Genomic DNA, 122,412 nt, shown 5'->3' with positions numbered 1-122,412 from the left:
CACACTGTGTGTTGTACAGAGTGTTTCTGGGACCTCCAGACATCCTAGCACCCAAACCCTGGGCGCTGTTTGTGGGCTGCTGAGCGTTTACCTTTGCAGGCTGGACACACACCATCATTCCCCTTTGAGCAGGTCAGCTTCACCACTGTTTCCTGTAGCATCAGCTGTCCATCCTGGTGGGAGGGGATGTCCTTTCCCAGAGCTGGGTGGCATCTAAGGCAGGAGGAGGTGCTACCAGGTGCTATCCTGGCCTTGGGAAGAGGCCACCAACCGTGCCACCATCTTTCATGCAGCCATGCTCATGCTGCTGACCCAAAACATGTTGAACCCAGGGCAATGTGCAGGGAGAGGGCTCTGTGCCAGGTCAAGGACTGAAAACCCCAGACAGACTCAGGTCTTGGGTGGACAGGGTCCCTTGGTCCTCATACCTCTGAGATTTAGCACTGACTGTTGCTTTGAGCCTCTGTGGGCTAAACCAGGATGCCCTATCCTGTGGCTTCACCCCTGCTGGATGCCTAGCCCTGCATTGCTTGCTGCTCTACTGGCCTGCATCCTGCCTGTGCCCTCTCCCACCCTTCTGTCCCTGCCCCTGCTTTCCTTCAGTAATTGTCCTTTAAAAGCCCAAACACCTATTGTCCAAATGGAGATTAAGCACCATCTGTACAAACTTTGAGGCCATTTTCAGTGACTGGAAGGAAACAGATGACTCACAGAGGCATTGCGACACAGATTGGCTGTGACCCCGACTGAGCTGGAGGATCTCAGTGGAGCAGCCCTGTTAACCCAGGCACCTCCTGGTAGCCTTTTGAGGCCCATGGCAAAGCAGCCAGCAGCAGTTTTCAGAGGGCTGTGGGATCGCCCCTGATTTGTGAGCTGTTTCCACACAGCCATCCCTCATGGCAGAGCTGTAGTCCATCTGGTCCCACTCCTGAGATCTGGTTTGGAGTGGTGCTGGTGAGGAGGAGATGCAATACGTGGGCTTCATGGCAAAGTGCTCAGGCCAGGAGGTCTGTGGTTAGTGTGGGACCTCCCAAGACCTCCATGCTGTGGCCCTTTTTTTTCAAAATGGTGACCAAAGATTGGTGAGCGTGGCCCTGGAAGAAGGTGACAGCATCCACTGATAGATACCGGGAGATATCTTCTCATGGGAGCGGAAAAGATGGGCTCGAGTCACTCCTCTCCACACCACCTCACCTGCCTTGTACATGACATGTTTCTGTAGCCCCTTGGAACTGAGGACACGGTAGTAGTGTGTGTGCAAGGTGGAGGACCAGTCTGCTGGCTGCAGTGGCCCAGCAGTGAGTAGCACTTGGCCAAAGCAGGATATCCAGCAGGATGTTTCGCAGGCAAAAGCAAAACCCTGCTTTAGCAAACTCCACCAAAACCCCACTTTAATCCTGTGTCCTGAAGGAAGTTAGGGGAAGCAAAACAGATTAAGGTTGGGAAGACTGAGTGGATTAGATGTTTTGAAGGATTTGAGATGATTTAGCTAATCCCATGCTTACAGGAGGTAGATCTGGGTCTTGAGGAGTGCAGGCACAACTAAGCCCAAGGTACTGAACAGGGATCCCTGGGTGATGGATGTAAGAATGAGGAGTGAAATGCTCCTGATTTTTGTTTGTAGGGGAACTGTAGCTTGCAACTTTTTCCCTTTGCATACTGTGTTTTTTGTTCTCCAGGTCCACCAAGGCTTGTTTCTGGCTTGCCTGGACTCTGCTGATTTGTAAGATGTGTTGCTGGAGCAGCTTTGAGCTCAGACCCAACAGTGAGGACGAGGCAGGCCTGGACTTTGGGTGATGGCAGTGGTATGGGAGGAGCATCAGGAAAATGCTCCTCATTTGGGAGTGTTTTGCTCAGCTCCTGCTCATGATGCTGTCCATGCTCACTGCATTGGGACGGCAAACTGTTGTGAGGTGCTGGGCGTGTGCATGTATCTGAATCTTGTATCCTGTGCACAGTTCAGGGCCTTCACATCCTGAGAAGTGATGGTTGGGGCAAGAAATAAGTGGGTCTCAACAAGGAGCTGTGATTAAGACAGCTTTACACCACAAGTGAGGCCTAGACAAATACAATAGGGCCAGAAGTTGGTAAAACTATTAGGCAGAGCTTAAGTAAAATGATCCGAATACAGTGCTAAGGCAGGTGAGATTTTGCTTGGCTTAACACACAAAACAGAGAAGAAAAGGAGAAGAAAGAATTTCCCCAGTGAAGGTCTCAGCTGGTTCAATTTCCAGTGACAATCAAAGAGTTAAAGTGATGTGTTGCGAGTTATGAGTGTTTATCTAAAAGAAAAGTGGCAGGTGAAAAGGATAAAATAACACAGTTTGTAAAGCAATGCAATATGTTTGAATTATCCAAGGATCAGAGTAGGAATTTGGAAGGTAATATTGGATAGAAGGAAATGAGAGATGGAGACAGAAATAGGATGGGACAAAAGCAGCTTGAGGTGGTTTTCCCATTGGTTACTGCAAAGGAAATAAAAAGGGCTTGGTATCATTAGGACCATTGTGCATTTTTCTATTAGAGGGGATTTTTATTATACTTTCAGAGTTAAGATCAGGGCCTCTGCTGTATCAGGGTGCAGAACAGACCCTCCTGAGCTGGGTTGGGCTGGAAAAACATGTGCAGAGTCTGTTACTGTGCTCAGAACGCCCCTGAACGGCCCTTTTGCTCAGATGATCTGTGGAACACCCAGTGCTGTTCCTGACTGAGTGCTGCATCCTTCGCTTCCTCCTCAGTGTGCTGTAAGTGCTCAGCCCCATGGCAGAATTGGGTTTCCCCCAAATCTCCAGTGGGCTGAGCACTTCTTCAGCAGTGATGAAACAGCTGCTCTCCATCTGCCCAACCGGGTTCTTCTGCTCTTACCTCCATAGCACTAGGAGGTTTTCTTCATGGGGAAGCATGTGGGCGAATGGGACTTAGCACCATGGGAAGATGCATGGGATTCAGCTGGGAAACTGCTCTGCTAGGAGATCTTGGGCACTTCCAAAAGGCTGCTCTTAAACTGTGGCAGAGCCATGCAGGGAGATTTCAAATAGATTTATCCCACTGCCCTCACTCTTAATTGGTTTCTACAACCTTGTCTTCACCTGCTCTCCAGGCACCATCCTCACTAGCCCAGAGATCAATGTCTCCTGGGCTGTTTGCTTGGTTCTGGGACGTTTCCAGCTCATGCTGGCTGAGAAACTCAGAGAATGCTTGGGGAAGTGGCAACATCTCCACCATTGCCTCTGCCTGGTGTCTTCTGCCTGGATAGCTCTGAAATCTGTTTGCCTCCTCAGCCACATCTTCATCCTGACTTCTGCTCCCCTAAATGGTATGTTGTTGCCTCCAGCACCTTCATCTGACAAAGCCCTTGGATGGCAGCTCTCTCACACCTTGGCATTGGAAGATGCTTTCCCATTCCATAAATGCCTTCTCTTACCATGGTTTCTGTGCCTTTTGGCACTCACCAAGGAGACCAGGACTGTGCTCCAACCTTTGTGGAGTTTGCAGGTACAGTGATAGACACCAGCCTTCTCTAACCAAGAGAAGGTAAAGGAAAAAGTCTAAGGGCAATGTGTAATTGATGCCTTGACTTCCTGAACCTGCAGGTGCCCCAGAGTGGGGGCTCCAATGTCACCATAATCCCAGTAGCATTTCTTACCAGCCTGACATTTCCTAGATGTGTCACATTGAAAATTGAGATGACAAAGTGACTTTATTGAGAAAAAAAAGTCACAAAGGACTGATTTAATTTGCATCTAACTCAGCTCTAAGGCCCTCCCAGATGTGCTGGGTTAATTGATGGAAATTAAATGGTTGCATGTTTTTCAGCTGGCCAGGTAGCAGAGTACTCACCCTAGAGTACAGGTCCCAGAGGAGCTATCTACAGGGCTTCCACTGTTGCTTCTTCACTTTGGTTGTTCTGCCTTCCCCCATGATCATCTCAAAGTTCACTTTTCTTCACAGCATCCTGGGGGTCTGGTCTGTCCCACTCATCCCTTGTGGTCCCAGGCCCCTTGAGAGTGTCACTGTTCTGCAGTGGTTGTTCAGAAAAGCTGTGGCTGCCCCATCCCTGGAAATGTTCAAGGCCAGGTTGGACGGGGCTTGGAACTACCTGGTCTAGTGGAAGGTGTCCCTGCCCATGGCAGGGGGTGGAATGAGGTGAGCTTTAAGGTCCCTTCCAGCCCAAACCACACTGCGATTCTGTGATTCTGTGATGTTCATGGATTCCTTGAAAGTGGCTGCAGGCAGACCATCACTTTGTATTGGCCTCATGGAGCTTGTCTATGCAAAATCTGTTACCCCTGGTAATTCTGAGATGCCACATGAATACCGATGTTTCCCCCACACCCCCCCCCAGAATTCCATGTTTTTTCACCCTTCAAATTAAGCTACATAGTAACCAGTGCCTTGACCCTCTGCACTGCTCTGAACGTATTCTGTATTTCTGTGGTCATTCTTGGACATCTTGTTTTACAGCCAAGTTTGAAGGCCTCTATAACCCTTCTACATTTAATTTTCTGCACAACTTCTTCCCTGGACAGTAGCTCAACAAGCAATTCTGCAGTACAACAGGACGCCTGGACTCTCTTTTTTCAGAAGCAGCCTGAAAACTCCCTTTAGAAAGTCCTAATTCTTGGGTTCAAGAGCTATTTTCTGATAAACTTCTATACACCATCTTCCTCTCCTTCAAGAAAGTAGAGACTCTGAGCCTATAAATTTGATGCTGTCAGGTGCTGCTCTCCTGGGTGTCTTTGGTGGAAGCTGTAGATATGAGGGAAGATGCAGGAGCACTTCTGGTTCTAACATCCTTTCCTGGCCACAGCAATTTTTCTGACAGTTCCTTGACATGTGGTGGGGTTGTGCATCTCTTGTTTCTGAACCAGCAAAACAATGATGTACATGCAGGTAGTTAAAATCATCTTGCAGACCAAAGGATGGGAGCTGGAGAAGCTGATGGCTTCTCAGATTATGCTGTAGGGAAGAAGTCACAGTCCGTTGAGCTCTGACTTGGTGAGCAAGCAGTAGGTGCATAGTTCTGGCAGTGCTTCATGTACCTCTATGAGGTCACCTGTGGGCACCCGGGGATGATAAGACAGGCGAGAGGTGACCAGCCATCATAGTTTCAGTTCCTATACTACAGTACAGTCACTGGTGAAGGCAGATTACCTACCTGCTGGTTGCCTGCTTTGCCACGCTGCTTGATAGTCTTCCTTTGGAAAGGGCTTGAGGTGGTGGTGAGACCTTTTCACGGACTGAGTTTGGCTACCCCCAGCTCAGGAGGCTGTGACACCTGAAGAGACAGGCCATTACATTTTCCAACCACTTCTTATTAAGCCTTGCTGTAGTAGCCTCACAACCCTCTGGGGTAAAGAATTTCTTCCTAACATCCAATCTAAATCCCTCCTCTTTTAGTTTAAAATTGTTTCCCATGGTCCCATCACTGTCTGCCCATGTAAATTACAGGAACAAAGCTGTGATAATGCAACAACTGTCCTAGACCAGAGCTGAGAGGGACAAGTAGGCTCAACAGCCACTGAGGGGTTTGGGGTGGGTTATTTTTTTGCACTGCTGAGCAAATGATTCTAATTAAGGCTTGCAATTTGTGCTTTCACATGTGGTGATGAAGAGCTGGAATGAGAGGATCCTGGTGGATCATTTAGCTGCTTTGGACCAAACATCTAGTGTTGAGGCACTGCCACAGCAGTTTGGGGATCCACAGTGGTATGGAGCTCACCCAGGCAACACTCCTTGCACATGCACTTGAGGAAATACTGACGGTCAGATCTGGGATGGGAGAAGGAATGTGTTGCTGGGTCTGGAGAGATTGTAGCTCCTGAGGACTGAGCACAGGCACAAGAATGAGGCTTGCATGTGGCTGCATCTCTGGCTCCCTGAGTAGGAGCTTGGTGGCTTGGTGGCTGCAGAAACTTCCTGGGCATACCTGTGAGGGATGAGAAGGGCAGAGTCTGGTGCAGGTGCTGCTCAAGCACCAGGTGTTACTGTGGTCCAGCCTAAATGCTGTGATGCAAGGCCCGATCCTCAGCCCAGCTCCTGCCCCTTTCTCCCCTCCACCCGCACTGAGTGTTACAATTCAGTCCAAGGCAAGTTGCACAATTTATTTTCTTGTGCTTAAAGCAGGATTTTGGCAGTCAGGGTCGGGAGGCCTCTCTGAGGAGCGCTGGCTGGGCGCCCTCCTGCCGTCATGGTATCATGCTGCTGTCAAAGGCTCTGCTCTGCTGGGTGTCCGTCCTTCAGCATGGCCTTGTGCTGCAGCCTTGTGCTGCTGAAGGACACTCTGCTTGGCCAAGGCACTGACATCTTCAGCAAGTGCAGGTGGAAGTGATGGTCACCCCAGCGTGGGTTCTCCTGTGCCAGACTGACATGAGGCCCATCATTCCCAATTACTGTGGTGTGGCAGCTCTAAGGAGGACTGATCCTCTTTTTCACCTCCCCATGCAGTAATACACCATTCTGTCCTTGAAGTATTACTCTTTGGTGGTCCTAGACTCTTCTTTCCTGCTGTCTCCATCACCTTGCTTCCCTACAGCCAGCTGGTAAACTCATGGATAAAGGGAGAGAAGGAGATACAGGAGAATTACTGTGCTCATTGCTGAAGGAATATGCAAAGGGATTTGCTGTAATGTTCACTGATGGTATGAGGGAAGGAAAGGATGTGAGTGCTAACTTACGCTCCGTCAGCATCATTAATGTCACCCACGGTGATTTAATTGCTTTGCAAGGAGCAGTGGGTGAGGCTGAACATGCCCAGGGAGGGAGAATGAGATAGTTGGGAGTGAGGGAAGTGTCCATGGCCAGTAAAGGGCATGAGGGTGATGTGGTCGAAACAGCTGGAGAGAAATACCAGCTCTGCCCATGTGCTTGGCTGTGCCGTGCTTGGATCTGGGATAGAGAGTTGGGAAATGTGAAGCCCAGAGCTTGAAATAGCTGAAGCTGAAGGTACCTGACACACAGGTGGATTTTCCAGTAGAAAAGGTGAAGAAAACAGAAGAAGCAGAACATGGTGGTAAAGTTGGGAGTTTGGGGAATGGGAAAAAAATAATGGATTTACCCATCGGAGCAGGGTGGAGAGGACTTGGAGCTGAATCCTATTTTTGCCATGATGATCTCAAGTTGGCAAGTGGGACATCCAGCAAAGTTTATGAGGGCAAGAGGCTGGGTGGAGATGTCAGCCTGTGAGGTCTCAAAGGAGGGATGAGCTTACTAAGGAGAAGGTGTTGGGGGGCTGAGGATGAGGACCTAGTTCTGGGCCTGTAGGGCTGGAATGGGGCCGAGCATGTGACAGGATGCAGTGATGGGGAAAGGCATAGTGTGATGTGGTCTGATGTATGTGGGATGCAGGGGACAGGCAGAGCAGGTGGGAGGCATTGGAAGAGGGGAATACAAACACCTTGCTCTGTCTATGGTCACAGAAAAGCCAGTGTCTCCCTTCACCTTGTTTCAGCAGAAGAATGAGGCATCTTTTTTTTTTTTTCACTGGAAACAGTTCCTCACCTGAGGCTGCTGCTGGAGTGGGGAAAAGAAGTACTGGAGGAGTGGGATCCACCAGGGGAAGAGAGGAGCTGTGGGAAGTAAGGATTTTTGGGAGGCTCAGGCATCATTTTCTCCCATCCTACCATCCTCTTTCTGCAACAAGTTAAACGTAACAAAATACCCCTCAACCCCTGCCACCAGAGAGGCTGAAGGGAGAGAAGACAGTGGTTTTACCATGGGCCTATGGAAAGGTGAGCTTTGAGAGCACACAAATGGAGAGCTACAGCTAAAGAAAAGAGACAAGGCAGAGTGTACAGCTGGACCCAGCAGCAACCCCTGCTGAAGCAAGAAGCTCCAGATTGTAGGGGAGTGTGAAAAGGATGCAGCCAATAATCCCGACTTGGAGGAAGGAAAAGGGACAAGCAAAATGCACTGGCTGTGGGCAGCTTGGAGCGTACCTCGGTAGCTGGCACTGCATCCCCTCCAAATCCAGCACACCGCAGGACAGGGATGGAGGTAAAAGTCAGCAGGTCCCTGACTTGGCATCTAGGGGCAGTTCTTGCCCCTTCCCAGCTCAAATGCACGTTGAACCCACTGGCAGGATGCTTCCAGCAGCACACAAGGTAGCTGTGGCTCCTTGGCTGTGGACAGGGCAGAGGAGCACTGTTCTAAGCAGATGGATATTGATGCCCTCTTTACAGGAGGAAGTCAGAGACTTACTGAAATCTAAAATAAGTTGCCTCTTAAGCCAGTGGTGTGTCAAGTGGTTAAGGCTTGTGAAACAAGCTGTGCTTCCACTGATGGGAAAGCAGGGATGCAGCCTGTGGTCCAAACACCAGCATCTCCTGAGGAGAGACTGGAGGAGGGACAAAGAGAGCTTTAGTGTTCCCTTTGCATTGTCCGGAGGCACAATGTAGGCACCTCTCTTACCAGCTAAGGACTCTTGGGAGGAGACCAGCAACCATGAGGGGTTTGCAGCACGTTATGGTTTTACACTGACCAGTGGAGATGATTACAGGACAGGAAAACCCCATGGCTTGTTCAGCACAAACTCATTATTTAATAGACAAAGTAAATATGAAAATGCATTTCTAACCCCCCCTCTGGTGTTGAAATTTACAGTTATGAGAAGAGCCAGGGTGCTGCAGAGCCAAACTATCCCTGGGTGGCACTTGCAGGGCTTAGCTTTCATTGCAGCTTGAAAAAATCCCATGTGTAGACATTAATCTCCATGCTGATTTGGATTGTCTTGTTCGGCTTTGGCCCTCATCCTAGATGGACAAGGAGTAGAAGACTTGGCCAATGGCCTGAGGTTTGTGACCTCCTCTGCATGAGCTGGGAAGAGGAATAATAGTCTCTAAGGTATTTGAGGATTTGCAGCCTTGGGGGGGCTGGAGATGGAACCAGGGCAGGCAAAGCTTAGATTGCCCCCCTGGGATTTAATGCTGCACCCTTGGCCAACTGAGAGAGGCAAACCCTGCCCTGGTGTGCAGATCTCTCATTTGCACTGAAATGGATCAACCCACGGTGCTCTACCTCAGGGCCTACCTAGGGTGTCCCTCCCCATCACGTGGCACATTTTGCTGGAGGTTTATTGGAGCTGGTGCTGAGCAGGCAGGAGGGAGGCAGCTGGGGTGCGCTGGGGGTTACCCTGATGCAAACTTCCCTTGCCCTGCACTGCTTCAAGTCAGTTGTCAGCAGATGGTGTCTGGAGATCTTCCAGCGACCACAGGCTTTCCTCCAGCCCATCACTGCCATGGCACAGATGGGATTTCACATACGTCTGTGCATTCCCCCAACCTTTCCCCCCTCAAGGAAGAAAAACAAGACTGCAGGTTTTGCAGGAACCCCCTCCTTCAGCTGGGAGGGTGAGGGCCACAGCTCTGGGCTTTCCTGGACCATGCAGAGAGCTCCCTCCTACACAGGAGGGCTCAGCAATGCTGACTCCTCGCCTGTTGGCTTAAGGTGCCATTTTGAGGTTTTTCTCTGCCTCCCTTTTACTTCTTGACTCATAGACCACTGAGTGAGGAAGAGAGGAATTGGTTCACTTTCCACCTCCCCTCGCAGTGCCCCTCTGCTTATTAGTTCTCCAAATATTTCGTACTGCAGCCCAACAGCAAGGACTCTGCACTAAGCCAGTCCTAGGCAGAGGGAAGACAGAGTAGGCAGGACAGCACCTTATCCTCATGGCAGTGTCCCAGGGAGCAAGACAGGACAGCTGGGGCCCTGCTGCACTAAATTTCTGTGACCAGGCACACATGGCGGCATCCCTCTGGCTGAGTCCTTCTTTCGTGTCTTCCTAAGGGTGAGACAGCGATAGCGGCAGAACACCAGCATTCCTCCACCCCCAACAATTGCTCCACTGTGTACTTTTGCTTTTCTCAGCATTCAGCAGGATGGTGACTGTCCCCAAGTGCCTTCCTGAGTGAGGAGAACAGGCATGTGGAGGAGAAAGAGGAGACCTGTTGTGGGAGAGGAGACCTGTTGTGGGATGCATGCAAGGTGGGGGCAATTATGGGACAGAAGGAAAGAAATCAATTTGGATTTTCTCCCATCAGCTCCCAACTCCATTAAGAGTCAGTGGATTGCAGGTGTCACTGCCCTTTGCTGTCTCCAGTGGAACCAGGTACTGGAGAAGAGATGAGGGAAAGGGAGCATGGTGGGACCATTGTGTCCCCCAGTAGCCCTAGGCAGCCACTGAGGAACTTCTGTAAATCAGAGCAGCCCCTAGAGCTGCTCCAAAACCCATCCATTGCCCAGGAGGCCTTTGAGCATCCCACAACAAGGAGGTGCAGAAGTGTCCCACATTTCCCTCATAAACTGATCACCCTTGCTGGGCTCCACATGGAACTTAACTCTTGGAGGACAGTGCCACCCTTGTCACCACCTGCCTGTCCCTTGCCATGCACCTGGCTGCACAGGCTGGCTGTGCTCCTTCCCTTCCTGAGGCTTAGCCAGGGCAGTGGTGGTCCAAGATGCTCAGCATGTGCCTTAAACAAACAAAAATAACTGTGATAGAAGATTTCAAATGCTTCATTACCCTTGTCTTAAACACTTCTTATCTGCAGCGCTCCAGAGGCAGCAGGAGCCCATCCAACAGGAGCTGGCACCACACAGGTCCCCAGCCAGCCAGAGAGCAAATGTGTCTGCTGGCACAGGACACTAAGGGGTTCTGGCTTCAGCAAGAAATACAGCAAAGCAGACAAAACAAAATTTTAAAAAGCCAACAATGATCAGTTTTTTTAAACTTTAAATATTTTTTTCTTTAAACTCTGTTTTTCTCTGTGGTTCTGTCTCTGTAAAGAGGTGTGCTCTCCCTGCAGCATCTGGGTCACTTCCTCAGTCCTGGCTGTGGGGCAAGGGAGAAGCAGGGTCAGTTAAAGAGGATACAGGTGGGTGCTCTCCCCCGTGCATCACCGGCACGTGTGGATCTCCACCACCCGATGGCAGGGTTTGCACTTGACAGAGCAGCACCAGTGGAATTTGCAGCTGCACCTTTCCACAACCTCCACTTCGTCCGTGTGAAAGCCACGGCCACAGCACATCAGCTCGCAGCCATCAATGGCCTTGGAGGTCTTATTGCACTGCCGCCCACTGGTGCCCAGGACCCCATTCTTGAGGTCGTGGTCACAGAAGTCAGGACTGGAGTCTAGGTAGACGAGGTCCTCGTCTGTGTGGGGCTTGAACTGGGAGTTTTTGGGCACCAGCACTTTGGTGGATCCAATCTCGCTCTGTTCAACCTCTGTGGCACCATCAAATTTCTCCTTCAGGATGTTGCCCACTTTGCGGAAGGGGGGCATGGCTTTCCAGCATGTCTTGAACTCGCACGAGCCTGACACACCGTGACACTTACATTCCACCCGCATGTTGTTCAGGATTGCCTGGAGGAACAGACACAAGGAACAAGATGGGATGGTCAGCATGGGATGGACACAGCAGGGAGGGTGCAATGGATGGGGCCTGGGAGGGCTGTGCAGAAAACACTGCTGGGTGGGTATGGGATTAAAAGAAGCCCAAATGGCTCAAGCTGTGGCTGCAGAGCCTGGGTGGGATGCTGAAGAGCCGCACCAACTGCCTACGTTTCCTCCTTGCCATTACCTTCCTCCCTGCCTCGTTGTTGTGGAGGTTCATTAACGCTCTGTTGGAAGAGGCCCCTTTGCTCCTCTCGCGGATGTCGACGAAGGACTGTGAGAAGGCCACGCCATAGGCGATGTTATCGGAGCAGCCCGACCACTGGAAGCCTGAGGCAGAGAGCACAGATGAGACAGGTACTGCCACCCTGTAGTGCTTGCACTCTCCAGCCCTGCTCTTCCTAAAATCCAGCTGGCCTGCCCCCTCTCTGTCTTGCTGCCTAGTAGTCTGGGCCGCATGGGGAATTAGGGAAGCTAGGGAGTGTGGCCCTGGGGGACACATGGACAAGATGCTTTCTGTCCTGTGGGTTATGCACCCAGGTGCCTTTTTGAGGCACTCATGTGGACTAACCAGAGTTTTGTTTTTTTAAACTTTTCCCTCCTTTCTGGATGGCTCCAGAGAGTGGGTTTGAATTGCAGGTATTTTGGCTACTTCGCGTCCCCAGGCAGCTGCAGCTGCTCCCTGTTCAGACACTCACCCTGTGGGCTGCCCCCCTGCACTGTGCGGTCACATCCACACTTGTCCAGCTCACCACTGCTGCAGGCGCGGGTCACGGCAAAGGCCACCCCTGCCGAAGAGATGGCATAGACGAACGCTGCCTCCCGCGTCCCTGAAATGGCACAAACCATGGTGGGAAATGTGGCAGCAAGTCCGAGGCAACACGAGCGGGAATTCTGGAGGGGATGTAGCCCGGTGGCCAAAGGCCCTTGGTGGCCTGCCATGTGTGTCTCTTCTCCTCTCCCCTCTTAACACTGGTGTGGCACATAAACCCCCCTGAAAAGCTGGTCTGAAAGATGGCTCTCGCTATACAGAGCTATCAGGCTAAACCCTTTGCTCTGTCACTTCCTCCTAAGATGAGACAGCCCATGCAGAACCCTCATTGTCCCCACCTCCAGGGATGCTGTTTGCTTAGTGTCAAGGCTGAACCTGACTCATCAGAGACCCCTGGTTGCTGGGAGATGTTTTGCAGCAGTGAGGGCCCATTCTTGCAATAGTGAATAAGCTGGGAACTGCCCCACAATATTAAAAACATGAATGATGGGTGAATGATAAAACCTGGCAATAGGAGAGACAGAGGCTGCACTGCCAATGCGGGCAGAGCTCTCCAGCGCTTATATGGAAGACTGTCTTGCCTTGTGCTTGCAGGGCACCTCTGCCATGGAATCCTTCCTGCATCCAAAACACCTGTCTGCTTTCCGTGTCCAGGAACATTCCCTGCAGGTGCAGATCCTTGCCATCCTCTTTCACAGGGTCCTGTAGCTCCCAACGCCTCCCAAACTACTCTGCAAAACCCTGTTCTGCTCCCAAAGCACCTCACAAAACCCCACTGGTGTCCAGGGTGCAGTCCAGTCCCAGTTCTTGTGTCAGGTACCTATGTGGTGCCACATGGTTGGGAAAAGCGTGTTTGAGAAGTTGGACAGATCCCTGGGTGTGAACACACAGGGTAGCAGGGGCAGGTATCAGCTCTAGCAACACACAAATCCCCACTGTCCTCCAAGGCTGGTTGAGGACACAAACCCTCCAGTTCTAAGCAAGGAGGGCTGACATTTGGGGTGGTCCCATGCTTGGTGCAGAGGGGGGATGGCTTGTGAGCAGGCATCACCCAGCTTGCCGGTCAGAGAGAGGGCAGCTACTTTGGTGGTCGCATCCCAGACTTTGGTGGCCCAGCTGGCAGTGGCTGGGGAGGACCCAGCCAGTGTGGGGACTGAACCGCCTCCAAGTTAATCGAGGCTAATAGTAGGATCATGTTGGTCGGTTTGTGCTGTGGCTGCCTAAAAAGAGACGACTTTTAGTTTCTGGTATTTCTGGTATTTCCAGTCCCTGAACCTTCACAAGAAGAGATCTTCACCCCTGCATTGAGGAGAGGAAAGTCAAATAAGGAGCCGGGAGGATGCTTCGGTCTAGGGGTCCTGGGATAGGAGGTGAGATAGTGCCTCAGAGATAGCACCTGAGGGGAGGTAAGGGATGCTTCAGTGATCTTAAGGGGTTGCAGAGGGGTTTTCCCCTCTGTATCCTCACTCCAGTGCTCTGGTTTGATTACAGTCCTGTGCTGGGAAGTTGGGGTGCAGCTGGGATCAGAGGGGCTGGGGGCTGCCCTGGCCATACCCAGCCCTGAAGGCTGGTGGTGGGCAATGATGCTGCCACGAGTTCTTCCCATGCCAGGTGGCACTGAGCCATCCTCCTGATGGTGCCCATTGATGCTCTGCTCAAGAGCGGCCACATGCCAGCCTGGCAGTAGCCACCACTTCAGCACTACCCAGAAAGAGACTGAGTAAATGGCTTTGTGGAGTGGAGCTCCTGGGCTTGGTGGGGAAGAGATGAGACCACAGGGTGACTTTAGGACCTCTTTTCAAACTTGGCATGTCCTTGTCAATGCGTGTGAAAAAGGTTCAGGAGAGCTGAGGAGCAGCAGGAGTCTGGATATATTGTACCCAACATAGTGAGAAGAGCCCTGCTGAAGTGCACAGGGACCCATCTGCCCCAAGATCCAACACTGGATACGCCCTTCCTGACCCTCCCCAGCCACCGGTTTGGGGCAAGAAGGCAAAATCCTACCACCTGCAGTCCACCAGACTGCTTTTATAGCCATTCCCCCAGTAGCATCACCCCAGACACACGTCCTTCCAGCTCACCTTGTGTCACCACTTTGCCGAAGACAGGCAGGGTGTCTAGTGTGGAGCAGTTCCAGCGGCGGTTGCGGAACTGGTACTGGCACTCCTCGATGGCCAGCTGGGCTCCGCGTCGCACCGAGTCCATCACCTCCAGGTTCCTCTTACACATCTGCACCTGGCGCTGGATCAAGCCCTTCAGCTTCTCGCAGGTCTCCTCCTCGGAGATGCTCCCCACTGAAGACAGCTTTGCCAGGTACCTGCCATGACACCAGCACAACGGGTTAGGAGGCAAGGGCTAGGAGAGCCCATATTCAGCTGGGGCCCATGTTCAGCCTTGCAGAAAGCAAGGAGACTGAACCTCTTATTCCCTCCATAGCTGAGACCTGCTGCCCATCTGGGGTACCTATAAATGTACCATAGCAGTGGCTCCACAAGATGCATTTTTGGCTGACAGAGAACAAGCCCAAGCAAAACCACCATCCCTCTGCAGCCTAGTCCCTGTCTCTCAGGGAGTCCAGCTGTTGGCTCCCCTTTGCCTCTGTTGCAGGCAAGGAAGATATTTTCAGTGTTGTCTGAATGTTCCTGGTCAGGTCTCCTGAGTACCGGCATATCCAAGTGCTACTAGGAAAAGCCAGAGGTCTCCGAAGTCAGCCAAAACAAGCAGGACAGGCACTTGGCTGCCAGCTCCATCTGCCACAGTGCTCCCACAGCATGGCTGTGTGTTCATCACCGGCAAACATTGCCCTTCAAACCACTTCCCTCCTGGAGGCTGCTTTTAGCTCCCCCATCCCAGGCAAGGATGGCCTCTGGGAGCTGCCAGGTTTCCTGTCACTTGGGATTCAAGCAGGGCTTGAAGGAGGGAAGCAGAATCAGGAGCCTGCTGGGGCAAAATTGCACAGACTGGGCACCTTCTCCACCAGCCCAACTTGTGAATAGAGCCGTGAGGTCTTAGATGATCTGGAAAAGACTGGTCCTGTGTGGAGGGGACCATGTGTTCTGCTTTCCATAGCGCCATGTTCAGCAGAAAGAGTCACAGAGCTGCTCTTGGGTGTCAGCATTAGAGGAATGAGGGAGCAAGCACCTTTAAGACCAAGCACCTCAAAAACTCTCAGCATTTCCTTGTCCAGTGTGTGGGCATGATGGTTCCTGCTGCACATCCCAGTAACTCAGCCTCCCACCCCTTGTTGTGTTGTGGGCATGGTGTCCATGCTTGCCCGTTTCCCAGTTCCATCCTCCTGCCCCAACCTCTGGATCACAGAAGGAGCTTAAGATAGACCCAGTCAGATTTTCCAACAGGGCTGTGTGATAATCTAATATCCTCTACAATTATTAGTGACTGTGCTGGCAGGTGTGTATATGAGACCCCCTCCTTCCTGTGGCTGCTGGCAGCCACTTTAGATGACACCTCCATGGTGGAGCCCTGACCTGCTGTGGAGGTCCCCTGCACAGGACAGGTGTAACTCACACTTGCAGCCATCCATCCACTGACCACACTGAGCTTTAGTGTCCTTGGGAATTGTCAGTGTTGTCTCATGCTGCTACCTTGTCTGCACCAAGAGATGTAAGTAGTGAGCTTTTTGGAAACTTCATGCCTTGACTGCATTTCCCAGCCATACAGAACTTGTGGGTTTTTTTGTTTGCTTGTTTTTTTAACTCCTCCTCCCAAGTTGCAACATCCTGCTAAGGATTTTTCTTTTGAAGCCCTGCTTGCCTCTGAGAAGTGACTGTGCAAAAGTGGCTCCTGCTCCCTGCCTGTTCCCATGTGTCCCAGGAGCCAGATCTGCTGACTTCAGCCACAAAATAGGTTGTCACAGCCTCTTCCTCCCATTAACCTTGCCAGTCTGCCCCAGGAGGAGAGAACAGGATTTTCTCTTCTGTGCATCAGCAGAATTATTCAGCAGCTTGGTTTCATGCTCACAACTGGGGGGCCATGGGAGCCAGGGAGAAAGCTGTCTTGGCTCATGGAGTTCATGGGGAATCTGCATGGTGAGATGTCAAAAGTATTCAGTTTTCCCTGATTGTGATCATGGAGGCAAAGCTTCTCCAACAGTGGGAAGCAGCAGGCTGCTGGGGTTTCAGAGCCAAGTGCTCTTAGAGCCTTTATACCAGCAAATCATCTTTGCCCAAGGCATCCTGTTCCTCCAAGGGGACAGCCCTGTTTGCAGAGGACAGGACCTGATGCACATGGGTGGCTTGAAAAACCCACCATGGCCAAACTCAAGACTGTCACCTTTCTGCTGGCCCCCACACCATGCACATGGGTGTCCCTGACCCTGTGCTGCCATCCCAGACATGGAGTGCAACAACTGCTGTTCTCACATCTTGCTGTACTTAGCTGATGTGGGGTGAAGGCACCAAACCACCTCCAGGAGCTTTGAGGATGCTGAATGCTGAGCACACACAGAGTGCCCGTAACAGCTGTCTCCTCCCAGGTCCAGCCATCATTCCAGCTTGGGCATGGGAAAGATGATGCAGCAGAGTGGTAAGATCCAGCCCAAGACAATGTGGGTTATAGAAGAGCTTTGGGCCTGGAAGCCAAGAAAATCAGAATCTACCTCCAGTACTAACCCCTTGTGCTGATTTGGCTTCCCCCTCTGCCAGCAACTCTAGCAGCATTTATCATGCCAGGGAAGCATCTCCTTCAAAGCTGTGAGACTGGTCCTACAGATGAGTCAGTGCCTGCTTTGAGTGCAGACACAGGCAGAAGAGTTCTGTGACATAGGTGTAGGAGCCACATTAGTATCAGCTCTGCTCAGGATGGGGCATCATCTTCTTTTCTTACATATTTCCCAGCTTGAGATTCTCTGGGCAATATGGAGTAATAAATTCAAAGCACGCATAAAGGAAAGTGTGACAAGAGCCTTTCAAGCTTTTCCAAGGAGATGCACCTGATAAGGTGCTTTCCCAACTCACATTTGATGCTGTTTGGGATGATAAAACAAAGGCCAAGGATGCTTCAAAAATAGGTACAGCTCTCCAAGAACAGATCTGGTAATTTGTTTTGCAAGGCAGACAAGTAGGATGAAACTATCCAGAACAGTGCTCTGGCCTCTCTCCCCCTTGACAGGTCCTGTGTCCCATCACCCCTCCTCAGCCTATGTTTGGCAGCCCCTCTGTGGAGATGGAGGCAACTGTGCCTAAAATGCTGTGGCCCCATCATGCTATCAGTTTGTTACCGGTCCAGGAGAACCATCTCTGCTTTCCAAAAGACATGGTTTTCGATGGGGGAGGAAGCTCCCATCCTGATCCCTCGTTCAGGATGGATCCAGAGGTTGAGGCAAGGATTTAAGGAAGGACCTTTGCTGAAGGACCTCAGCTTTGAGGCTCTCATATGGCATCTCATCACACCACATTCAGGAGCACCAGGTAGGAACATCTTATCCCCTTCCCCTCTCTGGGGCAGATGAAGAGTGAGGTAAGAGCTAGGAAACATGCTCCGCCCTCATCAGCACTTGGAGATGCTTCCATCTCATGTTTCTCAGGGCTATGGAGCACCAGGGCTGTCAGGAACCAAACCCATCTGCAGCATCCCACGGTCCCCATGGAAACCTGGCTCTAGCGCTTTGCTTGGTCCTTAACAAGAACTTCATCCAAACTTTGTTTTCCTGGGCTGAAGTGGTAGAATCCACAGCCAAAGCCTTTGTCTACCTGCACAGAAAGCTAGACGGGCACAGCAGGAGGAATGCAACAAACAGCTCCTGCCCTCTGCAAAGTCTCCATGCAGATCTCCATTGTGATATCACATCTCGATTGCTATGCTTATTATGCTTATAATTTAAGTCTCACATGCAGCCTCAAAACAGCCCTGCTTGTGGAAAAAAAGCCCAAATAATGGTGTATTTTCTTCCTTTTCCAAGACTGGGCAAAGAATGTTTCAAGAGGAGAGCTGCTGCCCACACCGTTTTTTCAAGTTCTGTCTCCTTGCTTCATCATGGCCTTGTATGTTTCTTTTCTCCTGCCTTTAAATCCAGGCAAGTCACTTGCAGAACAGCCTCCCTCTGAAGAGTCATTGATCTAAGAGAAAACTGACAGAAAGCCCTTCCTTTTTTCCCATCCACAGTATTGAGATGAGGATTGAAGCCCCATAATTTAAGCAGCTGCAGCTGATTCACTCTGCAAGATGGAAAATAAGTAAATCTCAAATCCAGGGAGCTTTGGAAAGGTGGGGGATGTCAGAAAGCCCTGCTTAAATAAAAATTATGATAATACTTTCAGGAGGAAGAATAATGGGTGAAATGACAAGGAGACATTGAAAGAGCCACAGCAGCTGGCAGATTGAACTAGGAGGAGAGATTCCCTGCTATGGAAAGGTGTGGAAATTTCAGTCATTGACAAATACTCAGTTGAGGTGGGTCAGAGAAGATGCAGCAGATGTCTTGTAGAAAGCAGAGATCTCTGGTGTTTCTTTTATTCAAGCAAATGAGTTTCAAGTGTGAGAACTCTTTGTATTGTCTCATTTCAGGAATATTTTCCTGAAGATGAGAACTTTCAGACCCAGGCCAATGGCATCCCTGATAAACCACGCAATAGATCTTCTGAAATCAGGCTCACAAGCTTCACCCTGCTCAGCAAATATTCAACCTTCCCCCAGGGTTGAATGGCCAAGGCCACAAAAGGCTTGTCCAAGCCTTAAATTGTGAAGATGATTCAGCTCTGCTCCTGTTTGAAAGGCAGCAAACACCCCCCAGATTGTGGAGGGGTCAGCAAGCACATCTCCATGCTTACTGAGGCTGCAGGGACAGTCAGCAGTGACTCGAGATTGTCCTAAGGATTGCAACTGCTTGTGTAGGCAAGTTTCTTCTGGGGAAGAACTAAAGGCTTGTTTATAATGTGAAAAACTCATGGAAAAACCCCATGCATCCCTGCATGCATCTGTCTGTCTGCATAGCTAGACAGATGCATGCAGGGAGAGGTACTGATCAGAGTTACGGCTCCTTGCAAGGAGCCGTCCTGCAGATATGGAGAAGTGTTTTACCTTTGCCTTGTTGCTTTCCCCTACCAAGCAGGGTGAGTGAAGCCATGGAAAGATGCCTCAGGCTGGCATGTCAGATGATGCTCCAGGCAGGCCAGAGAGCTCCCAAGATTTCTCATAGTGTCCCATATTGGGCTTAGTGCCACTCTCCCTGTGCCAACAGCACCAGGCTGGTTGGGCCCACCACATCCATGGTTCTTCAAGTCTGTCAGCTTGGGCATGTTCCTGTCAGGATTTGTGGGAGACCTGCAAGGTTGCTCTTGTCCAGCTGCTGGCTCTGTAGCAGGACTTGGCCCTCCCAGGGACCGAGCATCTCCCTCCTGGGATTAGACATCCTGCCTTTCTAAGTGTAAACTATGATTTACAAAGTCATCATCTGAGAACCTGTCTGACCTCTTTCTTGGAAGAAATACAGCTGTCTGCCTCAGTCCTTCCTGTCACAGTTAGAGCACCATCTCTTTGCTGAAACCTGCTTTTCACACCTACTTTTCATCTCCAATTAACAGCTGCCAAAAGAGTCACCCAGGAGGAGGCATTGCTACGCCTTACACTTCTACCCCTCAGCTCGAGGGTGAGACTACACCTCCAATCCTGTTCCCCATCCCTTAGACCCTGCACCTAACACCATGTGCACCCAGCAATGCCCCAGCCCCAGCCACTGGTGGTGGCTTGCCTCCCCCATCACAAGTATTTGGGGACAGTGAGATGGCCAGCTGCTGGTCCTGAGCCAGTGCTGCTTTTTTGCTTTCTGAGCATGTGGGGGCAAAATCTCCACTTTGTAATGGGGATGAGCAGGATGGAAGCTGGAAAGAGCCTGAACAGCATCCATTTTGGAAATCTGCTTTGAATGTGTAGGAAATATCCTTTACTTCCTTTACAAGCCAATAGAAGCTACTCCTGGACTCAGGTACAACACCAAGGCCTTGTTGCAAGAGGAGGCAAGTGCAGGCCAACTCCTGCAGTGCTTCAGGCTAGACTTGGTTGCAGAAAATCTGATGAGTTTTAAGTTTCGATCAGAATTTGCAAATACGTGGCAAAAAAAGCCTTCTACAGGATTAGTTTGATCTCACCCAACATCGGCCAAGAGACTCAACTGATTACTTTCCCCCAGGTAATTTCATGAAAGCACAATACTGGCTCCAGTTCTGCTGAGCCAGTCAGATCCTGCACGGCACCTTCCTGGCTGTGAAGTGCAACAGCCCATGGCAGCAGCTCCAAGAGAGCCTGGAGGATGCTGCCAGGGGTCACCCACAGATGTTGGGACAGACACCCTGGGGTGGGCAAGGCAGAGGTTACCTGCACTGAGTATCCAGAGCAGAGTCTGACATTCAAGCAGCCTTGGATGACTGAAAGTTTGTGGATTCACAAGGCTTTCAACCTTTAAGAAAAAATCACCAGCTATTGTTAGAGCTAGTGTCGTTGCACTTGTAAGGAAATACAGAAGAATCTCGTAGAAACTGTTAACCTCCAGGACTGCTCAGCAATTTCATCATTTTAAGAAAGTGGCTGTAATGCATTTCTCTACATCTACAAAGATGAATTAATTAATCAAGTGGACAGTAGCTCTCAGCAGAGTCACATAAACACTTTTTTGTGTCAGTGCAAAAGTCCAGTTCTGATTCATGGAGTCACATCAAGGCACTGCAAAAAAGAAACCTGCCTCTTGCTGTTGCTCATATTTGGAGCTCATCCAGTTCTTCACAGTCTGGGATGCAGAGTGGTTTTATCTCCCTCTTGTCCATCCTCCCTAGAGTCAGGTTCTGCAGTGAACGACTGGGGTGTAACTTTATTTGAGGCTTTCTTAGGAAAGGACAGAAATGCCCATCACCACTGAGGAGTCAGAGAGCACGGGGCCCTCCTAACACCCTGGAAAACACAGCCCTGATGGGTGTCTGCCAGACAAGACCATTGCTCAGAGACAAGCCAAACTTGTTTGGAAGTCCAGTGCCAGGACCTGAGTGCAATCTGCAGAGTGCAACCCACAGCCAGCCCGTGTTCATTGCTGAGTTAAAATTAGCTGGTTTTGTCAGAAGTGGCAAGATTTACAAATAAATAAAAATTAAAATATATTTACAGCAGTTTCAATTTCCCACCCCACAGCCTTGGGAATGGGTACCATGGGTTCATGCACCAACCTTGTTGATCTGACAGAGCAATGCAAGGGAGCCCTGAGCATCCCAGAAGTGGAGAGCCACTTGTCCAACCCACAGCATCCCTTAAAGTAAGGAAATTCCTCATCAAACCCAAATGGTGCAACCTACCACCCTGGCTGCTGGGACAGATGTGACTGGGGAACCTTCCTGACACTGTCCTCACAGCAAAAACCAGGAGCATGGAGAGGGGAGTGGAGCTTAGCAGGAGCAACTCTGCATTAGAGTCAGCTGCACCTGCCAAATCTGTGCCATGGCAGCACAGCACCTGATGGGAAAATGCTGGACCAGTTCCTCACCAGGTGGAAGACGGGAGCATTGCAATGACCATGCAAAGAATCTTGTACAAAATTAAACCAAGCCAGGCTCCAGGTGAAGTGATTTCTCCCCACTATCAAAGCTGTGGAGACTCACCTTAAAAAAATAAAGCCTGGTTTAAAACCAGAAGGATGCAAATGCAGGACCCAGGCATGCTTCCTCTCAAATCCTCTGCACTGCATAATGACCCAAACAAAATGAGCATTCCGCCTGCTCTTGCAACATCCTCACTCCTAAGCTGGCAGAGATGGGCACAAAGAATTTGGGCCCGTTTGCAAAGCACCTTGTGATGTTCAGATGAAAGGAGGCCAGGGAACTCCAAACTCCTTTTATCCCTTCCTCACCAGCCCTCGAAAGTGGTTAGAGAGCAGTTGCTTAGCCAGGCTTGCTAGGACCCTCACAATGTCTTCAAGCTTTCCCAGAGCACTCAAATTAATTTTTTTTTAAGGTTTTAAAAGCCCATCTGTGCTCCTGGCCCTTTAAGCCAAGTCCCAAGCACAGATGGAAATGTGAAATCCCTGTAAAGGATGGATAGACAGAGTTGCTGGTGGTACACCATGCTCTGCAATGGCATAACCACATCTCAGACCATATGGGGAGCCTCCTCCAGAGCCAGTTTTAGCTGCAAGAAAATGGAGAGAGGCTGTAACGATTCCCAGATAGTTTGATAACCAGGGGTCTCACCCCTACAGGACCCTCCCCTGTCGTATCTGATGTTTTCTGTTTCTGTTCTCTCATCATTCAAACCCTCTGAACAGCTAGAGAGCAAGGCAGTGGGCCCCAGTGCCTCACGCAGTTAGTGGATACTTACATCCACAACCCACTTTGCACATTCTCTAGTCCATGTTTTCATATGGACCTCCTTCTCTCCAAAATAGGTAAATAAATGAATAACTAACTAAACAACTGGACTGAAACCAGAGCCTGGCACTCCTATTCCAGCTGCGGAATGATGGTTGTTTGGCTGGAACTTTCTATGAAACACCCTCAGCATCAGGATGGGTTTGGAGCAGAAGAGGCCTTGCTTCCAAATTCAACCACATCACTGCACATGTGGGTTCAAGAGTCTACAAAGTACAAGTTACTTTGAAAAGTAACTCATCTGCTTCCCCTGTATAAAGCATGTCCCTGGGCTCCTTCAGAGATAAAGTAGAAGCCAGATGGACCTTCCTGTGCACAGCTAGAGAGATGTAAAAGGCTCTGTCTACAGCCCTTTATTTAATTTACAAATCTGTGCCTGAAGAGGCAGGAGGCAAATCTGAGCCTCCAAATGCAGAAGGAAGAGCAAGCCTGAGGCTTTCACAAGAAGTGGGAACAGAGCATCTCTTCAGATTTGGAGAAAAGAGGCTTTCTGGATAGGCAACAAGCCAAGCAGCAACTCCCCAAACTCAAGACACTGAGAAAACGCACCTGAGGTTTGCTTCCTAACCAGGGAGAAAGCAGCTTGGTTTGTTTAATGAAAAGATTTGGGAAATCCCTTCCAGCTCAATGGCCACTGTAGCAGAGTGATCCCTTTGAGAGATCCCTACACCATCTCCTTTTTATACTGGACGGGGCAGCTCAGCAGACACTATCGCATGGCCAAAATGAGCGCTTCTCCCACAAAGCCAGGCTTACAGAAACACTTAGATCAAGTGTTGCAAGCGGCATCTCTCCAAAGCGCTGGGGGAATGCGAGTCTGTACAGGTTGAAAGAAGCTTTAGAGCTTTAGGGGGGAAAAAAAAAGCTCACAACTGAGCTTAATCACTAATCCAGCAGGTTTCTGGAAAAGCAAACTCCACTGTGCGCTGCCATTCAGTGCACACACCTCTGTGCAGAACCGTGTGCCTGGCGAGGCTGGATCCGTCCCGTGTGCTGGGTGCAAGCTGGCAGTGCCCTGGGATAACGCCGAGCATGCCGAGCCCACACACGTGAAGACATACGGGGTACACTCATTCCTCGAATATCTGATAACTCCTGGGATCCTTCTCACTCTGTTTATTGCCTCCGGCAGCCTTTGTTTCTGATGTGAGAAGATAAACAATGGGAATTGTCTTAATCCTAAAGGCAAAGAATAAAAAGCACTGAGCGGAGGACGATCCTTTTATCATGATACATTTGCAACATCAAAAAAAGCTGACCCCCTTCCTTTCAAACGCACTGAAATGTATCTGCTTTTCCTCCCCTGTTGGCAGGAATGAGCCCTCCGCTCTCTGCTGCCGAGCCCCCCGCGCCCACCCTTGCTCTGCCAGCACGGACGGCTGCACACAGCCCTCCCCGACTAGTGCGGCGAATCACCCCTCCGCGTCGCCTCCCAAATCCTATCCCAGCTGCGTGCGGCGCCGGGGACCGAGGGGAGTCCCACCTCTGCGCATCCGTGCGGGGCAGCTTGCTGACCTCACTCATGAAATCCCTACTTTCCCCCGTGCCCGTCCCAGGGCAGCCGAAGCTGCTCCTCTCCAGATATCTGCCATCATCTCACAGAGCTTCCTCAGCAGGACTTTCTTCCTGCGGGAAAAACACTCCCACAGTTCCCAATATACCTTCACCAGAAGCATGACAGTTAAAAAGACCACCTTGATAGCTGCTATGATCCACCCACCAGTTGCTGAAGACGTGTGGCACACAAGTCTCTCCATCTGGCAAAGGAGGAGGGGAGAAGGACTAAGCACTAACGCATCCTAGGCAGCCACCTTTTCCCACAGGCAGGACACTCAGAGTGCCGCTGACCTGCCGCTTTCCCCAGGCATTGAGGAGCATCCTCCAAAACCCACCTACATCCCACAGCCTCCAGCGACTCAAAATCTAAAGGCAGGAGCCGTATCTGGATGCAGAGAGGACTCCTTGCACCGGTGATGTGTGCCCACCTGAGCACCTGTGTTGGGAAAAGTACAAGACACTCAGGATCTTTCATGCCGACACACCCGGGAACTCCCTATCCTGCGTGGTGTACCTGCCCCTGCCGACAGAAATCCATGAAGGCGGCCCATGCTCCCAGCCGGAGAGCGGGTCTGCTGGGTGCGTGCACGGGAACTAATTAGTTCCCGTCAGCCGGCAACACGGGGAGCAGGGGAAGCACCATCTCCCACCAAAACAGATTTATTAGGAAGAACCGATGCCTTCGTTCAAAGTTAGGTGGGAAAGCGCTGTCATGCTCCATCCCCTCCGCCCCGGGGAGGGGGGGGAAGGAGAGGTGTCCTCTGCAGAAAGTAGTCCCACCGCCTTGGCAAACACGTAGGAATTTTCCAGAACGATTTCTGTCCCTGTTTACCTTACACATTATTTCAGTGTTTGTTCAGCGGGTTCCCGATGTCATCGGGCTCCTTTGCAGCGTGCAACAGCCCCCCGACACCCGTCCTCCTACCGGGAATGGGGGGCCGAGGCGTGGGCAGCCCTGCTCGCTGCAGATCCCCAAGCCCAGCACGTTTGGCCACCCCAGCTCTGCCAAATCCTCCCCTGGACCGCTGTCCCTCGCGTGGCATCTCGCCAACCCCCAGGCCTCGCTCCGACCCCATGCCCCGACCTCCGCCTGTGATCTCGGCGTGATCCGCATTCATAACTTAACGACAAAAAATGGGACGGGAGCTAGATAACAAGCCCCATTCCCATCAGCCGCGATAATACACCGCCACTGAGCGGCTGGGGAGAGTCGGCATCCCCTGCCGCCCACCTGCATGCGAATGAGGGCTGCAACCCCATGGCCACGGCGGCGAGGTTCAGCGGGGACAAGGGACCGGCGCGATGGCGACGGGCACCCGATGCCCCGCCGGGGACCGAGCAGCATCGCTGCGGGGGGTCGCACCCCGATGCTACCCAAACCCAAGGCACCTGCTCCGCGCCCCCCGGGCTACCAACAAGTGGCGGCGTGTCCGTATTCCCCCTCTCGCCTCGCGGCTACTCACAGCCAGTTGCTGGCGTTGGCCGAGAAGGTGGCGAGGATGATGAGCAGCAAGGAGCGCAGAGAATACTCCGGGCTCATCCTGGAGGGCAGGCAGGGTGAGACTGCGCGGAGCCGGCGGCGGCGGCAGCGCCCCCGCCGCCCCGCGCCCGGGGCAGCCGCCGCCGCAGGTGGGCGCGGGCAGGAGCGGCGGGCGCTGCCCAGCTGATGCTCCCGCGACGGCCGCTGAGCCCGACTGTCAGGGCGGCCGACCCGTCCCGGGATGGAGCGGCGGGGCCGGAGGCGGGCCGGGGGCGGAGGCAGCCCCGGGGGCCGCCCCGGCTCCGCCGCTCCCTGGGCGGGACCCGCTGCCGGGGACACCCCCGGGGCGGGCCGGCGGCGGAGAGGGCAGTGGGGGCTCCGACCGCAAGGAGGGTATTGGGAACTTTTACGGCGACGCGGAGGGCAGCGGGGGATCCGCCGGGGGATCCGCCGGCGCCCCCCTCCCCCCCCCCTTCCTGCCGCACCCACCGAGCGGCACCTCCGGGTGGGATCGGTGGGTGCGGGGAGAGACAGGGGAACCTCGCAGAGGGAAGGGGCGGGGGTTTCCGCATTTGATGTTTTTTGGGGTAATTTCCTGGTGGCTGTGAAGAAGCAGAGCCCTGAGATGTCCTGGCACTGCCTGGAGTTTCCCTGTTGCTGGGAGGAGCCTTGGCATCGCCCAGGCTGCCTTCCTCAACAAGCACCCCTTTGACTGGGAGTGTTTTCCCAGATCCCAGTTTCTGAGGATTCACTGTAAATGCCAAAGTGCATTTGAAAATTTGCAACTCAGGAGCGGGGTCTGGATGGGTTCTGTCTGGGGGTATCTCTCTGGGGGTTCTATCAGGAGAACAGCATTTGGAGCCAGAACAGGGACAAGTTTGCAAATGCCCTTGGCATCTCAGCAAGGGCTGCCCCGTGGAGAGCTGCCAGCCACAACGGCTGGTGGCAGGCTCTAGAATGTGCAGATGGAGGGTGATGCTTGACCAGATATCAAGGCTTAAACTCACCTCTGGAAAAGTCAACTCTTGGGAAATTCCAGGAGCTCCTAACAGCATGGCTTACCCACCCTGAGGCCAAGAGATGTGGTGGGGATCCCTATCTCTGCTCCATCCACCATGCCTCTGTCTATCCATATGGGCACAAATGACTTAATTTAAAGCCAGGAGCAACATGAGCTAGCTGCTTGGTGTGAAATCCAAGATCCCAGGCAGCCACAACTGTGCACCAAATCTCCTCCCAACAGTGTTGTTACTTAGGTCCATTACTAAAACCTCTTGCTACCATCTCTAAAATCTTGCCAAGCTGGTTTGGAGCTATTCAAAATTCCCTTTGTCTTTTCAACTCCATTTCCCTGTAGCTGGGGCACACTTATTCAAAGCACGGCAACTTGCGCTAGGCTGCACATATGCCTGTCTAACTTTATTACACCTACTTTAAAATCTCTGCATTAGTTCCCTGTCAAAGTGAGGATTTAATTTCAAAGTGCTTTGACTTATATTCCAGCTCCTGACAGGCGGCAGCCCACCCTCACCTAGTCATTCATCTGGCTTTCACATCCTTGCTGATTACCCTGGGTGAAAGCGGGATGCTGGCTGCTTTGCTGGTGAATTGGAAGTTGTTGCTGTGAGCCCTGTCTGGGTAATTCAGTGCAACTGGAGCTGATTAATCTGGCTCATCATTTGAGACAAAGCTGAGGCCTTCTGGCTTCTAATTGCTCAGGGTGTTGAGTGAATTTGTCAGGAAGGCAAGAACTAATTGAGAGGCTAAGGGGTATGAGAGGGTAGAGGACTGTGGCTGGCTGGCTGGAGCCATGTGGGTCCATGGGAATATCATACTTTTGGGCCTCTCGTGTTATTCCCGTCCAAGGAGAAACACCAGAGAGTTCAGCAGAAGCCAGAAGGGTGAGCATGGAACCTGGGGTCCTGTCTGGCATGGACATCTGCAGCCCAAGGAGCACTCCTGGCTGAAATGCTCCTGGTGCCAGGGCTGGCGGTGCTGCGGAGAGGCTCAGGGCACCCTGCGGCTTTTTGGGGTAGCTGTGGTGGCAGGATGGTGCAGTGGGTGCTTGACATGAGCTGGAAGACCTCTTGAGACTTCTCTTGGCCTGGGCGAGGAGTTGTAGATCCTGCCCACCTGCTTCTGCAGCAGCTTCAAGCCCTGTCTCTATTGTAGCAGGTAGAACAGAGGGGACCATCCTGACTTACTCAGCAGGAGGACATGAATGCCAGGCCATTGCAGCAGTCACAGCATGGGATCATTGGGACTAGAGTGTCCATGGAGTGATGAGTGGTATCCCCATGCCAGAGGGGAGGCAGATGCAGACACATCTGGAGTAAGTCACCCTGAAAGGAAGTGCAGTGTGAGCTGCCTGTGGAGATGATAAAAGTGCAGCAGGGCAGGAGGGGTGTTTATTTTACAGTCTCTGGGGTGGAGGAGGTGATGAGTGTAAACAGAGGACAGAATATGGAAATAGGCACTCACTGCAAGGGTGTGGGTCCCTTGGTCTTTTCAAAGATGCCCATGAAACACTGCTTGGTCATTACCTGCAGCTTTCTGGAAGCTGGGTTCTTTTGGCCTCTGATTCAGAAGGTGCCAGGGTGCTTTAAAAACCTAAAGCCCAGCTGATTTGGAAGAGAGGAAGGTCCAGATCCAGGGGAATGTTTAAGGGACACACCAGGTCTCCTGGCCTGTGCATTGCTGCAGAGCCTCCTGGCCAGCAGGGCCCCTCCTGTGTACCCCTCTCAGGACAGCAGCTGGTGATGAAAGCCCCTTGTGACCCCCAGTGTGGGTTGGAGCTCAGTGCCTGCTGACCACCCCAGGCCGCAACATCAAACTCCCATTAGATAAGGAGACTCCCTTTGATGTGTAAATATTTCAGTAGATGGGAAGAGGAATGAAATACACCCCAGGAGTGTTTCATAGGCTTGCCCAGGTGTGACTTTATTCAAAGAGAAATTACCATCACCATATCACAGGCAAGGTAAAGGGCCAGCAGTGGTAGCAGGAAGGGGTTTTCAGCTCTGAGACCAGTGTGAAAGCAACAAAGCATGCAAAGGTCCAGGCAAAGGTGTAGCCAGGCTCTGGACATAAGTGATGTAAATACAAATTGCACTCAAGAGTTTTCAGCTCTGAGACCAGTGTGAAAGCAACAAAGCATGTTGCCAGGCTCTGGACATAAGTGATGTAAATACAAATTGCACTCAAGAGTTAAGTGCAGGCAGGTAGCACTCCTGCTCAGTTTCTGGATCTGACCGGTGCTATCAGTCATGGAGGTTGTGAGAGATATTTTACAGGTATTCTTTTGTATTACAGATATTCTTTTCAGCTTTCTGATGCCCCATGGGCTTACCAAATGGGATTGAAAGTGGGGTACTCTATAATCTGGAGGATAGTCTCCACCATGTGATGGGGAGAAGAGCTACAAGAAAAAGGAAAGGAGAACTCATGGGTGAATCTGAGTCTGTGAGAGTTGGCTCTGAGTAGAAATAAATTCTATTTTGGATTTAATGGAAGATAAATATCGGACACTTTAGCAACAGTACATGTATTAATCCTGTCCTGGAGAAAGGAGAAGCTATTCTGGGAGCCTCCATGCCAGAAAATACAGGGCAATTGCACTCCTTTACAGAAACCTGTGTTTTTTCTGATGAAATTTATTTCAAACTACCCAAACATTTCCAAGCAGCACTGATGACTGGTCAGAGCAGGGACTGTATAGGACTGCAGTTCACAAACAGAAGCAGCTTTGCAAACATGAAAATTGCTCTGACAAAAGAACCATGTCCAGTCCATTACAATCGGGGAGTGAGCAGTTGCTGCAATCCATACTCACCTGGGCAGCTCAACACATCACAGTAGCCACTGGAACATTGTCAAACCACAACAAACATCAAGACTACCCTTTTTTTGGCTGCAGCAGGATACCTTTAGCCCCGTATGTATTTCAGAGCTTGCTTGGGAATGTGCATTTATTTGTATGAGTCTTCAGAAGTAGGCATTCAGTTCTAACAAATCTTCAGTGGCGTCACCTGAAATCTGGCACTGAGGCTGGTAAGATTCACTCCTCCAATTTTATTGTCAGATAGGGCACTAAAAAAATACCGAGTGGCTTGGGATTTAGGGACTTTTCTTTTGGGTGTTGTCTCTGAACACACCATCAAAGTTTCTCTGGGAAAAATGAGTGTCTGTGGTGAACTTCTGGGTGCGGTCCATGAGGGAAGTTAAGAGCATTCCCAAATATTGTGAATGCCTTCAAACCATACCATTGCAGAAAGAGCCAACTTTTCCACTGCTCAGATAGATCCTTTTTCACAGGTTGTGAGTGAATTGTCCCCTGGCTTGTACTATCTTCAGAGGAGACTGTTACTGCAGTTCCAGATTCTGGCGTTTAAAATATATCCCAACTGACTTCCCCACTCACCTGGGTGCCATCCACACCAAGCAGTCTGTAGCACTGCTGAAACAAGTCTTGATCCAGGTGCTGGACAAGTGGCCATACCCAGCAGTGCACGTGCAGACAGCCGGCACTGGAGTGACAGCTCATGACTGCAACCTTTGCCCTACTCATTCTGCCCAGGGAGAAAATGAGATTGCAGGCTGGTTGGATACATAACACCCTGATCCACTCCTTGCAGTGCTTATTATACCTCCAGGCATTTAGGAGCACTGAGACTTCATCCCCCACTGTGGGAGCTGGAAGAGCCACGCTCAGCTGAGCAGGATGGAAGGAGGGATGAGGCCACCAGGATTGCAGAGGGTCTTCCGGGCTGGTGATGGTCAGGAGAGGACTGGGCAGGGGTGAACTCAAACTATTCATGACTTTTGGTGGAGTTGTCTTCAGCTTATCTTCACATACAGCAGATGTTACAGATGATGGAATCCCAGACTGGTTTGGGTTGGAAAGGACATTAAAGACCATCTCATTCCACCCCGTGCCATGGGCAGGGACCTTCCACTAGACCAGGTTGCTCCAAGCCCCGTCCAACAGGGCCTTGAACATTTCCAGGTATGATGCAGCCACAGCTTCTGTGGACAACCAATTCCAGGGCCTCACCACCCTCTTAGTAAAGAATTTCTTCCTAATATCTAATCTAGTCTCTTCTCTTTTAGTTTAAAACTGTTCCCCTTGTCATGTCACTATCTGCTTGTGTTAAAAAGTTGCTCTTCCTCTTTTTTTATAAGCCCGTGTAAGTACTGGAAGGCTGCAATGACGTTTCCCCAGAGAGATGAGACCTACAACCACCCCAGGTGGTGTTACCATTGCCAAGGTGTTCAGCCTAAGTGATGTCCACATCTCTCTTCCTGTGTGTGACCATTTTCCAAGGAGGTCATGGGACTGTGTCTTGTTCTGCCTCTCTCCTTGCACCACTCAACCTGTTGGTGCTCTTGCTGGTATGGTTTTGGCCCAGCTAACATGTACCTTGCAGACAGTGGCTAGGCAAAGAGCAAGGGAGGTCTTATCCCAAGGCATAGGATAGATAAGGCCGGTTTGTTTTAGGCTTTGCTGTATGTTCCCTGACAACTCCATACCATTTCACCCTCAGTGCCACCATTCTCTGGCCTGCTTTGTTTTGTCATGCAGACATGGCCTTTTGGGGATACAAACCAGAGGTGTGAAGGAACAGAAGAAAATCAAGGAAAAGAGAGGTGCTGATTGGGATTGTTGGGTCTACTGGTAGTGAATAAAATACTGATGGAGAAAACCTTCTAAATCTCTGGAAGCAAGAAAAACTGTGCCTGGAAAGAACTGCCAAGCTTTGTCCCATGACAAGGGCTGACAGAGACAAATGAGCTTGTCCGGGCCAGTGGAGAAGTCCAGGACCAAAGTCTTCTACTGCTTCTCACCCAAGGTTTCTGCTTCTCTGTGTGTAAATTCATCCTCTTTCATTTGGCAAAGAGGATGCAGAGTTGCATTGTCCAAGCCCTTTGAAAGCCATGTGGAGTATCAATAAGGACAGTTTTTCCTGTCTTTGGCTATCAGGTAAATGACAAGACACTGGCCTTACAGCAGAAAATGTTCGGAGGACATTAAGCTGCATTTCCCTGCCCTGACTGGGGAATGTTTTAAACGGGGACAGCATTCTCCCTCCACACCCATCTTCAAGAGGTCCCAGTGTTTCTTTTGAACCATCTCTTCCATTGGCTCAGTCTGCATCCACCTGAGATATGAGCAGCATCTTCGGGAGATCTGTTCCTTTCCTGAAGATGCATGTGGAGCAAAGTGTTGGCTGTACAACTTTTTCATGCTGGTGTCAGATGAAGGTGTGTGGATAGGGAATTTTTTCCTGGCTTGGAGGAAGAAGCGGATCTGGGCTTTGGGAGATACCCAAGGGACAGGTTGCTGCACTCATACCAAGTTTGATCCTGCTGCTTTGCTGAAATGCAATTGATAATTGAACCTGATTCCCGAACCAAGTCCTTATTTCTCCTGAAACACATCAGGAATGAAATTCCTGCAGCAGCATTGGGCTGTCTGGGGCTCATCTATTTTATTTTCTCTTGTAGCAGGAAATCTCTTATTTTAAGTAATGCTCTTTTCAGAAGTGACTAATTAAACAACAGAACAGGAAATGTAAGAGACAGTGAAATCCCCTCAGCTGTCCAGTGCATTTCTACGTAAATATGGTGGCAAAATGATGAAAACAAAATCTTTTGGAGACAAAGGCAAATGAGAGACCTGGTGAGGCAGCATTGGAAAATCTATAGTTTGTTATAATAAAGTGAAACCACTGTGTTTATCCTGTGTCTTGGAGGATTTGGCATAATTATTCTTAGGAAGGGAGGGAAGCCACATGGAAATCAGAATAGCCCAGATTTTTGCTAAAATATTTGTACAAATATGGTTATTCAACTACAGAAAAGGACTTCTTTGGGGCTGTTGCTTCTGAAATTATCCTGCAAAACTGGAAGGACTGTAAATGTTTGGCTTTAATAGCTACATACAATGCAAACCTAATCAGTGAAGCTTGAAATGTCCATGGCAGGGAAGAAAGGCAGAGTTTTATGGCTCTATGGAGGTGTGCAGAAGACCAGACACAAAAGCTGCCTAACTCCCATGTAGGAAGGCAGCCTTTAGAAGTTGCTCTTTTGTCAGAGACAGTGGGGTGAATTTTCCATGCCAACATGATCTGCTTGTTTGCCTGGTTTGGTTGTGAAGGGTGGGAGAAGGTGTAGCACAGACTCCCCTTGCAACCAGCCTCCCGCAGAGTGTTCAGGCAGCCTCATTACCCCAACTCCCACCCAGGCTGCGTGGCTGTGGGGCAAGGACCTGGCAGAAACCATCCCAGCAATCTGGGGAGGAATTAGGGTTGTGCTGTCTAACTTTCAGTTTTTGCCTCCAGCAGAGGCTAAAAATGTTCCACATCGCTTAGAGGTGTCAGGTTCTGTAGCCGTAGGCTGGGAACAGCCCTCAGAACCTCTCAGTTACACATTACCCTGAATATCTCAGCAAATTACTCACAGCTAATTGAAATAAAGGAAACGCAGTGGCTCAGTTTACCTGGCGGACTGTATATAGCAACGCAACCACTGCATTTTGCATTGATCATAAACCCAAGATTTATTATCCCACCTGGCAAATATTGACTTTTTTTCCCCCTCGGTCTGTGCTTCCTTCTCATGTCAATATAGCAGTGTTCATCCCAACTAAAGTCAATAGTTTCTTATTAACATTTCAGCTCTAGAAGTGCAAAGTTTCCAAATCATCTTAGAACATTCCCTAGAATCGCAAAACCTCTGGTCAGTGGTTTTCAACCTGCTTTGGTTAGCTGAGTCTGAAAAATTTTCCTGTGGCAATGCAGACCCTTCTAAAGCAACTTAACTGTACTGATAACAGACTCCAGGTTGATGAGTTACTTTCTGTGGACCCCGCAGAAGGGATTTGCAGATCAGAAGTTCAAAAGTGCAGATGGAAGAGATACGTGGGAGACAGGTAATCAGTCAGATGTGTGTCATTTCGCATGTTGAATTTAGAGGGGTTCTTAAGTTCCTAAGGCAGGTGTGCTCCAGAAAAACTCTTAACAGAAATCACCAGGAATGGGACTGTTGAAGCGAACGATGGTTGTGGGTAGTTGTATATGTTTGACTTATGATGATGCATATATATCTCAATAAACCTCTGTCTATATCTCAGTGTATGTATGTATGTATGTATGTATGTATGTAATGATCTGTGAATCCAGCTTGAACTTTAGGAAAACGCTGCATGGGAAATTAGTCCTGCATTGGCAGTGCTGAATCCATCACCTGTCCCCTGCTAATGGGAATGCTCCTGGAGACAACAGGGTTGCTGCAGCACAGGGACCTTGGCCGGCTGAGTTCTGCAGCATGGGGATTTCTCCAGAGCAGAACAAAGAGACAGGTCATAAATACCAGAGAGCCAGGGAACAAAATGGAGAGGGGCTCAGACACAGGGAATCTGGGGAGGAGATGGGATCAGAAAGGCACATGTTCACAGTCTCAGGTTAGTGAGAAAGAATGAAATTGCTGGAGGAAAGAGCAGGGAAGCTCCACATGTTTGGGGGACAAGCCATGGGCAGGTGGAAGTGGAGATTGAAAGTGACAGATTGTGTTGTCCATGTACCTGTGTTTCTTGCACTCAGTGACCACATGATGGATGGTGATGGATGGTGATGGATGGTGATGGTGATGGATGGTGATGGATGGATGGACCTTGTCTCCTTGATGAGGGGAGCTGCACCTCCAGAGTAACTCCTCAGGTGCTTCTGGGCAAATGCCAGTGGAGGGCTGGCTGTTGAGGAGGAACTAGGCACTCTTTAGGCCTGCTAGACCCAATGTCCTCTCCCATGCAAGGGTAGTAGCACTTGGAATTTGTGCCCTGGACACATGATGAGCATTGTGGGTTACCAAGATGGCAAAATGTCCAAACCACAGGGTGGACCACTGAGTACTGAAATGCAGGAGCCCCGCCAGGATGGGATTGGCAAGCCGGAACACACTAGCAGAGATTTTCTGGAGTCACAGCTGATGAGGAAGAGATGCCAGGAGCACAAAGGCACAGCACAGAAATCCAGCAGTGGAGATGGAGGATGTGAGCTTCCCATCACCCCTGGATGTCTGGGTAAGCAGTGCCTCAGAGGGATGTTATGGACATAGGATCTCCCTAACACAGATATTTTCTGAGGCAGATGCTCAGCATCAAGGGAAATGTGCTGTGTCCTGACCCTCCAGGCAGTAAACAACCTAGAGACTGAAGTTGAGAGGTGGCCATGTTCCTTCTCCCAAGGTTTCTTCAGTGTCCTTTAACTTTGGATCCCAGTGGGTTCCTTCCCCAAATGGGTCCCTATTCCTTCTCCTGGAGAGGGAGAAATAGCAGAACACACAGAAGGAAGGCCTTGGGAATACTGAGTTCTCAGGTGGGAATGCCATGCTGAGATGTGCAACGTGCCACAGTGGTCTCTGAAACACCTGATAGCCGGGAGGACATTGTTGGCCTGCTGGACCCTTTAGAGATCCTCAGATGGGTCCTTTGTTGTGATTTGAGGATGCATCATCCTGCAGAAGACAGATCCCCAGCACACTGTGGGAAGCTCATGCAGGGCAGCCCACCACAAAGGGTTTGACACATCTTCCTTAAGTGTAATTACCTGAAAAATGGATGTGAACTATAAGATAATCAGCCAGGGTCCCTTCTTAACCCATGGTGAAACGCTGGCCCCTTCATCTCCTCTTCCCCATGTGGTACTCTTGCAGAGGCTGTGGCAAGACTTGGCAAAGCTGTAGGGAAGCCTATGTAAGTTCCAAAGACTGCTTTTTTTCTTTTTTTAATGAGTGAGTTGAACCCGTCCCTGGCAGCCGTTATGAGGAGGACTCAAAACCAAGATTTGTGAACCACTTGCTGATCTGAGGCATTTTCCCCGGTTGTCTCTGAAGGGGAAGTTAGAGCAGCAAGACCTAGGCCCACAGAGCTATTTGATGCCAGAATTTGTAAATGAAGTCGTGGGTGACTCGGAAGTCTCAAAGGACTCGCAGTTGTAGATGTTGACATTGATGTATGGGTCATCTCCCATCCTAGAACAAAGTTACAGGCTTCATACAGCCCACAAATGTTGCATGACTCAGGAAATACCTTGGGGCGCATCTGGCATCGAGGGAAAACCATAGGGAAGATGTTTAACCATCTCTCTGGCTTTCTACCAAGCTGAGATGAGCAGTACAGAGTGACCAGTGTGCATGGACCCAGGCTTGCAGAAATGAGTAGAAAAATGCTCAAAAGTTTTAATTTTTTTTTTTTTTTCCTTTCACAAACTGCATTTTTTGGTAATTTCTTCATTTTTCAGATTACTGATTTCTGCCACTTGGGGAATTTCTATTTTTTAAAAAATTGAGAAATATTTGAATCACTGTTATCCAAGCAGTTCCTATCCAGAGGTGTGGGAGATGATAGCAAGAGCCTTATGGTGATTGTGAACAGGGCCTACAGCACTCACAGCATCCTTTTCAGTGGACCCTCTGATGCTAAGTGTTTGAGGGTGCTTAGTTTGGGGCCCCCAATTTAGAAAGAAATTGAAACACATTTTTGTGAGTTTTTAAGAATCTGGCTATATTCTGGCATGCTCAGCAGACTCCCAGGGTGTCCCACCTTCTCTTGGGGCTATGGTCACTTGCTTTAGCACCATTTCAAGACCAAGAGTGGGTCTGTCCTCCCACCAAAGGAAACACCATACTTATTCCACACAGTTCAGCTCTCTTGGGCAAACCAGGGCAGTTTTCATTTCTTACTCTATGAGGATATATGGAAGCATGAAGCTGTGAAAGAATTAGAGTTGCTTAAGAGAATCAGCCAGCAAAACAATTACCAAATGTGTAGGAAAGCAGGAACAGTGATGTCCCACAGCACACACAACTAACAGGGAGCCAGATCTGCTGTGTTTTTCAGGACTAAATACAGTTGTCAGCCATAAATGCAGCAAGGAAACAAGTTTTGATCCTGCCCCTGTTGTGATACTGTGGATAGGGGAACATGAAACCAGAACTGCTGAGTACATCTATCCAAATTAACAGTGATAAAGAGTGCTACATCCTCGTTGTGGTGAGGAGGCGTCTTGCTAGCTTTGCAGCCTGGAGAACCAGAACTCATCCCTCCATCTGCAGGCAGCACCTGCCAGAAGGGAATTCCATTTAATTGTCCCAGTCCTCCCAGAAAAAAAGGCCTTCAGAGAGTCAGGAGAGTGCTACAGACTGGGCTACCTATGGCTGGTATCTGTAACATTGTCCTGCTTTGTCAAGCCATCTTCCTAGTCCAGCTCTGGAGAGGTTTGGGGGACGGGGAACATCCTGCTCTCTTTCATGGACCAGTGTCTCCCAACAGGAACACCTTGCCCTGCCATAGCTGATGGAGGATGGCACTCGATACAGAGCAGCAGCAGCACGTCCTCTTGGAGGTCCTCTTTGTGCATGCTGCCACCAGCAAGGACTGGAGTCACGGTGGCACGAATTCATGGTGACCATGCCACAGGGAGCACGTCTGGCTTGCCACGCTGGCCGGGGCCGTGCTGGCTGGGACACGCCACTAGAGGGGGACACAGCCACATGTAACGGGACTTCGTCACGGCCACGAGCGTGGACCTGTGGGGCAGACTCGGTGGCCCAGTGACTGGGTGGGTCAGCATGTGCCATGACCAGCTCAGATCTTGTGGACCTCCATTGCCGGTGATGCTTCCAGCCAGCTCACACCCAACCACAGCAAGGAAACATGCACATCAAACTCTCTGACCCTTCTGATGGTGAAGCCAATGGCTGTGGTGTGGGATGTGTGGACCTTGCTAGTTGCTCTTCCCACTCATCGTTGGCCTGACTCTGGAGGTTGGTTGGTATTTTCCAGATCTGAAAATCCTGGAAACTCTGCATTGGGTCTGCTCAGTGTGTGGAGTGGGTATAAGGCATGGTGGGATATGAGCTGTGAGGAAGGCCCAAATATTGCTCAAATGAGAGGAAGAGTTTCTAGAGTTTTGTCTTTATCTTTCCCTTTACTGTGTCATCTCTTTAAAAAGATGTCCCTAATTTGGGATAACCGGGCTGTATGCATGTCCAGTTTCGTGACCTGCGGCCTCCTGCTTCTTTTTGTTTACAGACCTTTTCCCGAGGGCTCTTAGCTGCAGTATCTTCTAATGGTACAGCTGGTTTGATCCTGGGTGTACTCCTCTGTTGAGGCCTGAAGGTGGGGCAGGGTCTCAGAGGAATCTAAAGGAGGATGGAACAGGATTCCTACTAAATTGTAATGGGATCAGTGCTTAATTCTTCAGCCGACTTTGAAGCTACAACGTTGAGGACCAAATTCCTCAAAAAAGGGAATCAAAATGATAATGAATTATGCTGATGATCATCTGTTTGTCTGGAAATGAGGGAACTTTTTGCATGTCTGCAAGGTCCATCAGCTGAGTGAAGGCAGAGGCGTGATCCCAGCTATAGACATGCAGTGGGGAGAAGACTAGGATATTCAGAGAGGAATGTAGGCTGCAACCATGGAATTTGATGCACGGGGTGTCTTGCAGATGCTTGTTCAGCACAGATAAAGGTCTGAGGATGGGGAAAGAAATGTTCCTTTTGGCTGCTTGTGAGTGTCAGTGGGGCATCTGTGGCTTTGGTGCCTTCCTGTCAAACACACACAGCATGGACAAGGCAGGTGTGGGTGGGTGTGGGACTTGAAGAGCACGTGTTTGTGTGTGTGTTTGGATGGGATCCACTGACTCCATGGCATGTCTCTGGTGGAGGAATTTCACGTGGCATTTCTAGTCCTGTGCACCATTTATCTCATCCTCAGCAAACCACACAAAAGGCCTGATAAGGGTGACTGATATCAAGTTGAATTATTCTCTCGCATGTGAGGGGCAATGGTAGGGGATCCTGGCATCTGCAGGTGCATGCAAACATGCAGAAATGCAGCAAAGATGTCTAGGGAAGGCCAAAGTCTTTGGCATCAATATCTCCCCTGGTAATGTTTTCCTCTGGCCAAACCCAAGGCTGTTGCAAGAAGCAGTGGTCTGTGAAGTTTGACAAATCATGAAGATCATGATTTTGTCAAAAAACATGGGAACACCTGTATATTCCTTAGAAGTTTTTCAATCAGCCGCACAAATTTTGTTTTGCATTTGAAAGGAAAAACAACTTAAAATTCAAACAAGAGTAAGCAAATTTAAATGGGTGGCTTGAATTCCCAGCAGAAAGTAAGGAATGAAATTACTTTGCATTGTTTTAGCAAATTTGCTGAACCTTACAGTAATTTCTCCTACTCAAATAGTAAGTATTTTATTTAGTATATTTATTGTTAGCTGAAACTGTCCATAGCAGTGAAATTACTTAGGATTTCTTTAGTAGAAATTACTATGAATTTCAGCAGTTGATTGCACAATGAATGCTCTTTTTATCGCTCCAGAGAAATGCAGGGCTGGGATTTCATGCCATTAATTTTTATGGGAGTTCAATGTCAGGGCTCCTTGGGGAGCTTTGAAAATCACAGCCCTTAATTTTTAATTTTCAGTCCTTATAAACAATGCTATTTATTTGGGTGTGCCTGTGAACTGTGGGCCAGTCAAACATTGGTTCTTCATAGTCCCTGCCAAAGGCTGGATCCTTCTGAGTTTATTGTTTTAATCTGTAGTTACAGGGGAAGAGCTGAGCCCTGATGCACAACCTGATCCTGTGCGACCCTCCCCCAGTCCCTCACCCGCTTGTCTCTGATGCATTGTTGCATTGGACCTATGTAAGGCCTTAGAGATGTGACCTGTAAGAGGCAGAAGGTGTTATTTAGAGGGGTTGGTGGGGTGGACTTTACTCCTGGTGGGCTGAGTCTGGGCACCTACAGCAACTGCAGGGGCTTGGAGGAGTCAAACTGGGTTTTGGAGGAGTCTGTGGCCATGGTGGGCCCTGGGAGATTTCAAGCTCAGAAGTATACACTGCACTAGGATGAACCCCAGGACCTGGAAAAAAGTTAAAAAAATCAGTGTGGAATCATCTGTCTGGATGTGCCAGAGAGGGGTTAGGAGGCAGGAGAAGTTTGGAAAAGCCTCTCCACAGCGTTTGGTCCTGTGGGTATCACGTGAGTTTAGCTTTGTTCTCTGTGACCAAAATTGGAGCTGGCACCCCATGCCTGAAAAGTACCTGAAGCTTTGGAAATTACTGTCCATACTGTGATCTTCACCTTTCTCAAGAGAAATGGGATTAAATCCCATGTTTTGCCTCAGGGCACAGGCATCTGCCCAGAGTCTTGACTGGCTCCCACTGCAATGACCTTCTTGCCCTGACTCACATCTTCCTGGCCTGGCTTCTCCTCTCCCTCCCCTCTGTGGGCAGGGTAGTGGGGGCCTACCCCAATGGCTGCCAGTACCTTTCTCTGCAGTCTTGGGTGACAGGACCCATGACACAGCCTGGCACCACATTTGCTGTGCTGCTGTTCATCCTCTGAGGAGCAAATCTTCCCCATGCTGTCACTTGTGGCCAATTCAGCAGCTTTTGTCCTCTGCAGCAGCTCTGTGGCTCTGGGCTAACCCAGAGGTGTTTGTACCCCACTGAGTAGTGGATGTGGGTTAAATCCAATTTAAAAGATTGGGAAGGTCACAAATAAACAATGCTAGGTAAAAACCAGCATCGTCCCATGTCCATCAAAGGCAAAGCCCAGGGATGTGAGCTGTCTCCTCTCCCTCACCTGCAGTCTGTGGTTCCCTGCTCCATTTGCTGTGCCAGGAGTACAATTCACAGTGCCACTGGTTTGGGTGGGGAAGGGTTTAACGAAGTTCCTCATTCCACTCAGAGCCAGCCCTGGGTGATGGGTCAGGGGGAACTGGAGACTTGCAAGGAAGGGCTGGAATCTCCCAGCATCTGAAGCTGAGAAGCAGCGGGATGTGGGGACCCAGTCCTTGGGTTATCCTTCTGCCCTCTGGCAAGGGGCATGTTACTCTGGAATTTTGGATGGTGATGAAGAACGGCAACAACAGAGGACTCAGTGACTTTCTTGCAACAATGAGGAATTGGGTAGAGCTTGCAAATGAGTGGAGGCATTTGCCCTTGGAAAGGAAGCTCAGGACTTGGAGGCAGAATCTTCCTTGGTCCTGGTGGCCCATCAGTCGATGGTGGTCCATTAGCTCATACCTGGCTCTGGTGTGCAACACTGAGGTCTGTGAGGCTGGGCTGATGAGGTCCAGGACCCAGGGGAGGCTTTAAGGACAAGCACTGAGCATCTCCCCTCACCACACACCCGTTCATGCACAGTGGTTTCATGTGGGAGACTTTTTGGTGACCTCTTACTGCCAGGTGAGCCCTTGTTTGTGCAGTTGCCCAGTGGATGAGATGTATTTATAGCTGTTGTTAAATCATAGTCGTGCAGCTGAGGGACTGGGCTGCTTCCAAGAACTGCTCACGACGATGTGGAGGGGGATGGAGGCAGGTTACATATTTACACATTAGTTTAAAATGTGTATTCTTTCCCCCTGGGGGCCCAGAATAGCTCATAGGCAGCTGCTCCAGCCATCAGCTCAGCTCATATTTATTTGTGTTTTTCAAACATTTAGTCAGTATTTACACAATAGACGCAATATTAGTAATATCTGCAATAATTTATATGATACCAAATGGGATTTCTCACGGCCAGTGGACTGCCTGGGGACTTGGCCCCTGATCCTTGTTAAAAACTTGAAAAAGTACAAATTAACAAGCTGTAAAATAATGTCTTCATAAAAGAAAAAGGGAAAAAAGGCCAGATCCTGGGAGGCGCTGAGTGACCGTGACAGGCCTGAAAGCTGCTGGGGATGGACGGTGCTCAACACCTGTGCAAATCAGGGCTCTGCTGTTTTGCAACGAGGAGGAAGGGTCCTATGTAGCTCTCCTGGCCTGGAGGTTGGCATTTCTCTGTGCCATTGTGGGAGCTGGAGAAGACCTACCACTGGATGCTAGTGGCAACTGCTGGAATCCCTTTGTCCCCCAAACAGTGGCTGGGGAGAACACACCATTGGGTTGGAAGCTTCTGGCTTCCCCATTTCCTTCTTCTGTAGGTGCTCACAGTGAGAGGAGTTGAGAGGAGGCAGCCAAGCTTTGGGGGAGGGGCAGACCAGGGGCCACATCCCAGAAGCAGTGCTTGGGAGGGAAACCCAAAGTGCACGTCCATCATCTCCGTGGCTGGACCCTGCTTCCACCCTGGTTGTCTGGGCACAGTGCTGCTACAGCGACCAGCAAAGTGACCACTGCATCTTGGGGACATGTTTTCCTGAGAGACGGACTACAGTGAGAATGTGTGTGGGACACCTAAATACAGACCAATGCTTTCCCATCTTTCTCCCAAAAAGCCAAGAAAGAGAAGCATTGCATTCCCACTGCCAGGATGCCCTTTCATCAAACATCCTTCCTCCCATTCACCAAGCATCCTTTCTTGCACATCCAGCAGCTGCCTGGCACCATGAGCCAAAGGGTTCTGTATAAGCAACTCTTGCAAACTCCCATGTCTTCCTGTAGCCTTGCAGAACCCTGGTGGGTCTCTTGCTTCACTAGAGCCCCTACAAGGTCCCTAACCTGTGCTGACTGCAAAGCAGCATGAGAATACAGGAGGAATAAGGGGATCTTCTGTTCATTGGTGCTGCCCCAGAGCCTTCCCTCAGCAACGTGCACCCATTGACATCAGACCAAAGGTGACTTTCCTCTGCTAAAATTCTCCTGGCATTGGCTCCACCTCCCCTTAAGCCAGCCTCAGCACCCTGGGAACAGATTGGCCCCAGTGCTTTCGGGCAGCCCCTGCAGTGATTACATGCCAGTGCTCATGGGCTGACAGGGGGCTCTGAGGAGGGTTAGAGAAATAAAACTTTTGGCATCCACTCTGCTTTCTTTTCCCTTTGTATCTCCCCTCCCACCCTTTCCCAATTCCAGGGAAGGTCGCCATTTCATCTGTGTTATCCACAGCCATCCTGGCCATAACAGCCCAACCGAGGGATGTTACTCCATACTGCTCTGAGGGGTTGTCCTCCTCCTCCTCCATCTCCTGCTCCTGGCTTTTGGCCAGGGTTATGAACCTCTCAGCAGTGTCAGGGACATGGGTCAGGTTGGCAGTGGCCTGAGATGATGGCATGTGAAGATGGTGGAGAAAGTTTGGGGATGCAGGGTGGGGTCTTTCAGCATGATGTAACTGCAGGGCACATGGTTCAGGGGGGCTGGGAGCGTGAGGAGGCATGTGTTGTATTTCAAGCAGCTCCACACTGTCTCTGCCTCTGCAGCCGCTTGCCATATTCAAACCAGATGCAATATCCGCTTGTCAGCAGTGTAGCGTGCATGGGGGGATTTCATTCATATGTTTTGGACCTATCCCAAGCTAAATAAATGATGGAAAGGTGCAATTAACCCAATTTCAAATCGAATCCACTCTGAGTGCCTCTCAGTCCTGGGCCCTGCCTGTTCCACATGGTGGTGACTTGCCTCCAGATATGTGTGAGGAGGCATTGGATGCTTGGCCAACAAAGTAGAGTTGGTGATTAAGGACTCGTGCTGGTGTTGCTGCTGTGGTAGGGTGAGTCTGAAGAGAAGGTCACACACTTGTAAGGCCTTGCACCAGTGTGTGGATGGGGAGGTATGACACAAGGCTGAGATCATGAGTGGAAAGGGACCAGGTCACACACCCCACCATCTCCATGGCCACAGTAATGGCTGTGGAATACAAGAGTAGGGATGGTCTCATGTGGACTCCTCAGCCCTGTTCACCAGGTGTGTTTCCATGGCCAGTGCAAAGGAGGCCTGTTTCCATTCTGCTTTGTTCAGGGCTGGCTCCAGAGCCATCAGATGTCCCCGAGACTGAACTTTCCCTCTGAACACCTTCTTCCTGGTCACACCAGTTCCTCTTTTCATTTGCCTCTTGTTGAGAGCCATTTGGGTCTTCTTCCTCTGCCAAAATACTGCACGAGGACCCTTCTGAAAATGTCTTTTGGCAGATCTGTTGTCATTGCTTTCTCTTCAGCGTGCTGAGGGAAGAGGCTCTTGTGCACCTCTTCATGCGCAGGAGAGAGGAAAGGACATTGTGTAGCTTGTCCATGAGCCTACTGACAAGGGATATCTTCTAAAAGCAAACTCCCCTCCCAGTTTTCCAGCTTTCTATCTTTTTGTTTAGGATTATCTGAGAGGGCCTTGAGCTCTGAGTCTGAGTCCATCTGACTCTCACGAATAATCCTGGGGGATGCTCAGGGCTCTCTCAGGGCATCATTGTGAAGAGATGTTGCATGAAGAAGCTGGCTGTGGTTCTGGATGTGGGAAGCCCAGTGGAAAAATCCCTGGGGGGCACCACTAACTTTCACCCAGCCTCAGAGGTTCTTTCTCTATCTGGGGTGGACTTCAGCCCCTGGGGAGATGCTGTCTCTGCTCAGACTCCAGGAAAGTTGTCTGGATTTGGGAGTTGTAGGTGGCGAGAGGGGTTTGGCTCCTATTGGGTTGGGCTTGCTGTCTCAGAAATTGCTCAAATCTTGCAGCACAGAGCTTCCAAGCTGTTGCCAGCTCAGGGAACTTCCTGTCCTGGTGCATGCCTGACAGAGATCCTCCAGTCCCCTGGGTCATGGGAGTTGCCCTTCTTATCCAGCCCTACTCATGACCAGAAACTACATTATGGTGGACATGAGATAGGAGGGATAATAGGGAAGCATCTCACTGGGAAATAGATCCAGGAAGATCACTGATCCATCACCCATCCTGACTCCATCTTCACCTACTGCTTTCTTCCTGCAGGGCCAGGTGTGCACCCATCCCACCTGCCTTGCCTACACCTGCAATGACAAATCTCCATTTTTTCCCACAGTCCATATTCAGCTGGCTCCATTCCACATGTCCGTGTTCTCCTGCCTCCCTTGTCCAGCACAGGTTGCTCTTGCTCTTACTCCACCACTCAGGCTGCCATTGCCCTTCCTTGCACTCTGCCCAACTGCATGGGGCAATCCTGCTCTGTAGCCATGAGCTCCTCTCCTGTCCCAGCTTCTGGAATTCCAAAAGCTCCAAGGAAGACCAGGACAGACCCTTCAGCTGCTGTCAGCCTTGCTTTCTGCCAGGGCCTGCTGGTCAGCTCAGCAAGCCATTTGGGCTGGATTTATCTGTCTGGGTCTCTTTATAGCTCATTTCATCTGTCTGGATGCCTGGCAGACGAACACGTATCATGGACCAACTGTGTCAGCCAGCAGCCTTCATGGAATCTCCAGCAGGTACTGGGTGATGAACTGAACTGTAGCCACGTAGCATCTTCTTGCCCAGGCCCTTAACACTTAGAGCTGCTCTCCAAGACCCTCTGTGGGTCCTGAAACCCCTGAGGTGAAGCCTCCACAGGAGTTTGTTCAGGTACATGTTGCCCAAACCTTCTCCTGGATCTGATATCCACCGTGAGGACCACTGCCAGGGCACCTTGCTGGGCTGACTGTGGATAGTTATGACAGAGTCACAGAGTGCTGGGGGGTGGGGGGGGGGGGGGGGGGGGGGGGAGGTTATCCAGACCAGGCTCATTGGTGTGGGTCATAACTGGTATTTCATCCAAACTGGATAAGTCTTTCTGATTCTCCTGCTGATGCTGTGGGCCATAGGAGCAGGAGGATAGATGTAGGCAGACAGACAGACAGACAAACATGCCAGAGGAGAGTGGGGATGGAAAACAGCCCACACCTGGGAGTAGAAAGAGAAGTTGAATGTTTTCAGAAAGTATTATCTCTGATATCAAAAGGCTACTCTGCATGACAGTGTGATCTCTCCTGATGTGGCTCCTCCTGGCATCTCCAGATATATGAATAGAAACCTGATTTCTGAATGTGTGAAGGGACTATTCCACCCTCACAAAAAGAAAAAAAAAATCCCATTGTGGCCTTTGCAGCCATGTACACTTTGGATAAAATCATACTTGTCCCCATCTGTGTTGCCCTATTTAAAGATGAATGTGCACTTCTGCCTGGCCACACCTAGCATGCAAAGAGTGCCAAAGTACTTAAATGCCAAAGTGGAGGAAATCACCAGCTCTCAGTAACCAGGTGAGCCCGGAGGAGGACTATCCTTGCTGCTCCATTCACATCCCAGCAGACAAGCCTGTGGATGCAGTATCTAGCTAGCACTGTGTTCCCTGTCTCCCTATTCTCCTTCCTCCTCATCTTCTCACCTAACCTCTGCTAGTCTGTTCCTGTAGCCTGCCTTCACAAGCTTGCGTGGAGAATGCCAGATGAGGTACATCCCAAATAAGACAGAATTCAGGATTCCTTGTGGACTTGCCTCCCTGCCACTTGCACTTCATTACACCTGTTCCTGGCCCTGTAGAGCAGCTCTTCAGGCTGTGCCCGGTGCCCACATGTGCCAGAACCCATAGGCAACTTAGACAGGGGACAGAGTATCACCCATCATTTCTTCCCAGCCTCCAAATCCATGTGGAGCTCTACAAAGCTCTGCAGAGGGAATGCCATGGCATGGCAGCACACAGAGATCTGGGGGTCTGCTCGCTCAGGTGAGTGGTGCTCTGGCAAGGGAGAACCACGGCACATCTTCTCTCTGCTGAGGCCTATGTGGGGAGGGAGCCAAAGGCAGCAGTGAGTAAAGTGGTTCTAGCATGTGATTGCAATGTGTTCGTGGGTCAGGACCTGGCAAGTCTGGCTCTAAAAATTAGATGAAAGCAAAGAAACACTACATGCTCCGTAGATGCCATCTGCCAGGGGCATTCTGTAAAAAAGTCTCTGTGGATTTGATGCAGGGGAATAATTCAGTCTTCCTTTGGTAATCCCCTGATTCCAGGAGCTGGGTCTTGAAGGAAACAGCAAGTCTTCCAAAATGAGCACTGAGAGTTGGCCAGACTGCAGTGTCCTTGAATGCCTGGTTTCTTCCTGCACTGTTGGGCATTGCTTGGTCAATCCCAGCTGGGGGTTCTGGGTATGGTCGTGGCTGTTGGGTCCCTTCATGCACACAGGGCAGTAGTTGATGTAGGTACTTGCTTTTGTGTGTGAGCTGGTGGGAAGGTACTGGGTAGGATTTCCATGCTAGGAAATGTGTTGGGCACTGCAGGATCTGTCTGCCAAGAGCACATTGTGTGACAATTGCATATGTACATGAGGATGGGATGGCTTCCACTGTGGTGGGACTTGAAGTCCTTTGCCAGTGCTGGACCTCAGAAATGCCCTTCTGCCATTACAATCAGAGAACAACTCCAGTGGAGACCATCCCAGCAGCTGGACAGGGATGTGGGGCTGTCTCGCTGTCAAACTCCATCTAGTGGCATGTGTGGATCTCAGCATGGCTGGACCACCTCCATTCTGGCTGCTCCACAGCCTGGACGCTTGGAACAGCCAGCTGGCCACAGGAACTGAAATACCAGCAGATTGCTCCCTGCTCCTCTTCCCTGTCCTGAGGCTGTCTTGCTGTGTGCTGAACAGCTTTGGAAGAGCATTTTGTAGCAGTGATCTGCTTATGAGCAAGGTAAACAGCTGATGCAGCAGGGGTATTTGCAGGGAAGGCTTTGCTTCATCATCCAGTCAGGAGAGCCAACGAAAAAGCAAGTTGGGATTTGGCCATTTCGATGGAACAGTCCAGCTGGCAAGTTGTGCACATTTGTCCCTTCCAGAGGTTACAGATGTGTGCTGGACACTGTGGGAATGGGATTTTATAACAGTAATTAGTTTATTCCTGAGGTAAGCAGTATAAATAGGAGAAAAATTTGTTTCCTGTTCCAATGCAAATAACCAACTGGCAGCCAGTTGGAAAAGGGCCATTGAATATCAAAAGCCGAACAGGGGACTGTGTCAGCTCTATATCCCCTTCTGGCTTATTTGCATGCTGGTTGGTAGTGGAATGTTTCTCTTTAGGTTACTAAATTTACTAGCTTACTGTATTTTTTTAGCTTGGGGCTGGTTATTTGAGTGGCCACTGGCCAACTGGCTGCCTACTGTTTATTTGAATGGCTGGTAGCCAGCATTTGTCACTGGTCCTCTGAGCATCCCAAACCCAGTCGTGGTTATTGACCCAGGAGAATGGGCTTCTCTGCTTGGCTGACCTCGAGACAGCAGCAGAGTTCTGCATCACGTCCCGACAGGCTTCTTCTGCAGCCATGGGACTCTTGCTTCTTTGGCTCTTGGAACCACCATGTGTTTTCTTTCTGCCTTTCTTGCTAGCTTTTAGTTTTCCCCACACTGGCATAAGCCACAGCTCAAAAGAGTTCCTGCTGTTCTCTGCTGGGTGATGCTTTCTATTAACACTCTGGCCTGTCTCTGCACCTGGGCTGTGAGGTCCTTCTCCTGCTCCAATAAATATTGCATCTGTGTTTTTCCCAAACTTTCTTCATGCCCAGTCCCAGACTTATACAGGATCTCCACCCTCTGTCCACTGTGCCTGTTTGGCTTTGATTGCCATCTCTCTTATCATGATGTTCAGATGGGACAAAACTTCACTCCCCCAGAGGAGGAGGAACAGCTGATTGTTGTCCCATCAACATCCAACCAGACCAGAGATCCCTTGTCTGGTTATTGGTGCTGGATTAGTAGAATGATGCTCCACTCCCTCCTAGTCATACCTGCAACAAAGACTTTATTTTCCATCCTCTACTAGAACCCTGTGGCCTTTTCTGTGTGACTTTCTGGCCATCTTACAAGTCACTGCATTTTCCTCCTCCCACTGGTGTTTTCACATGAGAGGATGCAGCAAGATTTGGGGAGTTTGAACAATTCCTCGGACCCTCAGAATCTTCCTTCTTGTCTGCTGACCTACTTCCACCTACTATCTGGACAGCTTTCTTGATCAGCTTTGCAGGGACAGCAACTTTTTGTAGTGGGGTCAAACCAGCCTACCTTCATCTTCCTCCATCATCACAGTCGTGTTTTTGGGGTCTCAATCTTCTTCATTCCTCTATCTCTCTGCTAAATGTGTCTACCTAGAACTTATTTAATGGTAGCAACTCGGTGAACGTCCCTGGTTTTTCATCTCATTCGTGTGGCATCATCCTGCAGGACCAGCCCCCTTCTTCATGCAGACCCTTGGCCTCTGAGGTTAGTGCCATAGGTCATGTCCTTTCTGTGGCTAGTGACAAAGACATTTCATAGGAGCTTTCCCCTGGTCTGTGGCCAGGTCCATAAATCCCTCCTGTTTGCCTGGAGAAACTCCACCCATCACACAAAGGTCACTCAGTGTTTCCCACGATGAAAGACTCACCATTGAATGCTTTGCAACCCTGCCAGCTCTCATAACTGAGGCTGGAGTTATCCCCAGGCTGGTGTTTGGGGTTTGTTTTCCTAGAGAAAGTGGGATATTGGGTAAAAATAATCTCTCAAAATAAGGCCAGGAGAAATGTACTGTGTGACCCAGGTTAAGAACAGGCTTGGTGCCTGTGACTGTGGAAAATTCGAAGAAGGAACATTCTGGTGTTGGGAAGCTCTTCTGCACCCTCCTCTTGAATATTTTCCATGCCTGGTATCTGTCTTGTCTTGGAGATGGATATAGTGTGTGAGACGTGACCTCAGCCCCCAGTCTGGACAGTGCTCCCTCAGGGACCTGCCAGGGGACAGGGCCACTGCGGTTCAGTGCTGTGGTTCTTCATTGCCCAGGGGCATGGAGGTTGATTGAGGACACTGCACAGACACCAACACTCCTTATTTACCAGGCTGAGTACCCTGGGATCTTGCGAGGACTTAATACCAATCCTCTTGCATGGGGACTTTCTTAAAATGTTCTTCAAACACCTGTGGAACAAGTGTGTATTCCTGAATATAGCCTCCCTTTTCCTGCCTTGAAAGTGCACTGTGAATGGCAGATGCTTCCATGAGGGCTGATGGCACCAAAGATTCATGGGATGATCCTTGTGTCCCCAGAGTCCCTACAGACACAGCAGGGAATTGCTGTAGTGACACAAGATGCCAAAACCCAGACTCACGAGGGTATTTGGACATGCTGCAACATCTAAGCCCCTTATGAGGCTGAGCCCACACCTCCAGCTGCTCTGGAGTGAAGTGATATGTTCATGCTAAAATACTTCAGGAGAGGGTGTTTCAGTTGGACTTAGAGGGGTCTTTCCTTGCAAAAATGGTAAATCCCAGACCTTTTGGGGCTATAGTATGAAGAGGGAGTAACTGTTGGGTCAAGCCCCATTCATGGCTCTGGCCAGTGCGGCTGCAGATCCCTGTCAGCACAGCCCATAGTATTGCACTTTGCTGTCTTGTTTCTACACACACCTCTGGTGCTGGGTGGCTCCACATGGATTTCAGCTCCAGCATCTGCCAACACATGCTGGGACTTGGCAGGGCTCTGGCTGCCAAGGAGGGGATCAGGGCAGGGCCCCTGTGCTCATCCCTTCCCCACCATCACCATGCAACTCCCATAACAGATGAGTCCCCTGTTCCTGCCCTCCCAACCCTCTCAGACACAGGCTGGCATAGCTCCTTTTTTCTGAGCTCAGTCTGGCTGGGTGCTGCTGGAGAGTCCCCGTGGGACTGGGAGGAGATTTTGTAACTGCTCATCTGGGGTGGGAGGTGGAAACCCAGCCATGCGGTGCCTGCAGGGGCTGACAGCATGTCTGTCATGTAGGCTGAGTGGCAGGAAGAGCCCAAGGCCTAGTTTGACTTCCCTAGGACACTCAGTCCATGCCAGGTCAGAGTAAGGATGGCTGAGGCACGCTTACACCTGGACCTGCTATCAGGAGACAGGAGATGGTCATGGTCCCTGGGCCAATGCACAGATGTCCCTGCTGGGGATGGGTTTTGGAGTCCCTTGTTTCCAGTGCCAGAGGTGGTCTGGGTGCAGCATGGGCTGGTGGCTTCTCTTTGTGTCCGGTTGCTGCCACTAGCATGAACTCAATGAGACAACTCCTCACCATCCTCCCACTGAGGAGAGCCCCACTGGGCTGCCCTCTGAATGGGGACCTGCCATCCCAGTGGCTGCAAGACATGAGATTTCATCTCCTGGCCTCCATCTGCTCTGCCAAATCCAGCCCCCATCCCGCCTGCTGCTGGCTGGCTCTCCAGCGCATTCACAGCCTGCCACACAAGCCCGCTTGGGATTGTTTTAAATTTAAAATCCTATTAGTCTTAAATTAATTGCCTTTTCTTGTGGAGCAGTGGGTTGGAACTGGCGGGCCTGGCTTGTAATTATTAACTGGGGAAAGGCTTGCCCAGAGAAAAGCTGCTTCTCTCCTGCTGGGTTTTGCTCTATAGGCACGGCCCTTCAGTCCTGCTTTCTTCTTTGGCTTTTATTAACCAGCTCATCCCCTTTCACTGATCACCCTTTTATCTGGGAAGGGATGAAGAAGCTTTGAACCTTGGAATTAAATTCTCCTCAGAGCCATGACGAAGGGGCAAGTTTTGGTTCATTTCACTCTTGGGGAAAGTGGGAAAAGACCTAATGGGAACTGAAATGTGTTGGCAGGAATGTCAAGGGGTTAATGCAGGGGGGACCACTGCAGCACCTGGGGAGATGATCCCACCTGTAATGCAGCCAGGGCTGGTATGCATCAGATTTGGCATCCCTACTTGCTTCGTGAGAGAGAGCTTCCCCAGGAGGAGCATCCTCTGCCTTTTTCTGGCATAAGGAACCTTGGATCAGGCACAAGCCAGAGGGAGCCTCAAGCTGTTGCTGCAAACAGCTCAGGCACAAATGGCAAGCAAAATTTACAGGGTTTTTTAAAGATGAAATTAGATTCAGGAAAATTCTGACACTATGGCCTGGCATCCATGCACCCATTGAATCCAGATAAAGAGGGTTTGCAGATCTGGGTCAGGGCTATGTGAAGGTGCAGGTCTCCAGACTTCCTGTGCTATGCTGGTGGGATGGTGGCCAGCCCCAGGACACAGGTCAGGATGATGGAGGCACATCTGCTGTGTTCCTGCTTGCGGTCTCAGATGTGTGAGGAGCAGGGGCTGGTCCAAAAGTGCCCAAGGGGGACAGGGACTGTGCTGGCTTCAGCAGGATCCTGGGTATGGAACAGCCTGTGCCAGGGGAGGACACCTGGAGTGGTGCTGGTCACATTAGCCAACTGCTCTGGCTTTTTTACCTCTTGAGTGGAGCTGAGGGCTGGCTGCTTCAGATCCCATCCTGGTGGTACTGCCTGCATGGAACTGGCTCCTGCCAGTCCCTCTCTGCCCAGAAACACTGGTGATGGCCAGTGCTGCTCTGCTGGTAATGGGGCTCCATGGATCCTCTTGTACTGGAGCCATCCCAGGTCATTCCCACCTCTGGTCCAGGAGAAAGCAGGGACTCCAGAGGGATTTTTCCATTTCTCCAAGGATGCCGGGGATATCTCAGGAAACTTCGTCAAACTTTAAGCCTCAGTGACCAGCTGGATCAGCATCGGTCAGCAGGGACCACAGCAACTGCTGCCCTCAGGCCCATCCCCAGGCAGACAGCATGATGGGGGGAGAGCAGTCCACTGAACATGGCAGTAGTGGTCCAGGCTTTTCCACAATTTTTTGATTCCCAATGACAAATCTCTCTTCAAGTCTGTGCATGACTGAAATTCATCTTGGCTTGTGGGAGCTCAGTGAGCCCAGCCAGGGAGGAAGGGTGGGGAGGCTGGGCAGCAAGCAGCCGCTCAGCTTGCCCAGCCTGCTTGCCGGATTAGGCAGAAACAGCTCTCATGACGATGGCTCATGGGCAGGGTGAAACAGGAACTCCAGCTTCACAGACAAAATTATTTTGGTAGCTGTGCGCAAAGCCCCCACTGGAAAATGTGACATGCTTCTTTATCCCCTTGAATTTGCTCACAAAACACTAATTAAGGCATGTAATGAAGACAGCAGCATCCATTAATAAAGAATCATTATAGGGATGGATTAGTGAGCTTATCAGAAACAGGTGGAAGTGAGCTGGGAGTCTACTCCAGGCAGCATGTGTGAGCCAAGGCTTTCCCAGCCCTCCAGGACAGTGTGCTGAGAGCCTCTGTGGGATGCACTAGATGGATGGGATAGGCTGGGGGGTGTGCATTTAGGAAGCTCCCCTGCCTCACAGTTTGTTTTGGGAGCAAGCTCCTCAGCCTTCCTCAAACTGTTCCACTTCCTGGGATGCTGCCAGTGGCCTTGGGTCCCTCCCTGTGAGAAGACGCATCCATCTGGTGCAGCAGATAGGAGTTGCTGGGGAGAGCAAGACCCCCTCAGGAAGGAAGGAGGTAGGGAATGCTGGAGCATGGGAAATATTAACTCCTTGGAGCAATAATAACTTCTCAGGCCAGGGGAGCATGGTGTCTGTTGTGCCCTTGTTAGACCCTGACACCTGCCTGATTTCTGACTTGCTATTAATACAGAGCTGACTCATGGTCTCTACAGCCCCTCTGCTCAGGATTTAGGCTGTGAAGACACTCAACCTGGTTATTTGAAAGTGTACTTCATCTATTTGTGGTCAGCTTGGCTAAGGCAGGTGATGCATACAAGAAGCTGGGCTCTCCCTGGCCTCGCGACCCTTGTTCAGGAGATATTTCCATGCAATCCTGTACTGCTGTCTGTGTGATTGGGAGCTGCCTGCCCTCCTGTGAATTGGGGACATGGCAGCCCTTCTTCCAGCCACAGACCCTGGTAGGACCCCCTCCCATCTCTCTCTGCTAACAGCTCCCATTGTGTTTGCACAGGCCACCAGCAAGCTCCATCCAGGGCCTCCCATGCTCCCTCTGACTGTCTCCTTTCAGCTCTCAGGTCCCGGTCCACCCACACAACTCTCCCTCTATCCCCAGTTTTCTGATCAGGTGCACCCACCCACCCCAGTATCTGACATCCTTCCACATTCTCTTTCCTTATGAATTTCCCATTTCCCACAGGGTTCAGGCCTACCTGAGGTGATTCTGGCTGCATGATCTGATCTCCTGTCCCATGGATGGCTACACATGGGCTGGAGGTCAAGGAAGCCTTCAGGAAAAGGGCAAGAAGTCTGCATTTATGGACATGTTAGGGAAATCCCAACACGTCCATAAGTGAGCTTTGGGAAAGCCCAAAGCCCTGTCTTTACACAGACAGGCAAAAAGTAACTGCTTCTGCCTTCACAAGTGTCCTCCCCATCCTGCTGCTCACAGTATCCTTGAGCGTGGATGCTGGAGCTTCCTAAGCACTGCCCAGACTGCAGGGGCACATGAGGGGGTTGGGGCTGTGGTCCCTGGGGTTGTTTTGTGAAGGAAGCAAAGCAGCAGGTGTTTTTTTTTCGCTCAGGGCATGATGCCCTGTGAAGAGCAGAAGAAGGTATGAGCCAGCAGTTTGGCCTCATGGAAATGGAAACCGGAGAGGGGAGATTTATCCACGGGCATTATGTGTGGTCTCTGCAGAAAGCTGGTAATGCAGAGAGGTCATGCATTTAACAGGAGGGATGTTTGGCTGGTAGCTCAGGAATACTTTGTATATTCTGGTGGTTTTTTTGTATACCTGTTTGCACAGCAGAGGAACTGAGTCTGAGCAGCCTTTCTGCAGACCTGGAGCTGGGTCCCAGAAGAGAATGACTTACTCCCATGCAAGCCACTCATTTTCCTGAGACGGTAAATGTTCTGGCTTCCTCTGGAGCACCTGGGACAGCATTTGGATGGAAGGGCAGTCCAGAGTCCAGCCTGCCAGAGCTCAAGGAACATTCGGACATTGCTGTCAGGCGCATGGTGGGATTCTTGGGGTTGTCCTGTGCAGGGCCAGGAGTTGGACTCAATGATTCTTACGTTCCCCTTCAAAGTCAGGGTATTCTATCATTCTATGATTCAAGGATCCCATAGTGGCATGTAGAGGGATAGGACTATGCATCCAATGGTAGGACCAGGCCCTGCCTGGCTTTCCAGGGTGAGAGGATGTTTTATTGTCAGTATTGAGCCCCCTGCTCTGGTGTCTGGGCTACAGCTGAATGCGTTACACCTGGACAGATACTTGGCCCTCAAGTGACAAAAGAGTCAGCAACTTCTCATGTTTTAACTTATCACCTTTTGTCTCAGGTGGGTCCCTAAAAAGCTAAGCCTAACTCTCCAGCGTGTCTGTGTTTTGGTAACATTGCCAGATATTGGAGAAGGCGGAACTGTGACAGGCCTCACTGAGGTGTTGCTGTTGGGATAATGAAATGTTCTGGCAGTCTGAAGACCTCTGCACCATGGAAAGAGCTACAGGAACCCAAAGAGAAGTGGGGTGTTTAATGCCAGAGACTCCTTTCTTTTGGGAAGGACTTCTCCAAGAAGCAACCCCCAACATCCATCCTACAAGGACCTGCTGAAGCTCACCCAGGTCATGGAGGGCTGGGGCAGAAGCACAATGTGTGAAGATATTACTTGTATTGCATTTACTTCCATGTCTCCAAAAGAAAAGCAAAATCTTCTTTTGTTTTGGTGGATGTTTACCCCTGACGGGAAAGCTGCGGCTGGTTGGCAGAACGTTCCCAGGAACTGATTTCATGGCAGATCTCGTAGCAGTGGCTATCTCCCAGCTCAGCCTCTCCAGCTATGCATTCCCACTGGCCATGCAGTGGCTGGAATCTTCAAAGAAGTTTCTACTCCCACTGCATTCCTGTGCCTGCACTCATCTGTGAATTGGCTCCTGCAGACCAGCGCAGGGCTGGGCAGGAGGTGCTGGCAGGAAAGGAGGAAATGCCTGCAGTTTTTTTACTCCAGACCATCTGCACATCTTCAGTCCAATGCGCTCTGAAAAGTTTTCCCTGGATGACAATGGTGGTCTCCACTCAGTCTGGCTCATGGTATCCCTTTAGCTCCTTACTGTGTGAACTTGTGATTTGCAGGGGGAAATGATCCTTTCCACCAGTATGGCTATTTCCACAGTATTTCCAAGACCCTTGTTTTTTTGGAACTGGAGTGAGCTGCAGAGCCTATTGTGGGAGTGCAGAGCTTGGCCACCATCTCTGTTACCCTGGGTGCCCAACAGTAAATCTCCATGCACTTCTCCATCCACCTCAGCAGAGATGTCTGTCAGAGGCAGATTCTCGGTGGAGCTCCTGCCTGAGCTTCGTACTACCAGTTTCTGAGCTCCTCCTTGCAAAATTTGCAAGGTTGAAGTTTCTCAGGCAGAGAAGACAAGGAGAGGGTCAGGAGAAGAGCAGCAGCCCTTGTGATTTACTGACTTGCTTTTGTCTCTCCTGGTGGATTTTCCTTTCTCTGTTTTGCTTGTTGTTCCTCTCTTCTCCTGTCTGCTTGTGGTCAGTGGTTTCCCCCCAGTGTAATTTGAGTAGACTATGTGTTTATCTGTGATTACACTACACATTTTGGCTGCCTCCTTGGTTTCTGAGGTTATTTGTGGAGCCTTAGCTCTGGCCAGCCTCAGGCTCTTTGGGGTTTCCCCCCCCCCCGCACAACAACAGTCTGGTATGGCATGAAAGAGTATCAGTGCCTCATGTTGTCCTGTCCTGAACATGTGTGGGAAGTGTCCTGTGGTTGCCAGACTGGTGGGGAAGAGCCCAGATTCCCCCTGCATTGTAATACATCCTCTGCTGCACGACGCCGGTTCTTCCTCCTTGCAAACCCCCCTCTTCCTCCAGCAGGCTCTGTCGTTCTCTGCTCAGCCACTCTCTTCCCAAAGATCCTTCCTGCTCAGTGCAAAACAGACTATTGTCCTCCTCCCACCCTCCACCCTTGATGTCCCTGCCAGAGGGCTGGCCAGCCCACCCCAGCAGGCAGCTGCCTGACAGCTCTCAGCTGTGGGCTGCCCGGCTGTGGGCCCCTGCCACCGGCTCGCTGCTGCCTGCACCCTGCTCACCCTGCTGCCCCCACCCCACTGCCTGTGCTCACATGCAGGGGCTGGGGCCTGCTGCTCCTGCCTGGGGATACTGGCATCTGGGCAGGAGTGGCGGGAACATTCTGAAGGCAATGACACGTTTTGGTAACATTGCCAGGTACCAGAGAAGGCAGAACTGTGACAGGTCTCACTGAGGTGTTGCTGTTGGGATAATGCAACATGTTGGCGGCCTGAAGACCTCTGCACCATGGAAGGAGCTAAGGAAACCCAAAGAGAAGTGGGGTTTTTAGTCTTTGCACCTTCTTTGCACCTTGTAGCTGTGTTCTTCTCCTGGCTGTGACTGTCTCTGGTTCCCAGGTCCTGTTGCCCTTGAAGACCCCCTTTATTTTTCCTCCATGAGGAGAGGACAGAAAAGGCTGTGCTGCACATCTTGAACTGTTTTTTTCCTATAGACACCAAAGGAGCTGCAGCCCAGCAGTTTATTGGCCTCTGCACAACCTCAGTTCCTCAGAGGTGAAGCCAAGCTGTAACCTGTCAAGAATAAAAATCATGGAATATCCTGTGCTGGAAGGCACCTACGAGGGTCAATCAGTCTGACTCCTGGCCCTGCACAGCACATCCCAAAAATACCACCCTGTGCCTGAGAGCATTGTCCAAATGCTCCTGGAGCTCTGGCAGCCTTGGACCATGACCATTCCCTGGGGAGTCTGTTCAGTGCCTGGCCACCATATGGGGCAAGAAGTGCATGAACCAGGTCTCTTGCTGAGGTCACCGTAGTCTGAAGGATCTGCTTCTGCTCTCCTGATAAATGCTTCCCCTCAGCATCCTACCCTCCAACCTATGCCCCATGCGGTGGATGTTTATTTGCTTTGCAGCCTTTTAAGGACTTGTGGACTTCCCGGTTGGTGGGAAGTTTCATCCTGTGATTTGTGCTTATGGAGGGCAGGCTGGTCCCACTGCTCACTGAAACCATCCCATCCCTGTTCACCAAAGGCATGGCTGGGCAATGCACTGACCAGTGCTGTGCTTGCTCAAAATCACAGGCCTTTTTTATTTGGAAAAGTCTAGTTTTTGTTTTTTAGGAGGATAAAATGAAGATACGCTGTGTTGCTGTGATCTAAATGAGCGGAGAGAATGCAACCATAGAAAGTCTGAGGGTGACACCAAATTGAGGGAAGTGGTAAATACACTGAAGGTCAGAGCTGCTGTTCAGAGGAACATTGACATGCTCAGGAGGCTGGCAGAAAATTCATGAGGTTTGGGGCAAATGCAGATCCTGGGATGGAGTATCCTCATGCGACAGGAAGCTGGGAAGAACAAAGAGGATCCTGTTCCCCATTTTGGCTCTTCTAACAGAAGAAAGGAGTCTGTAAACTGAGGTGGGTCCAGCTGAGGGCCACAGAGGTGGTTGGTGGTTGGAGGATGTGACGTCTGAGCGGAAGTGGAAGGACGCAGGTTTGCTGCATGTGGAGAAGAGGAGCTCGGTGGGGATTTAACTGCCTGTGCCACTACGAAAGACACCTGTACAGAAGAAAAAATGCCAGCTCAGATGCACAGAGAAACATGGGAACATGTTGCACTGAGAGAAAGTCTGATGGGACATAAGGGAAAATTTCTTCATCCTGGAAATGTCAAGCACTGGAAAGAGACCCTGAGAGGCTGTGACCAAAACCCCTCTCCATCCTGGGAGAGTTTCAGCACTCTAGACAAAGCCTAGTTCTGAGCAATCAGGTCTAAATTCAAGTTTAGTCATGTGTTGAGAAGGGGCTTGGACGAGAGACCTCCAGAGGGCCCATCTAACCTACATTTTTATATTCACTTCTATAATTAATCATGTAAAATAATTTGCAAATTGCTTCTTCCTGGGTATCTTTACTTGTACACATGCTGCTTTGCAAATCACAAAACTGCATCTAGAGGCATAACTTGCAGTTTGCCTAGAACATCTGTAATTACTCAGGTGTGCATTAACTGAGAGACCAGGAGGAGAGGGAAAGTGGGCCAGAGCTAAGGTGTGCCCTATCAGCTTAATTCAGCTCCTGAGTTTGCGCTCTGAGGGACTCTGCAGAAGTTTTCTAGGTAATGATAGTTTTTACTCTACAGTTACTCTAAGTGCATTTCCACCACTTCACAAAAAGAGATCGTGGATTTTTTTTTTTTTTTTTTTGCACAGTAGGGATTGAAAAAACTACTGTGGGGAGCATCAGGAGGCAAAAAACCTTCCTAGTCTGTCCAATACTGAAAGAAGGTTGTGCCTATGCAGTACTCTGCTCTCATGGGTGAGATTTCCCAGCAGCTGGGAACATGCACGGGAGGACAGGGAGTGGACCTATGCCATGTCTTTAATAAAATGGAGATTTATAGATTCCATAACCTTCCTGTGACAAATGCAGCAATGATGAATCTGGCCTGTTAACTGCCTTTGAGTTTATACCGTGACAGACTGCTCAAGTCATATTTGGCTTTTCAGGTGCATCAGCCATACTTCCACCCCTACAAATGTTGCTTTGTCATATGGGAAAGTGTCTGGCTGATGATCCTGCCCTCCATAATTACTATTTTTTGCCTTCAGTCTCCAGCCAAACCCACCACCAAACCTGGCCAAGGTGCTGGGAGGAGTAGGTGGCAGGATGGATGTTGGATTGTTTATCTCAGCCTTAGAGGAAATGTGGAGACAATGTTTTGGAAGGATGAGAGTGAAATCCCTTGAAATCTGCCATGTCTTCTCCATCTCCTTCAACATCTGCCTGCTCTTGGCTCTCACTTACCTAGACAAATGGAAGGACTGGGTTGGGGGGTCTTCTCCAGCCTTAGGTACAAATGACCCGTGTGTCACTCCCTGTCATAACATGTGTATGATCACACTTGCAAATGCTTCCAAATCCTATTAGAGCCACTCACCTTTCGGCACTGTCCCCTCTGGGACATGGGGACAAGGGTCCAGGGTGCGGGACCACACAGTGGAGCCTGAGCAGAGATGGAAGAGGTTTACAACAAACAGCTCTAGGCTGGGGTAAAGAAAGTGATGTTTTCAGCCTGTTAAAGGGATGATTATTTGCACAGTTCTGTCTACCTGTTCCTTGCTCTCCTCTTGTTAAAATTTCCTTGGTGCTTCCATGTAACCATCTCATGGGATGAGTGCAAACAGCACTGGGGGTGAAATCCCTACGTGAAGATGAGATTGCTTCTTGTGAGATATTTGGAGCATTTTCCTTTGCCCCTCTCGGAGCTGACCTGAGAAGGGAGATGGACATGGAGTGGCTCCGTGGGCATTCCTAGATAGTGGGAGAACTCCCATCCTCGACCAAATTCGAGCAGAGATTGGGATCTGAGCAGAGCGAGGCTGCCCACTTGCACGGGGTGAGCACCCTGTGTCCGTCACAGGTAGTGGTGCATTCGTTACTAAATGCTGCCAAGCAAGGAACATGGGAAACAGGGAGGAGGAGGAGGCAGTGTAAGGCTGGTTTGATACCATTTTCCCAAAGACCTGGCAGCAGTTGGTGCCTGCATCTCTACAGGGGTGGAGGAGCTACCACTGGAGTGGAGAAGGATGGAGGAGGATATGGAGAGAGCAGCACCTTCCCGGCCCTCAAGGGGCTGCATTACCCACTGGGCTTGCCTGGCTGATCCATGTCTCTGGAGCTTGAGGGGGTGCCAGGGTGTCCAAAGTTGTCTCCAAGCAGCCTGTAAGTGATGTTCAGTGTTGCGAACACAAAGCGTCAGGTCCTCAGAGTTGCAGAGGCTGGAGCCTCTGAGTTGTCCATTTGGGATTCCTGTCTTCAATCTCTGTCTTCTCACAAAATATGGGTGTGTTTTTTATGAAACCTGTCATTCCAAGTTGCTACAGGGGCTGGGTTTCTAAGAGCACCTACTGTACTTTAGATGTAATAGGCACCCAGGATAAATTTCTCTGTGTTAAACCACTCCTTGTGGTTGCTGTCAAACCTGTCCCAGGGCTGTAAAAAGCAATCACTGTATTGAAACCATCTTAAATTTTTCCCAGTGAAAGGTGCTGAGCTAATGCAATTAAAGACCTAGTGCAGATGGATTTAGGAGCTGGGGTGGAGAATGAAAGAAAGCAGAGAAACAGAGAGAGATCCCTGTGGAGGCAGGGAGTGGTGCTCCCTGTGCTCTAAGTCCATCACCTAATTGCTCTCTGCTTTGAATCAAAGGGACAAAGGCTGCCCCTTGCCTTCTGCCCCCAGCATGGCCTTTTCCAGGGTGGAGGTTTGGGGGTCCCCCCTCTGTGTGTGCAAGGAGAGAGCTGCTTAACTCCCCTTTGGTCTCAAAGGATTTCCCCTAATCCTGACCTCTCCCTGTGCTGCTCAGATGCCGCTGCGGAGAGCAGGGCGTTAGTGCCAGCTCTAATCCTATCCCACTGCTCTCCCCTCCTCAGGGGGCACTCACCCCCTTCTCAGTCCCTGTGTTGGGATTGAAAGGCTTGCAAAAGCCTTTGGAGTTCAGTTCAAGAGCCACATTCCTCAGGACACAGACCACTCCCTGGGAACCAGATTGCAGTGGTGAGGATGGTGCTCTCCTAGAAACCCTGCTCAGACGCTGAGGTGACCAGGATCTACAACAAGCACCAGGGCTCACTGGTAGTGGATCTGGACCCCCTGTTTTCTTCTTGGAAAACTCTGATAAAGTGTTTCCAGCTCCTTCTGTGGATTTTGTCCCCAGGAGCAGCAGGACAGAGATCTTGCAGGATGGTTTCATCTGGCTAAGGATGCTCTGCCATCAGATTTATGTCTCATGCTGCTGAGGCTGCTATTGCCACACAGCTTCTCACACACAAAAGTGTTTTCTCCCCTGCAAAGCCTGGCAAAGAACATGCTTTGCTGAAGAGCAGGAAGCACAGACCAAAGTGACTGTCTGTCCATGGACTTTTCTGTCATTTTTCATGTGGTTAATTGCTGTCTATTAATGTGTGAAGCCCTGAGCAGAATTTGCCATGAGAGGACAGGCTGCCTGTGCTGTCAGGCAACTACTTAGGCTGATCCAAGGATACCCAGAGGAAAAACTAGGGATGTATGTCACCATGTATATGATGGCTGGAAAGGCTGGAGAAATGTAGCATCAGGGCTGCAGGATGGTGGAAAACGGGATAAAGAGGATGTTTTCTCCATGGTTCCCTGGCAGTTCTTCCTGCCTACAATGTCTCAGGATGGAAAGAAGAGAGGCAAATTCATGGGCAAGCAGAGTCTTTAGCAGGGAAGCAACTGCAAGACTATGAATGGCCAGGTATGAGCTGGGCAGGGAATAGAGTAGCACTGTGGTCCTTATGGAGGTGACTGATGGCAGAAAGGACACATAGCATATTTGCAGGTTGGGATCAGAGGTGCAATGCTACTGGTGTTAGTGACTGCAATGGGGAGCAGGGATGAAGTTACCCCATAAACCACAGCTACTCAGCTCCATCCTCCTGCCTGTGAGCTGCTGTTCTGGTCAGGCCCAAGACTGGACACAGGTGCTGCGTTAAGCATTTTTCATGCATATGCAATGGTGTCATTCACCTGGCAGAACTGCATCTGCTGGTCCCTAACAGGCACAGCTGGGTGACAGACAGCACCTCTGCTCATCTCTGCTGCTGTAACATGGGTGGCCGTGGAAGAGGGAGGTACTCAGAGGCTTGGAAGCTGCCTTTTGGGCAGCAGGGGAGCCTGTGGACAGGGTGTATATGCCAGCCTGAATACTCCCTAAGTCCTGCAGTGATGCCTGCAAACCCTAAGACTTTTTTCAGGAAACCAGCATTAGTAGCAAAGAGGAAAAAACACTGTACTCTGCACTGCAGTGGAGACTGCAGTGTCTTCTGCAAGGGGCGTGGGGAGATATTCATTGTCTGGATTCACTTGGCTTGAGCTGTTTGCTCACTGCAGTTCCCTTTGCCTTCATCAAAGGACAAGCTTCCACCATCAGCCCACCCTGGAGGGCCTCATGACGTCCCAAGGCATCATCAGACCTACTAGGAAAAAGCAGGCGGCGATGCGAGGATTCCTCTTGATCTGAGAGACTCCTCCAGGGACAGGACAACTCAGGGACGTTTCAGGTGTGCTGCAATCTCTCAGTGATGCTGCAGAGCTGAGTCAACCCTAAATGAATCCATGCGGTCAGTGTCAGGTTGTGGCTGGATATAAGTTAGGGAGTCACACTTGGCACATCTGGTGGCTGAGAGTTCTTTGTCTCTTCTCATCTGGGCCATGGAAGGCTGCGGATATCAGATTTCTGAGGTGCTCTGGGCTGTTCAGTTGGGAGACCCATGTGTGAAGCTGCGGGGTAGTTTTTCTGCTGCCACCCGTGCTTCACTCAAAGACCTCAGATCGGGCTCTGAGGAGATGGGGGCATTTTGGACGTGGGCCATACCAGCACATTCAGCTGCAGATGGTTACAGGAACAGATAACTGGTCCTGCAGAAATTCCAGGAAGTCTGATCACCCTGGAACATAGATCCTATTCACATCGTCTGTAACCTGAGAGCAGCTCTTCGGAGCTGGGATTAGTAAAAGTATTTGGCTTCACCTGCCCTGCTTCTAGGGAGCTGGTGGGCCAGTGCTAAACCTCTGTCCATAGGGAAGGAGAAGAACGATATTTCTGCAGGCTAATGTTGGTTCTGGCATGGAAGAAACTCACTTTGCTCTGGTTATAGCCACGGAGAGGTGCGAGCAGGGGCTGCACCTGGATAATTCCCTGCCTGGATCACTGAGGGCTATCAAATCCATAGGTGATGGGTCATATGCACACCTTGCACACCCCGACTTGTCCGCAGGGTCAGCCATGTGCATAGGTGTGCTCTTGCCCTACCACCCTGAAATACCACAGGCAGCAGAGATGTGAAAAGCCGGGGGTTGCGTGGTGGGATGGGGTAAATGGTATATGAACAGACTGGCCCTCTGGAGCAGGGGGAAATGCTGAAATCTGCACCTCGAAATTGTCCTTTTCTTTGCTGAGGTGTATCCTGCTCCCCTAGATTAGGTAGAGACCTGTTCCTGCCCGGGGGATGGCACCTGGTCCCACAGCCAATCCAAGGAGATGATGGGGCTTGTTTCTTAACGGAGGGGTTTTAGGCATCCCAGCAGTGACGCTGCCTGGGCAGGGAGATGCCCTATGACCACCACTGGAAGAAGTGATCACAATTGTGTGGGAAACCCCTGCCTGTCTCTGGAGTTTGCAGCACTGCCTCCCAGGAGAACAGAGATGAGAAATTGCCTGGTGCCAAGGAGTTGAGTGGGAAAGTTTCAAAACAAGCCGATAAACTGTACGGAAGGTCACCAGGGAACACGGAACTCAGAATGGCTGGAACCAAATTAGGTGTTCAGTGGGCCCTGCTGTCTAAATTTCTGTCCCAGAAGGCAGGTAAATATGATACCAGGTTTTTGAAATAAAGACCTAGGAAACTAAAGGTCACTGAGCAAATTATCAATATTAAAATAGAAACTTGTATTAATAGACATGTGCATGTTCACCTGGAAGAAGGTTGTGATGACTACTTGCTGCAGAGGTGGTGCATCTCCAGGGCAGCAAGCTGAAGGAAGAAACATATGTAAATCAGGGAGAGTCACTTAGAAAAGTGTCCTTGGTTTTCCAAAAGCCCCTGACAAGCTCCATCACTAAAAGGTCTTATTTTGTCACAGCCTGAGCAAGAATGTAATTTTGTAAGTTAGAACAGGTGAAGAAGCTGATTTGCCAAGGGGAGATGTCAGCAGGTGTAAATCCAGCTAAAGGAAGGGTCTTTCTACTGTGTGTAACTGAACAGTAGTACTCACTGCCATGCAGGGTTGGTGAAAGCCAGGTGCAGTAAGGGCTCTGAAAAGCAAGCAGATGGGGGGACAAATTCATCCTACATCCACAGTCTGTCAGCTGGGAGGTATTCAGAACAAAGCTGGGACATGCATTTCAGTTTCTGTGATTTGTGCTGACACGTCATGTCCTGCTGGTTGTGAGGAGGACATGGGATGAGCGACCTCAATTTTTCTTTGTGCCCCATAACTCCACCAGTCGTATTCTGAGGTTACTTGGGCTTTTCTTGGCATTTGTTTCTCAAAGACCCATTTTGCTTATGGCTGATCTTGAGGCTGGATGCAGAGGCATCCCGGTACAGACTGTGGGGCAGGGCAGGGCATGCACATGAGGAAGTGAAGGGAACTGGCTGCTGTGATACTCAGGGAGCCTCTGGAAGAGCTCAGGAATGACAGTCCAGTGGCTCAGGCCCTGAGGAGGTGGGGACCCATGGGGGTGAGGAAGGATTCCCAGGAAGATGGATGCCCCTTGAGCACTGGCAGTGCTGCTGCCCCGGCAGTTTCTTCCCTAGCAAACCCTGATGGACAGCACTGGCCTCTGCAAAACCTGAGGCCACATCAGGTTGATAACAGCATTGGGAGATGGCTGTAAGGTCAGAACACCAGCCCCAGACCCTGCCATACCAGGAGGGCTTCCAGACACTCAAAACCAGCCACCAGAGACACGCTCAGCTGAACGGCAGGCTCTGGCAAAGACATGCATTCAGGCCAGGCCAGGGGGCCACGTATTTGGGGAGGGACAAGCCTTTAGATCAGTTGCTAGACAAAGGTGGGCAGGTTTGAGTGCTTTGCTCCAGCAGACAAGCCTGTAGTGCAGTTGGCCTGGGGGCAGCAGCTGCATTAATCCTGACCCTCTTCTTTATCTAAGGCTCTGTCTGGGAAAAAAAAAATGCGTGCCTTGTACACCCTCCTGAGCTACTTGTTCCCTGCTCTGTGCAAGGTGGAGACTCTGGCACAGAGGGACAGCTCTGATGCATTGGTCTGTCCTGCTGCCAGGAACTTGCTGTAGGATTGTGGTGGTACATCCCCTGCCCCAAGCTCAGATCTATGGCCAAACCCAGGACAGGGCTTTGAAATTGGGATAGTCAGCTTTGAGCCCAGAGAAGCAGTGCGCCACCAGGTCCTCAAGTCACCTGTTCCCATATTTTATTGCTTTCCCTGCTGCAAAGCATGTGTATCTGCTGCATCTGTTCTCTGCAGAACCGAAACTCACTTGCTCTCAAACACCTCCTTGCAGGTGTGCAGCCGGGCCACAACTTGAGCATCTCTCTGGTAACCTAAAGCTGCTGCTGCCTCTTGCTTGGAGGCAGCTTTTCTAGACTTTGACTTGTGCTTGCGCCCCCTCCTTCGTTTCCTCCATGTTGTCAACAAATTCTTTGAAGTGCCAGCAATGGACCTGTGTCCATATGGCAGTGATGGACTTCCTCCTGCCATGCTCAGGGATAGGCTGCTTCCCCTCTATTCACTGTCCCTCTGCTAAAGCCTGTAACACTGTTTGCCAGCTAAGCTCTCTTTTGTCCTGGAAGCTTATGCTCAGCTCAAGTTGTTTCCACAATTGCCTAAGGCCCTTTCAGTGCTGCTGCTTTCCAAGAGAAAAGACTCGGTCTTGTACACATGACCCCCAGTCATGCTTCCTTGAGTTATTTGGCCATGTTCAATGCACAGCCCTTGTAAACCCAGCTTTCCATCGAGTCCAGAGCAGTGGGGAACATACCTGCTGGTGATACAGTTTGTAACTCCCTCACCTTTTGATACTGCACAGGACCCTTCATATAACATACCCTTACCATCTGGCCCGGCAAGCTCAGGAGGGATGAATTTGGGTTTGAATGACCAGGCTGATAACAATATGCAACAAACAGTTCAGTAAAGGGGATGTATTCCAGCCCTGCAGAAAATCCACTGTTGTTGTGTGTGGTGTGGATTGTTCAACATCAGAAAGGATGGAGGAGAACTAGGCTGGGAGAAAGGTACTGAGTATGATCAGAAATGTGCAGCATGAGGCTATGCTGGTCCAAGATCGGGATCCTGCTACCTTGGAGAACCGAGTATTTTGTTACTTCAGACCGTTATGTTTCTTCGTCACCACAAAGCAGTCACTAGGATGGAGTTACTCACAAGCACTCTGGGTCTGAGCCCCTGTCCATTTCACATGAGGAATTTGCACCAATGATTAATTATGTTACCCTTCACATATGTGGAGAGTGTCATGTACACATGCTGATACTGAGCTAAGGACTGAATTAGCGGCTCAATGAGCTCTGGGTTTTGGCAGGTTGGGAGCTGCTGCTTGTCCATCTGCATTTGGGGAAGCCTCTGCCTCCAGGCAGGCTGTTCCCATGAGAACTGCCCATGCCAAGGAGAAGGCAAAGATTTTTATATATCACCCACTCTACCCAAGTGTGGGGAACACTTGTTTTGTGGCCTCAGTGTTCTCAGTTTGGACACCACCTCAGCCAGACTACAGGAAAGACAAATCTCTGTGACTGCTGGAAAGCAGGATCTTTGGTTTTAAGAGGGGAGATTTCATCAAAGCAGGCAGAGTCAGCTAGTGGGAAGGCTGATCTGTCTCTGTCCCCTAGGTTATCACTCTGGATGGACTCTATGGACAGTGGCAGTCTGCACCAAGCCTTGGCTAACTTTTCCAGTCCCACTGTGCAGCACCATTTCATTTTGGGATAACCTGGGAAGCTGCCAAGGGATTGAAGGTCAGGGACCAGGGTCTCATCAATTGGGCACTCTGTCATTGTTTCATGAGGGCTTTCCCTGGCTACCAGAGCCGTCTCTGACTATAAACTCCTTGGAACTAGGCAGGGAGCTGCCATCCTCTCCACACAGCCGGTCTCAGGCTGTCCATACTGGGCTGATAATGAGTTTTCAGCTGCTTGATTGAGGCTTGGAGCAGAGATGGAACAGAAAGAAGCACAGACCTAGGAGCCAGGGGAATGGGTGATTGCAAGGCTGAATATCTTGGTTTGGAGGGATAAGGTCCAGCTTTGTTCAGAGTTCTTCATTCTAGCAGCACCAGCTGGTGACTGAGGCAGCCTATTTCCTTTAAGATCTTGAAAGCCTGCTCCTGGAAGCAGGCTGGCAAGTGGGCACCTGGGATGTTGCACTTTGATTTGGACAGTTTCAAAGTGCCTGTACTTAAGGGACTAAGTTTTACTGTGGCAAGGAGCAATTCACCAGAGGATGAGGACCAGGTCTGGATCCTGGACCCTCTCCATTATACTCTTTCTTGCTCTTCATTTGGGTGTTAAGAGCTAATGGGCTGAATTAATGACTCCTCCAACCCTGGCACTAAAGGAAGGTTCCAGGTTTCCCAGCCCTCTTTGCCAGGTGCTAGGAATCATCCTGGTTTCCTTCCTTCCTGTCTCTTCATGGCCCTGGGCTCAGTGCTATGAAGCTCTGCACCTTCCTGCTACCAAGGAGCTGCAAAGCATCCACATCTAAGCAAAATCCTCAGCACAGCTGGGACAGATGCTGGTCCGGTATCCCAAATTGCCTTTGGGTGAAAATGAATGAACTCTCCTTGTGAATGCTGGGCAGGTACTGCCCAGACAATTGACTGCAAATATTCAATTACACTTCGAAATGCATCTTAAGAGAGCCAACCTGCTCTCTTAAGAATGCACTTTCCTAGGCAAACACATGGAAAACCACATTGTAAGGAACTTGATCATTCTTAGGAGGGTTCCCATTATCTCTCACTGGTTTCTCCCCTTCTCTCCTGGAGAAGAGGATATTGTGTTTGCACATGACAGATGCTGTTGGTTAATAGCAACAGGCACAATAGTGAGATCTTCTATGGGTCTATTCTGAGTTAGCAGCAGGTCATTCCTCCTTGCCCATTCAGGGGCCACCTCTCACACCCCTGTGATTCATGTTTTAACAATATCCCATCACTTTTGTCTACTCCATACTTTTCTGCTTCCCTTATCCTAAGGGTAACTGTGCTCAGGACCCTCTGGGTCTTCACATCTTCCTGTCTGGATGATGAAGCACTGGATACAAAGCATGAATGGTGGTCAGGGGGCACTCAATCCAGCCATCCTCAACTCTCTGTTATCTGGGACCTCAGCAGCCATGGCCAGGCACTGGAGCCAGTAACTCAGTTGAGTGACCCAAAGTGTTCCCAGAGATGCCCAAGCCTTCTGGTTCACAGGGATGCCCTCTGCTCCCAGCTACCCCAAGGGTTCTAAAAGTTGTGACAAACTGCAACAGCACTTGTAGATCTGTTGGCAGGAGCAGATGGTTGCAGCTCACCCATTTCCATCAAAGGCTTCTTTGCACTGAGATGATACCAAGGCCAAATGGGTCCTTGCATTTGGTACCTGCTCAAGCTGTAACAAAACTCCTTTTCATTAAGGATTTGAACATCATATGTTGACTCTGGAGCACCACACTCATGGTGCAGTTGTCCCTGCGGACCAGCATGCCCAACACTCTCCACAAGGAGTCATGGAAGAATGGCCTAAGAGAAATGGCATGAGCCCACAGACTACAGCATGAGCAGGCTGGTCATGCAGAGCTGAGATAGAATTTGATGCAGAGCATGTGAGGAGGCAAACTGTGAGCCCATGTGAGTTTATATGAGTGAGATGTGCATGCATGGGGAACAGATGCAGACATGCTCAAGCATCACGGGGTATTCATGTGCATGTGAGAGTGCATCAATGAGTTGTACATGAAGTGTTTTGGGCTATAGGGACAGATATGCAAGAAGTGTATGGCCCCATAGTAATTTGGGTGGGCTCTGTGTGGGGCATTGCATATGCCATAGGATACAGGGGGATGGGATGTGCACAGAGGGGCATGTGTCAAGGAGGAACAAGGATGGTGCAAGTTCATCAGGCAGGACATGAACACACACTAGTGAGTTGAGCATGGAAGCATACTTGAGAGGGCAAGGGTGAGAGGAAGAGGATGCCACACACAGATAATGCTCAGAGACAGTGTGGATTACTGCTGTTAATACCTCTGGTAAGAACAGAAGTCTGCTGGCTGGGAGCGGGAGCTGAAAGCTGAGCCCCTTGTTATATTTCCCTGTTCCCGCCTGCACTAATCCCTTTGAGCCCCAGGAAAAAACTGCAGAGAAATCAAACAGGTTGTTCATGCTGCCCCAGTGTCCCCAGGATTAATTAATTTGGGATTTGTGGGAGTCACAAGGTCACACTCCCCCCACTGGCAGAGCTGGCTCTGCAAGGCAAAGGCAGAGCTGGGCTCTGACTCCCCATCCAGGGAAATGCCCCATCAGCCATGACCTGGAGTAGGTCCCTCAGGCAGCCACCCTGGGAAGGTTTTGAGCACTGGGTGACGCAGGCTGACCGAGGGTGCCAGGGCATGGAAAGGCACCGGGCTGGGGGGACTGACAAGCAAGAAGTATGTCCATATCTCATAGATCAGCCTCCAGCTAGAGGCAGCCACTTGGATGGATCCTGCCTACATCTGGCCCTGTGCTCCTTGTCTCATCATCAGTACACATGGTCGCCTGTTAGGGCAAGAACAGAAGCAGAAACACATCAAAAAAGAACAGAGACTCCAAAGAAATGGTTTGTGTGTGACCCTTGCCATCCTATAGGACAAGAGGATGACGAGCAAGGGTTGAAGACCAGGTAAGATGAGCTGTTTGACCCACTTATCCATTCCAAGAAAGGAACTCTGCCTTTTGACGATTTTGTCTTGGGTGCCAGATCCCTAGTTCCCACCACTAGTGCTTACTTAAATGATTCAGAAATTCATTTTCAGCGAGCAGTTGAGCTTACAATGTGGTTTTCCATGTGTTTGCCTAGGAAAGTGCATTCTTAAGAGAGCAGGTTGGCTCTCTTAAGATGCATTTCGAAGTGTAATTGAATATTTGCAGTCAATTGTCTGGGCAGTACCTGCCCAGCATTCACAAGGAGAGTTCATTCATTTTCACCCAAAGGCAATTTGGGATACCGGACCAGCATCTGTCCCAGCTGTGCTGAGGATTTTGCTTAGATGTGGATGCTTTGCAGCTCCTTGGTAGCAGGAAGGTGCAGAGCTTCATGGCACTGAGCCCAGGGCCATGAAGAGACAGGAAGGAAGGAAACCAGGATGATTCCTAGCACCTGGCAAAGAGGGCTGGGAAACCTGGAACCTTCCTTTAGTGCCAGGGTTGGAGGAGTCATTAATTCAGCCCATTAGCTCTTAACACCCAAATGAAGAACAAGAAAGAGTATAATGGAGAGGGTCCAGGATCCAGACCTGGTCCCTATCTCCTAGTGAACACACACTGTCTATCTAGAGATTCTGGGTGCTGGGCTGGAGTCCATGCCTGGACTGAAAGCATTGCACTGCCCACTTTAGTGCTGGTCATGAACATCATGTTGTGGTCCTTGTGCTGCAAACACATGAAATAACTAAAATTGCCCCCAGAAAGCTCCTGAACTGACCTTAAAGAATTTTTTTTCAGTGGATGAGCAGAGGGTTGCTCAGCTGCTTTCCTTTGGGCATTTCCAGAGGAAGGAGTTGGAGGGAAGGCTTGTTGTGACCAAGCATTGTTGAGGCCAGGGTGGGGAGTGACTGGGAGGTGATGGACACAGTGCAGATTGGAGAGAGTAAAAACTGCATCCTGAGAAGCAAATGTGGCATGTGGGGCCTACCCAGTGTGCTTGAGACTGATGAGAAGCTGCTGCAGAGGTGACACCACCAACTTCCTAAAGGAGAAAATCCCCCAACTAGAAAGTTTTATTTTAATGCTTTCCTTTCCAGGAAAAAAAAAAAAAAAGGTAATTTTTCATGTCTCCAATACTCTGTGGAATTTACAGGATAAGGTGGAAAGTCCAGTTTCAAATTCAGCTTTTCGGGTTGCATTTCAAAGCCTGTCTTTTGAAACTGGAAACAGGAAGTTTTCTCTCTTTCATCTCAGTTTGCTGCTGAGGGCAGTGAGATGACTCATGTCCTGGAGTCTGGCTTTTCTGCCTTTCCTCCATTTTATTTCCCCTTTGTTTTCTCCAACTGTAGGAAAGTTATCAAGTAGGAATAGGAGCATTAAAACCATGACACCATGTCACCTGGTGACTTGTCCAGCACTGATGAAATTTTGAGGCATTTCAACTGGAAAAGAACCAAGAAAGAGGAGGGAGGAATGAAACGTGATTTATTAGAAATAAACTTCTCAGAGGCCAGCATTTGCATTTTCATTCATCTTGAACCAAAATAACTTTTCTGATTTGCTTCACATCGAAACTTGCTTCTTCACAGGGAACATTTTCTAATAGAAATGATCTCACTTTAATATTTTGGCAGGATTTTCCTGTGCGTTTTTTTCTCCTTGGAACTGCACTAATGCAGGGCAGTAAAAGATGACAGACTGGTGAGTTGTGTGGGTGCTGAAAGGGCTGAAACTGCTGCTCTGTAGCTGCAAAACTCACTTGGACATGGAACCAGTGGAGCCTCCTCCAAGGTTTTGCCAGGCCAGGGCTATGAGAAAGTTGGGAGCACCTGGTGCTGCCTGCACTGCCTGATGCAAAACCTTCCCAAGGAGCTCTGTGGTGAGGCATTTTAAAACAGGACCCATTTCCCTAGCCAAGAGGGAGCCTAGGAGCAATGGCTCATGGAAAACGAGTGTACCCGTCACCCCCCAACCAGCGGAGACTGGAACAGCTGCAGTTTTCCTAGGAATTTTCATGGGTACTTAGTGCCGCAGGGCTGCAAGAAAGGGTTAAAGTGTTTTCAGTTACGCAGTGCACAACAAACAAAGGGGATGTGGTAATCCCTCCTGCCACAGAGTGAAAAGTTCACTTGATATGCTACTTTACACTGATTCTCACAGACTCTGGGATTAAACCGGACCCACTCTGACGTCCAGGTTTTCTAGCAAAGAGCTCCAGCTCAGCCTGCCACATTCACTTCATATTTGGGAACATATTCTCTGAAAATCCTGCTGACAGATGAAGAGCAGGAAGACAGCCAGTTTCCCATGGAACAATAGCTCCATGCAAACCACATCTCCTGGCGCCCAACCTGGCCTTGCTGTGGTGGCGGCTGGGGATGTCGGCTGTAGCAGCATCTCTGGGTCCCTGCCAGGTGCAGTCTGCCAGGACTGTCCTTCTGGTCCATGTCACAGAGTCTTGCTTTTATGCCCTGTCTCCCTGCCAGGCTTTGGGGCTGTGCCACACTAATGACTTAGCTGGCAGTTACTGAGCTTTGGCTGAGCTCAGGGGCAGAGGATGTAGGAGCCCAGCACTGGGATGGAAGGGGCAAGGCAAGATGCCTTATGCCATGGTTAGGCTGGGATGCTGAGTGAACTGTTCTCCCTGGATGCCCCTGGCCTTGCTTATTTTCATGCTTCTATGTCTTAAAAGGTTCTTGCAGAGTTGTCTCATGTATAGGGACAACTAACAGAACTCCCCTGGTTGCGAATCTCTGTCACTGCTGCCTGGTCCACAACAATTCAACAGCCAGTGGCACATCAGGACATTTGTTTCTCTGGGATGTTTGAGCTATTTGGCAAAAATTGACATTCTGACTGTTGGGGAGGGCAGACTTCTTTCAGCTACACACAGACCTTGGCCCTTCAGGTGTTCTGGGTTTCACTCTTCATCTGCATGGCAGGGTCAACCCAGCTTTCCCTTTGCTGGGAGATGTGGCAGTGGTGTTTTTGAATTCATTGCTTTTTCTTTCTTTCAGATGAAACACTGAAAATTTTCTCTGAAAGCAAATGTTTTAATGAAAAGAACTCATTAGGTGAAAATCTGATTGTGTCTTCAAAACCTCCCTTTGGTGAATGATTTCTGACCAATTTTTCCATAGAAGCTATTCAAGGAACAAGGTACAAAACTTCCCTCTTGTTCAGTCCTTCAGCTATTTCCCCGCTTTGGGGCACCAGCATTAGCTCCTCTGCCAGATTCTGTCCCAGTAGGTGCGAGAGTAGGAGAGAAGCATGGTACACATGCCGAGGGGATGCCACACAAGGTCCCAACATAACCCTGCCCACTCTGCTGTTCCCAGCTGCTCCTTGGAGCAAATACTTTGGGTTTGAAAACAAGAACAACAAAGAGAAAGGTTTCATGGAGACATGTTTACCAAAGTCTGCAGCCTGAAGGGTTGTTGTGACCAGAACTGGTGGGAGGCTCTGCTTTGGCCCCAAACTGTGCTGTGGTCACGCAGGGGATGAGCCAGGGCAGCCATGTTTGCAAAATAAAAACAAACAAACAAACAAATAAAATAGTCACCTTTCCCCTTCAGAGATGTCCAGAAGGATTTTGCTCCAACATCTCTGGGGCTAAGATGAAGCTCAAAATTCAGTTCAAGTCACAGCAGTGGTCCCAATGTAACCCTGTGCCCTTTTACATTCACCTCTGGGTGTCAGGGGGAAGAGCACATCCTGTTCTGACCCTCCAGCTCTGAATGGAGAGATCTTTAATCTGATCTCTCCTCTCTTTCTAGACCATTACAGTGTACAGCAGTTGGGGATGACTCCTGGGGGTACCCAGAATGTCACTCTGAACCAGGAAAGGACCTTGTCCTGGATGAGACACCAGAGTGCTGTGGGTATGTCCAGAAGGGTGGGACTGGATGGGGAGAAGCTCTCAGCCTGCAAGAACCACAGACCAGGGATCTCCTGGCCATGCACAAGACAGTCACCGTGATCTGCTGCTGGTATATGCACCCTCGCTTCCCACCCCCTCACCCCATGGCTTGGGTGATGCTGCAACCCAGCCTATCCAAAACAATAGGACCTTGATCCAGCAGAGCCAAGGGAAAGCAGGGCTTGGGCCTGATCCTGCTCCATGCTCTGAGTTCCTGACCCACACTAGTGAAAAACTGAGTTGAGAGGGCTGGAGGCTTACAGACCTTGCCCCAGAACAAATGTGACAGGGGCACAGCCACACATGGGATGCTCCCAGGATTGATGGGGTGGGAGCAGTGCGGGGCAGTTGGGACTTCAGACAGCCAGGGCCCCCCAGCTGCCTCCCTACTGCTGTTCCCTGTCTGGGGGAGGAGGAAGCGTTTGCTAACCTCCAGCTGTCTGTCCTGTCCAGGCCAGGGTGACTCTATTTAGGGGGTTAGTGGAACAGTGAATTATAAAATGCATCCTTCCCCTGCCCCTTACTCCTCCTCTCCTGCTCTGTCCATCCCCTGTGCCCTCCATCCCTTGCCTCTTCCCAGTGTAGCCCACCACACTCTACCTTCTCTCATGAAGCCTTTTCCCTCACCCTCACAGTGTCCTTGCTCCCCACCCCTCGCCATCACCACAGGGATGTGACACGAGGGAAGAAAGAGAGAAATAGGTTGATCTGGTGGGGAAGAAAAAATGACAGAGACCTGCAGCTCCTGTCTCTTCAGAAGCTGCAGGGGAACATCTGGCTACCAGGAATAATGAGAGATTTGGAAGGAATTGCCCACTAAAGGTATTTCCTTCCAGCTGAAAAACCTCCTGGAAGGACAGCACCCCATCCTAAAGATGGCCTGTGGAGACTCCCTCCACCAAGTCATTCCCAGCCCCGTGTCAGATGAGCTACGTGCGGGTACACACACGGCACTGTGAGAGCCGGCTGAGGGCTCTGAGCCCTCGGGTCATCATCCTGCAGCAGCACTGCGCCAGCCGGGCTTTCGGAGAGCGCCCTTCAGTGTCGGGAGAGGCAGCTGCAGCCGGGTGTCAGGGGACGGGGTGGAGGGAGGAAGGGGAGCTGCGCAGCTCCCAGCTGGGGAAGGAGGCTTTAGGTTTTGGCTGGACCTCAACAGCAGTTCTGCTGGCAGCACTGGTCTGGGAAATGCAGTGTGCCTCCTCCTCCAGCCAGATCCAGCCTGATCCAGGCCCCCCGCGCAGCTACTTTTGCTACTGTGCTGCCAACCCCGCACCAAGCGGCTGCAGCAGTAGGCTGATGCCACACACGCAGATGGGTCCCAGTGACCCATCTCCCTTTCCCTCCAAGTGGGAGGGGATGCTGAGCATGGACACTGTTCTTGCATCCTCACCCGGGGGGTCTGGAATGCTTTTGAGGTCATGATGGGGAACCGGCTGGGCTGAGGGGCTGGTGGCTGTCCACCCCAGGACCTGAACAGGGCAGCAGTGTGGGAACAGCACGTGGGACGGGTTTCTACCATGTCCCCTGTTGCACTGCTGGGAGGCACTAAGATGCTTCAGGTGAAAGACTGGGAACAGACCTGACGAGGAAGCACATCTCCAGCTCTGAGTCCCAGTGTTTACTTGACAGAGCCCCACAATCTCCATGGCTGAGTGGCCTCATAATGCTCCAATGTTGCTGCTGAGCGAGTGCTGGCGGATGTGGTAACAGCTGCTGGACAATACTGGGCAGCTGTGCACTTTCACGCTGGGTAATACACCAGAACCACACTGCAGAGGGCCGCTGGCCTGCCTGTTCCTATGGAAACTCCTTTCAAAAGAGAAAGGCAGACAAACACCCACCCAGTGATGCTGGGTGCTGGCAGGAACCGGATGCTCTTGCAAGCCTGGGGCTGGCTGGGCTGGTTGCAGCAGCTGCTGTGACCCCAGCATGAGGCTGTGGGGAGCACAGCCAGCCAAGGGGGTGATTCCTATGGTGCTTGAGCTGCCTGGAAGGGTCTATCCCCACAATCTTGGGCAGCAATGAAAGTACTTAAATAAGGAAATGAGCTATTGAAGGAGAGGGGTCAGATCACAGCCCTCTCCCAGGACTAAGGATTAGAGCACTGTGGCAATAGGAGGGATAATGTCTGGCCATCTACAGTTGTGCAGGCAGTCACAGGATACCAGAGAGAGCAAGCAAAGATTTGGAAGCAGGGTCTGATATGTCTCTTCCGAGTGCATGGCACTTTCCATCCCTGGAGGTGAAAGGATGCTCTGTGCCAGGGTGGTTATCCAGCACCTTGCAGGCAGAACTGTGCTGGGGTAGTGCATTGCTGCCACAGAGGCTTCACCCTGCATCTGCAGTCCAGGCAGAAGGATCCCTGCAAAGACTCTTGGGGTGGTTTGCAGCTGGCTCCATGAATGCAGGAAGGACCAGGTGGGATGAGAGGGGAGGCAAGGAGCAGGGCTCTGTCTGTCCGTATTTTCTTCAGGGACCAGACCATGGGAAACCCATTGAATTTTCGTAACAGGACGGTGGTTAAGTGTAGCAACCTTGGGTCTGCCTTAGTGAGCAGGAGAGGCAGACGGGCCCTTGGGGAAGAGCTGTCCTACTGCCCCAGAAATTGCGGAGGTTTAGTTAAGTCCCTGACATTTCAATGCAAGTCTCCCCTGGCCCAGGCAGTGGCTACAGGGTGCTCAGAGCTTGGTACAGAGGACAGGGATGTTCAAATGTCTCCCTTCCCCTCCCCTCCCTTGGACACTGCAAGCCAGCATGGGACAAGGCTGATTGCACCAGCCTCAACAACCCCAGTGCTCAGACTGCCTGGTTTGTCTTCCCAAGGTGAGGGCAGGTGATAAACATCTGATGTGCCCAATGTGAGCTTAAGCAGAAGTGCCTTGGGCCAGCAAGTAGCTGCTGGAATTCGAGAGCCTCCCATGCCACTCTGGGGACAGGGCACTGTCTCAGGGACACTGTGACCTATCATAGTAGGACTTTCCTGGCCCAAGTGGGGACTGCAGCTGTGTGGGATGGGTGGCAAAGCTACTGAGGCCTTACTGGAATGGGAGTGTGGAGGCACCTGCTTGGGCTGAAGCTAAACACAAGTGATGTAAGGCCATGTGTTAATGCCTGGGCTGTCAAACAGCTTCAGGTGGGCCTTTGCCTTATTGAACCCATTTCTCTGGGCAGAGAGGGCTGGAAGTGATGTGGGTAAAGCCATCTCCTGGTCACATTTAATTAGGTTTCTGTGTTGGTTGGCACTCTGCTTCTGAGGCGATGCTGCTCCATCAGTCTCCATCACCATATGCATGGTATGCTCAGCAGACAGGGACTGCTCTCCTGTTTCATCACAATCAAATTCTGGAGCAACCAGATATCCATATCTTGGATATGGAAGGTGGTGAGCAAGTCTCTCACTAAATTAGTTTTAGCAAGAGGGAGATCAGTTGCTTCCAAGAAGATTGATATCTGCTAAAAGCTGAAGTGCTATTAACTGTTGATGAGGCTTCAGGAGCTTCAAACTGTCCGAGCATACATTTGGGTTCTGCATTGGAATAACTCTCATATGGTTCCTGGTAAGCCCTCAGACACCTGGGCAGATAAGCATGTGCACAGGTGACAATGATGCATGATCTACAGATGCCCAAATCAGAGGATCCTTGATGGACTCCGCAAATTATTTTGAGACATGATGTCCTGTTGTCTCTTGAGAACCTTGCAGGTATGCTGACAACGTCATACATCTGCCGTGAGTTTAATTGTGCCAAGATTATTGAAAATACCCCAAGTCAATTGCACAGACTTGGGCAGACCTCACCTACAAGCTCATCCATTTAATCTTGAGTTTAGTTCTTTTACCCTTGAAAGAGACTGGTTGTGACAAAACCTGGCAGCAATCACTTTTTATTGCACAAATGTCTACCCATCTTGTACTGCAACTGCCCATGAAACATTTGAGGGGTGCACAGAGACACCTTTATGGGCGAGGCTTTCTGCTGGAAAAGATTGGGCTGCAGAAGAAGATGGCTCAGCTCCCGTTGCCACATCTTGTATCATGGGGATGTATTCTTACCTGCAACCACGTTACTTTGGGCAGGTTTAAATCTTGTCTTTGCTTAATCCAATCACATCCAGCTTTGGATGAAAATTGTCCTGAGACACCAGGACTAACTAAGAAATACTTCTGATGGACAAGATTCTTTGAGTTCCTTTTACAAGCTCAAGGGACTTCCATTCCAACAAATATTAAGTCAGGCAAAAATGCCAAGAAGTCTGCACGGATGAATAAAGAGATCCTAGCAAAACTAAAACAAGAGAAAGAAGCATACAGGGTAGAAGTAAGGTTGGATAACTGGAACAAATACAGAAGCATTGTCAAAGCACACAGGATTGAAGTTAGAAAAGCCAAAGCCCAAGCGAAATTGAATCTGGCTGGGAATTCAAAAACAACAGGATGGACTTTTGTAAGTATGTAGGCAACAGAAGGAAGAGCATATAATGTGGTCGACATTGTTCAACATTGGGGAACCTATTTGCAAGGGACATATGTCTTGGGGATGGTTTTTTATCCCATACCCTTTTTTTTTTTTTTGTGAGTCCAGGGTAGTCACTGCTCTGCACCCCCCCACCCCCCCCATCCCTGGCAAGCCCAGCTCTGGAAGTATTGTGATGGGTGAGAGCCAGCCCGAGATCTTCTGTGAGAGGTGGGGGGGGGCGAGGGGCAGTTGCTTCCTTCTGCTGAGGCAAGTCAACTCCACGCCCATGCGGCGTGATCTCTCTGAGGAGAGAGACTTGTTGCCGTGTGGGTTTTGCCTGTTTTTTTGTTGAGCACCCAGTTCACTGCCGGGGACCGCTCCCACTGCGCAGCCCAACCCCAGTATCAGCCATCCCCGGTGAGCTACCCAGGGGAGCGATTCCCTGCCCAGCCCCGCTGTTCTCTGCCGCTGTGTTTCAGGGCTTCTTGCTACATTTTAACCCAACATTCTGCCACCCCACAGCTTCTGGCACGCCCGGAGTTTTCTGCTACACTGTGTTTGTCATCCCGGCTGTGCCCGCCTCTGCTGTTCCAGCCTGCTGCCTCCGAGGTTTCCTGCTGCAATCCATTCAGTGTCCCGAGGGGCACTGAGACCAGCTACTTCCCACAAGTTTGCAAAGGAAAGGCCCTTTTCTCTTTCTCTCGCTGGCTGAGCCGCCATTGCCACGTGGAGACAGAGACAGCCAATATCGCGCCACAGCGCCCCCTGCAGGCGCGGGGGAATCACCGCACCTGCCCTGCCCGGCCGGGAGCCAGCAGCGCCCCTGCCGGCCGTGACCGGAACTGCACCGAGGGGAAAGCGCCTGCGGCCGATAGAGGCCGGCACTGGGTCTCTGGTTCTGTTTGTTGTTGCTGCTGTTGTTGTTGCTTCCTTGCCTTGTTATACATGCTAGTAAAGAACTGTTATTCCTTTTCCCATATCTTTGCCTGAAAGCTCCTTAATTTCAAAGTTACAATGATTCAGAGGGAAGGGGGTAATATTTTCCATTCCAAGGGAGGCTCCCACCTTCCTTGGCAGACACCTGTCTTTCAAAAGTTGAAATCTTATTGGGAGGGACTTGAGGAAAAGCTCCATCATGCAAAGAGTGCTTCCTTTCCATGAGACAATTTGGTGACAGTTCGGGCGTTCACCACAGACTTCTGTAAGCCAGCAGTGAGGAATATAGGCCTCCACAGGATGATACAGCTCATCCCAAGCCAGATACTGAAAAGAGGTCACCACTGTCTATAAAGGGAGCTGAGGGATGTACTTAGATATGGACTTTTAACTTTTGGGTATATGTGGCTGAGTGAAATGGAAATGGTGCATTTATGGGCAAATACTCATAATTTCCAAGCCTGTGATAAATCCAGTTAATGCATGGTTACAAGTAGCTGATGGTTGCCAGCTGCTTCTCTCCAGCTAATTGCTGTCAGACTATTGGTGTGAGTCCAAATGGTCAGTGGCTTAGGGTGGACGGTGGGTGCGTAGAGTGGAGCAGACCCTCTAGAGTGAAGGGAAGAGTTAATTTTAGCTCCTTTGCATAACATATCCCTCACTAATTTTCAGCTGCCTGCTAAGACTTGATTTTAAACTGCTTTTCCAGAGTGGGTATAATTTTCTGACAAGCTGTGAAGAAGCAGACAAGTGTGAGCAAGAGGAAGTGAGAAGGGGAGAACTGCCAAATATTGTCTTCAAACACAGCATAGAGAACTTGAGAACACCCCTCACAAAAGCAGCCTGGAGTGGGTTGGGTAGGGAGCGTCTGCCCTGATTGACCTACCCAACCTGTTAAAAGATCCAGTCCTAACTGTGTCCAGGACTGGGCTCTTAGAGTAGGCTCAGCTGAGCTAGTGACCTTGCTTGATGCTGTCCTGTGTGTTATCCAGCCTCTTGTAAGGGTCATCACCTTCCCTGTCCCACCTGTGGGATGCTTTCATCCAGTTTGTAATAAGCACTGATCTGGCTCTTCCCAGAGGAGTTTCTGGAAAGCTAGGGCTTGTGAAAACTGCTGCTGGTGTGTCCCCATTAGTGTCTGTTTTTCTATCTCACCAGGGCACATGGTGGAGCAAGGAGGAAAGAGCTAACAGAAGTGTGGGATAAGGCCAGGCAGCCTGAGTCATCCATGTAGGGTCCAGCAGGGACTGCTGAGCACCTGCTGTCTCCTGGCCTTTCAGCATGTGCTGGGCAAAGCCCATTTCCTCAAGCTGATCCCTTGGATCCTCCCCTTACAGGCTCTGCTTTCAAGTTAGCCCTACTGTGACCTGAGATCCAAGTGGATTTTTCCCTTCATTGGGGTCCAAATCAGAGCCACACCAGGGCTGCTTAACATGGTGTCTCCTTAAGTGGGATGTTGAAGATATCCATATCCAGAACATGGTACTGTGTCTTCTGTCCAGGTGAGCCACTTGCATCAGGGCTGAGAGCAGAACCTGGAGAAGACACATGGGTCTCATGGGGATGGAAGAACATCCTCAGAGTCCTATGCTGTGGCATCAGAAGGGCTGCTTGATGGCATGAGCCTGTGGGTGGCAGGGCGGCTCCTCCCCCCCCGACCGCGGACCTCCTATCCCAGGGACAAGAATGAGAGCCGGCGGCAAGGGAGGAAGTGGGAAGGGAGAGGACAGGAGCTCTGAAAGGGAGCGGGAAGGGAGGGGGCAGGAACCTTGCGAGGGAGATTCGGCAGGTTTTGGAAAGCACTGCGTTTGCACAATTCAAGTGGCCTGAAAGGAGCAGTAAAAGAAGGGGGCAGGGCTGGGCAGCAGCTGCCGGGCAGTGAATGTCCCCAGCTCCTTTTCCCTTAGTCTGCTCTGTCACCTGCCCACAATTAGCCACGATTTATCACCCCAGAAGTCTGCAATAAGTCAATCTGCCTGAGATTGTCTAGCCCTTCTGTTTCCAGAGAGCAAGTCTCCTCTTTCCCATGGATAGGTGATTAGGAGGCCATCTACCCTTTTGTGTGGGATGAGGGTGGAGGAGGCTGCTACTTCCCTGCCATCCTGGGCTCTCAGGCTTGGCGAGACCAGCTGTCCTCACTGCCCTGATTGTCCTGCTGGGCAGTTGCACTGCTTGTCACTGCCCTGCTGGGCACCAAACCCTGGTTGGCAGTGAGGCCTTTGTAATCCTTGGGGTAGAAGCAGACAATTTGGGGATGTATGGTTCATTGTACCTTGCAGGAGAAGGTCCAGTCAGGCTCCATGTCAGGCAGGGTGCAAAGCTCCCTCTGCTCCTCTCTCCACCCTTTTACCCAACTTGTTTCATGCTTCTGTACTCAAGACAAGGGTCTTGGACAAATATCTGTCTTCCCCTTGTACAGAGAGAGATCATCTGGCTGAGCCTCATGATGAAGCCATGACTCATGTGAGGACAGCTAGGCTCAATGAGGATGCTGGTGCAAAATGAGGCTGTGATGAGATGCCCTCTAAGTCCAGCCTTGTGTGTCACTGAGACTCAGTTTCCACATTTTGTTGATGTTCCCTGCTATAGAAAAGCTGAGCATAAAGACTGATGAAACGGGTCCTGACAGGACCAGTTTAGGGTAACTGCACTGGCAAAGGCTGCCCTGTCCATTCAGCAGGGCTCCAGGAGCCAGGCTTTTTGCATACCTCTGTTTGTGCATCTCTGTTGCAGGCCTTGTCCTGTACTGTGTATGCCCTTTCAACAGCTTGTCCAAGGTATGTATGATGAAGGTAGGATGGTTTGCTCAGGTAGTAGAGAGCATGGGGAGGGAGGCTTAGACTTGCTGTTCTGCTCTCCACCCCTCCCCATCCCCCTGCCCAGACTTTTACATAGTGCTGCTTAGAACAGCAGAACTTTACACCTTGCGCAGCTGCAGACTCCTGCCTGTTGCAGCTTGGATGAGAGGGTAAATGTTGCCCAGGCTGCTACAGACCCTCCAGCCCTTGTAATATGCTCTTCCTGCCTCTGAGGGGGACTAGGCTGGCGGAAAGCCCTGCCTGTCTGTATCTCCCCTCTCCACACAGAAACCCTGTCCATGGGGATGCTTCTTATGGGCCCTGAAGGGACTAGGCTGGGTTTTGGAGGGCTCTGCATACCACACGAGTCTTCCTGTTCAGGCTCCTGAGGCAGGAGCTGAGTCATCTCAGCAGGAATGGGATGAGCAGCAGATGTCTCTCTGTACTTCATGTCAGTCATCTGGCATGTGTCATCTGGCATGGCCCGTCTCTGTGCCTCACCCCTAAAGAGGTGATGGGCACATCCAAGGACACACAGGGTGTTGTCTGGTCCAACTCAGGGCATGGATAAGCAGCGCGCTCCAAAATTCCATGCTTTCTCTGCCATACCTCTAGCCCAACCCTCCTCCTCCCCAAAGCCTGCTCCTCTGCAGCTACTAAATTACCTCTTGCCTGCAGGAAGGAGAAGCCTTGAGCTGCCTCTGTTATCACCACAAACACCATGGCAGCAGGAGAGGATGGGTGGTAACCCTGACAATGCCAGTAAGCAACTTGTGCTGTGCAATGTGACCAGCAGCCAACTCATCCCACCAGGTAGACCCTGGGGCAGTGACTCACAGGGGTGTCACAGCCAGCGTGGTCCAAACTGGTGTGTGGGAATTGCTCATGGTGCTTGGGGAAGCATTGCTGATTGATGGGATGAGTGCTCTTCTGCTGATTATATTTATGGCAGCCTCCAGGGAACATGTCCAAAGCTCTGGTTTTTCTGGCTTGTTGGTTCCCTGCCTCTTCCCTGCTGTCATATTGCAGACACAATCTGTGGTTAGTGTCCTGACCAAGAACTTGGAGCACCTCCTTCCTGCTTCTTCCTCCATGAACTGGTCATGAGGTGGGTGGCCTTCTGTTTTCATGAAGCTGTGTGTACCCTGACCTGTCCCGTCCCATCCCGTCCTGTCCCATCCATCTGCCCATAGCTGTGGTTGCTACTGGTGGCTATTAGCTGTGACAGTGACATTTAGTAAATCCTATAATGGGGAGGCCTGAATGGGAAGCAGAGAAGACCCTGAGGTACTCTCACTATTGCCTCTGAAAAGGCAAATTGCAATAGTGGTAGGAAAGGACACCTGGAAGAAGGTGCAAACACCAGCCTAGCATGACTGGTAGTGTCCTGTCTGCCAAGCTTTCCCTCCCCAGTGCAATCATGAGCTTCTGCCCTTGATTGGTGGCTCCTGGAGCACCCTGAGGGTGGGGGGCTGCCTTCCCACTGCGTGTCGTTCAGGTGGATGAGCTCCAAATCCTACCCCCCAGGCCCTGGGTTCTTGGACCAACACTTCTCCATTCCAGGGCTTCTCTCGTTCAAACGTTCAACTTGGTGCCTGAAGATGAGCACCTGATGGTTGGGGGGGTCCCAGCCTGGAGCTGGGCAAGATGCAGCAGAACAAGATGAATGTCTCACCCCTGAAAATTCCCAACCCATTTCCTGGCCATGTCCTAGTTCAGAGATCTCTTCCTGTGTCAGAGAGAGGTGGTTTCCTATGAATCCACAGAGAGCTGGGCTGTCCCTCCCAGGGTTCTGTGGCAGTAGTTGGAGGCCATCTTCCCTTGTCGCATGGAGGGAGATGGTTAGTGAAGCCTGTACTGGGAGGTCCTGGGTGGGTTTTCAGCATGTGCTTTTGACACAGGGCACAGAAGAGAGAAGTAGCCACATTGTTTCTAGTGCCATTTGATCCAAAGAGCCCAGGCAGGGACAAAGCCTGCCAGAGCTGCTACACAGCCGCACGGGGTCTCTGGTTACCAGCACTGCCTGCCTTGAAACAATCCCAGTGGGGTGAAATGCATTCACCAGGGTGTGAAACCAGGCAAGTGTGAGTGGTTCCTCTCTCTTCCCCAAAATAATGTCCCCAAAGGGGAAACAACATCAAGGTAAAGTAAATCACTCCATCCCAGCCTGCTGGCTGGATGCATATCCTTGCTGGTGCTTGGCCCTGGACAAGGCACCCAGGACCTGAATTCCCTGTTGGGCAGGCTGAGCCAGCGCATGCAGGCAGTCATCCTTCCCCATCACTGTGGACATTGGTATTTGATTTATTGCCTCTTCAGGAGGAACTCTTAGACTTCCCTTTGGAGCTGGAGGCAGATCTGAGCAGCTGTGTTTGGCATGGCAGGGTCTAGTGGTTAGAGCCAGAGACGAAACGGCAGGACTCCTGAGCTCATTACTGTAATGAAGCTCAGGGAATTGGTTGTTGCTTATGGAGCTTTCCATTTAAGGAGGCCAGACTAGATGATGGTCCCTTCTGGCCTTAAAACATATGAAGCTACAAATAACTCAGCCAATAATTAGAAATTTGAGTCTCATTCCTGTGAATATTACAGGCTTGCTGGACTAGAAGCTACAAAGGCTGCACCGAGCTTTCCTTGTGTTTTAAGAGAAGTCATTTCCTGGTGGTGGTCCCCTGAGCAAATCCCAAGACTGATGTCATCCGCGTTGGTATGTAAGCACATGCAGGTAAACGACATCACTGTGAACTTGTGTCATGTCCAGTGTCATCTAGATGTGGCAAATAAGGATAATAAAGAGGGAAAAGTCAGATTTCTCATGATCATATCTCCTCTGGAGTGTGAACTGACTTTGACATCCCTATCCCATCCCGCAGAGCATGGGCAGAGCCTCCAAAAAGCAAAAGTGATGCTTGGTAAGAAAACTTGGAGGAGAAAATGCTATGTTGTCAAACATGCATCTTCACCTGCTGGTCAGGGCATATCTCTGGGGGTGTTTTATATCCCTAACATGTTCTACCATTGTTCTTGGCTCTGTTTCCCATCCTCTTCATTTTATTACTGCTTTTTACTTGGACAAGTTTTACTGATTTCAGGTCAAGTCTGTGTGCAGGGTAACCCTGATGTTGGGCATATTTGGCAGCATGGGTGAGGAAGTCAAGAGGAAGGTGGAGGACTCCTGTTTTTCTCAGCAACAGGTTTGTGGCCACCTGAGCCTAAATGGAACTGTGGGGAGAGGTTTCATGGCAAACTTTGGGAATTTATCACCAAATACGATTAGGAAGTGCTGTTATCCCAGTTTTTTTATACAGCCCCGCTCAGTGTTGCCTGTATCATCTCTCTTTTTCTCCTCACCTTTGCTGTATGTTGCTTGGTTTCACATAAGACATTTCAGACTTTCTTCTTTGTTTTTTTTAACCCCTATCCTTGCACATATCAGTATTTCTTCTTTCCCTACCTGGCTGCAGCAACAGTTCCAGCGCTGCCAGGAGGACACTGCATCCCTAGCGCTAAATCCCAGACCTACCACTGCCTCCTCTGCCTTACAGACTGGGCTGAGCTGGTGGAGGCAAGCTCAGAGTCAGGATATAAGTCTGTACTCAGCAGAGCTTGGCTGATCATAACCAATATCTTTGAAAAATATAGGGAAAGGCTGCAGTGAATCAGAAGACCGAGTTGCTCTCTTCTTCCACCAGCATGTACGTATGCAGCCTCCAGATGGGAAACAGCCATGGAAAAGCATATCCCTTGGGACCAGGGTAACAAGTCCCAGGCAGAGAAAATGCACAAAGGGAGGAAAAGGGGGTGGCCATGTTACCAAGGGGATTCACTCCACAACAAACAAAAAGGTGTGACGAAACGCTGGGTTGCACACATGTAAACAGCAACCAGGGGTATTTCCTTGAGCAGGACCTGAATGCTGGGGCTGAGAACTCAACAACTCAGCATTGCACAATGGATGGGTTGGAGTCTAGTCTGTTCTTGTTTTCTCAGTTAAATGCCATTTTTGAAATGTATTGTTTGTATTGTTTAATCTCTGCCATAAACTATGTGGGACACGTCATGAATTAGTGCTGCAGCAGACGCCTTGGTTTGGGAAATTTTCATTTCTTGAATAAAACTCCTTCCCCTTATAATTTTGTAGCTTTAGCACACACATCCCTCTCTTGGATCTAGATAGCAAGGGTAAAAACAGGGGTCACAACAACCACTGAGAATCTTTCATTCATATCTAAAAAGACCTGAAAAAGACCTTCCTATTCATGTCAAGAAGTCTTCCTGAGAAATCCTTTCTGCATTGTTTTTTGCTGACATCTGTACTGCCCCAGGTATGATTAATTCTCCTGCTCACAATAAAATGCTTCTCCTTTACCTCTGAAGCAGTCTGCCATTTCACAATTAGTTGGTAAAACACACCATGCATTCACCTTAAGCAGCAATGAGAACCTGGCCAGCTTTGCTCCTGACAGCACAAGGGAGATTTGCCCTCGAGGGAAAACAGCTTGGCACTTTTAGCTTTCTGATGAACGATGTTCCTGACAGAGTTCAGAGGTGTTGGAGAAAGTGGTTTAGGTTTCTCAAAGGGCTGGTTGTTCTTGGGAGGCTCTTCCTAGGGTCTGTGAGGCTTGGGGTGGGCTTGGAAGGAGGGTGCTTTTCGGAAGTCACTGTGGGCCCTGGATCCGACTGATCCAAGTGCAGCCCCCGCCCATCACTGTTTCAGAACATATCTCTCATTCCTGCTGCCTCAATTACTGCAGCAGATCCCTTCCCTGCCAGAGCCCCAAGACACAAACTGACACCTGCTGATCAGGCGTGGGCTCCTCTGGATCCCTGGGGTGCTGTGGGAGCAAATGGACCTCTGCCAACATTTCCACCCACACTAAGGTCTGCCCCACAGTTCCCCCAGGGATCTGGGGATCCTTCCAAGATGAAAGCCAGGCATGGATACTTTTGTAAGAGGAGAGAAGGTGTTGGGTAGCTTGGGAATGCTGGGGTTCTACAGGGTGTTTGCTAGCATGTGCAGGATTAACTGATGATAGTGGAGAGCAATGCTGGTGCCAGGGTTAGGACAGGCTGGGCTGAGACCAGGGTCCCTGGAAGCCTCGTAACTCCTTGTGTCCAGGACAGGTCTGTGGTTCTTGTGCTGGGGTCTTGAACTGGAAAGCCACCCTATAAATCCTGCTGCAGGGAGCTCTCAGTCCTCACACATGATGATAAAAGCTGCTTGTTTGGAGCAGGGCTGTATTCCCTCCACCAGCTCCTTGGGGTGATCAATGTGCGGGGGGAGTTAGGCAGGGTTAGTGCCTGGAGGCTGAAGCGTGGGGCTGGGCTGGGTGGGTGCAGCCTGGCTGGCAGTTTATGGCTTTTGTTAGTGGCAGAGAGCAGGACCTGATTATCCAGCATGTGTGCAGCCAGGGTGAACTATGAGCACTGGCTGACCAGCAGAGAGTGTAAAGCTCTCCTTATGGAGCCCAGTGCTCTTGTTAAACTTTAAGGCTCGACTTCTCATCAGCTGGTGCAGCTGAGTGTGCAGCCTGCTTGCAGGAGAGGCGCAGAGGGACAGAGCAGCAGCTATGTCCCACCACAGAGCCCCTGGGATGGTGCTAATCCTGGTGTCTGGGCCTCCCCTGGGAGAGATTGTCAGAGGGATACATAAATGAGTAGCCCCATCCCATGTGGTGACTGAACTGGGATCCCAAATCTACCTTTAGTCCAGAAGAATTTGGGAAACCACCAGTGAACAGAAAACCGAAGCTTTCTGAAGCCATGGAGGGCTTAGGCTCACTGATCCTTGTGGATCCCTTCCAACTCAGCTTATTCTGTGATTCTGTTTTTCCAGTGATATTGGGGGCCCTCTCTAAGGTGCATCTCTCTCTGTGCCATTGTAACCTGCCTTTATCACCAGTAAAGCCCAGAGTGGCTGCCTGCAAGGGTGCGTGTCTTGGCTGTGTATTTCCTGCCCAAGTTTGTCTGGTCAATTCCTAAACACCAGCTCTCCAAAGGAGTGATTTTGTTCTCTAGATAAGGCACGCAAGTTCCTATTTTAGAAGCACAGAGAAGCTCATACAGACTGACAATGCAACAGGGTTCGGGTAGGGTGGTATGGCACCACTGATGGGATGTGGAGAAAGAAACCTGGAAGCAGAAAGAGCTGGAACACAAAAAATTGAAGACAGAGAATAAACCTGCAATGTGGTCTGGCAACAGGATAGGAGACAATGGTATATGCATGGATGCAGATGGAAAACTCATGGCCCACTGTGCTGAAAAATCTCAGGAGGGACCAGTGTGTTGGATTCTGGATACCTCATTGCCAGGGTGAGACTGGAAAAGAAGGACTGAGGAGGACCCAGCCTGGAGGGGTAGGTGAAGGGCCTTCTGGAGACAACCTGCAAAGGGAACAAAACAGCCTTGGCTTCCATCTCACCCTGGTCTATTATTGCAGGAGCAGTTGGTCTGAGAGCTGTTGCTCCACTCCGTTTTCTTGGGCTGTTTTTCCCCAACAACTGGATGTTTGCATTCACATCTCAGTCCTTGTTTAGGCTGGGAGACTGGATGATGACAAGGGAAGTAAAACACTGACACTGCTGAGCAGAAGGGGATGAAATCTAAGGTAGTCATAAAGAACTGGACTCTTCCAGACTCCTTTATCTGAGGTTTCTGTGAACCACAGTGACATAATTAATATTTTGACTAAAGGGAGCCTTGAAAGACAGATGCTCCCTCCTTGTCACAGAGCTGTGAAGACACAACATGCAGCATCCTCTTGTTCCTCTTTAAATCTCTGAGGGAGCTTGACTTATCCATGTGGCCCCATTTCTACTGTCCTTACATTTCTAGTGGGAAAATTGATCAAAATGCTTTCTTCATGAATTGCAAGTTCCTGCCACTCTTTTTCCAAGTATCAGAAAGGAGGGGGAAGCATAAGCATATGGCATAAATCCCTTGTGAGTCCCCTACCTGTCCCACTTTTAATTAAATGTTGTTAAATTATCCTGTGCTTCAGCAACTTGGTGGCAGAAGCTGGTGTCTGGAACAGCAGAGAAGATCCTCAGGCAGGGTTCAAGGGGAACATGGGGTTTTTTTGTAGTGTAGACCTCAGTTTAATATCCTGAGTTTTCTAAGTTCTTGTTTTGTCAGGAAATATAAGCAAGAGGAAAAAATAAAGGTGAAAGGCCAGCTTTTCTGCATATCTGGTATATAGTGAGCAGTCAGGAATGTCTCTCACTGTGCTTGTGGTCTCTGATGTGGAGCTCTGCAATGCTGCTTGCTCTGCTGTCCCACCCCAGGTTTGCAAACCCATTGGAAATGGCTGGAAAATGGGTTGCAGTAGCACCCCGAAGGCAGGAGTGGGTGGTTGGGGTCTCACTTCTTGTCTTCACCTCCCTGGAGAGCTCCAGCATGGCCACCATGGCCTGAAACACATGCTACCCTGGCCATCAAAACCCTGTATCAGTGTAAGTGGCCCCGTATCATAGCGTATTGAGCCCACCATCCAGCTGGCTCCTTGTCATCCCCGTGCCCATCCCTGCAGCCGCCCCAGGGCAGCTGCTTCCTCCCAGGACTATTTGGGGTGTTGCCGTGGGAGGCTTAGCAAATTCCCCGGGGCTGTGGCTCTCCAGGAAGCCAGATACCAAATCCTCTTCTCTTCCCAGACCCTCCCAGAGCCAGAGCCTTGCTTCAGCATCTGTTTATAACTCCTGAAGCTGGCCAGGCTGTTTGGTTTGGGATAAAGCACAGTCTCGCAGGACTCCTCCCTGCCACCACAGTGGCACACAGCCGCTTATCTTCCATGACAGAACCTTTCCAAGAGCCCTGGGAGCTGGGCTGCCCACACTGGCCCCAGGAGGCGTGTGCCTGGGATGGGTGTGGGAGGAAGACAGCAACACCAGCTGGGTTTAATCATCCAGGATGTGCCGGGGAGCTGGGTGGGATGGCTGTGGTGGCAGGTGCTGGTGCTGGAAGCAGGGAGATAGCCCGGGAATGGATGTGATGTGGGAATGCATGTGGGGAGAGGTGTGGAGGAGAGCAGATTCTGGCCTTGCTGGGCATGGTGGCCACAGGAAAGTCTGGGTGTCAGATTCCAAGCAAAAGGAAATTCCTTTGGAACCAGCTGAGTTTGGGGAGGGGCACTAGGCCTGTACCCCAGCACTCCAAGATGGCCCAGGAGGGTCCCAAACATTTTGTGGGTGACTGGTCAAGCAAGGCACTGGCCTGGCTGCTCACCCACCAGCTTGAGGACCTTGTGCTGGGGTGCTGGGGCCATGAGGGGAGCATATGCACGTGGGGACATGGGCTGCTCTGCCCCTTCCCCTGTTCTGCCCCATGGAGAGCTCTTCCATGCGCGACAGCAGCACCACCAGGGGTGCTCCTCCAACAGGGAATGCTGATGTCCAGGGCACAGTGTCAGCAGGATGGACACAGGATTCCACCAGCACAGGGCTTGAGCTTCATGCCTGGCCTCTGTTCTGGCCAGCTGACCTTTGAACCAGGCTGGGGCTGGTCTCCTCCCTGGGAAAGCATACGGTGCTTTCCATGTGGGGATGGACAAACCAGGACAAGCCGAAGGGCACACCTCTGCTCATTGGTGTCACTGACACAAGTAGCCTCCTCTGCTCTCCAGATGTGGCTGTAGCAAGAGCATGGTGGCCCTACTGCCTGCACAGAGGATGCTGTCAAAGCCACGCAGCCCTGGGTAGCTCCAGCCTGTATCTGCCATGCTCTGTGCACTATCGCTGCACTCTCAGACCAGCAGCACAGGGCACAGCCTCCGAGCACAACGTCCCACAGGCAGCAGGCTATGAAATTCCCTCTTTTCCCAGGCTGGTAAAGGAACAGTGACTGCCTCCTATCACACACTATTAGCATGGTGTGATAAAGGCAGCTTCCTGACACTGGAGCACTTGCTTTCATCTCTCACATGAGTTTATAGACAATATTAGCATGAAATCTATTTTAACCCTAGACGTTCTGCTGTAAAGCTCCAGCCCTCATCCAGGCATGACACTGGGCCAGTACCTGCATGATGTAACGTGTTTATGGGGAAAGCAGAGCCCGAGGTCAGCTTGGACCTCCTGGAGGAGGGTGAGAATCAACAAGCATTCACTTGCAGGCAAGTCACAAAACCTGCCAACACCTTTGCTGACTCATCAAAATTGAAAAGTTTTTGAGGAGAGAGTTCAGTTTTCTGCATTTCTGATGGGAAGCAGCCAGAGGGCCAAAGGAGATGTGCCTGAACTCTTCCAGCCGCCCACCTTGCTGAAGGCTGCATGCCAGAGCCTGGCTCCATCATGGGGAACTTGGAGATTTCTAGGTCTGGGTCCAAATCATGGTGAAACCAATACTGGCACATCCCAGTGCCCCAGGGAGGGGATCTGCTGCCTCTGCAGAGCTCTCCTCGCTCCCACACAGCTGTTAGTAGGCAGCTGAGATGGCTCCCAGAGGGCAGAAGGTGAAGTACCCGTTTCTCCTGAGCTGGACAATGTTCATGCAGTATCACTGGGGTGGGTTCAGCCCTGCTCCTGGCAATTCTCTTCTCTACCAGGCCTTGTAGCTTGTCTTGCTCTCCAAAGTCATTGCCTTACTTGATCCACGTGATTCTGTGCTTCCACAGAGCCTCCAGATTACACCCTGCTGGAGTCCACTTCACATTGGAAGCACTCTGGATAAGCTCCTCTCCTTGGATAATGTTTCTTTGCAAACCTGGGAGACTTCTTTCTGACAGAGCACGTCTGAAACCTCCAAAAACTCCTGGGCTTGTTTTGCAAACCTAAGATCTGAGTTTGCTAAGATATGCCAAGGCTGGGGGCTCTGCTTGTTGGACACTGAGGTTCCTGGAAGACTTGGCTGAAGACATACTTCTAGGACCAGATAGGAGATATTTGTCGTTCTAAATCTGCCACCATCTGCACTCACACTGTTCCCACTGGCTGAGTCATTTATGTCTTATTTGTAATTATTTCACCATGTTTGCAGACTGGGGGCAAAACTGTTCTGTTCATGCCAAACACAGCATATAAGGGGCCAGTGACACGTCCCCTCTCACTGCACAGCTGCTCTCAGCTGGAGGGAACAGCTGGGCTGTAAACCCCAATGCAAACCAGGGCAAGGGATGCTTGGACAGCCAAGGCCTCGGGGGGAGAATGAGGTATGGAAGGTGAAGGGGAGGTTTGCTGGGACTGGTTTCTGTGGCCCTAAAAACCTTGAGCTGAAGATTATTGGTGCGAGACTGGAGCTTGTTATGGAACAGGTCATACAGACAAGGGACTGGAAAAAATGTGATGACTGGGAAACTGTGCAGGAGGGTGAGAGGGGAAAAAACCACAAAGAAAATCCCATTCTGGCAAAGTGGGCAGAGGGGAGACTGAGGTCTGCTGGTGACAGAGGCAAAGCCTTCCTACAAACACCATAAAGAAGAGATTTCATTGCATCCTGTACACGAAATCTCCTGGCAGGGCAAGCTGAGCCCTGCATTTGTCATTCCTTTAAAATTCTATTCTTTGTCCTTCTTTCCATGGTCTTCTTTTTCTTTCTCCAGCACTGAAACACGAAGACAGAAAGACATAGCTGAAATCTTGCTGCCTTGTAGGGGTTGGGGAGCAGGGTGTGAGAGGACAAGGATGGTGACCCTCTGGACTGTTTCTTCTCCAAAGTTTGGTAGCAAAAAAGGGGCAGAAAATGAAACAACCCCCAACATATGAGCCTCTTTTTGCCCCACAAAACAGTGCTTTAAAATCAGCCAGTCTGTGGAGGAAGTGTCCACAAGCTGCACCCCTTCTGTAGAGACCTCCAACTGTTTGGTAACCACAATCTATCGCCTCCACTGGTGACTCATCTGCACAAATGTCAGTCTCTCCCATAGAGGTGTTCATACAGTTCCTTGCATGACAAAGTGCTGGTCTGGATGGCCTCCAGATGCAGCCATCCATTACATGTCAAAAAATAATCCTGCTGCTGAATAACCTCCACCACAAACCCAGAGGAAGATTGATGCCTACTTGCAAATAAAGGCAGTGATAGCATAGCCCATGTTGAAGACCCAGCAAGAACAACCAGGTTGTGCCAGGGTTGCAGCAAGAAGGTCACAGCAGAAGGACCACAGCCAAAGAACACAGGGAGCTAACTGGTATGGGAACTGATATGATGCTGAGAGAGGTCTGAAAAGGGTCATAAGGTATTTCTGCAGGGTAAATCCTCCCTTCTTTTCCCTGACAGGCATTTCCCAAATCCAGCTCGATGAGAGGCTCAAAGTGGCAACAGCCCCAAATCTGACAGAGCCCAAGGAGTGTGTGGACAACACTCTTAGGCACAGGGTGGGATTGTTGGGGTGTCCTGTGCAGAGCCAGGAGCTGGACTCAATGAACCTTGTGGGTCCCTTCCAACTCAGCATATTTCATCATTCTGTGATCCTCCAAGCAGCTCAAGTGGTAGAAAAATGGATCAGAGCATCAGATATATGGGACATCTCCAGTTGTGTCAAGCAAGTCATGCCAAGCAGGCTGGGAGCAAGGTCCTGTGGGGTCAGTAAGCAGGAGCATCAGGTTTGAAGCAGGCAGAAGCGGCCAAATCCTCATGGGGAAGGGGGTCTGAGTTCATATGGGAGAACTGGGAAGATGAGACCACAACTGTAGAAAATTCAAGGAGCTCAGGGCGGTGTGTTTGTGGAGAGAAAAAAAGAAATTCCTGAACCATCAGGAGTAACTGAAGCCATGTCCTGAGCCACCTGCAGTTGGGCACTTGGAGATCAAAAAACAGCTGTGAAGTTCAGTGGCTTTGTCCCCAGACTCAGTTGACTGCAGGGACAGGATTCACTGAGCATGGGTGCTGGGACACTGCACTGTGACAATGCCAAGCAGCTATTGCACTGATTCTGAACAACAAATTGAGGTACTTTCTGCCTTGGGCCACAAGCTGCTGGGCTGGACTGTGCTGTGCATCAGTTCTGTTGGACCAGGAGGTGGAAAGCACCTTGGGAGCACAGTGAAAAGCTCATGGGGGTTTTTCACAGAGCTCACATACCAAAGGTCAGTGCTCCATTTTGGGCCTTGACCAAAAGGTTCAGATGACACTCAGATGCTCTTTCTCCTACATCTTTGCTCAGACATGAATCAAGTGTAAAACGTTGGAGAAATAAGCCTGATGGTGTTCCAGGGCTGTTATTTCAGTAGCTTCAGAAAGCACAAGGCCAGCAGTACTGTGCAAAGATGGGGCCATGTGCTAACCAGACCTCTCCTGTCAAGCCAGGCCTTCTCCAGGTTGAATCACAAGGTGTTTTTAGGACATAAATTGGAAGAGTTAGAGAAAGAAAATGCATAATATTAAGCTAAAGATTATAAAATCCAAAAAAATTAGGACTGTAGGCCTGTCTCTCCTCGCCCTCTCTGCTGTTCTTTTAGCACTCAGTCACCTTGTGATAATCCCTCTCTGTGCCCCTAAGAAATCTTGCTCTGCTGTCACCTCTGAGGCCAGGCCATCAGTCTATTCCCTGCTTCTCTCAGCATATTCACAGCCTTTCCTCAGCCATAGTCTCCTTTCCTGGAGATATTTTTGTCCCAATCATGTTTCTCTCCACCCTTCAACTCTGTCTTACTCTCTGTGCATCAGTGTCCTGTGTTCTCCCAGGGAAGGACAAATCTGCTCTTGTCTTTCCCTTTTTCAAGTGACATGAGGGCAAAGAAGCACAACAGATCCCCTCCATCACAGATGAGCACCTACAGGTTGGCGCTCTGGAGATGATTAAAGCTGGGACAGGAGGAGGGAGCTTTCAAGACCTGCTGCCTTTGGTGTGGACACAGTGATCTAAAGAGATCTAAGTGCAGTGGGACATGCTGCCTGCACCAGCTGGAGTGGGTGCCAGAGCCTCCAGCAGGCTGGGGGGAGGTGGGGCTCTCTTGAGTATGGAAGGGCATCTCAGATACCTTAGAGCCGGTACAGGACCCTGCAAGGAGCAGGAAAGTGGCTCCAGCAGCCAACATCATCCCAATGTCTCTGTGAGCTTGTAGGGATGCTGAAGGGCAGTGGAGGGGAGCTCTTCCCATGAAACCTCTGAGCACTCCCAGCATGGAGGGCACAGTGCATATGTACACGGGGGCCGGCTAAAGAAGACAGCCATGGTCACCATGACTCTCTTTTTGTGGCTTCCTGCATCCCCGGCCTCCAGTATTTGTACATCAGGGCATTAATTCAAACCCAAACATTTCTGCCCTTCCCAGATTTCTGCAGCCCATTCAGCACCTTCCACCACTCCTGCACCACATGTGCGATCATCAGCTTTCACCTTATTACTCACCACCCAGCTGAAGGAGATCTGGACACCAAGCCCTTAGAACTTTATGCCTTTATGAACTTCCTACTTCATAAACCTCTCCGAGTCATTCTGTGCCTGCCTGACATGTCCAGAGTGTCACTTTATTTCAGAGCTGTGCTGGAAGCACCCATACCTGGGCAGGGGTCCTGCTCCTCACCAGCAGATGCAGACACTACTGCTCGTGGTTTTTTTAAGGAAGGGCTCTTTCTAATTTTCACTTTTTATTTTGAAACTGCTTACAGCTGTTCCCGTATTTTAAAACATTTATAGACCTGTGCTTAAAATACTTGCAGGGACTCTCAGGAGCTGCCAGTGCAGCGCAGAAGAGGTTCAGGTTTGGAAGCCCTTAACTCACCATGAACAACGCTACTTGTTCTTTTAAGTTCGGTGCTGGAATGCTTCAAGGTGTTTAAGCAAGGCCAAGGCCAGGGCATGGGAATGCTGGTCTTTACCAGGCTTTGCCTTTAATTGCCTCCATGCCTGCACTCCCCTGCCCCCGCAAAGCGGAGAGGTGGGAGCTGCGCAGATGGCCAAGGTGAAGGGGAGGAACTGAGCTCCAGCCCTGGGAAAAGCAAGACAAAGTGTAGGGGGCTTTGCAAACACTTGGCACATGATAAGATGTGGCACCGATGCACAGAAGCAGTCCCTGGTTATCCTCATAGGCAAACCCATCAGAGAAGAGCTGGAAGAGGGGTTTACAGAGCCTGAAGAGGACCAGGCATTGTTTGGCTGAGATGCTGAGCTCCTACCGGTAGCACTCTACTCTCAGAAGCTGCTGCCTCCCTGGGCTGAGGTCATTAAAGATGTCAAAGAGCTGTTTTTAACAGGAGGGGTTGTTCGGCTCGATGCCTGGCTCTGCTCCAAAGGGAATAAAATCACAAACTCCCTGTGTGCTCCACATGCAGCTGCAGTGTCCAGCACTGGGGGCTGGGGGTACGACAGTGCTGGCAGAGGTGTTTTGGGGGGACAGAACAGTCCCTGAATTTTTGCAGTCCCCCAGGGTCCCCATGGACCCAAGGTCATGCTGCAAGGTGGAAGGTGGCTGGAGCCAGGTTTGGAGCAGCTTTTGGCTGCAGCTCAGAGGGTATGGAACCTGGGGAGTGCTGGGTGGTGCTCAAATGCAGCAGAAGGGCCCTGGGGAGGCTGAGGGAGATGGGGGGTTACTGGGTGGCCTCTGGAGAAGGCTGGTCTGCAGACCCTGGGGAGATGGTGGAGAGCAGAGGGGAAGGCAGATGGGAGAGGACCACGGGAGGGGTAAGGGTAATTCCTCCTGCCCCGTGGATCCCAGTGGGAGGACATCAGGATGCTGGTGGTGATCCTTGGTGGCCAAAGCCACCCAAGCTTTTGACCATGGACTCTGTGGGGTGACCTGTATGTGCTGGCAGTTTTGCAAGATGGACTTGGTGTGATGAACACAAATCCTGGATGAGGAGAGAGAAACCATCTGGGGAGGGAAGAAGGATGCAGGGGTAAAGAAGCAGGGGCCCTGGCAGGATGGGGCAGCCCTGGGACACCCCAAACTGCTTCTTGCAGGGTGGCTGGTGTGTGAAGGGGAGAGGGTACAGTGGAGGGGACAGGGACAGGCTGGGGGGCAGGGGGGAATGCTGCCCTGCACCTGCAATAACAAGCTCTGGGCACAGGGCCTGACAGCAGGATGGAGGCTGAGCTGGAGTTACAGCCCCCATGGGAGCCCCTGGTGGCTTGGTGCCCAGGAAACACCTCGGAGTCAGCTCCCTCTCCCCCCCAGGAGCACCAGGGCATGGAGGGGGGTCCACCAGCCCCACACCTGCCTGGCTGGGAGCTTGTGTCCCCTGCTTGGCTGCCCCTGTGCACCCACTCTTGCACAGCCCTCAGGATCCCCTCTCCCATGAGGAACACCTGCTTCTAAAATTCCTGTTTCCCCCTGTACTTCAGGGACTTTATGTGTGACTTTGACCCCGGACACCTTTATGCCCTATCTATTCCCCCCCCAAATCTCTCTGTTACATGTAATGAACTCTGTCCACAGCTTTTCCCTGCCTGCCCCAAACCTTTTTCTGCTAGCCACCCCCAGCATGAGTTTTGCCCCCCAGTCTAGTCTCCTTGCAGGGCTTAATCCCTCCTGCTGCCCTCCCTGCCCCAAATCCTGACCCTGTTTGCTCCTGCTCTAGCTCAGCAGGCATTGCTCCCACCATGGCCATGTTGAAACCAACTCATTCCACACCTTTCTCCCAATGACTCCCTCTCTTCCGTCTCCCTCTGTGCTCCCTGGTTTATCCACCACCAAATGTGACCTTCTGAGAGCGTGGGGGTTCATGTTACTTCAGAAATTCCCCCATAAGTATATGTTCCAGGCAAGTTCCAGGGACTGTTTGCACCAATTCCCTAAAAGCGTTTACACTCGCATACCCCAACAGTCTGGCTATTGCTTCTCCTGCAACTAACTGGTTAGATGCAGGTTAGGTGGAAAGAGCAGGAAGTTAATGGGATTTAGGAGTTAGATCTCACCAATGGGACTTGGGAGCCTAGTCCAGAATATTTACTTTAAGTAAGGATGGTCACAAAGTGCAGATTGTCCCAAGCAGCAGGGGCTCTCCAGGTCCTAAAACCAAGAAAGTCCAAGTCAGGAGCCACCTGTGCTGCCTAGAAGTGGGGAGATGGAGCTGGGCAAAGCTTTTGCTTTCCCCTAGATGAGGACAAGCAAGAGGAGCAGGGGAATGTGAGAACTGATTTGTGCAGCAAGTCCATGCCAAAAATGAGATGTGTCCCTTCCCTCCCTGTGGCAGCTTGTCTTTGCCATAGGAGATGCTGGAGATATGATGAAGCTGGGGAAGGTCAATCTGCTCAGGCCAGGGGTACCCCAGATGTGGAATTAATGGGGGATGCTACTCAGTGTCCCCCCAGCATCCCTTCTTTTCTTTTTTCTCTTTTCTTTTCTTTTCTTTTCTTTTCTTTTTTCTTTTCTTTTCTTTTCTTTTCTTTTCTTTTCTTTTCTTTTCTTTCTTTTCTTTTCTTTTCTTTTCTTTTCTTTTCTTTTCTTTTCTTTTCTTTTCTTTTCTTTTCTTTTCTTTTCTTTTCTTCTTCCTCTCTTTGTCTTTGGGCTCCTGCTCTGTGGCTTGAGGCCACATCACAGCCCCTTGAATTGCTGACACACAGACTGGGCCTGCTGCCACTTCTGCTCCTGACCCAGCCTTGTGGGCAGGAGACCTCACTCAGAAAGGCTGAACATAGTTTGTCTGCCCAGTAACCTGGCAACTGCACTAATGCATGTGTGCACATAAAACATCCTCCTGAACCAGAGCCAGCACCCACCAAGGGCCATATCCCCTTACATCAGAGACATGCTACACTCTCTGCATTGCTGCTTCACCATGGGCCATGCTGAAGGACAAAACCTGCCCTGTGTTTCTGTCTTCTTCCATACATGTCTTCTCCTCACCCATCTGTATACTGCACCCCATATTGCAGTGGGATGCTCAGAGGTGAAGGAGGCTCTGAACTTAGAGGGGAAGGGGCTCAGCTTGGCCTTGTTACCTCCGAGAGGCACATTCACTATTGGGAATGCCCCAAATCAACCCACCTGAGAAATGCATCTCGGTGTTAAAACCCAGGGCTGGCTCACTGCCACCTGCCTGGCCATCAGGAGAAGAGGAGGCTGCCCCATGCCAGGGAGCAGCTCCTGAAGTGCTGTGGAGTACATGCATGTGGAGTAAGATGTGTTCCTAATGACCAGGTCTGTGTGCTCAGGGCTGAGCTCTGCTGGGCTCCAAGCCTCCTAACCTTGTGTTCAGCCTCTCAGATTTTTAGAAAAATGTTCCAGTGGTAGACAGTGAATCTGAATATTCTAAGGCTGATTTGACTTTTCTGGAAGGGTCTAAATCTGGCATGTCAGATAAAATCTGCAGTGCTGGAGAGAATGTTCATGCTTCCCACCCAGCACCTCTGTGAGCTGGGTGGCATTTCGAGGAAGGCTTGGGGGCTGCACTAGGGCAAGTCCCTTGAGGAGGAGACAGGAGGAGTCATCTTGCTGTTTGAATTTGTGTCTTGCTGCTCCAGAGGTTTCCTAAGACTGGAGGGCACAGGGAGGGAGGTGAAAAGAGAGAGGTGGTTGATTTATAGCTTACCATCTTCTCTGATCTTGATCGCCCTTTTTCTTGGGAGTCTCTCTTGTCCAGACATGGAGATGGGAGGAGGGGATCTGTTTCAGAGATTGCTGAACTCTGGGTGTTTGCCGTTTCCTGGAGATCTTTTGATGTTCCCTTTGCTTTAAAACATTTTCAGTGGTAAGTTTCTCAGCCTCCCGCTGCACCTCGACTCTCGACATCAGGACACGATCCATCACAACTTACCCAAACAATCTCCAGCAAGGCGAGACCTCCCCATCTCTGGGGCAGAGAGGCAATCTGTCCCTGCAGGACTCAGCCTGATTTCTGGGGCAACTCAGCCCAAGACCCTGGGCTGCCACAGGCTGTCCATTGCTTGTTCCCTTCCAGTGTGGAGAGGAATGGCAGGTGGCAGGGCAACGCTGAGGGAAGGCTGCACTGCAAGCAAAGAATGAGCCTGGCGTGAGCTTTGATTGAATGGAGCCCAGCACAATGGCATCAAACAGGATGAAAACCACCTCTCTGGGTAACAGGCTTGTACCATTAACTGAGTCCTATGACTAATGCTAAATGTTTGATTTAGGACTCGCTGGAGGAAGAAGCACAAAAAAAACCCCTTTCTGGCCAGACTGTGAAAGGACTCCAGCTCAGATGATCTCTCTTGTCCAGCATGTGCACCTTGTCAGCCCTAGTAATGGGCATCAGGTCTGTTATTAAAAGCCCATCAAACAATCCTTTTCCATAAATCTTTTCATAGCACTGTCAGTTAATAAAATTGATTTTGTTTAACTGGTGCCATTTTCCAGAAGAGACAGGCCGAAGAACAACATTGCCTGTAAAACAATCTGTTTTGTTCTGTGAAAGTAATTAGTTTTTCTTGGACTTAATGTGCTTGGGGGTTAATTATCCCAAAACTGCTCATGAACTCTCATGATGTGGGGATATTTTTGTGGAGCTGCTGAAGGTGCCAGTTCTTGCAGCAAGGCTCTTTATGACTCTTGATAATGTTCATTATTTTCCTTAAATTATCAGCTTAGTGGCATTGTGTGCTTGCATGAAACTTTTCTTTCACAGCCTGCCCCCAAAAATTTCTCTCCTTTGTGGTTCAAACCTACAGCCTGAGAGCACCTGGGACCACAGGCAAATAAGATTTACTTGTCTATTACTGGTTTAATCATGATTTTCATGCCAAAGTCATAATTTTGCAGTGGGATGAGTTGTGACTTATCATGGCTCAGGCTGTCAGTGACAGCCTGTCCTTACAGCAGTCCCAGACAGCTTTTTTGCAGTGAAAGAGGCCACAGAGGGAGATGCTCCCAGGCTTTGTTAGTAGCAATATTCTTTTCAAGCAGATGGTCTGTAAAGGTGAGATCATGTTAAAGATGCTGGAGGTTGAGCTTCAGCTTAAGAGGAACTTTTGGGTAGAAAAAAGTGAAAACTCCTGAACTTTCACCACATGTTCGCGTAGGAAAAAAACCATTCAACCAAAATATCTCATAAACCGGTTTTCATGCTTTGTTTTTTTTAAAGAAATGGCTATCCATGGCCATTTTACTTGTAACCCAGCCAAGAATAATTTGCAACAGGAAAGTTTGAGCATTTGTAAAAATAAAATTAAAATTAAAAAAAAAATTGAAAGCATGTTAGAGTGTTTTAGTGTGAACCCAAACAGAGAGGCGGGTGTTCAGAAGGCAAAATAGCCCTGATAGCACAACACGCTGCATTTCTGGCCATGTGTTGAAACTGAGATCTTTTTTCACATGTTTGTTTTATTAATCACACTACAGAACTCAGCGCAGCACTTGCTGATTTTTGACTTGTTAACATTTTTCTGTCCCATTGCCATTTGGTCTCCATTTGAGCTCTACACCTGCTTCCAACGTGAGAAATTGGAACCTCATGCAGAGTAGTAGCAGAAAACTGCCTCTTACCCTGTCCCAGCATATTTACTTGTTGCCTTCCTATTGGAGGGGGGCTTTTGACCCCAGGGCTGTGCTGACTGCAAGGGGCTTGGGCTGCAGTCCTGATTCACATGGGATGGGTTTTCTTCATGGAAGCGCTTTCCATGGACACCAGTGGATTCTGCCACAAGCAGATGCAAACAGTGGAGTGTCTCACCAGGGTGACTTGGGAAGGGAATCAACATCCTACTACACTTTTTCCAGCTCACCATAAAGATTTTTGCAATAAAGAGCCAGGCCAAAATTTCGTGGTGTCAAGTAGGGAACAGGGCAGAGGAGAGCTGCAGTGCCTGTGGGATAACCCAGGAACGTGGCGAGAAGAACAGGTGGTGGCCGGGGATGATAAACAGAAGTGTCTCTGCACAGAGCAATTTGCCACAGGATGTTGCTGAAGCCAAAGAGTGAAGCGAGATTCCAGCGTAGGGTTGGACATTTGCATGGCTAACAAGAATATCCAGAATTATAATAGTTAATACTGACACCCTGCTCGGAAGAGATATCAGATCTGCGGCCCCAGGGCAAACGCCGACTGTAACAGATTAAGGAGAGGCCTCCAGCAGGGGATGGATTTGGGGGGGATTGGATTAGCTGACACCTGCCTGCTGTGGGGACTTGCACCTTTCCTGAGTGCTGGACATTAACCCCTGCATTGGGCAACCCATCTCCCACCTAAGACTGCTGATTCATCAGGATGGAAATATTCCCCGGAGATCCGTCACTGCAGATGAAATCCTGATGGAAAAGTGCCCAGTTTCCTGCCAGCATACCCTTGGCAGCCTGCCTGACCAGCTGGTAGCAAGAGGAGAACATGGGAGTCCGGCTCCTGAGATGTTAAACTCTCCCAACTCCTGTGCAGACAGATGATTGAGGGATGGTGGGCTCCCAGCTGGGGGACCATGGTGTGGTGGTGTCTTCTAGCCTCCTGGCTTGAGTCCACCAGCTGGGGAAAAAGGGGAGAGAGGGCCAGACTGCTCTGCCTTTTGTAAAGACTGCTTTTGGGTTCTCATCTCAAACTGACCCACAAATAAATCTCAAGACAGTAAAAGGCAGTGGTAGGTTTCATGTTCCTCTTCTCTCCTGCCTGACCCTGCTCATCCACTCCTCCATTCATATCTAATGCCCTTCACCCCTCCCTCACCTTTTTCTGATCTTTGCCCATTGCCTGGGTAACCAAATGTCTTTCAGGGTTGCAGAAGATCCCAGAGGGTTCCTTGCTGAACCTCCACCAGGCAGAGATGCTGTGTGTCCAGATTTGCTCCTTGACAGAGGAAGCTGAGACTGGTCTCTCAGAATCTGGCAGGCCCAAATCCAGGTCCCTCTCTTCTGCACCAGCACTGGCATAACAGCATGGGGACACCCTGTCCCAGTGCTCCATTGTGTTGATCTTCCTCCTGGAGTGTGGATAAACAGGACATGAACATGAGGATCTCCATAGGTGTGATGCTGTAAGTCCACTCTAGCCCTGACTCCTCAAGGTCTGTCTCTGCTGTTCACAGTTGTATGGAAATGGCATTTTTTTCCTTCTTCAAACACATACTTGCCTTTGTTAAAATAACCCGAAACAGAAAATTCTGCCAGTTTCCTCCCTGAGAAGTTTGCCTGTGCTCTGGCCGTGACAAAACTCCCAACAGCCCACACCATCTCTCAGATAAGCCGTCTTTCAGAGGAGAGCTTCAACAGCAACTGAAAACACTGGGTTTATTAAATTCCTGGGCATGGGAGCTGTGGTGGGATGTGCCACTCCTGGAAGAGTACACAGTGCCATCTAGCCGTGCTGGTCCGAAGTACAGAGCTCATCGGGTAGCTTCCCGACCCCAAACCCCATCCCCAGAAGCCTAGTCACCCCTTTTCCATCACCTCCAGAGCACCTACTGGCTGACTAACATCGCCAGCATCAGGGGCAGGGCAGTGCTGATTTCAGACCTTTGCTTTTAGCTCATGGTGAGGCTTGTACCTGAGCAACCCAGCTTGGCTGAAACAGTGACATTTTGGAGAAAACTAGGGCTTGAACTAGTTGGTCCCATTTTTTCACTGTCTCCTCCAGGGTGGTGGCTTTGTCTCCTGGTGTCTCCCTTCCATTTGGTGCTGGTGTACTGGGTTTCCAGTCCCCCTCTGCTACTGTTCCCTTTTCTGCACTTGATGGATGTGAGAAGCCTGTTGTAGTTTTAGCCATTTTCACAAGTAATTTCTTCTGGTCCTGGCCATTATTTCCCTTCTCCACCTGGTAGATCTCTGTGCCAGCCCTGACATCCAAATCTGGAGAAAGATCAGAAGCTGAAGAGCTTGGGGTGGCTTTAGACTCCATCCAGCAACATGCTGAGCTCCTTTATTCCAGCACAGACATGCTCATTAACATCTACATCAAGTGTCAGAGGCTGTGCCCTCCACCTGGCTTCAGTCAGGGCTCCCTTTCATGCTGTGGCATTTCACTTGTGAGGAAACTGTGCGTCTTGCTGGTGCTGAGTGTTGGTCCTTGGTGCTCATGAAGGGCAAGTCCTGTCTTTTGGAAATTTCACAACTGGAGTTAACAAGGCTTAGACTGTGCTGTTCTCTATCCATTTCTCCTTTCTTCCCCTCTACCATTTTTCCTTCCCTCTCCAGAGGATGAGATGGAGAGAGAAATGTGCACTTACCCTCTCATCTGGCGTGGAGGGACATTTAAGACGTGATCTGGCTGGACTAGGATTTCACTAGGACTTCAGTCCTCTGTCAGGCCCTGGTACAGCTATAGATGCCTGACAGCCATGTTCAACTAAATCTTGATTCCAGCTGCCAGCAGGAACATCCACAGGACACCTTGCCTTTCTGAAGTCCCCTTTGCCTCCTGCCTTTTGCTACTTAACCTGCCATTGTGGCCCTTCCCAAATCCCAGTGCTGACAGCATGGCCCTGTATCACCATGTTGTGTCACCTACATTAATTTGACTCCCACCTCACATTGCTTTTTTTATCCTGGTCCATTTCTTTCAGCTTCTTTTCCTTCCTAGTGTTCCATTGCTGGACTATGTGGAGCAAATAGAGTGTTTGCATAAATCTGGGATGAGTTCTTCTAGAGTATTGTGTCTCTTACCCTTGGGGGCATACTGCCAGTGGTTGAAATGCTCTAAGATGCCCTTCACTAGCTAAAATCCCATCTCCATGAACTGTACAACAAGAATGGAGAGGAAAGATTCTTAGAAAGACTGGATCCTTGGGTGTCCTCTAGTTATGTGTGAACACGAGTTTTTATGATGCTCATAACTTGGCAGAAGTCATGGTAACCTTGAGATACAGGCACTCACATACACACAGACAAATTCTTTAAGCAAAGACCAAGTGCCGTTTCTCCTTGCGCCAACTCTTCTGACCTAGATTTCCCTTCTGACAATCCAGCCCAAACTGGGGGTGGGATGTATTGGATCATCAAAAGACACCAGGTGTCTATGGGAGAGACAATTGTGTAGACACGTTCTACAGTATCAGTTAATGCCAAGAAACTGTCCTACCTGAACTGCTTGCCTCAGGACGATGTGATTTTTTTCCCTAGAAACCCCCTTTTCCCTCTAGTGGCTATAAAGGCAGGCAGAGGCTGGCTGAGGTGGAAAATTGCCCAGTGGTTAAAGTCTGGTGAAATGTAAGTAACTGAAAACAGTGTTTTATAGGAGGAAACACTGCCTTAACACCAGCTCTTGCTGTGAGACCCACCTGTGGCAGTGCAGGAATGGGGGAGGCAGAGCCAGGTCTCAGTTACATCCTGACTCCAGGGCATTTCTGTGCCAGACTGGGTGTTCAGCTGCAGTTTTACAGTCATCTCCCAAATGCGCTGGTAGTGACAATGTGATTTTGGAGAACGGAAAAGCAAGATGTGTCCTGGGCCACACTGAGATGTCCTTTGGGGACATCTGAGGGGTCCTATCCCCCAAGAGTGCCTGGGTGAGTGCAGAATTCTGTTGGACAACTGCATCCCATTGCGTAGTGTGGGAAAATGGGAAAAAATTACCAGAATGGGAGAAAATAGGAGAAATTGAGAAGAATGGGAGAAAATTATCTTTGTCCAGAGATATTTTGCATTAACATTAAGGACAAGCATCAACAACAGCAGATATGACAAAACTGGAAAATTTTCATCCAAAGATGAAATTTTCTGGAGGCTGTGAAAAGTGTTAAAACCCAAGAATGAAGCTGTGCCTGCCTTTCTGGCTCTATATGGTGTAACATTGCCAACCTGGGTGATAGTATTGCAAGTGTCTCTAAAATTAGTATTTTTCTTAAAGCTTTGTCTGCTGCAGCCAAATAAAAAGCATCTATTAAAGAATCATGATTATTAAGCCTGTCTCATGATTTCTGGAGCCTGATGTTTTAGATGGTTGAATTGTTTCCCCTCTTTGGCAATCCTGTAGGTGCCAGAATACAGCTGGGACCTCACACAAACCCCCAAGCATGAGCACATGTGAAAGTTGGGTGTGCTGAGGTGCTGCCAATGGACATTATTGCAGCCAGGAGTTGTTTGCCCCATAACCTGAGATGCTGGAGTTTTGTGAATACCTACAACTCTGTGCTTTTGTTTCAAATAAAAATCCTTTTCTAATCCTCCCAGTTGCAGAGGAAAAGGGTTGACAGACTGTTTTGAAAGCAATTTAAGCACCCCAAAAGCAGAAGGCCTATAAACCAGCTTAACAAATGAAATATTTAAACAAGATTGCAAGTATTTTGAAGTCTAACCCTGCTCTGTGTCTAACTTGACTGTGGCTGGGGTGAAGGTAATGTGAGTGAAGGAAAATTTGCTCTGCGGCTTAACTCTGCTTCTGCATCGTGTTCATTAAAAAAAACACCTTTGGGGCACCTTTCTGAAGGGCTTTACAGGATTGAGGGCCAAGTGCGCTCTTGGAAAGGGCAGGGAAATTTTAGTTTGGGTACATAGTGAAATGCACAAGGTAAAAGGTGTGGATATAGAGGTTACCTGGTGTAATGCAAACTCTAAAGGAACAAAAGTGACCAAGCATTTGCCAAGATCTGGGGAAAGCTCTGAAGCACAAGTCTGGTGAGGAGCAGCTAAGGGAGCTGAAGAAAAGGAGGCTCAGGGGGAACCTTCTCACTCTTCACAACTCCCTGACAGAAGAGTGCACCCAGGAGGTGGGGGTCAGGCTCTGCTCCCAGGGAACAAACAGGACAAGAGGAAATGGCTTTAAGTTGCACCAGGGGAGGTTTAGATCAGATATTAAAAAAAATAAATTCTTCACTGAAAGGTGGTCAGGCACCACCACAGGCAATGGCAGAGTCACCATCCCTGGAAGCATTCAAAAAATGGGTGGTTGTGATGCTTAGGGACATGGTTTAAAGGTGAACATGGTGATGGTTCTGGGTTAATGGTTGGACTCAATGATCTTTGAGAGCTTTTCTAGCCGTAAGGATTCGACGATACTAAGCAGGTCCTCTGGCTTCTCTGAGGTTCTGCATTCACATCCTGCCCCTCCTGCTCTGTGTCTTCTTGGCCTGACACCAGGGCAGGGATGTTCAGTGGCTCTGAAGGGCAGTGCAGGTTATAATAGGTGTATGGAAACACTTTGGAGTGCCTTACTGGAACCCCAATGCTGCTTTGGGGAGGCTTTTGGCTCTAAGGCTCCAGCTGGACTTGCAGACATTAGGGTCGAGAGGAAGTCAGGTTAAAAATACAGGATCCACACACACAGCCCACACAGGCTCCATCTGACACTCGGGAGGACTTGGCTGCACACAGACACTTGACCTTGCTCGGATACATGGTGGGTACACTTGCGGGCCACTGCTGCTGGTGGTGCCATGCTGTGAGTCTGACTGCTCAGTTTGGCCCCAAGGAGATCTCTTAACGCTCCCAGACCAGGTATTTGCATCCGTTGCCCCACCAGTTCCCCCACAGACACTTTTACATGAAGCCCCAGTGGAAACTCAGTGAGGAAGAGAGGGAGGTGAAGGGCTCAGTGATGCCATGATGATTTTTTGCCTTTTCTTTTATACCCCTTTTATATATCTTTTTAATAGCTTTTGTATTCTTAATGTTTTTTAGCCTACATTCTTAGACGTGTTTTGTCAAGCTGCGACTAAACATCTTAGAAGCCTCATAATTAAGGATCAAAAAGCCCCAGACACCAAGGTCCTCTCCAGAACAGATTTTATAAACTAAGATAGAACCATCCAAAGGGAAGGTTCCTCGGAGGAGGGGGCTCAGTTGAGCCTCTCACCGGGAAATCTTTGATAGATGTGCTAATTAGTAAGACCTATAATATTATACCCAATCTATCAGGTGTGTGCATTGCGGGGTGCATTTCAGTGCATTCCACCTGGACATGGTGCACCTAAAAATTCTTAAAATAAATACAGAGGTAAAATCCCTTTTCCCCTTCTAACTGTGTTTGATTCTCGATTTTAAGACCAAGAAAAGGTGTCATCAGCAGGAAGAACAGCTGTTCTGGGAGCTGCCGTGTGGACAGCACAGGAAGGTCTTTGATGCTGAAGTGATGAGGAGCTGAAGTAGGACATCTAGGACAGACAAACCCTGGGAAGAAGTTGGCATAGCACCCTGCTGGGTACTTTGGACTGGAGAGACTGAGTGAAGAGTGGATGAGGACTGAGTTCAATGTCCCCATCTTATACCTCTCTGCCCCTTTTTTTAGGTGATCATCCTTGACATTTAGTATTTACTCAGAGCTCAGACTCTGAAGAAGGGCTTAAGCCAGTGGCAACTAATTCCAACAGAAGGTCAAGAGCTTGTAAAAATGCACATGACAAGAGGGACCCTTAGAGAAAGTGGGACTTCATGTGTGACTGCCTGCCTGCCCACATTCCAATTTGGAGAGGATTGGAGTAGGGAGCTATAAAAGCCATTTGAAAGTGCAAGTTCCAGATCCTTCAGGAGACAAATGCACATTTATTTAAGGGCTCAGACAAGGAAAGAGAAAAAAAGCCCATGGAAGTCCATGCACATCTCCGTGGCATCTCTGACTCTTGCATCAATTGTAGAGCCCTCCAATGGTTTCCAAAGCCAAATTTTCGTTCCCTGACTGACAGCAGTGCTGGTTTAACTGAAAATGCTCTTCAGCTGCTCAGTGTATGCAGGCATCCAGCCTGGGAAAGTGCAGCTAAGACAGTGAATGTCTGTCAGAGGCCAGGACAGCTTTAACTACAGGCTTCCCTAACTCTATTGCCTCTGGATTTTGCTGCTTCTTGCAAAATCAGGACATGAAAGTCCTTAAGTGTCTCCTGGCAGGATGATTGCTGTGAAGTGTCTTTGGGCTGCTGTGAAGGGCAAAAATCAATGTGACTCAGAGGCTGCAGGACCTTGCCCTGCAAATAATGCTGCTGGGAGCAGGAGAGGAAGGTTCAGACTGAGGCACTGGTGGATCCTGGAGTGATGCACTTCAGTTTGGGAATGAGGAATTCAGAGGTTGGTGGTGGCAAAGATCAATGAATACATCATCAAACAGGAGCTGATTCATAAAACAAACGGATACCACTCGGCAGAGAGGTTGTGCTGGGACCTCCCAAAGACAAAGTGAAGAATGGAGCAGACATCTGACCGGTGTGTGCTATGAATGACCAGTGCCTTGACCCTCTTGCTTTTGGCCAAAGGGTGCTGGTGTATCAGAGAACCCTCTGATGGCCATAATGGAGCTGCATTGGTTTATACTGGTTAAGATCCACAGTTCCCAGCAGGAGTGAAAAGAGAAGCTGGTCTCAGCTCTAGCTGGCTGGAAAAAACTTCTAAAAACTGTTTCAAATCAGCTATGATCAATAAAATAAACAGAACAGGAGAATGAAGGAGAGGAGTGGGATGCGGGAGAGAAGACCTTCTGAAGTCTCTTGTATAAGCCCAGCCACATGGGAATGAGGACTTGCAGGAGAAGGGTGCCTGATGGCTGAGGTATCCATCACAGACTGTTGTGATTCAGCTGCGATGAAGTTTTGCACAGGTGCATGAAGGAGTTTGAAGGAGGCCCATGTAGTGACACAGGACTGCAGATTTTCTGAACCCTTTTCATGCCCAGTCCTGAAGGGTACAGAGGAAAGGGTTAACGCCTCCCAGAACTCAGTTGTGTTGGGAATGAAATAGAAAATCTGAAAGCAGGTCAGTACCTCAGCTGCTTATGAATTCTCATTAATTTACATTCCCTTCTCATTTATTAATGGGCTGACTCACACTGTATTTGCTTTCCCTTTGCTGCAATTTGCAAAATTCCTTCTTATTCCCAGTAGCCCTCTTGGCAGTGTTATTTTTCTCTGTTTTTCCCTGGCCTTTATCAGTTCCTTGCAGGTCTTAGCTGAGTTTGCATATTCTTGTTCAGTTCCCCCGACTATTTCTTTTCAGCCTTTTTATCTTCAGCCCTCTTAAAACATCCCTTGGGGCTATCTCAGTGTCTCTGGGAGCAGCTGGGATTATCCTGCCACCCATTGTGCCCATGAAGGGGATTTTAATAGCTCCCTTGGCCCTCCATTCCCTTTTTCCTTCCAGTTCCATGAAGGGACTCAGATGGCCTCCCAAAGGCTTGGAAGCTCTCAGGGCTTGGAGAAACCTGAGTTTTTCAGATGGGAACCACAGTCCTGAGTAGCCAGTGGATCCTGTGGAGATGCTGCTCTGTTCTTCGTTGCTGTCTGCTCCCAAATGCTCTGTGGGTTGGTTATTGCAGTGGATAGGCTCGTGTTTTCTCCTGTGCTCTGGCCAACACTGGCCATCTGAAGGGTCTGTTGAAGGGGTTCACAGCTTCCTCCCAAGGCAGTGAAGGGGCAAGCACCAATCTCTGCTCTCTGGTGCCCAGTGACAGGAAATTGTATGAATTTATGTCAGGGGAGATTTAGGCTGGATTTCAGGAAAAGGTTCTTTCCCCAGAAGATGGTCAGGCACTGCCCAGGCTCCCGAGGGAATGGTCATGGCCCTGAGGCTGCCAGAGCTCCAGGAGTGTTTGAACACTGCTCTCAGGCACAGGTTGGGGTGTCCTGTGCAGGGCCAGGAGTTGGACTTGATGCTCCTTGTGGGTCCCTTCCAGCTCAGGATATTCTGATTCTTTGATCTTGCTCTGCCTGTGGAGGATCCAAATCTTCCCCAACCCAAGAGTCAGGCAGCCTGTTACAGATGACCCAAAACTGTGGTTCTGGCACCATTGCATGTCCTTTTGTCCCCTCATTTACCTCAGAACCAGTCTCTGCAGTCACCCAGAGAGCAGAATCTGGCTGTGTGAGCTCATCGGGAAGGCTCTCTTTGGCTGTATGAGCCCACCATGAAGGTCTGTGGCAGGATGAGCTTTTGGGGGCTCTACAGGTTTGTTGTCCCAGAAGCTGCAGAGTGTTTGGTGTTCCCAAACTTGGTGGGTGTTCCCCGTTTGGTGAGGTGAGAGGGGTGTTTTTGTAAGTGCCAGCCTTGCCAGGGCTTCCTGGGTGCTCCCCCTCATACTTCCCCAAATTCACCCACAAGAGGGAAGCAGTGGCTTGTGGTGGCAGCTCCCAGTAGCATGGGGGTCACGGGGGGTCGTGGGGGCCCAGACACAAATCCTGGGCTATGTGGGGGCCTGTGGGCTGCGTGGGGGCCATGTGCACCCTGCACCACACACCTACATCACTGGAACCCAGGCACTGGGATGGGATGGGATGGGATGTCTGAAGTACATTCCTGGCACACCTTGTCCTGCAAGGAAAGAGCCAAGGGACAGCATGGTCTTGCCTTGATGGCTTTTATTTGTGTCAAAAAGTGGAAAGGTGTTGGTGAAAGATATTTTTGACCTGATTGAGATTTCTGTCCTCTGCTAGGGCTGGGAGAGACTTATCATGGTGCTGTGCCTGTTAGCAAAAGACTGCCTCTTCCTTTGACACAGGTGGTCCTGTTGCCAGCAGAAGGTGGGAGCTGGAAGGTACTGTCCTTGACAACCCTTTTCCCTTTCCCTTTGTCCAGAAAGGGTGTGGAGTCTCTCTCACTGGGGATATTCCAGAACCATCTGGACACAATCCTCTGCCATGTGCTCTAGGATGACACTGCTGAGGCAGGGAGGTGAGATCCCATAATCCCACTGTGGTCCCTTTCAACCTGATCCAACCTGTAATTATCTCTCCAAACCTCCACATCTTTCCAAACAATCTGCTTATTGTGGAGCAAAGGGGCCCAAAGGGAAAGGCTGAGGGACTCCTTGGTATATGTACCAAGCTGGTCCTTACAACTGATGCCTTTCCATGGACCTATGGAAGGCAGAAGAGTCCTGTAGGTGCAGAAACTCTGCTCCACAGTCATGGGTCCAAGACAATGGCTCTGTTTCCAAATACTCCTTGGACCCAGCTCCAGGCAGACAGGCTCCAAAGACAGCTTTGCCCCCATGAAACTTGCCAAGACCTCTTCCACACTGAGGGCCTGTTGAGGTAGTGTGGTTATCTCTATTCAACCCAGGTGGATCATCCTTTGTTCTGATATCAAAATAACAGGTTAATCACACATCATTTACTCAAATGCTACCTGGAAAACTTCAAATGTAAGCAAGTCCCTTTGGGAAGTTCAAGAGAAGTTCATAGCAGCCAGGGATTTTTGTCCCAGACCCTGAATCTTTCCATTGCTCAGAAGACCCCCTGCTCTTCGGGCTGGACTCACAGCTGTGGTGCTTTCCCGGCTACCACGGACAGAGTCAAAGCTTGAAGCTGCTGTCAGATGGACCATCCCAGATTGTGCCTCACAGCAGGCAGTGGGCTCTGGGGTCACCCATCCCAAATAAGCAGTTCATTCTTCTGCACAAAGTGGCCTCACTCCAGCAAAGGCATGGAGACTGCTTGCCATGGAGAGCTGTAACTCCAACAAAGGATTCCTTTCTCTGAACTGCCACACAATTGTTGGAGTTAAATAAATCTCTCAAGCACAAAGCAAACTGTGTTAAACAGCGTCCTCTCCCACTCCAGCAGGATAAAAGCCGGGCATTTTGGAAAGTGTTTAAAAACCATCTTTCATTCACTTGTGTTCACTTTTCCCTCCTGTTGCATCCTCATTGCACTCATTCAGGGGCTTGCACAGGGACCTGAATTTCTAACAGGAACAAAAAAGCATAAGGGGAATAAACCCAGTGTTAAAATTCATTCAGAGCTTCTATTATTTGGGACCGAAAGGGGAAGGTCCCTTGCAGGTCACTTTTAAATGTGTCTGTCTAGAGGCAAAGAGATTCAAAGTACATTTATCATCCTTCTTATTCACCCCCTTTGTCATCCACAGCAACCCAGGGATTTTTTCTTGCTTTGTGTTGTGGTGACTAGTGCAAACATGGCTGGGCTCAACCACTGTGTGAGGAAGGAGGGCTCTCCTCAGCCTCACACATCAGAATACGGCTGAAGAGCTGCATACTGCTGTCACAGCATTGGTGGTGACATGCAAGGTGGAAGGGGCCTGGGATGAGCTGTCCCAAAACTCACCTGGACTGCAGGGTAGTGAAACCTGGGCAGGAGTGGCAGCAGCCAGCTGGACCTTTTATGTGTAGTAATTCACTAAAAAATGGGATTTCAATGGGACCAAAAGGAGCTCCAAGTTCAGGTTTCAGTCACTTGGATGTATGTGAAAGTGTCAGCATAGTCCTGCTAGATGTTTCCAAGGTAAAATGTCTAATTTCTGAAGTGCTGGAGTATTTCATTAGACAGCCTTGAAACAACACTCTTTTCCTATTTTCACAGGGCGTTTTTATTTAAAGCCTGACCCAAAGCAGGAGAACATGAGGCTAAGCAAAAACATCGAGTGTCCCAAAGGAAAGGGTTCCTTTTGGGTCAAGGGGACAAATTACTCCAGGGAAACCTCTTGTGATGGTTGCGATCCCTGGGCTTGGTCCCCAGCCCCAGGGAGCCTGATCCAGATTTAGGCTGAACTTGGGGAGAAGCAACTGATGCAGAAGATCAGCAGAGTCATGACAAACTTCAGGACTGGACAGCTGGTGAGAAGAGGGAGCCATGGGAGAGAGCATGGATGGGGGAGAGGAAAAAGGAGGGCAGCATGTAGGTGATGGCAGGGGACAAGAAGAAGAAGTGGAAGAGGCAGAGCTTCTGCTTAGCTTCCAGTGGTGCAAGGGAGGACATGGTGGGAGAGCAAAAGGCAAAGCCCAGAGTAAGGCAAACTGAGGTATGGGTTGGAGGGAGAGCTGGATGCTTTGGGGTTCCCTCTCTATTACCACTGGGGATTTTGCTGTGAAAAGGACCCCATGGCCTATCCAGGGTTGAGGTCCATGAGACTGGTTCAGCTTCACTGGGGTTCAGGACAGTGTTGGGCAAACTGTGGAGGGAGCAGCCAGACTGTATGAGCCAGTGGCTGTGTCCCTGGTGAGTTGTTGAGACAGGCAGGATCTGTGTGTCCACTGGGACAGAGAAGGAGTCATGGGGTGGTCTCTTCCTACGATTCAACGTTTCCAAGTCTTCATACCCTTGTACACTCCAGGACACTGATGTAGGAGGGGGTCTCTCTCCTCTTTGGCACATCTGGCCAGTGGCTGCTTGGCCTTCTCTTCTTCTCTTCTCTTCTCTTCTCTTCTCTTCTCTTCTCTTCTCTTCTCTTCTCTTCTCTTCTCTTCTCTTCTCTTCTCTTCTCTTCTCTTCTCTTCTCTCACCCCACTAAATACAGTTTGGATCATGTCTTACTCCCATGGTATCCCTTACACCCCTGGTGTCCCTTCCCCTTTTCCCAGAGAAACTCCCCACCCCATCCCCCAAATTTCCAGGGCTTTTTACACAGCAAAACCAGTCCTGATCTTGAGATAATGCCTCTGTCCCAATATGTGCAGCAAGGCCAACACTGTCATCTGTCAGTCAACAGTGTTCCCTGAGCTCCAGATCCCGCCTGATGCCTTTTAAGTCCCCCCATCTCTTTCCAAACAGGTGGCTTTGAATTAATGAGGTCTAGGGATAGTTAGAGAGTTATAAATATCTTCTGAGATGATGAATTTTAATCAGGAGTCCCTAATGAGCACAAGATGAAATCAGGAATGAGAATGATGGTCCTCCAATGGATCTTCATTAACAATTCAAATGACTGAGGTCTTAATTAAAGGGCTTGGGATTTAGCTGAGGGATTACAGATTGCCCAGGGGGAGAAATCAAAGACTTCAAACCCCTTTTTTTATAGAAGGTAACGAGCTTTTAAATTAGATTTTTTAAGAAAAAAAAAAAAAAGAACAAGGCCTTGCTGTTTTATCTGGCTGCTTCACTAATTTAAATGATGCTCAGATCTTGAAGTATGCAACCTTGGCCTGACAGCCCCCCATCACCTGCAAGTCCCCACATTGCTCGTGTCACTGCCTCACCTCCATGTCCCACTAAACACTGACCCTTGGACATGGACAGCATGAGGGGTATCTATGTTCCTCTTGGGGAACACTCCAGGGTTCCCTGATCCCAGGGAAATGTCAGTAGGAAGACAGTGAGATGAGCCCAATCTCCCATCAGCTTTATGACTCTCCCTCTTTGCTTAGTTGTTCTGAAATGTGTTTTCCTAGAGAAAAATACTGCAAATACTCAGATTGTGTTTGTGGAAAGTTTTTTACACTTGTAATATGTTTTCATGGTCAATCTCAGGCCCGTTGCCTTTGGCACACACAGCTCCAGGCAGCAGGTTTCCCTCCTAGGGAAGTGTTGATGTCTGCAACACCTAACCCAGCAGCTATCCCTTCCTAGGACAAAATGACCGTCTTGTCTTTGTTCCTACTGTTCATACTTGCCACCATTTAGTGGTTTGAAGCGGGAGGAATTAACTCCACACAAATATCTTGTGACAGATTCCAAGTCAGAACTACAGTTTAATAGGAGAATTAAAATAAAGGCCATAGTACAGAAACACTGGCTTAAACTGACAGAGTCAGGATACGACCTGACACCCTGTTGGTCAGGATGGTAGTAGCAGTCCAATGAAATGGTGGCTGCAGTCCTGTTGGAGTGATGAATGTGGTCTTGTCGAGGCAGTGATCTTGTAGAAAGGTCTGGTCCTTCCCTGGAGGACGAGTAGTGGTTATCAGCTCTTGTCCTCTGGGAATTCAGTGGTAGTGCCCCTGTGCTGTTCCAAACCTCAGATTATATACAGGTAGGAATATTCGGTTCCTCCCTCAGGGCAGGGCATCTCACAATGGAATGATGTAATTCTGAGTCATTCTGTAAGACCTTGATGGCCCATTAGCGGACAAAGCCCTCCCCCCCAGAGTGGCTGCTGCTTCTCAGAGGGAGTTATCAGGGCTGAGTCATGGAGAAGATAAGAACATTGCTCCACCCATTTTAACAGCTCATGTAGGGTGGGAGTAGAATACATATTTTGGTTACACCTTACATTGTAACCCAAGACACACCAACACAACACTTCATCTAGGCAGCCGCTCTTCTGAGGCTGGATCACCTGGGTGTTAGGGTGACACCCGAAAGCAGGGGATGTCAATCCCCCAGAGTGACCCCTGTTAATGCCAGGGTCTGCTTGTGGCTGATGTCTCTGTCACGTCTTGTGGACACAAGCAGGGAGGGGATGCTCAGAGGTGGTTGCATGAAAGAGCCTCCCAGGACAGAGGAGAGGTTTTAGACCATGGGGCAAAGATGAATGCTCAGACCTCCTGACCCAGTGCTTCTTTCCAAGAAGGGGTGGGAGAGACTGTCTTGGTTTGAAAGACACGTGTCTGCCAAGGAAGGCAGGAGCCTCCCTTGGAATGGAAAATGTAACCCCTTTCCCTCTGAATATTATAATTTTGAAATTAAGGGGCTTTCAGGCAAAGATATGAGAAACAGGAATAACAGTTCTTTACTAGTATATATAACAAGGCAATAATACAGAAACACTGGCTTAACCTGACAAGAGTCAGGGATATGACCTGACACCCTGTTGGTCAGGGTGGTGGTAGCAGTCTGATTAAGTGGTGGCTGCAGTCCTCTTTGAAGTGATAGATACAGTTCTGTTGAGGTGGTGATCCTGTAGAAGGGTCTGGTCTTCCTCTGAAGGTCCAGTGATTGCTATGTAGCTCCTGTCCTCTGGGAATCCAGTAGGTAAGGGCTGAATGTGGTGTTCCAAACCTCAGATTATATCCAGGTAGGAGTGCTTGGTTCCTCCCCCTGGGCAGAGCATCTCACAATGGGATGTGATGAGTCATGCAGTGAGGCTGGATGGCCCATTAGCAGAAGGGGCAGATAACTCCCAGAGGGAGTTATCAGGGATGTGTCACGGAAGAGAAAAGAACATTGCCCCACCTGATTTTAACAGATGGTGATAAAATACATACTTTTGGTTACATCTTACATTGTAACCTAAGACGTAGACAGAGAGGGAGAGAGACAGGGGATGCTGCAGAGGGGTGGGTGGAAAGAGATGTCCAGTTACAGTGGAAGTGGTTCCAAAATCTGGGGCTGGAGTTGACTCCTGGCTCTAAAGAGGCTCACGAGCAGGTCTCACATGGAGAGGACAGTCCCATGCCGTACTTCAGAGAAGCTGTATATCCATTCCTGGCAGCTCCTGAATCTCTGCTGCTCCCACAGCAAGAAGCTGAAGCAGGGCTCTCTGCAGGGGTAGTCTGAGAAATCTGGGTGAAGAACCATTCATTTAGGAAGAACAGAAAGACTAGAGATGGAACTGCTGGTGATTTGTGCCTGGAGGAACAGCCTCTGTGGGCATCCTTTGTTGTTTAAGATCTGAACTTTCCCATGCAGCCTACAAGGCATGTGTGAAGCCGGATCCTCTGCCCTCCTCCCAAAAATATCTCAGGACCGTCAACCCAGGAACTGCACTAGATGTTTGGAGATGAAGCTGGACAAGCTTTCAGAAGGCTGAGCGAGATACACAGAGGCACAGAGTGCTATCCCATAATCTCTGCTGCATTAAGAAAATGGATGGATCCACTTGGAAAGTGAAGCAGGAGCGCTTTCCAAAGAGGCTGGCCTGGCTGAATGCAGTCTGCTTTGGACCTATGAAAAAAGCACTATAAAATCTGCAAAAGCCCCTGAACTGACTTGCTGAGTCCCACCCTGTACTCCAGGTCAGAGAGACGGTGGCTCCAGGGGGCAGATGAAACTGCGACTGAGAACAGCCACAGCACAGGGAATGCTTACCTCAGAGGGGGCCTCTTGGGAGCCCAGCATGCCTCCATGGACATGGTGGCTCCAGGCTCAGCCACCTTGCACAGGACCCAGGTGTGACACCAGACAAATGCCAGGTCCTGCATGGCTCCAGATATGATGACAGAGGATTTGGCCCTGTGTGAGAGGCATAGGGATGCAGAAAAACTTCTGTGGAGTCCTGCCTCTTCTTCATACCCTCATAACAGAGCTCAGCATGTGTCCATGTGCTTCTACCTGTGCTCTCTATCCCAAAGACATCTCTATCCCAAATGTACCACAGCCCCAGTATCTTGGCTTGCCCAGCTTCAGAGATGCTGGAGGGAGAAGCTGACTTTTCTGTGGAGCTAAAGGACCATGAGTGACCCTCAAATTGTGTCCTTTGGGAGGGAGAATCAGGCTATGGGAAGAACAGGCAAAAACCTGGTATGCTGAGCCTTGTCTCCAGACAGATGCTGGAGTTTCTGTGGAGCTGGGGGCAGCAGCTGGATCATTACGTGTCTCAGATAACAATGATCTGGCAGGAGGGTCCTCACTCATCCCCTCATTGGAGACCACTGAGGCTCTGGGGGATTCAGACACCTCCCCTGCAGCAGAACAGGTGTGAAGGGCACACAGCAGTTTTGGTTCTGCAAGAAAGGCTTGTCTCTCATCTCTCCCCATGTGCATACTGGGACAGAGGCGTTATCTCAAGATCAGGACTGGTTTTGCTGTGTAAAAAGCCCTGGAAATTTGGGGGATGGGGTGGGGAGTTTCTCTGGGACAGAGCAGAAAAGAGGTGAATGGGGCTGATGAAAGGATAGATGGGAAGCATTGTCCCCTCCCAGCTGCAGAAGGTTGATAATTTTATCACCCTCAGTGTGGCAGGTATTTTCCAAAGTCAAGGAGACTGGCCTTGTCCCAAAAAACCTGCAGATGAGGACAAGAGGATGGTGAGGGCTGAGATCTGCCATTAGTCAATAATAATGGAGATGTTAATGACTTTTAAGGGAATTGCCTCTGTCTTTTTCCTCCTCTTGATCATCTGTTCAAGGTTTGGTGACCATGTGCCCTTGTGAGATCTTTGAAAGGGGCAGCAATCTCCTGCATGAAGGGGAAAGCTGTCTATGTGGGGTTTGTGGACATGGTCCTTGTGGGCACCCTTGATGGGCAACAGGAAATGTTTGCAAACAGGGTATGAGTCCTGGAAGATGATACCAGAGAAGGTGACCCAGCTTGGGGCCTGGAAAGGGGATGCTGGGATCAACCCTGACCCATTTCCAACTTTTTCTGTAAATGAGCCCTGTGCTCATCAGAGCTCCTCTAAAAACTGTCCCATCCATTCAGCGTGATGTTTCCTCCAGTGCATCCCCCAGCCAGCCCCCAGCTGCTTGTCCTGTTGCAGAAACACATTCAGGGTGGTGCCAGTGGTGCGCCCACCGCCATCCTTACTGACCCCACTGCCATCCCCACAACCTGAGGTGTGAGGGTGACTTCACTGGCGGCCCGGAGCTGGCTCAGGAGAGGCAGCAGCTGCGAGTCTGGCTGGGACTTACACCTATCACTCTGTAACTTCTGATGGAGGCTGGATTTGCCGAAACGTTCACTGGATTTTTTCAGCCTGCTGGGGCCCATAAATCTGGCTGTGCAGGAGCTGCTTCTGCTCCTTTCCTTTGGTGAGCAGGGCCGGTATTTTTCTTGGAGGGTGAGACTGACTGCTACCCTCCTTCCAGCACCTGGTGCTCCACCTCGAGCCACATTCCTGAGCAGCGGTGGAGAATGGATCTGTCTCTGCCAATCGGGGACACTGTGGTCTCTGAGCTGGCCCTGGTCCCCCCCACCGTTCTGCAGCACGGCAGGGAGGGGGTGCTGGTGCTTGCCCTGCTCCCACAGAAGCCCATTCTGTCCAGTCATCAATCTCTGTCAGAGCTGGAGAGCCTGGCTGAGCCCCTGTCATGGTCAGGACTCTGAAGACCATCCATCACTCTTCCTTCTTGGACAGATGGGCCAGAAACAACTTGTGGATACTGAATGTCCTGTTCAGCATCGATTCCTGGGGAACTTCCCTGGCTCAAGTGGGAGTATGATGTGGAGCATGGCTCAGGCCATTCCATGGGACTCTCCTTCCTCTTTTGGCATGGGTGTCTCTGTGCCTCTCATCTAGGGCTTAGGAGATCTTGCTACCATAGGGAGTTCCCAGATCCCAAGAAACAATCTGTGATTCCTGACCTGGAGGATGTCTCCCCCTGCTCTGCATGGGCCACCTTGATCTGCAGGTGGGCAGAGCACCAGCTGCATCCAAAGGATCAGCTGGCAAGAAGTAGGCAGGTGATTGGGCTGGGGCAGCCTGGCTGAGACAGCTCTGCATGCCCATCATTTAACATTTCTCTCACAGACTGGCGTCTGCAACACCCCACGTGCCTTCCATCCATTCGTCCTTAACCAGTACCTCAACCACACTCCAGAGCTCACCTTTGAATGAGGAGCTCTGCTCTGGCTCTCGTTGTGATGCACCAGAGAATTGTGGTGCTGGTGAGAGATGCTTCAGTACTGAGTGAATGTCTTGCTCACTCCTTCTTGGTCATCTCTCACCACAGTCCTCTTGCCCCATCACCTGGGCAGTTTTCCCTGTTATCAGCATTTTCCAGAACCCCCATGGTCTCACTGTCAAGTATGTGTGCGTCCCAAGAGATGGTGAGTGCAGGGATGCTGGGCGAGTCTCAGGCTCTTCCTAGGCCACCTGGGATGTGCAAAGGGAAGTATGTGCATGTAAAAGAGGGCACTGAGATGCACCCTTGGGCAGTGTGTGGAAAGCCAGCCCTGGAGAGCTCTTCCTTTGCTGGGATCATGTTACATGCCTGTAATTAGCCTCTGCCTTTCCTCACAGAATGAGCAATTGTTTCAGTGATTTGCTAGAGCAGAGTTGTAGGCATGTCAGGCTGGCACAGGGCAGCTGTAAAACCAGATCTGCCTGAACTGCAGCCATCGTTTGTCAGAAGGAAACCACCTGGCCAGAGAAAAAGGGATTTATTTGCCTCTTCCTTCATCCCATTCTCACAGGCAGAATGTTGATTCTGTTACAACCCGCCCCAGAAGAAGAAGGTAACCCAGATTAATAGATGCTTTGGGGTGGATTAGAGTGAAATAACACTGAATGATCAGTGCTTATAAATACATATATATGTAGGGCTTATTTTAGAACAGTTTGGTTTCAATAGAAAATGGCTATGTAGCTGATTTGGTTATTATCTATAGTAATACAAAAGCATAAAAAGAACATTTAAGAAGATGTATAAGGGAAAAGAAAGAGAAAGAAAGGATAAGAACAGAATAGTTATATAGTTACCACCCACCAGTGGGTCCAGGGACAAAACCTGGTTGTTGCAATTTTGATGTAAATTGGTCAAAGTGATATTCACAGTCTTGATCCATCAGGGATCCATGGAGGAAGCCCGCAAAATGCAACATTCAATGAGTTAATATATGCTCAGGCTTGGTGGGAACACCCAGGTACCCAAGTACCTCCCCTGGGGCAGAAAATTCTATGCTGTATGACTTAACAGGTGGATCAGGGGAACTTCGGGGGTCTTTGATGGTTTATGACACTTTTTAAGACATGACAGCTGCTTCTCTTGTCATCTTAGCAGAGCCAATTATGGCACATCAGAAAGGAATTAATAATTTCAGGTTTATATGTGATGTGTGAAACTTCCCTGGAAGGGAATTTTCACACCTGAGCCAATTATGTAAGGGAGGACATGATAAAAAGAAATATCCTGCCTCACAGGATCTGCTTCTCATTGGCCTCTTCCCTGATCTGTCTCAGAGCCCAGTTTGTCCTCTCGGTGTGTGTGGGGGTGTGTGTGTGTGCAACCCCTCTGCCCCTGAGCGGTTACTTTGAGCATAGTCAGCAAAGCACCTGCGCTTTTGCAAATGGCCAATTGTTTTGAGTCATTAACCATTAGCATTCCAGTCTCTCGAAGGCTCTTCGGGAGCCTCTGTCTCTGCTGCTGCCAAAAGCAGAATTTCACACCCTGTTTAGCTCTATTCCCCGATGCTCCTAACCCAGCATCATGCTCCCACAGGTATCCTAAAAACCTGCACGTTTTGGCCACAGAACATTTGTCTGCTATTGCACAGGGACTTTGGCTGCATTTGTCTGCTATTGCACAGGGACAAATCAGGAGAGTTTTCTGCTGGTGTCACACGTCTCCGTTCTCCAGGCCTGCTCCACATGGAGATGGTCTGCCTCTGAAATGGTTTGACTGGGTAAATACCCCACAGTTTATCCAAAATTTCCTGTTCTGTTTGTTTCCAGGGATGTGTCATTGGAGGTGCCTGATATACAGCTGCAGCCATGGATCATCTCCAGCAGTGTGACTTTTGTGGCTTTCCGACCAGCCATCACCCATTAAAGACTGTGTGCCAGGAAAAGGTCATGTAACAGCTCCATAGGGAACACACCTTGTTCTCCAGCTACTTCTGTAAAATGTCAGGTATCCTACAAGTGAATCAAGGATTTGGAATGCAACTCCATTCAAATTTAAAAGTGCATTCCCTTGAGCTGCTGAATTTGACCTGAAAAATTCAGCCAAATTCCTGGTCATGGTGCACTGCAGAGACCTGATGAGACCTTTCAGCTCCTGCCACTTTCTGCCCACATCTGTCCCGCTGTATCTGACCCTATTGATGCTGGTGCACTGGGCCACCACTGTGTGCCAGTTTGGATGCCCAGTGCATGACAATATCTGGTCTTTTTGTAGGTGACTCATTTGGGCCTTAATCCCATTTCTAATCTAGCTATGTTATTATTTCCCAGTTTTGATGGATGGGCTTGTTAGCTTTATGTTACTCATGAAACGTCTTTCTTTTGTAGTTTCTGATTAAAAACATCTCTCTGTTTCATCTTTACGGGAAATACAGCACTTATTGCTGGGCTGCAGCTTCATTTAAGCTCTTTGGCCTAAGCTAGCCAAAAATAACTAAGCATGGTTGGTTTTCAAAAACAGAGATACCTGCCAACCATCTTTCCTGCACGTGGAGTGACACTCTGCTCAAGTGTTGGTTGTCTGTCCCTCAAGATCCCACTTGTCTAGGGACTGCCAGCACACTGGGGTCCTCTTTGCCTCTGGGAACATTTTGTGGTCTGGTAGTCATGAGAGTTGGATTCAACAAAAGGCTGATTTGGTTGATGTGTGTTTGTGGTGTCCCCATCTGCTCTGTTGGGTGCCCAGCACCTGAACATCTGCACTTGAGTGTCTCACCACAGGTCAGCTTGGCCAAAGCTTGGACAGAAACTCTGTCTTACCCACCACTGAGCGGTGGTGACACTGCTCAGTTTGAGCATGAGAGGTGACTG

At 50.0% G+C, this 122,412-nt stretch overlaps 1 protein-coding gene and 1 long non-coding RNA gene across 4 annotated transcripts; one reads left to right on the top strand and one right to left on the bottom strand.

Annotated features, from left to right (window-relative positions):
- Positions 1–4,951: 4,951 nt before the first annotated feature.
- WNT4 (Wnt family member 4) lies at positions 4,952–25,781 on the bottom strand. 3 transcript variants are annotated; one of them, XR_004244189.1, is made up of 8 exons: positions 24,416–24,492; positions 24,185–24,280; positions 23,470–23,702; positions 14,244–14,479; positions 12,089–12,220; positions 11,578–11,720; positions 5,159–11,360; positions 4,952–5,056 (listed from the first exon to the last, which is right to left on the bottom strand). XR_004244189.1 is itself a non-coding variant. In XM_032131695.1 (7 exons), the coding sequence occupies exons 3-7, from the start codon at positions 23,595–23,597 to the stop codon at positions 10,893–10,895; spliced, it is 1,107 nt and encodes a 368-aa protein (XP_031987586.1). In that variant the 5' UTR covers positions 23,598–23,702; positions 24,185–24,280; positions 24,416–24,492; the 3' UTR covers positions 4,952–10,892. The 3 variants fall into 3 exon arrangements, 2 of the variants coding, with proteins under 2 accessions (XP_031987586.1, XP_031987587.1); XM_032131695.1 differs by having other exon boundaries at positions 4,952–11,360; XM_032131696.1 differs by lacking the exons at positions 23,470–23,702; positions 24,185–24,280; positions 24,416–24,492 and adding an exon at positions 25,544–25,781 and having other exon boundaries at positions 4,952–11,360.
- A 57,662-nt stretch (positions 25,782–83,443) lies between these two features.
- On the top strand, positions 83,444–121,964 carry LOC116454837. Its single transcript, XR_004244210.1, has 5 exons — positions 83,444–84,407; positions 84,793–84,894; positions 107,432–109,125; positions 110,799–110,899; positions 121,372–121,964. It is a non-coding gene; the product is annotated as an uncharacterized LOC116454837 (long non-coding RNA).
- The last annotated feature ends 448 nt before the right edge of the window (positions 121,965–122,412 follow it).

This window comes from Corvus moneduloides, chromosome 22 (genome assembly GCF_009650955.1).
Source record: "Corvus moneduloides isolate bCorMon1 chromosome 22, bCorMon1.pri, whole genome shotgun sequence".
Lineage (NCBI taxonomy): Eukaryota > Metazoa > Chordata > Aves > Passeriformes > Corvidae > Corvus > Corvus moneduloides.
The sequence above is the reverse complement of the archived record's forward strand: the minus strand, read 5'-3'. Positions and strand labels throughout refer to the sequence as shown.

Bases quoted from the DNA above. Each gene is read 5' to 3' on its own strand.
- WNT4 (XM_032131695.1), bottom strand. From the start codon at position 23,597: ATGAGTGTACCCCGTATGTCTTCACGTGTGTGGGCTCGGCATGCTCGG. The intron at 14,480-23,469 runs GTGTGTGCACTG...GTGTCATGGCAG, and splicing joins GCACACGGTTCTGCACAGAG to GTACCTGGCAAAGCTGTCTT. The intron at 11,721-12,088 runs GTGAGTGTCTGA...TCTCTGCCTCAG, and splicing joins GCAGGGGGGCAGCCCACAGG to GCTTCCAGTGGTCGGGCTGC.